This window comes from Podarcis gaigeae, assembly GCF_964106915.1.
Source record: "Podarcis gaigeae genome assembly, chromosome: Z".
NCBI classification, from domain to species: Eukaryota; Metazoa; Chordata; class Lepidosauria; order Squamata; family Lacertidae; genus Podarcis; species Podarcis gaigeae.
The window spans coordinates 34,893,849-35,038,027 of record NC_139691.1 but is presented as its reverse complement, the minus strand read 5'-3'; the positions used below and the strand labels follow the sequence as shown (position 1 = coordinate 35,038,027).

General features: G+C 42.6%; 3 long non-coding RNA genes and 2 pseudogenes across 5 annotated transcripts; 1 reads left to right on the top strand and 4 right to left on the bottom strand.

The window, feature by feature from the left end:
- Positions 1-6,616: 6,616 nt before the first annotated feature.
- Positions 6,617-9,139, bottom strand: LOC310837053. The gene is made up of 2 exons (XR_014560383.1): positions 8,852-9,139; positions 6,617-6,870 (listed from the first exon to the last, which is right to left on the bottom strand). It is a non-coding gene; the product is annotated as an uncharacterized lncRNA (long non-coding RNA).
- A 46,861-nt stretch (positions 9,140-56,000) lies between these two features.
- Positions 56,001-57,260, bottom strand: LOC310837136 (tigger transposable element-derived protein 1 pseudogene; annotated as a pseudogene). The gene has a single exon. The product of its transcript is annotated as a tigger transposable element-derived protein 1 pseudogene (transcript).
- Positions 57,261-57,693: 433 nt separating this feature from the next.
- Positions 57,694-113,783, top strand: LOC310837049. The gene is made up of 3 exons (XR_014560374.1): positions 57,694-57,780; positions 110,471-110,548; positions 112,269-113,783. It is a non-coding gene; the product is annotated as an uncharacterized lncRNA (long non-coding RNA).
- On the bottom strand, positions 86,509-99,385 carry LOC310837069. The gene is made up of 4 exons (XR_014560403.1): positions 99,246-99,385; positions 94,412-94,499; positions 91,170-91,343; positions 86,509-86,675 (listed from the first exon to the last, which is right to left on the bottom strand). It is a non-coding gene; the product is annotated as an uncharacterized lncRNA (long non-coding RNA).
- A 15,176-nt stretch (positions 113,784-128,959) lies between the features above and the next one.
- LOC310836169 (large ribosomal subunit protein eL43 pseudogene) lies at positions 128,960-129,330 on the bottom strand (annotated as a pseudogene). The gene has a single exon. The product of its transcript is annotated as a large ribosomal subunit protein eL43 pseudogene (transcript).
- Positions 129,331-144,179: the final 14,849 nt, after the last annotated feature.

The following is a 144,179-nucleotide window of genomic DNA, read 5'->3' as shown; positions in this document are numbered from 1 at the left end:
CGAAAGCTTTGTAATATTACTTTTGTGATTTTGGGTAAAATTGATGGATGAAGAAAGTGTTGAACTAAAAGCAAACTGTGTGCTTAACTTGTGTTTGTATCTTTTCGTTTCTAAAGGGACCTTTATAAATTGAATTTAAAATAAACAAGCAAACTCCAAAAAAAATTTAAAAATAGAAAAAATAATACTGGTTGGAGCTTTTCTCTGCTTCCTCTAGCTACTCTCCCACAATATATACTGCTGGGGAGGACAAAGCATATGCACAGCTCTGCCACCCATCTCTCAATATGCCCTATACATTTTACTTCTGGTTGGGCTGGAGCTGGCATTTTTCTGATGTCAGCACATTCTGTCATTGTTGCCTCAAAGCCAATAATATTTATGCATTAAAAATGCAGAGGAAAAGAACGATATTAGTTATTTTATATGGGTACATGGACAAAGTCTTGTTTGCTATGGCAAGTAAAAATTGCACGAAAGAAGAAAAAGTAATTCCACCAGACTTAAGAAATCCATCTTAATACCATTCATAGAGCAATAAATAGCATTAAGTGGGCCAATCCAGACATAGATCATACAACCCTAAACCACTTGGAGACACAAGATGGATTTTGTTCCAGTCAAATAAATCACTTATTTTCTAAGGGAGCAATATTTACAGCAGTGGAAGGGGAACAAATTAACACTATTTTCAGTATAGAAAAGGCCCAGGGGTGGAATTAAGAAGTATAGGCACATCGATCCCACCCACCCCTCACACCCTTTATTTATTTTTTTATTAATGAGAACCTACAAATCCACTGTTTTATGGAATTGTAGTTGAACAAGGGAAACAAGAAAATAGTATTGCCGCTCTCTTTTATTGGTTTTGTTAAAATAGGATTTTCCATTCTGACTGGCCAATTTGACTGCAGCTGCCTGCTGCTTATATTATGGATAATGTTTTCTTAATGAAACTTGGATCAGAATGCTATGCCATTCTGCATATCAGATGGAAATAGGAACACCCTTCCTGGCCCAGTCAATTACCACCCCCCCACTAGTTTTTATCAGCCAAGAAGGGTAAGAGTCCGAAGCACAAGTTGTTGCCCTGACTAATACAAACACCTTGTCCACATCCTCAAGCCTTACTATCTGAAAATTATCTAAAACGACAGGACTAGACAGTGCTCTGGACACCCATGAGACTCATCTGCTATAACAGCAAAGTCAAGATCTCAGTGGATGCAAGTGGTTTTATCCTCAAAATGCTTTGCAAACAAGTCACAGTGGTTAGACATAGCTACCATTGGTTCCACCACCTCCTTGAGTCGGACTGTCTTTCTTCTTTGGCGAGCACTTGTAGCTGAGTAGTACTGCTATCTTCAATACCACTATGTATGCTTAATGATGAGTCCACACTACTGTTCAGTTGTATGCAGCCAGATCTTTCCTCCACTTGCACGGAGCCATCTTTCAACTTGTTTCCTTTCCCTAAGTTCTGCAGTATACCAAGGAGTAAGTGGGAAAGGATGCTCAGAAGTGATCATGTTAAAAGCCTGAGCCATTCAGATGTACTAGAGGCTGGGCCAGGGCTTTGATAGGAGTGCCAGTCATATCAAACAGAAAAACCCCTCACCGTTACCTGGAAACCCATTAGATACATCAGCCTCCAGGGGCGGATGATCCTAATAGGTCCCTTGCCTCTAGAAAGGGAAAAAGTGGGTTGAAAGTGTAAATCTCAACAGAAAGTCATCAGACCATCAGAGGGCAAGCAGAACCTCAATACTCCCTCCATCCCTCCTCCTATGACTAGGTGGACAATGACTTTTTAACATACTGAAAGCTCCCAGGCCCAAAAGGTGCAAAGCAAAAAGCTGAAAGCGCCAACTCTCCTCCACTCGCACTGGCAAAGGCACTTTATCTGCGATGGCTACCGCCCAACTCAAGCTACTGTTTGAATGGCTGAAATGTAGGAAACATCACAATATCATACGCTGAGAAGGCACTGTCAGTACAGGACTGGACCAAAGCGGGCAGTCTGAATTGTCAACCATTTTGCATTCTCTATTCCCTATCTTTTAAACAACCCTCGTTTGTTGCGGTTGGTGTGTCAGTTTTGTGGCTATTAAAAGCCAGAAGAGTACTAGCAACAGGACCAACCTACACCCCTCAGCTGTTTAGAACCTTCCTTAGGCACAATTTATACATGATTTTTGTTTTGCAGCCTTTTCAGAGCATGAGGTTAATCCCCTGGTCTCTTTGTTTTCCTAAAGAAAATGTGATATTCAATGTTTTTGGGGCTTAAAAAAAAAAATCTTGATTTTCCAGCTCTGACACAAGGCACCCTGCATTTTCTGCCATTTTGGTGGAATCAAACTGCAGATTCTGAACTACACATGGGCTGATACCTCGGGATGCACCACCAAATTTTTCTTCCAAAATCAGTGCTTTAGTACTTCATCCTCTGTTGGGTTCCTCATCGTCTTTTACAAAGGAAATGGGGCTGTTGCAGTTGGACAGTTGCTTCACTTGGTCATATGGCCCAAATGGTTGGAGGCCCATGGTCTTAAAGCTTAAGACATGCCTGCAAGGAGGTCTTGGCCAGCTGTGACACAGAGCATAAGGTTATTCCCCTGGTCTCTTTGTCTTCCTAAAGAAAATGTAATATTCAATGTTTGGGGTTTTTTTTTAAAAAAAAATATCTTGATTTTCCAGCTCTGACACAGAACACCCTGCATTTTCTGCCCTTTGGGTGCAATCAAACTGCAGAATCTGAACTACACATGGGCTGATACCCCAGGATGCACCACTGAAGTTTTCTTCAAAAATCAGTGCTTTCTTATTTCTTCACCTATTTGGTTCCTCCCCATCTTTTACAAAGGAAATGAGGCTGCTGCAGTTGGACAGTTGCCTTACTTGGTCATATGGCCCAAATGGTTGGAGGCCCATGGTCTTAAAGCTTAAGACATGCCTGCAAGGAGGTCTAGGCCAGCTCTCACACAGAGCACTCTGCATCTTCTGCCCTTTGGGTGTGTGCTGGTCCCGGGGGGGGGGGGTTACCGTGAGGCGTGGTCAGAGTCCAGTCCTGGGCCGAGGGTCTAGAGACTGTCCACCAAGGGCAAAGCAGGGTCCAAAGCAAGAAGCTGGGTGTGGTCAGGAACTCCGGAATAACAGGTCTGGATGCTGGCAGAAACAGATTTCCAATCTGGTACTTGTAAGTATTTCTATTTAAGTTATCTTAGCATATTTAGATTAATAGTCTTTAAATTTCACCCATTCCTCCTGATACTCCTCCTCATTCTGGTCGTGGACTCTTCCGGTCAGGTTGGCTAGCTCCAAAAATTCCTTCATCTTCATCATTTACCACTGTTGTGATCGTGAACTCTGGAAAAACAGGTCTGCGTGGTGGCAGAAACAGGTTTCCAACGTCGTTGCTCCTGGGACTGGGCTGACTGGCCTTTATCTTCTCTGGGGCCTAGGGTGGTCCCAGCCCACAGGTGACTCACCTCTCCTGGCCTTAAGGAGAGCACTCCTCCTGAGAGAACATAGTTCCCTCCGCCTCTCTGCCCTGAGCCTCTGCAGCTCAGGAGAGGCTGGAGGGTTATTGGACCCAGAGGCAGCCTCACCTTCTCCTGACAGAGCTGGGAGAGGAGCAACTGCAGGCAATGGGTCCTCAATCACCTCCGGGGCCAGAGTGGATTCATCTGGTGTCTGCTCCTGAGGAACCGGCACAGGTGCAGGCCCTTCAGATTCAGATACTCTGGGAAGGTACCGTCAGTACAGGACTGGACCAGAGCAGGCAGTCTGAATTTGGGTGTGTGCTGGTCCGGGGGGGGGGTTACCGTGAGGCGTGGTCAGAGTCCGGTCCTGAGGCGAGGGTCTGGAGACTGTCCACCAAGGGTGAAGCGGGGTCCAAAGCAAGAAGCCGGTTGAGAACTCCAGAAAAACAGGTCTGCAAGTATTTCTATTTAAGTTATCTTAGCATATTTAGATTAATAGTCTTTAAATTTCATCCATTCCTCCTGATACTCCTCCTCATTCTGGTCGTGGACTCTTCCGGTCAGGTCGGCTATCCCGAAAAGTCCATCATCTTCATCTTCATCATTTCTCCACTGTTGGCACTTCTTGTGTTTTCCAATTTTTAGTCAGCAAAATTCTAGCAGCAGTTGTGGCATACAAAAACAATCAAACAACTTTCTTGGGCAATTCCAAACCTTTATTCCAAGAAGTTAGGCCTCTGTAAGTACAGGACTGGACCAGAGCAGGCAGTCTGAATTGTCAACCATTTTGCATTCTGTATTCCCTATCTTTTAAACAACCCTCGTTTGTTGCGGTTGTTGCGGCAGTTTTGTGGCTATTAAAAGCCAGAAGAGTACTGGCAGCAGGACCAACCTACACCCCTCAGCTGTTTAGAACCAATTTATGCATGATCTTTGTTTTGCAGCCTTTTCAGAGCATGAGGTTAATCCCCTGTTCTCTTTGTTTTCCTAAAGAAAATGTGATATTCAATGTTTTGGGTTTTTATTTATTTTTTATTGATTTTTCCCAATTTTTAACAAATATCCAAAAGCAAACAAACAAACAAAGATAAAACCTAACTGCAATAATTCCCCTTTTGTTAACATTGTTGGGTGACTTCATTGAATCCCCCTGGTTGAGTTTCTATGTATATCATTGTAACGGTTTTCCAAAACTATTTTCACATAAAATTTACTTAGTCTATTAACATCTTTCTTTCTTTTCATTATAAATTTAAACATACTATTCTATAACATCACATATTTAAATCCTAGGCCAATCTGGTACTTGCAAGTATTTCTATTTAAGTTATCTTAGCATACTTAGATTAATAGTCTTTAAATTTCATCCATCCCTCCTGATACTCCTCCTCATTCTGGTCGCAGACTCTTCCGGTCAGGTCGGCTAGCTCCGAAAAGTCCATCATCTTCATCTTAATCTTCATCATTTACCACTGTTGTGGTCGTGAACTCTGGAAAAACAGGTCTGAGTGCTGGCAGAAACAGGTTTCAAATGCCGTTGCTCCCGCAACCTGGGACTGAGCTGACTGGCCTTTATCTTCTCTGGGGCCTAGGGTGGTCCCGGCCCACAGGTGACTCGCCTCTCCTGGCGTTAGATTTAGGCTTCCTGAGCAGAAGGCACAAAAGACAGATCAGGAAAAATCCTTTTCCCAAAATTTATTTTAAAAACAAGATTATTCAAACTTAAAAGTTGGCACATCTCTTACAGGATTCAAACAAGAAAATAAAAACATTGTTTAACATCACTAGCTAAATATACTCACAAACGAGAACAAATGAAGTCTTAGGATAGTTCGAAGGTTCGAGACATCGATTCCATAAAATATATTTTGTTGCACTGTACAAAATATGAGCAAGCCAGGGCTGAACTGATATTACCCTTGCTGGTACCTTTCCCGGGAAAATCAGAGGCTCACTATGTCAGGTTCCTATTGGAAGACCGGACAAATGCTAGAACATTAGCAGTGGCAAAGTTTTTATCGGTGGTTGCAAGAACCAATGATCCCTATATTCTGAACAAAATGCTTGTTTTACCTGGAGGTAGGCTGTATGAATTGTGTGTTGCTTTGTAATGATTTGTTGGGTCTCTGGACCATAATAAAGATTGATGATGATGGTGATGATGATGAGATTGATGATGATATTTCAACATCTTTTTCAATTCATTGTAAATCTCCCAGAAGTCTTTCACATTGGGATAGGCCCACCATGTATTATAAAAACTACCTTCTCTTTCTTTACATTTCCAACATAAATTATCACTCTTATGATAAATCTTTGCTAGTTTTACAGGGGTTAAGCACCATCTATACATCATTTTCATAACATTTTCCTTTAACATCGTACATGCAGTGAACTTGACCCCTTTCCTCCACAACCTTTCCCAATCTTCAAACAATCTTATGTGCCACATCTCTTGCTCAATCTATCATCACAGATTTAACTTGTTCATCCTTTGTATGCCACTCCAACAGTAAGTTATACATTTTGGACAAGATACTCAATGTTTTTGGCTTTGCCAAATATATCAGAACATAATTATTTCTGTCAACCAGAGATGTCTAGTCTGTCATCTTTCTCCCTGGAAGTCCTGAGCAGACAGCTAGTCTTTCCTAGCTGTGGTTCATTAGGGCCCCACCTTCTGTACCAGAGGAAAGATGCTTGTGGGCAGGCATCATACTGTTGTTGTTGTTACGCAGCTAATAAGTGAGAAGACTGCTAGGAGCAGCAACTCTCATCCTACCACTCTGGAAATTTTGTTTGGTCCAGCAGGGCATTCAAGCATGGTTGCAGAAGTGCATTTATTTTATCAATTTGGATGTACAGATGTGAATATCAGTAATACTGCCCAAAATGCTACAGAAATATGTAAAATGTAATAACTTTGAGCAATTTCATCAATTCCAGTCTAGCCCCGTATCTTTAGTGACTGGTATGCTAAGGTAATATTGTAAGTGCAAATTTCAGAGATTAACTTTGAGTGGACTCTTTCAACATTTTACTTCATTGCATGTTCTTGTATTTGTTTATTTTAAAAAAATTATGTACCTTGTGATTATTTTCTTTTTCTTTTCTTTTTCTACAAACAAACCTCAAAGTATCGTTCTACTATTATGTGAGAGAGTATTATTCATTTTCTCCACACAGTAGTTAATTTATCCGGTCCCTCCTTATCTCAAAATCTACTAATTTAATTCTATGGATGAAAAGATGGAAGCTGAGATGCAGGGAATAGAAGAATGTGAAGGTCTTGAGAACAAGATGTGCTTGGATGGCAAAGCTATGCCACAGAAGATTCAATCCGTGGGGGGAACTGACAAGATTTTCCTTGGTGGTGGAGCTGCAGAATCTAACAAAGAAACAAAAACCATTTGTTAGTGACCAGAAGAATAAGGACAGTACTTCTGAACACAGCTGTACAGGAAGAGAGAAGTGACTATCAAGTATCAGCAAAGGGTAATCACAAATGGCAGAGGAGTGAGAATGGAATGGGAATGTGCCCGCCTCTCTGTCCACTGGGAATCTATTGATGCCCACTTTTATTTAACATCTTGCAATAAGGAAATTATACAGAAGAGGCAAGCAGTACCTTAATTGCATTTGGCACTGCAAATGCAAACAAGTTTTGTGGATTTATTAGTTTAAAAAAGAGCACATTTTAGAAGTGGAATAAACTGTCTCAAAACCAAACATTTCAAGATTATGTCTACACTACAACATTTATGTTGTACAGTGGTACCTCGGGATAAGTACTTAATTTGTTCCAGAGGTCCATACTGAACCTGAAACTGTTCTTAACCTGAAGTACCACTTTAGCTAATGGGGCCTCCCACTGTTGCCGCGCTGCTGGAGCACGGTTTCTGTTCTCATCCTGAAGCAAAGTTCTTAACCTGAAGCACTATTTCTGGGTTAGCGGAGTCTGTAACCTGAAGCGTATGTAACCTGAGGCACCACTGTATATGATTTTTATCTTTCGTATTCCTCAGCAGCTATGGATGCCTCTTGTGTTATTTGTTAGAGTAGAATGTTTGTTTATATTAATCAGTTAAAAATATGTTTATTTGACTACAAAGGCGTCCTTAATTAATAGACCTACACACTTTTTTTTAAAAAAAGCATTTTTTTCAATATAAATACTATAAAAACTGCAAATGGCAGGTACCATTTTTAAAGTAAAAACCCCATTCCCATCTCTCTTTTGAGATGTCATCATCAGGGACAAATAATGCAGAGTTTTAAAGAATAAGAGCTTTACTGAATTAAAATAAGCTTCTTCATAAACAACATGGTTCCAAATAGTTTGAGATTACGTACTGCTCACAACTGAGGCAGACTGACTGACTGAAATCTTACAGAGAACACACAGAGAAAATGGCTGCTAAGTCACATGTCAGAATGACTCAACAGTTAGCAGTTAGGCCTGAATAACTTAAGTACAGTGGTGCCTCGCAGGATGAAATTATTCCATTCCGCGAGTCTCTCTGTCTTGTGGTTTTTTCGTCTTGCGAAGCACGGCTGTTAGCGGCTTAGCGGCTATTAGCGGCTTAGCGGCTATTAACGGCTTAGCGGCTTTAAGAAAAAGGAAACAAACTTGCAAGAACTCGCAAATCGTTTCGTCTTGCGAAGCAAGCCCATAGGGAAATTCGTCTTGCGGAACGACTCAAAAAACGGAAAACTCTTTCGTCTTGCGCGTTTTTCGTCTTGCGAGGCATTCATCTTGTGAGGTACCACTGTAGGCCCAAAAGATTGTGCAGTCCCAGCACTTCTCAGCCTGCTTTGCTGCTTCTGCTGTCATGTGTCTTTGTCACATGACACACATGTACCATAGGAGAACTACTGACATGACAGAAGGCCATATATTATGTAGTAGGACAGAGCTGAGGAACCAGATATTTTTGGACCCCAGCTCCCATAATACCACATAGACAGTAGCCAGGGATGACAGATGCTGTAGTCTGGCAACACATGGAGGACCACAGGCTCCATGTCACTATAGCAAGACTTATGACTGAGTAGGGATGGGGGAGAAATTAAATTCAGTTTGCATTTAAAGGTGAATCTATAAAGGTCACACATTCTGCAACAAGAGACACAGCCTGTGATGATCACACAGGGTCCCCGGACGTTTAATGGTCTATTGATCCCTGTGCCACACCTGTGCTCGCTTCCCCACTGCCGCCAAGCAGTTACTCTCTGGTAAAACACTGAGTCCAGTCAGTTGTTAAAAGTGAACAAAAAAAAATTTTATTTTACAAACATTAACAAGTTTATGGTTTCTCAGATAATATTCTTGTCAGTATCTTAACTTTAGTTTCTTTACCGGCCTATACCTTCCTAATACCTTCTGACTGATTATCTCAACTGCTTGACTGACTTCTCTTAACAAATTCTCTCCCTCTCTCACACCAGACTAGCCCAACCCACAGACTTATCTTCTCTGTCTCTTCTAACTCCAGACTGTCTTCTCAACAACTCTAACTCTCTAAAAAAGACTGTGCTTAAACCTTATACACAGTTAACTCTGCCCCCTGGGTTCCCAATGGTTAGTCATTTTACAATTAGTTAACCCTTTCCCTATGAACCCAGTATGATGTCACACACATAGAAGGGCAAATGCCACACAGCCATTCTCTGAAATCAGCATTTATCCAAATTTTGAAATGCTGTTTTCCAGTTTGCTAATGTTTATCTCTATCTATCTATCTATCTATCTATCTATCATCTATCTATCTATCGATCTATCTATCTATCTATCTATCATCTATCTATCATCTATCTATCATCTATCTATATCTATCTATATCTATCTAATCTATCTATCATCTATCTATCTATCTATCTATCATCTATCTAATCTATCATCTATCTCTATCTATCTCTATCTATCTATCTATCTATCTATCTATCTATCTATCATCTATCTATCTATCTATCATCTATCTATCTATCTATCTATCTATCTATCTATCTATCTATATCTATCTATCTATATCTATCTATCTATCATCTATCATCTATCTATCATCTATCTATCTATCATCTATCTATCATCTATCTATCTATCTATCTATCATCTATCTATCTATCTATCTATCATCTATCTATCTATCTATCTATCTATCTATCTATCTATCTATCATCTATCTATCTATCATCTATCAGGGGAAAGTGAGAATAAAAATGAATATATTATTTGATATATAATATCAAGCAAAAAGGCATGATATTATGAGAAAGTGCTTTGCAAAAATGTGCACATTAGTAAAAACTGCACATAAAAATGTGTTCATTAAGAGAAATTCATACCAAAATACTGATGAATCTTCAGGAGGATATTTTTAAAAGCATTCCCACATTGCTGCAGAAATGTGGAGAACTGAATTTAAGATTGGAAAAGTGAGAAACAGAGAAATGAAATTGTCAGATCCTTCCATCCCTACTTCTCAGTGAATTTCCATAGGTTTGTGCTGTAACCTGGATAGTATAACTTGGCAGATTTGCTCAGAAATACCGGTAACTCTCATTACAATACAAGGAGACTTGCTCCCAATAAAGTCTGCATTGTAGCCTAAGTTTTAATTGGGTGATAAACCTACTTTTCTGACATTTTGTGTCTAACTCAGTTCATCATCAATTTCATAAGAAATTGCAGAAAAATAGAGAGGCACATCATGGTCTGAAACTGAATTAAAGATAACCAACCATTAATTAATGAATCTGTATTGGGGGGGGGTTTGAAAAAATGTTTAAATGTTCACCCCATTTTTTTAAAAAAATGTTGCCATTTTAAAAAATTTCATTGCAATTTTTGACCCACCTGTAAGTGTCAGAACACGTCTGTTTCATTTCCATTGCCTTAATAGTGCTGACATTCTCCACCCCTGAAGCACAAATCTCACTAAACAAGGTACAATTGGATTTAAGAAGCATCTCTATCATAATGTATTCTCTTCTGCACACAACAGTGACTTATGTTAGGGATGCTAAGAAACAGACCCTTTGTTTTCCCCTGCAAAGAATAGTGTGGTTCCTAGACTATAATTGGATAGCTTGAGATGTTGACATTTTTCCTATTTTGACAGCCAGATCAATGTTATTGAAAGTGGTTTGTAGGCGTTCATGACAGGCTCAGGATTAATACTGCCAGCCTGTCTCAAAATGGCTGCTGTTTATAGGCAGGTGTGATGGACAGCAGAGCCAGACCAGAGTCTGATGATGCAGTCCCTCAGAAACTCTATCAGAGTGTTGGAGCCTCTTGCTGACTGGCTACAAAGCCAGCTCACCACAAGTGGGGAGGAGCAGTAGTCTGTGAGGGAGAATAAAAGGAGCGGTTTCTGTGAGAGAGTTAGATAGGGACAGAGATAGTTTATTTTGAGATGGGAGATAGGAATTAGGATAGGATTTGACGGAGGGAGAACTAGTTCTGATTTGAGTTGAACATCCACTCTGAGGAAACTATTTACAGCAAGAGGAAAGGGCATTGCACCTTACGTAGGAAGACTGGGTTGAATACAGACAGGAATTAACTGGAGGGCTGAGTCTGAGCTGGGAGAGGTAGAAGCTGTGGGAATACAGGCTACCTGGGTCTCATTACAGCCAGGTGGGGAGAGTTCTTCTAAGTAAAGAACACTCCCAAACCAAGTGGCGTAGGGAGGGCAGTGACAAAATGGTGAAAATATAACTTCTGCACCCACCGCACGCCCCTTCCTACACCACTGCAGGAGCACTCTCCCTTTGAGTGATTTACAGAAACCAGAAGCATTGCTGCCTCCAACTTTGCAGGCAGAGCACAGCCTTTATGGCTAATAGCCTTCAACAGCCCTCTTCTCCTTGAATCTGTCTAATCCAGAGGCATAGCTAGGTGAGGCGGGGGGCACTGTGGGACCTGCAGCATGCCTGAGACACGCGTCTCTCCTGAGGGGAGGCGACGGACTGCCTGCAAGTTCCACACTGCTTTTTCGAGCAGCGCAGGGCTTGCATCTGCCCACTGCCTCAGCCACCCTACAGCTGAGGGGGAGGCTGCAGAGAGGCTCAATGCAGTGCACCCTTCCTTGGCTCGCCCTGCCCCCATGGGGTTTGTAGCCTTTGCTAGATTAGGTCTTACTTGATAAAAAAAAGTAACACTCATCCCATCAAAGGCAGAGAACCCTAACCATTATACTTCCTTGGGAAACATGCCTAAGAACTGAATTCTTGCTTGTGTGAGTCTAGCGAGCACACAAGACAGATTTTGTAGGGGTGACCCCAACATTGTGGAACTTTAATATTTAATATTCCAGTTAATATTTGCTAGATCCTTTTGGTTCTCGTATTCAAGTAGGCTTTTAGACTTCACCTTTAAAAAAGAAGGAAAAGTTTTGCTTTTCCTTAAGAGTGTTTAAGTTTGAAGTCCTTCATAAGATTTCACTTATGGTGATCTAATTCAGTTTCTCTCTTGCTGTTTCTGTCTACTGTTCTGTTGTTTTTACTTCTCTCTGTACATACCTCTGAGAGGGCTTGTCTGGTGGGAAAAGACTAATAAATAGCTATAATTAAACTATAACCATATAGCCAGCCAGCTAGGCCGTTTGGGAGGAAGGGTGGGATGGAGATTAAACAAACAAACAATATGGAAATTCCAGTTCTGGCCCTCCAGGAAGAGTTACAGCATACCAGGCAACCTTCTGTAGGCCGTATGTCACAGATGGGCAGGGGAATTACCTTTGACTCTCATGCCACCACCCCATCCTCCATCTAGGAAAACAAGAAGCATTATCAGAGTTGAAGGATGCATTCCAGTCAGCCAAAAACACTCAAGGAAGTTGCAAAGAACAGCTGATCAGGTGTGCAGCCTGGGGAGAGGAGGGGAGAGTATGAGGGCCAGACAGAGATACCTGGAGGGCCACATTTGATGCATGGCCTAAGGTTTTCCACCCCTGCAGGATATATTTAACCAAAAGCACCTTGTAATCGGTCTTGTACAATTTTGAGGTGCTTTATACGGGAAAGAAGACATACAAAGAAAGACTCTCCTTCCTATGTGGGCAAGGAATAGAGGGTTTTCTTTCTCTTTTATCCCCCTTGCTCGCTCGCTTCCCTCCCACATCAGAATGCCTCTATGCACCTGTGGAAACCTGATTGTCTCCAGTGTCCTGCGGGTTAATCAGAAATGGCACCAAATTATTTGGGGTTCGCTTCCTTGAAATTAAAAACTCTTGTCAGAAAAATGTTCCACCATCCTACATTAAAGACAGTCATTAGAGCTTGTATAACCTTTCCCTGTAAGCAGTAATGAAAAGTGCTTGGCAGTTCTGGGTTCAGTTGGTTTATTCATGCATCTGAGCCTTTTTCAAATGCTTGTGCTGCTGCTGCTTCTTCTTTTGGCAACTCCCTTTCATACCCTTATAGCTATAACATATTCTGGGCTGTCTTTCTCAGAAAATCCCCCCTATAAGATCTTAAGAGCCTGAGCTCATGACATTAATATAGTCAAAGATGAAAATATAGCTTCATGATCATTTTATTTCCCCTACTGCTTTTATCTGTATGGAGAGGGCGGGGGGATTGGAAGCATTGTAGCACCCACAACAGGAGAAATTATGTCACTTTATCTCTGAAAAGTGCACAGCTGACTGACTGAATAACCTGCACAGATAATATGCTAATAAAATGTATCTGGACTGCATAAAATTGGATTGGCCATAAACGAAACAGCTTCCTGAAAGAAAGACGGTGGGGGTAGTGGAGAAAGAGACTTGGCTTTGCACAAGACTCCCACCTTCACATAAGAAGAAATTCATTGTAATTAAAATAAAAATGAAAGCTTTCCAGTATCTTTTCCACAGAGAGTTTATCAAGGCAATAGTCGACCTAGTTGAAGCCTGGCAATTTGTACCCAATAATATATTTATGCAAATATGTCTATTATTTCCCCAAGCAGGAAGAGGCATGCCTTTTTATTGCATTTCTCCCTCCTCTCTTCTTTTCATAATAAAATGCATAGGTAATGAATAATCTCTGGATTTGGAGACGAGATAATTTAAATTATCTGGTGTTTAGCAGTTAAGGTGGTTTAAAGGTTAAGGGTGGTTTGAGCTGGGAATTAAAGCAGTCACTATTTTGCTCTTTTGAGATCTGTTTGGAAGAATGATAGGTTTCCTCCTGGAGAGGCATAGAAACATATATGTTTCTACAATATATTACCTCTCCTCACATGTATTACTCCTCCCCACCCTCTGCACAACAGGGGTAGGGCAGCTGTACACCCAGCAGGGGGAAAGGTGCAGACAAGTATCAATGGCCTTGAGCAGTCCAATAAGTCATGCAAGCCTCATGCAGTGTAGCCAATGAGGAGGCAAAAATTGTCTTGTTTAGAGGGCCAGGTGTAACTGATCCGCAAGGAGCGCCAGTTGCAGCAGAACAATCAGGAGCTCAATTTGAGCTCCCAGTTATTCCTAAGTAGCCTTGTCCTTACCCGCCTGAAGTCATTTGTGATGTCAGGTGTGGGGAGAAATGGCCTGATGGGCCAGACTGACCCATGAGCTAGAGGTTTCCAGCCCCTGTTTTAGAACTAAGTAGAAATTTGTTGCCTGCATCCTGCATCAGCCTTTGGTTGTATGACTTCCTGCCCCATACCTTGCACTGTTGGGTTGATAGAGTGGAAATCCCTTGCTATTGAGACTCTGGAAACAGTGATGTTAATATAGTGAAGAGGTGGGGAACTTTTCCATCCTGAGAGATACATTCCCTACATTCAGGGGCTACATACTAAGTAGGGAAAAAACAGGAATCCAAGGAAACAGAATAATCACAGGAAATGTCAGACTCCAACCCACATAGAACTAAGTCCAGTGCCACCTATTGCAGCCACTATGGCTACCACACTTAACTATGGTAGGCACTCAAGCACTGCCTGCTGCAAAAAAAGAGGACAAAAGAGGACACACGGTTGCATACTATAGCTGTGTGCGTACACTAAGGTATTAACAGTTGATGAACAAGGTCAAGGTCTCTGTTCTCCCTTCTTAAAACCAGTCTTGAACTGGGCAGATCTTCACAGTGTACTTTAAAACCAGTCTTGAACTGGGCAGATCTTCACACTGAAGGCTCCTTCAGACAGTAGCCCTACAAACAGACAGTTTACCAAAGACTGCCACCTATTTGTAGTGCTAAGACACACAACCATCTTATGTTAAGGTGTAGAATGGCACTATCCAGACCCAATGAGAGGCAGGCCTCTGCTTGCTTTCATAGTCTTGCCCAAGCCACGAGCTAGACCTGCCCCACAAACATCTACATGTTTCAGCCTCACTTAATGAGGGCTTGAACCTCACATTTATTCCAACTCTCTTATTTTCCATCCCCACTCCCTGGTAAATCACCTGGTCCCGTGGAGACTGGTCTATCCAAGCAAATGGGGCACTGTCCCACCAACCTCATTCTGCCCTCAGTCTCTATTTCCAAATGCCTGTTTCTTACTTAAAAGTTGAAGGTTTGGTTTTGGCCATTAGTTGTCTCTGGCTGTCATTAGCTTTGATTCCACCTTCTGTTTGTCTGCCTGCCTTCTGTCCTACTAGTTCCAATGGGCCATCACTGACTAGGGTAAGGATTAACAAGGGGGTGTTTTGAATGTGTTTATGTATACAGCATTATTCTTTTGGAGAGGAAAACTCTTTGCTGGTCAGCAATATCCTTCAAGGCTACTGCCATCCCTTTTTATTGTTCTTCATTTTTCAACCCAACATGGATTATGTAGCCCTCCAAACAGTAGAGGACCGCCCTCTGTAAAATAGGGCACATGTGCCCTAATAAGGCCACAATGAAATGCATGTTCTGCCATAACAATCAGGGAGTTAAGTGACTTTTGTTGTAAGAATAGGAATTTTGTAAGCAAATAAAAGAATATCCACATGTGAAATATTAAAGGTGATGACCTCCAACACTCTGCATTCCAGTAAGTCCCACCAAAGCAGTGCTGATAAACACATAATTCTCTATTTAATCTCACTGAAGTGGGCCTAACTGGGAATAATTTTTTAGTCGGCCTTGGGAGATCTGCAAGCAAACGCTTCATCCAGATGGAGCAGTTTTATCAGTAGGAATGCAGGAGATGGGATAATTTGACATCCTGCCTAACTTTTATCTGTTCTCCCCTCTTCAGGCCCTAATGGATCATTTCCTGCCAGGGAGGCTGCCAAGAGCACAGAAATATTTTAGTTATCTGAATGAACCTCATGGCAGTTGATCAGAGACTTCTCCATTGATTTGTGGCTACCAAGGACCCATCTTGCTCCATTTCATTCCATGTGGCAATAAAACTGAAATAGATTCAGAGTATCAAAACCCAGAGCAGTTGCCTAACAATACAAGGATTTCTGTCGCAGGAGATTAATTGTAATGAGATTCTTGCATGATAAAGCAAGGTCCTCTTAAAACCACTAAAAGTGGGGGATGCTCACAAATCTATGCTGGGAAATAGATGTTCCTAGGATAAAAAGGTGTACAGAAACTTTCCCTGAAACTTTTTATATACCCAGAATCCACTTTATCCATTGTCAAAAGCCCTTATCAGGTGTTGAAACCTCATGTGACAGGGAGGAGTGAGGAACACTCTGTTGGTCCCGCTCAGGGCCAACCCTACCACTAGGCAGAGTTGAGGCAGCAGCAACATCCTGGAAGTCAGATCTGTATGTGCCACATTCCCTACCATACATTCCCTTAACCTAGCCTGTTGCCCTCAGGTGCAGTGGAATACATTGTTCTGTCACCAGTAACTTTCTTCTTCTTCTTGATTGCGTGTGTATTTTAAAGATGCAAATATATCAACCTTGTGCAAATTACACATTTTAAATGTTGGCATCTCTGAATTATCTCAGTATTCAGGACAAAAAACATGACTGACATGGAAAAAAGGCAGAACTTCCAAATGGGAAGAGAAGAACAAGGGAAAGAAGATAAAGATATACCAGGGTTCAAATTCCGCATTTTACACATTGGCGTCTTGGAGTCACCTCAAGTCCAAATGAAGTGAATGGACCATAAAATGGCAAATAGACTGGTTCTCGAAACAGTTTTCTTAATGGTACTATATTACTGAAGGAAGAATAATAATAAAACCATGCTCTAACCAACTGAGCTAACCAGGAAGGCTATCTTCAAGACCACTTGTTTCCTGACCCCTTGTTATAGTTTTGTCTCCAAGAGCTAAGGCACATGTTCAGGGAAGTTTTTAATATGTAACAATGTACTGTTTTTAACAATTTTTAAAAATATGTAACACTGTACTGTTTTTAACACATGATTGGGAGCCGCTGAGAGTTTCTGGGGAAACTCAGTCAGATGGGCGGGGTATAAATAAATAAATTATTATTATTATTATTATTATTATTATTATTATTATTATTATTATTATTATTTTATAGTCAGCCACAACATGTGTTACACATATCTTCCCTGTACATGGCCCACAAAAGCTATCTGTGGACAAACGCCAGCTCCCTAGGCCTAAAAACGGAGATGAGCACCCCATAGTCGAATTTTACAAGACATAACCATCCAGGAGTCCTTTACCTTTACTTTTATTTTTTGCTTCCATTTTAATGAGGGAACAGAAACATGTGAAAAGCAATGTTGTCCAATGATATTTGATAATGTTTCATACCAGGCCCATTGGTATGGATCAAATTCAATGCAACATACAAGCAAGGGAAAACATTAAATTTAGGGAAGCTTTTAATGTTTGACGAGCTATTGTGTTTTAAGATTTTTTTGGAAGCCGCCCAGAGTTTTAATGCCCATGTTTTAATGTACTTTTAATATGTTTTAATATGTGAGGGCCTTCCTGGGGTTTGCCTCTGTGTAGTTCAGATTCAGAAGTTGGATTGCATTTCCTGCCCTTTGGGTGCAGAGTGCTCTGTCTCAGAGCTGGCCACACCTCCTTGCAGGCATGCCTTTAACCAGCGGTTGGCAAGGTTACCTGGCCTGCGCTGGTTCAGTCCTGTGGAGGTCCTTCCATGGGCCAGATCACTCATGCATGTGCACCCACAATTTGCAGGATCAGTGTCTGCGCAGATGCAATTTTCGGTGCTGTGGAATCAAGTCCCCACACCACGCTGTGCTGGTTTTGTGTAGCACGTGGGGAGTCGCCAAGCGGGCAGCTCAGTTCAGGATTGGCTCATGTGCCAGTTAAACGACCCCCATGGGCTGCTTGGAAGCCACCCAGAGTGGCTGGGGAAATCCAGCCAGATGGGCGAGGTACAAAGAATAAATCATACAATGTTTTTAAACAAATGAAAAAAACCCCTAGTTTAATCCATGGTAACATTAACACTGTATACAGCAATGGGTTCCTTGCATATCTTTATGTATTTATTTAAAATATTTGTACTTTTGCTCTCCTTTCCTTTCCTTCTGAAAAGCTCAAGGAAGTTAACAAAAAATAAGAGAATCAAGCCATAATTTAGCAAATTAAAATATTTGTTGGAAAAGCAGCAGCAAGAAAAGCAACTTACCTCAAAAAACTACGAGAAAGATCCTTCTTCTGGGGTCTTCCTGGTGTTAGCCTGTGTGTAGTTCAGATTCAGGAGTTGGATTGCATTTCCTTCCCTTTGGGTGCAGAGAGCTCTGTCTCAGAGCTGGCCACACCTCCTTGCAGGCATGCCTTAAATACCATGGTGCTCCAACCATTTGGGCCATCTGACCAAGGAACGCAACTGTCCAACTACAGCACCCCTAATTCTTTTGTCAGCAATGGTAGGCTCTGGTCCTCTGGTTCTCTACTGAGTGTATCTGGGAAATGTGCCTATTCTGCCTTTTGATAGGCTACACCTGAAAAGAGCCACTTCTGCCATTGTGAAAGCGGAGCCCTCTTGATGTGGTGGGAGGACCCACGCAGCAGGATAAAGCCCACAATAAGCACCTAGAGGATCCTCTCCTGAGAGGGCTACAGTAGGAAGGGATGGAGTTCCTTCAGTGGAAGGCATAAAAACGGAGATGAGCACCCCATAGTTGCATTTTATTAGACTGAACCATCCAGGAGTTTTTTACCTTTACCTATAGTTCTTTGCTTCCATTTTAATGAGGGAACAGAAATATGTGAAAAGGAATGTTGTCCAATGTGATTTGATAATGTTTCACACCAGGACCATTGGTATGGATCAAATTCAGTGGAACATACAAGCAAGGGATAACATTAAATTTAGGGAAGCTTTTAATGTTTTACAAACTATTGTATTTTAAGATTTTGTTGGAAGCCGCCCAGAGTTTTAATGCCCATGTTTTAATGTACTTTTAATATGTTTTAATGTAAAAGGTTCAAGAAAGATCCTTCTTGTGGGGGCCTTCCTGGGGTTTGCCTGTCTGTAGTTCAGATTCAGGAGTTGGATTGCATTCCTGCTATTTGGGTGCAGAGTGCTCTGTGTCAGAGCTGGCCACACCTGCTTGCAGGCATGCCTTAAGCCAGGGGTTGGCAAGGTTACCTGGCCTAGGCCGGTTCAGTCCTGTGGAGGTCCTTCCATGGGCCAGATCATGCACGCGCTCATGCATGTGCAGCCACAATTTCCGGTGTCAGTGTCTGCGCAGATGCAATTTTTGGTGCTGTGGAAGTGAGTCCCCACGACACGCTGCGCTGGTTTTGTGCAGCACGTGGGGACTTGCAAAGCAGGCAGCTCAGTTCAGGGTTGGCTCGTGGACCAGTTAAACGACCCCCATGGGCTGCTTGGAAGCCTCCCAGAGTGGCTGGGGAAATCCAGCCAGATGGGCGAGGTACAAAGAATAAATCATACAATGTTTTTATACAAATAAAAAAACCCCTAGTTTAATCCATGGTAACATTAACACTGTATACAGCAATGGGTTCCTTGCATATCTTTGTGTATTTATTTAAAATATTTTTACTTTTGCTCTCCTTTCCTTTCCTTCTGAAAAGATCAAGGCATTTAACAAAAAATATGAAAATCAAGCCGCCATTTAGCAATTTAAAATATTTGTTGGAAAAGCAGCAGCAGGAAAAGAAACTCACCTCGTACCTCCCCTAGCAGAGAAGCTACTATGACAGTAAGGACCCCTTGTAAACAAAAACGGAGATGAGCACCCCATAGTCGAATTTTACAAGACATAACCATCCAGGAGTCCTTTACCTTTACTTTTATTTTTTGCTTCCATTTTAATGACGGAACAGAAATATGTGAAAAGGAATGTTGTCCAATGATATTTGATAATGTTTCATACCAGGCCCATTGGTATGGATGCAATTCAGTGGAACATACAAGCAAGAGATAACATTAAATTTAGGGAACCTTTTAATGTTTGACAAACTACTGTATTTTAAGATTTTGTTGGAAGCCACCCAGAGTTTTAATGCCCATGTTTTAATGTACTTTTAATATGTTTTAATGTAAAGATCCTTCTTGTGGGGGCCTTCCTTCCTGGGGTTTGCCTGTCTGTAGTTCAGATTCAGGAGTTGGATTGCATTCCTGCTATTTGGGAGCAGAGTGCTCTGTATCAGAGCTGGCCACACCTCCTTGCAGGCATGCCTTAAACCAGGGGTTGGCAAGGTTACCTGGCCTGCGCTGGTTCAGTCCTGTGGAGGTCCTTCCATGGTCCAGATCACTCATGCATGTGCAGCTACAATTTCCAGCGTCAGCGTCTGCGCAGACGCGATTTTCGGCCCCGTGGAAGCGAGTCCCCACGCTACGTTGCGCTGGATTTGTGCAGCACGTGGGGAGTCGCCAAGCAGCCAGCTCAGTTCAGGGGCAGCTCGTGGGCCGGTTAAAGCGGGCCCATGGGCCCTTGGGCTGCTTGGAAGCCGCCCAGAGTGGCTGGGGAAACCCAGTCAGATGGGCGAAGTACAAATAATAAATCATACAATGTTCTCAAACAAATAAACAAAACCCTATTTTAATCCATGGTAACATTAACACTGTATACAGCAATGGGTTCCTTGCATATCTTTATGTATTTATTTAAAATATTTTTACTTTTGCTCTCCTTTCCTTTCCTTCTGAAAAGATCAAGGCAATTTTAAAAATCAAGGCATAATTTAGCAATTTAAAATATTTGTTGGAAAATCAGCAGCAGAAAAGCAACTTACCTCAAAAAACTATGAGAAAGATCCTTCTTCTGGGGTCTTCTTGGTGTTAGTCTGTGTCTAGTTCAGATTTAGGAGATTGATTGCATTTCCTTCCCTTTTGGTGCCAAGTGCTTTGTCTCAGAGCTGGCCACACCTCCTTGCACCTTCTTGCACCTCCTTGCCTTAAATACTATGGTGCTCCAACCATTTGGGCCATCTGACCAAGGAAGGCAACTGTCCAACTGCAGCACCCCCAATTCCTTTGTCAGCAATGGTAGGCTCTGGTCCTCTGGTTCTCTACTGAGTGTATCTGGGAAATGTGCCTATTCTGCCTTTTGATAGGCTACACCTGAAAAGAGCCACTTCTGCCATTGTAAAAGCTGCCCTCTTGAGGTGGTGGGAGGACCCACGGAGCAGGATAAAGCCCACAATAAACACCTAGAGGATCCTCTCCTGAGAGGGCTACAGTAGGAAGGGATGGAGTTCCTTCAGTGGAAGGCCTAAAAACGGAGATGAGCACCCCATTGTTGCATTTTATTAGACTGAACCATCCAGGAGTTTTTTACCTTTACCTATAGTTCTTTTCTTCCATTTTAATGAGGGAACAGAAATATGTGAAAAGGAATGTTGTCCAATGTGATTTGATAATGTTTCACACCAGGCCCATTGGTATGGATCAAATTCAGTGGAAAATACAAGCAAGGGATAACATTAAATTTAGGGAAGCCTTTAATGTTTGACAAACTATTGTATTTTAAGATTTTGTTGGAAGCCGCCCAGAGTTTTAATGCCCATGTTTTAATGTACTTTTAATATGTTTTAATGTAAAAGGTTCAAGAAAGATCCTTCTTGTGGGGGCCTTCCTGGGGTTTGCCTGTCTGTAGTTCAGATTCAGGAGTTGGATTGCATTCCTGCTATTTGGGTGCAGAGTGCTCTGTGTCAGAGCTGGCCACACCTCCTTGCAGGCATGCCTTAAGCCAGGGGTTGGCAAGGTTACCTGGCCTGGGCCGGTTCAGTCCTGTGGAGGTCCTTCCATGGGCCAGATCATGCACGCGCTCATGCATGTGCAGCCATGATTTCTGGTGTCAGTGTCTGCGCAGATGCAATTTTTGGTGCTGTGGAAGCGAGTCCCCACGACACGCTGCGCGGGTTTTGTGCAGCACGTGGGGACTCGCAAAGCAGGCAGCTCAGTTCAGGGTTGGCTCGTGGACCAGTTAAACGACCCCCATGGGCTGCTTGGAAGCCTCCCAGAGTGGCTGGGGAAACCCAGCCAGATGGGCAAGGTACAAATAATAAATCATACAATGTTTTTAAACAAATAAAAACCCCCCTAGTTTAATCCATGGTAACATTAACACTGTATACAGCAATGGGTTCCTTGCATATCTTTGTGTATTTATTTAAAATATTTTTACTTTTGCTCTCCTTTCCTTTCCTTCTGAAAAGATCAAGGCATTTAACAAAAAATATGAAAATCAAGCCGCCATTTAGCAATTTAAAATATTTGTTGGAAAAGCAGCAGCAGGAAAAGAAACTCACCTCGTACCTCCCCTAGCAGAGAAGCTACTATGACAGCAAGGACCCCTTGTAAACAAAAACGGAGATGAGCACCCCATAGTTGAATTTTATTAGACTTATCCATCCTGGAGTCCTTTACCTTTACCTATAGTTCTTTGCTTCCATTTTAATGAGGGAACAGAAATATGTGAAAAGGAATATTGTCCAATGTGATTTGATAATGTTTCACACCAGGCCCATTGGTATGGATCAAATTCAGTGGAACATACAAGCAAGGGATAACATTAAATTTAGGGAAGCTTTTAATGTTTTACAAACTATTGTATTTTAAGATTTTGTTGGAAGCCGCCCAGAGTTTGAATGCCCATGTTTTAATGTACTTTTAATATGTTTTAATGTAAAAGGTTCAAGAAAGATCCTTCTTGTGGGGGCCTTCCTGGGGTTTGCCTGTCTGTAGTTCAGATTCAGGAGTTGGATTGCATTCCTGCTATTTGGGTGCAGAGTGCTCTGTGTCAGAGCTGGCCACACCTGCTTGCAGGCATGCCTTAAACCAGGGGTTGGCAAGGTTACCTGGCCTGGGCCGGTTCAGTCCTGTGGAGGTCCTTCCATGGGCCAGATCATGCACGCGCTCATGCATGTGCAGCCACAATTTTCAGAATCAGTGTCTGCGCAGACGCGATTTTCGGCACCGTGGAAGCGAGTCCCCATGCCGTGCTGCACTGGTTTTGTGCAGCACGTGGGGACTCGCAAGGCTGGCAGCTCAGTTCAGGGGCGGCTCGTGGGCCGGTTAAACGACACCCATGGGTGTCGTTTAACAAATAAAAAAACCCCTAGCTTAACCCATGGTAACATTAACACTGTATGCAGCAATTGGTTCCTTACATATCCTTATGTATTTATTTAAAATATTTTTACTTTTGCTCTCCTTTCCTTTCCTTCTGAAAAGCTCAAGGAAGTTAACAAAAAATAAGAGAATCAAGCCATAATTTAGCAATTTAAAATATTTGTTGGAAAAGCAGCAGCAGGAAAAGAAACTTACCTGCTACTCTTCTAGCAGAGAAGCTACTATGACAGTAAGGAACCCTTGTAAACAAAATGACAGAAGATGGAGTATGAAGAGTCTTTTTTCACTTGTTGCTGCTTTTGAGCAGGGCATATGGAACCATGCCTTCCTTTGCAATATCACATCTACAATGTGGATTTCAATCAGTTTATCCAGTGCAACTTAAGGATGCGCTTCTCTCTTGATATCACATGCCAACCCATCTGGAACTTATTCTCCTTTACTGCACACTGTTTATGGTCGTTTGCCCCTTCAGTGCCTTATCCGCAAAGTTGTGGCTATTGCTATGGTGAAGACAAAACCTCCAAACGGGGTCAATCTGTTTGGAGGAAAATTCCTTCCCAGCTCTGATAATGGCAAGCATTATTGGACCACAACAAAGCCAATGAATGCAGTGCCCTAGAAGGAAAATGTTAGCATACATAAACACACAGCATCATTAAAATGGTCGGGGGGGGGGGAATAAGGAGGGTTTTTCTGCAACCAACTGTGGAGCCTGGGGTCAGATGAAGACAACCTTTATCGGGTCGAAAAGCCTGTCAACTTGGCCTGTTCACATTGGCCACGATTCAAGTAAAAAGATGATGGGAAACTTGGCACTCCCCTGTGACTGTCTAGGACAGGGGTCAGCAAACTTACTGTGCCTCGGGCCAGTGTCTCCAGTGCTGATTGTGCGGCAGGCCAGAGGGCAGGGGGAGTACTTGCCCATATGCGTGCGCACATGCTATTTCCGGTGCACTTCCGGGTCAGAGGAGCATTGGAAATAGCTTGTGTAAATGTGCACAGGCCTCTGACCTGGATGTGCACCGGAAATAACACTTGTGCATGTGGAAATAACACTTGTGCATGGTGCACAAGCTATTTCAGTGCTCCTCCGACCCAGAAGTGGGCAGTCACACAGCGCAGCACCGGTAAGAGTGGTTGGCGGCAGCGGGCAGCGGGGACTGGATAAATGAGTCCCTCAGGCCTTATCCGGCCCGTGGGCCTTAGTTTGGGGACCCCTGGTCTAGGAGTTCCTTAACTGCTGACTGCCTAACCCAGGTGTTGCTCCTAGGGGGTAGGCATTTGAAGTAAAGGGTCACAACAGTCGCCCACCAGGTGACCGAGTAAGCAGCCATTTTGGCCTCTGCAGGGTGGATGGTGCTGGGGGAGGGGAGAGATTAAGAATCTATGACAAACAAACCTCTTTTTAATAGGAGAAAATTTGACAAGCTGAATGCTGAGGTAGAACTGTGTTACCTTTGGAAGGAAATGCTGCAATCGTGCATCACCAATCAAGCTACAGGTTCATTGAGCAAAAAATCAGCCACTAGATAAAAACTGATAGAGAGCATGGACCTTATCCCCCCCCCCCCTGTTTGAAGCACAGCTTTGAAACTACAGCAGAGAAGATTTTCATAAACCATATTAATAATCTATCATTTGCAAGCATCCAAATGAATTCAGATATTTGAATCCACTCCATCGGAATGATAAACATATCAGGGCAGGAGAAGTCATTTGTTTCTTGCTCAGATGAGCTGGTGGTGATTGGAAAGGTGACAATTTGGATCACTGAAGATGACAGTGTTGCTCAAACCATTTTCTCTCCCCACTGCCCCCACCCCTGAGGAAATGGCTCAATTATTTGGATGTGGCATTAAAGAGCAAATATTTGAAGGCAGACAGAATTAAATACATTGGAAGCACACTTCTAATCTAAAACTTGAATGTGCAAAATTTATAGATGGGTGGAGCAGTCTGTTTTTGATCCATGCCAGTTTTGCACGTGCTCATTCATAAGCCAACTCTGTCTTGTTTCTGTTAGGGATGTACACCTGATTCAGACAAATCTTGAACTGAAGTGGGGTGCTTCGGATAGGTTCATGGCTCGTAAAAACCAAAGTTGGATTTTTCAAAAGCACCCCAAACTGAAGCAGGGACCTCCAAAGTGAGAGATATTGGGGGGAAAACCCCAATGTAAACAGTCAGTGCTTTTCTTCTAGCAAAAAAAGGTGCCAGTACACAGCAGGAAGTTGTTACAGTAAGTGCCACATTTTAAACCAGTGCTTTCCTTCCAGGAAAAAAAAAGTGTGGGTACTGCATGCCCTTGAGTACGCACAGAAAAAAAGCTTTAAGGGTCAATACCACCACCTTGAATTGTGCTCAGAAATGTACTGGGAGCCAATGTAGATTCTTTAAAACCAGTATTATATGGTCTCGGCAACCACTCCCAGTCACCAGTCTAGCTGCCACATTCTGGATTAGTTGTCGTTTCTGAGTCACCTTCCAGCCCCACGTGGAGTGCATTGCAGTAGTCCAAGTGGGAGATAACCAGTGCATGTACCACTCTGGCGAGACAGTGCACAAGCAAGTAGGGTTTCAGCTGTATGGCGTACCAGATGGAAGTTGGTAAACTGCTGCCCTGGACACAGAAGTGACCTGCACCTCCATGGACAACTGTAAGTCCAAAATGACCCCAAATTACTGTGCACCAGGTCCTTTATGGGCACAGTCACCCCATTCATGACCAGGGAATCCCCCACACCTGCCTGCCCATCCCCCAGAAACAGTACTTCTGTCTTGTTGGGATTCAGTCTCAATCCCTTAGCCATCATCCACCCATACAAGTAATGTATCACATTGTTCTCGTCTCTTTCTAGTTCTATTGTGGTTGTTTGTAAAATGCTGGATGTTCAAGATGTTCTGCCTCTGGTGTAAGTCCACGTACCCACTCCTGTGAATTCAGCTTTGCATTTAATTTCTGTGACTTTTGGTGCCAATTGAGCAGAGTGCAAGCTGAACAGTGCACCCCCCATCCGATTCACCATATCTCCCTAGCTTTTGCACCTATCATCCTGAAATTTAACAGTTGACCCTCCTAAAGGCACCTCTACAACATATGCCATTTTCATACTAAAATAACAGAATAGGGAAGATTAAGTGAATCATTTGCAATCACTTGAAAACTGTTTGTCCTTGCAGTAAACCACTGTAGCCATCCTTCTGAAATTTGGCAGGATCGATAATCTCAGATGGGGCTACCATGCCTACGAGTTTCAGCCATTTATGCCAAAAAAAATAAACAAAAATATAGACTGTTGCTTTGTATTATGACAACAACAACAACAAATTTAAAACCTGTTTGTACTTTTGCAGGTTTTATCCTCTGAGGAGGGGCTACTATGTCATAAACTTTCATCTACTTATGTCAAAAGGAGAAAAAAAAAACGCTTTAGCCTTCTTAAAAATAGAAAGCCCACAAGAAGTGGGGGAAGCAAAAGTTTCATCTTTATAAATCTGGATTAAGTTCCAAAATTATTTGGTCACCCTCTAAAATGCTTCAGACCCAGTTGGGCTGTTTTCCAAAGGGCCAAATCTGGGTCGAAAAATACCTTGCAGTCAGAACACACAATAGCAATATGAATTTATTTTCCTGCTTCCTTTTTAAAATTATGTTAAAACAGAAATGTACCGTACATATTTTATCTTAAAATACATTTTATGTTTCTTAACGTAAAACACACATTTATATATACTTTGTTATCAATTTTGAGCCAAGATTAGTAGGAGAAATTTTAGAGAAGTGTGAAAACTGAAGGATTTATTTGTTACAATATGTGTATCAGTCCAGTAAGTGCAGTTGAGTTTGCTTCACTTAAAAATGTTGATTGTGCAAAAGTCTAGATCTGTTTGGACCTGTGTGGAGAAGAGACATCCCCCTCAACATGTAACAATGTATTTATTTTTGGAGAAAGGAAATTGTATACAAATGTTGCTTTCTTACAATGGAAGGAGTGTTCCAGGATGTGGAATACACAGGCATACATTATATTCTAAAATATCAATTTAAACATTTTCCATGTGCCATGGCTCTCAGGTCCGAGTTTTACCTGTCCTCAGTGGGTTTATATATCAATGGTTTTATTACCGGGGGAGTGGGGCAGGAATCCATTGTGCGTGATTTCTTCCCAACAAAATTTCACATTCACAAGAAGAGGCTCTCATACTTTAGCCTCTGTAGGGGGACTTGAAATGGAAAAACTGGCGAATATATGACAAGCAAATCTCTTTTTAATCTCAGAAATTTGACAAGCTGAATGCAGAGGTAACTGTGTTACTGATGGAAGGAAATGCAACGTTCATGTGTCACCTATCTAGCCGGCAGGTTCACTGCATAAAATACTGGCCCCTAGGTAGAAACTGAAAGAGAGCATGGCCCTTATTTATTTCCTTTTTGATGTACAGCTCTGAGACTAAGCAAGGCAAGATGCTCATAAGGCATATTAATAATCTATCATTTGCTGACATTTGAATGAACTCGGATATTTAATTCAATATGAGTGCAGCCGGAAAAGGATGCTCACTGAATCTATACAGATTGTACTCTAAAGGCAGAGAAGCTGATGAGAAGAGATTCCAGGTTGAGGCGCTCTGGCGTAGTCACCAACAAGAGTTGATCTGCAAATAACGCTCACCAGAGCGATTGGCATTCCCATGTTGTGTTTCCCACACCTTGGTTGTATCATTTAGGAATCTGAGGTATGGGGGCAAAAATACAGTCCTTCAGGCCTATCTGTCTCTCCCCCAGAATACTCCTGTGTCCCTCGTATATGCTCCATATATCCCTTGAGTATTTTTGCCTGCCTGGAATATATCATTGGACTCTTGACAACATCTCTTGCTGGTCTTGATTGGGGGGGGGCAGGTGGAAGAGTGTGTGAGTGCATATGTAAAAACTAGGCTACTATACAAAAGTAAAATCCACATTCACTGCTCTGCCCAGCACTGGCATCTATTTATTTTATTCATTAAAAAAAACTTATATTCCGCTTGATTATTTAAAAAAACAACAACCCTCAAAGAGGTTTACAAAGAGATTAAAACAATAAAATTATCAGTAAAATAATCCAACCCCCCCCCCAACAACTCTGTAAAATATTCAAAACATGAAATAAATAGTTAATTAAAGACAGATAAAAAATCCACCAGCATTCTATGCATATTAGGGAGGCTTGCCTGAACAAGAATGTTTAGAGCAGTTGCTGAAAAGTGTACAATGAAGGTGCCTGCCTGGTGTCGTCAATAAGCAGGGAGTTCCAAAGTATAGGTGCTGCCACAATAGACCATCTATTTGATCATGATTAAAGGAGGAGGAGTTTGGATTTGATATCCCTCTTTATCCCTACCCGAAGGAGTCTCAAAGTGGCTAACATTCTCCTTTCCCTTCCTCTCCCACAACAAACACTCTGTGACATGAGTGAGGCTGAGAGACTTCAGAGAAGTGTGACTGGTCCAAGGTCACCCAGCAGCTGCATGTGGAGGAGGGGGGAAGCAAACCCTGTTGAGTTTACCACTCTTAACCACTACACCACACTGGCTTGTTCGTTCATTCTTTCTTTCTATCTTTCTGCTCACAAAGAATCAAGAGTTATGGTATGATTGTGTGGCATGAGATCAGAATTTGGTAATGATTCCGATGTTTAATAGGGGAGAGGGAATCCCATTTGTTCTGTGACTTTTCATGGCATCTTTCTGCTTTGACTAAGGTTCGTATATCTTGTCTGTACTGTAATTCAAAATGTCTGCTGGGGAATTATAAGGTGAACTGGGTTACCTAGTAGACTGAGACCTTTCTTATTGACCTGTCGGTTTGTATCCATCAGCCTGAATGGTTATGTACATTGGGCAAATGGCGAAAGGCACAATCCATTAAGTGGTGAAACATGCCCCCCCTCCTTAATTTCACTGGGTTTTGTGCAGGAGTCTCACACAAGACTCATTTCAAATAATAAGAGGTTGTACAGCTGCAGTGCTTAGTGAACTGTGCCCTTGGTGATAAAGCAGATTGCTTGTTTCCCCCAAGGTCTGATTTTATAAGAGGGAAGCCCATTGAATGTAAACCAACCCCTTGGAAATAATGGAAGTTAACGGCTAAGTTTACTTTGCTGCTAAGTAGCTGGTGGTTAGTAACTGGGGAGTTGATCAAAGTAAGGTGAAGTTCAGCCCTGTGCAGGTATACTCAGAAGCACATTATTCTGTGTTTGCTCAGCTAAGTTGCAAGCATGTAAGATTTCAGTACTTTATAAAATGTGGTTCTAACAGTGGTAATAGAGCTGATCAGGATTGTATATTAGACAACCTTAATGAGTGTGGGGCAGCCTTTGGGGGTGAATTTGCCTGGTGGCGTATGACCCACAAAGCAGCAAAATGGAGCAGATTTCCAATCATAACTTGGTTCCCATGGGGCCTCATGGGAGTGGGAAGAAGCATTTATAAGGTTCCCCCCTCAAGAGTTCAGGGCCTTATAAAGAGCAGATTGTGCCACATTTGGAACTGGGGTGAGGGAAGAGCACAGAGATGTGTGGAGGGGGACTCCCTGGCCCTCACTGCACTTGCATTGGCCCGCCTCCCAACCCACCTGTGGTCCTGTCATCCTATTATCTGAATGGGGTGTTTGCTCCTGACCTCCTAGGGAGATGCTGGCCTGGGACCTTGCATTTCCCCGTTTCCTCTCCCTTGAGTTTGCGATCTGGTGATGGCGCTGGGTTGAGGTAACCTGGCCAATGTGTGTGGCCTGTAGGCCTGTTTCCAGGACTCTGGATCATAGCCTGCCTTGACCAATTGAATGCAGGCTTGGGTGCAGGCCATCCCCCAGATGCTCTCCTGTGGGTATCACTTGGGTCCACTTCCAGGGGTTAAACTGAGGCCTGCCTAGACCTGCTCACCCAGTTTGTTGCCAGATCTTGATTTGTACAGCTCATCATCTTGTGTGTACACTTGTTAAAGATACCTGTGAATAACCAGGTGAGTGTCCAAATCAGCTCTTTGTATACACAGGAACACAGATGGATATAATGTGTTAACACTGCTAGTGATTATAAGTACGGATAGGATTCAAAATGGATATATGTATATTGGATTCTAAGAGAGGGCCTCTCTTGCTCTCCAGGTCTCGGTAGCTTTCCTACTGAAATAACCCCACCTCCCAAATGAGTTATTGTTGCCTACAGACAGGGAATCCCTTTCTTGCTTTGCCCAATCTCTCTCTTTACTGGTGATGATATAGCTTCAATTTATCTCAGCAACCAGACTGTGTCATAGCAAATGTAAAGGCAGTATTATATCCAGCAGGTGACATTCTGATATTGTCTGCTTCTGAAGAACCCTGAACGATTTGAATGTTATCATGATATACAGAACCCCAAGGAGGAACATTGTCGGCTGTGGTATAATGCATTTAAAATAGATGTTTTATAGAGCGAGCTGAATTATTCATTTCAAATAAATTATTGGGCAGATTTAGACCTTCCCATTCTGTTTGTGAATTGCTCATGAATTAGTCTCAAACCTCCTGGTGTATCTGCAGTGTTGATTGGTACTTAAGAAAATTAGATTTCACTTCTGGGTCTGTTAGGAGAATGGTTGATACTTTGTTACCTGTGGGCATTTTAAGCACACTGACATGGAATGATTTCATTTCTTGCTCCCCACCCCCTTCCCTCCCTCCACATTGGATGAGTGAAACACTAGAGGAAGAATGATGACAACAAAAAGAAGCATAACATGCTCTGGGTAAGACACCACCTTCCCTCTTCAAATGATCACGGAACTGCCTGGAGTTCATTATGAGCTTATCAGGGGTTCCCCAAAAAAGATTAGTACTGGCAGGCAAGACTCCGTGACGGACAACTTGTTTACCATTGAGGGCCACTCTGATCTGCTTGCACAAAGCACACAGAAAAGTTAGGTTATATCTGGTCTTTCTTGAACATTTCTTCTGACTTGTTCTGTGGAGAAAGCTATGCAACAATGAACTGTCATCTTGAGTTCATCTTGATTTGTTTGCAAGGCATTTATACATCTTCTTGTTAGTCATTTGTTCATCTGACATGGATCTGATTCTTCTTTTCTTTTTGAGGCGGATTGGTTGGAACCCTTTAATCCACTTCAACTGCACAAACCTGAAGCCCCAGTCTGCACTTGAATCCCTCCTGCAAAATCAGAAGGCCCAGTGACACTGTTCCCACACAATGTGCAATTCCAGGGATATTTGCCCCTAGAAATCAGAGACTACTGTACATTGATGCCAACAGCACAAAGAGGTACAATTTTATCCCTCTACCGAGTGAACTCTAGAAATTGTGGCTCTCAGGGGAATACTGATCTCCTTACAACTCACAGCACCCTTAACAAACTACAACCCCAGAATTCTTTAGGGGAAGCTGTATCTTTTTAAAGTGGTATCATAGTGCTTTAATTACAGGGTGTGTGTGTGGCCTTAGTGTAAGCATTTTTGTACATGTTCTTTGGCTGGAGAAGTGCATTCCAAAATCTGGAGAAGTGTGAGTTTTTTGGGGTGGGGAGGAATGGGCTCTGTTTCAGTTTGCATGTTGTTTTGGAAATTGCAAATGACACAAGTTCACACTGAAATGCTAATCGGATCAAATTTGTCCCCCATCCATGGACATGAGAGTTTTCCCAGACACTCAGAAATGTTCTGTGCCTTCAAGTTCCCTTTGTTTTCAGTGTGAATTGAGATCATACAACCTCTTCCAGTCTTTGCCTTCTAAATCTGCAAATTGCCAGCTTTAATATCACTTTTGACCTTTTTAATATTCTGTGTTTAGACAGTTCCCTCCCCCCCGCTGCAGTGTTTTACAAACGAGGAAGCTACAGCAGAATCCAAGATGCCTACTCTCTCTGTGTGTCTGTGTCAGGGGGTGGGAGAAAGTGAAACCTGAAAGGGGATTTTAATATAGTTTAGGTTTTTTTTTGGGGGGGGCGGGTTGTAATTGTTGCAGCAGTACAAGTGTAATCTCTGCTAATTATACCATATTATATTCATATTGTTAGTGAATCTGTTTCTTACCCACATTCTGTTGCTGCTGACTTCAAAGCAAGTGTGCAAAGCACACTTCAAAGCAACTGAGCAAAGCTGCCTTACACTGAATCAGATCATTAATCTATTTAGGTTAGTATTGTCTATTCTGACTGGCAGAAGCTTTCCAACATTTCAGGCAGGAAATCTATGTGGTGATGCTAGGGATTGAACCTGGGACCTTCTGTGCAAGACAGATGCTCTACCACTGAGGCACAGTCCTCCCTGCCCACCTCACTTACCATGTTGATATTTTTTTAAAAAAAAATTTTATTCATGCATTTTACATATCATAGTAAATTAGTTATACAATTGTCACCATTTATCTTGCAGTTTTTGACTTCAACACACATCCCTCTGCGGGGGTCTTGTTAAGCTGCATCTCCTTAATTACCACACCTCATAGCTTATTTTCACCGCTGCTCATATATATAACCCCACTTGGAAATTTATCTGATTGTTATATTTCTTTAAATATTTGCCAAAGTATTCCCACTCTTCTTTTCTATCCGACTCATCCTGATTTCTTATCTTTGCAGTCAACATTGCTAACTCCGCATATTCCATTAGCTTATTTTGCCAGTCTATTTTTGCGGGACTATTTTTGTCCTTCCACCTTTGGGGATAAATTATTCCGGAAGCTGTTATTGCGTAGAGGAAAAGACTAAGTACTTTCTTGGGTAATTCCCCCTCAACTATACTCAATAAGAACATCCCTGGTTTCTTGGTAAATGAGACCCTTAACATCTTTTTTTAGTTCTCAGTATATCATCTCCCAATACTCTTTGGCTTCCTTACAGCCCCACCATGTATATAAATGTCACTTCAATCTCTTCACTTTTTAAACAAAATTGTTTCCTTTTTCGTTTCTTTTTTTACATTTTTTTACAAGTTTACTAGGGGTGAGGTACCATCTATATATCATCTTTTGTAGGTTCACGTTTAGGGTATAGCATGCAGAGAAGTTTATCATTGTTTTCCACAATTTTCCCCAAGAGGCCATATCTATGTTGTGTTCTAGGTCAATTGCCCATTGAATCATAGAGGCATTTGTCATTTCTTCCTTAGTCTCCCACTCTAATAAGATTTTATAATTTTTTTAAACCAGTTTTTCTTCGTTGCTCAATAAGACTTTTTCGAGTTCTGAGCTTTCCTCAGAGAATCCTCTTTCTTTGTCTTTCCTAAATGTCTAATTTAATTGGAAATACTGGAACCAGGTTTTGATCAAGTTTTGTATGTCTTCTCTCTCTTTAAGTTTGGTTTTCCTTCTTTGAATTCTATGATATATTTATAGGTGTCCCAATCTCCTTTCAGGTTGGTCTTCTTTTACTGATAGCACTTCTCAAAGAAGCTCTGCATGGGCCTGGATGGGCTTCTGCTGACAAGGCAGGGGTAGAAAACTATGGTCATCTACTAGCTGTGGACTTCATCTACTTTCATCCCTGACCATTACCCATGCTGGCTTGAGCTGATGGAGGCCACATCTGTAGAGCCACAGCTCATTCCTGTGGAAAGAGGTGTATCAGAGCTGGGCTGTAAGCATCTGTCAAGTTGGAAATAGAAGGCAAAAGTCAAGCTTGGGGTGAAGCCAGAAGATCAAGCCAGCCCAAGCAATGAAGAAGCCTTTCTGTACCTCCTGCTTAGTAAGGGCCAGCCTGTCTGAGTGGGAGAAGCTAGAAATTTTTAATGCTTAGGAAGTTGCTGTAAGCTGCAGTCCTCCTGGTGGTTCAAAGCACAGGGTCAACCCCTGAATACTCATTCTAAGACACAGAGCATTGAGACATACTGTACACCCTCCAGATGCCCTTTCAATTTGCTAACCTTCCTTCCATAGGTATTCCACCCATCATAATGAGTTAAATTTTGTATTAATAGAACATATTCTCTTCAGTTACTTATACAAACTGCATACATCCTATATTCAACAGATGCCTTTCAAATTTGCATTGATAATGCTCACTTCATCTTCTGCAGGGGATAAATATGTCTTTCCTGTTTCCAGTGGGTCAGAACCCTACTGTTGCTGTATTATGGGATGAACATATTCATTTGCCACATCTGACGTCAGCTGGTAGCTGTTCACATATCTCTAACCATGGTATTTATCTGGATTAAGACCTACTTCCATTTAAAAGTCACAGATTTCTGTATAATTCAATAATGACACATTTCCCCCCAGCCCAATGGAAAATCTATGTGACAAAAACTTTTTAAGATTATAATGCTGCCAGATTAATCTATTCATTCAATAATTCCTCTCTGCTATATTGCTAGAAGAGTTACTTGAGGATTTATGGCTTTGGAAGAAGGGTTTAATATTTATCTGAGGGGCTGAATTGGATGGGGTGGTGGAAACAAGGAATAAAGCTGAATTAACTTGTAGACAGGTGCCTTGATCACACTAAGGAGATCTGTAAAAGTTACCAGGATTATGAATGTGTATTACTTTTTGGATAAGGAATCGGAAGCATAAATCTGATATGCATCAAATGTGCAACAGCATGTGTATTCTGGCTACAATCCTGTGCACACTTTCTTAGAAGTAACACCACTGAAATCAATAGGACTTTGGTAAACATGCACTAGATTAGGCTGTCACATGTGGATGCTCACTATCTAGTTAGAATGTTTAGTTGCTGCCTTTCATTTTTAAAAGATATTATTATTTTTGCAAATATAACAGAAAAAAGAAAGAGAGCTGATAATAAAAATATTCAATCAATCCCAACTTTAACCTATAAATGAATTAGGCATTCCATATGTCCAAATAGATATGCAAATGAGATTGATGATTATAAGATATACATTTAAACATAGAAAAGGCAGTGAGAACTTCAGACTACTGAGTAGTAGATGCTGGCTCTATCTTTCACCCTTTCAGTGCAAGTCTCTTTCCAAATAATGGACTCACAAGATCCACTTTTGTTGTCCATCTGTTAGTCCCCACACCACTGAAATATAACTTTAAAATGTGTGAATATCACAGTTATCAAGGATTTTTCCAAAACAGAAAGAAGATACCATGAGCATGCCCATATCATGTGCCTTTCGGTTCTAAAAGTCACACACACACGGCAACTAACAAAAATCATAGCTAAAAAGAAGAAGAAGAAAGAACAGAAATCAGAGAAAGTAGCACAAATTATTGTAGAGAGAATTCATTTGGGCTTCTTTTTCTTCTTCTAGTACTTAAGATAGCTTAGTCAGTAGACCCACAATCTCAGTGTTGTATGTTTGAGCCCCACTTTGGGCAAAAGATTCCTCCATTGCAAAGAGTTGGACTAGATGACCCTCATGGTCACTTCCAACTCTACGATTCTCCTCCTTCTCCACTTCTTTTCCTCCAATGAACTCAAGGAAGCATTAATGTTTCTCCTGCTCCTAACTGTCTCTTCACAACAACCCTTTGGGAGAGATTAAGCTAAAAGATAGTGACTGGCCCAAAGTCACAAAGTGAAGTTCATGGTTGAGTGAAGCTTTGAACCCTGTTTTACCAGGTCCTCACCCAACACTGTAATCACTACAACCACATCAGCTTTCATGGGCATGATGGAATCAGATAGCTTTCACCAAACACTGAAACACCAGAGAATCCTCATAAGGCAGGATGTCCCTTAATTCTTCTACCACTCTCATAAACTTGGGCCATCCACTGAAGCTAAATGATCGAAGATTCAGGACAGACAAAAGAAAGTCTTTCTTCAAACAGCACATGGTCAAGCTGTGGAGTTTACTTTCACAAGGTAGTGATGGTCGCTAACTTGAATGGCTATAAAAGTGTTAGAAAAGTTCATGGAGCATAAGGCAAGCAATAGCTGCTAGCCATGATGTCTATGTCCTGTCTCCACTGTCAGAGGCAATATGCCTCTTAATGCCAGTTGTTGTGAATCACAAGAGGGAAGAGTGCTGTTGCACTCAGAACATTTTTGAGGGCTTCCCACAGGCATCTGGTTAGCCACTGTGAGAAGAGGATGCTGGACTAGAGGGGCTGTTGACTGATAGTGCAAGGCTCCTTTTTTGTTCTTCCTTTTGGTGGCCTTAAGTCTACTAGACCGCTGGAGAAATAAGGAAACTATTATGACATTTGCTCTTTGGCCATGTGCTCTGCAATACTGGGTAGTGTTCATATGACATTCTGCCTCTCTTTCTCTTTTCTCTCTGCCCCCTCTCTCTCCTTGACATATCGTATCCCTTACATCAATCATATATATTGGTGTCAGATCCCTTTGGTTTTTCTTGGATAGCTTCAGGCTGATTTGGTATTCATTTTTCGTAGGATTCCTTTTGATTCTCTCTCCCTCCTCCTCCCCACCACCCTTCTCTCTGACTTTAATTAAGCTCTTGAGCTTTGTGGATTTGGACAATCTTTATTAAAAATAATAAATGGGCACTTTTTTTGGAGGCCCTCCAATTCCACTTGAGGTCTCCCATAGGTTCAGAAAGGAAGCAATTGCATCTGATCAGAATAAAAATGAGTTCTAGAAGGTGCATTTGAGATCAAATATTTCAACCTGCCCTTAACATGCAAAAAGATAATTGAAAAGTATTCGGTTTTTTTAAAAAATTCTCAAAATTATTTGGACAATTAGTTATACAACTTGCATTCACATTTAACAGTGATTTCCAGAACACTACAAGTGTCGTGTAGTACCTAGAGTTTTAACACACACACACACACACAAAAGAAGAGAAGAGAAGATTGACATTTTTGTTTAGCCAATTCTCATGCATATTTCTGCAGAGGCAAGCCCCATTGAATCTGAAGGAACTTAGTCCCAAGAAAGGATTACATTTGGCTTTGTTCCAGTTGCTCAAAGTTCAAATGTCCTACTGGAGGACTGAAACCAGGTCAGGGTTGTGCCAAGAATTATGTCCCCCTCAAGATGCTGATCTACAGAGGTGACCATCCTAAGATTGCGACTGGGCTTGCTTCTTCTGCCAATGGTGCTGAGGGCATCCAGTGCAGCTGGCTTAAATGCATCACTGTCCAGCCAGGCATGAAAGTGAACAGTGGCCAGCCAACCAGCAAGGCACGAACCAGCCATAAGGGCCTCTGAATGGCCCATTTAAACTTCAGGTCTTGGCAGGCAGTCATACCCAGACCCGCCAGCCAAGTAAATTACCAGCTAGCCAGCTAGCAACATAAGCTCTGACCGCCCAGGGAGGATGGCTAGAAGCAAGGGCGGTTGCAACCATCACCCATCTGGGAAAGGGTGAGTGGCCATTGGTGTACTCCAGCTCCAGTCAGCCCCATTCAACATGGCCAATGGTCAGGGCTGAAGGGAATAGGATTCCAACATCATCTGGAGTGCCACAGGGACAGGGCCTCCATCCCTGGTTTCATTTTGAATTGAAACAAAGGCAGATGATGTAATCCTGTGCACATTTACTTCTGATTGCTTTTAGAATTAGGGAGATTTTTTTGAAGACACCAGACTGCATTGAGCCAAAGACTTCACTGAAAATCTGGGTTTTGAGCAAGGATTGGAAGAGAGACTAAGAAAGAGCATGTGGTAGATCCCCACCCCCTCCATAACCCAGAGAACAATTCTGAATGTGTGTGTGTTTGAATGTATAGTGGTACCTCGGTTTAAGAACAGCCCTGCTTACGAATAGTTTTTTTTTTATAATATTTTTTATTAGTTTTATGAAATACAGAAAAAAGAATAAAGAACATATTATGAAAGTAGAAAAGAAAAGTTACAAATTTTTCTTACTCTTTTTTCCCAATCTGTTGGACTTCCCCACGTCCTCCCAACCATGCATTCTCTGTGATACATAACGTCTGCAATTTGTTAACTTATTTCAATACTTATTGTATCTTCCTTTTTATCATGTTACCCAATTTCAAATAAATTATAACCCAAATCATGTACATTTTCATTTTAACACAATAAAGTTGTTTCATTATTCTATCTCTGACTCCTTGTACCTTAATTTCCATTTCTTTAATTTAACATTACTGAAGCTAGAATTTCCTAAAAGGTGTGTTTTTTAACATTCATACAACTTATAATGTTTTTCCAAATAGTCTTTAAATTTTCTCCAATCCTCCTCGAATGTTTCTTCTCCCAAGTCTCGGATTCTGCCAGTCATTTCGGCCAGTTCCATATAGTCCATCAACTGCGTGTGCCATTCCTCCAGTGTGGGTAAATCTTGTGTCTTCCAATATTTTGCAATCAGGATCCTTGCTGCTGTAGTAGCATACATAAAAAAAGTTCTGTCCTTCTTAAACACTCTCCGGTCCACCATGCCCAGAAGGAAGGCCTCTGGTTTCTTAGGTAAGGTAAATCTCAGTACCTTTTTTAGTTCATTATGAATCATTTCCCAGAAGGCCTTCACTTTCGGGCAGGTCCACCAGAGGTGAAAGAATGTCCCTTCCGCCTCTTTACATTTCCAGCATTTATTATCAGACAGGTGATATATCTTAGCAAGCTTGACTGGGGTCATGTACCACCGGTATATCATTTTCATAATGTTTTCCTTCAAGGCACTACATGCCGTAAATTTCATTCCGGTGTTCCATAACCTTTCCCAGTCTTCAAACATAATGTTATGCCCCAAATCCTGCGCCCACTTTATCATGGCGGATTTGACTGTCTCATCCTGAGTATTCCATTTAAGCAGCAGGTTATACATTCTCAAAAGTAGTTTACTTTTTGGTTCTAACAATTCTGTCTCTAGTTTCGATTTTTCCACCTGGAATCCAACCTTCTTGTCTACTTTAAAGACCTCTTGAATTTGTGCATAATGCAACCAATCTCGCACCTTGTTTTTTAGTTTTTCCAAGCTCTGCAACCTCCAATTGTCTCCAATCTTTTCAATAATTTCCCCATATTTAGGCCAATTGGCTTCCATATTAGGTCTCTTACGTGCCTTGGCCTCCACCGGTGAGAGCCACCTCGGAGTCTTACTCTCCAATAAGTCTTTATATTTTGTCCAGACCATTAAAATTGCTCTCCTGACAATGTGGTTTTTAAACAATTTGTGCACTTTAACCTTGTCATACCACAAATATGCATGCCACCCAAAAGCATTGTCAAACCCTTCCAGATCTAGGACATCAGTGTTTTCCAGTAAAATCCAATCTTTCAACCAGCAGAAGGCTGCAGCTTCGTAATATAACCTCAAGTCTGGCAGGGCAAATCCCCCTCTTTCTTTCGCATCAGTTAGTATCTTAAACTTTATTCGGGGCTTTTTGCCCTGCCAAACAAACTTAGAAATATCCCTCTGCCACTTTCCAAAGCATTCCACCTTGTCCACGACCTGTAGGGTCTGAAACAAAAATAGCATTTTTGGCAATACATTCATCTTTATAGCTGCTATTCGGCCCAACAAGGAAAGTTTCAATCTTGACCATGTTTCCAAATCTCTTTTGATTTCTAACCAACATTTCTTGTAGTTGTCCTTAAACAGATTCAAATTTTTGGAGGTCAGATACACCCCTAGGTATTTTACTTTTTTAACCACATTTAATTCTGTTTCTTTCACAAACTCATCTGTTTCTGTACTTGTCAAATTTTTTGCTATAACCTTAGTTTTTTGCTTGTTCAGCTTAAATCCCGCCACCCAACCAAAGTCCGAAATTAATTCTAACACTCTTTTAGTACTAGAGACAGGCTCCTGCAATGTTAATACCAGGTCATCTGCAAATGCTTTCAATTTATATTGTTTCACTCCGACCTGTTTACGAATAGTTTGGTTTACGAACTCTGCAAAACTGGAAGTAGTGTCCCGGTTTGCAAACTTTACTTCGGTCTAAGAATGGAACCCGAAAGGTGGAAGGGCACCGGTGGTGGAAGGACTCATTAGGGAAAGCATGCCTCAGTTTAAGAACGGCTTCGGTTTAAGAGCGGACTTCCAGAACGGATTAAGTTCATAAACTGAGGTACCACTGTATGCATTATTCTTTTAGGATAAAAATAGGCAATGAACAAAAAAAAAATTTACAGCTTGGAAGCTTTGACATTAGTATCTGGATCACATTTTGCTTGTCCATGAAAAGTGGCTGGGGATTTTGAAGTGTTGCACCCATGTCAGTGCTCTCCTGAAAATACTGAAATCTTGACCCTTTGTTCTTATTAAATGGCTTTTAAAATAGCATTTGTGGAGTGCAGAGAGCACTCCAAGAATCTTGAGTCATTAATGCATAGTGCAATGCAGCCATGAGTGTTCCCTGAGAACTGATTCATTGCTGCCGAACAAAGGCCTACATCAGAAGGGTCTTCCCCCTTTGTGACACCAATCTCCCTTCAGAAGAAAAAGGACCTACAGTGGTACCTCGGGTTACAGATGCTTCAGGTTACAGACTCCGCTAACCCAGAAATAGTACTTCAGGTTAAGAACTTTGCTTCACGATGAGAACAGAAATTGTGTGGCGGCGGTACAGCAGCAGCGGCAGCGGGAGGCCCCATTAGCTAAAATGCTACCTCAGGTTAAGAACAGACCTCCAGAATGAATTAAGTTCTTAACCCGAGGTACCACTGTACATGTCTATATGCAGTGATGCACAGGTTTATTTTGGCACATGAACCCTATATGTCACCCCATAAATTGGCTAATTAGCAAAATAATCTATAGTCTTATGCTCAAACATGGAATTCTGATTATGAGTAGGTGGCAAAGCGGGGAATGCTCACCACCCAGCCCCAATACCCTATTTGCATTGCCCCTATTTTCCACTGCTGACCTTTCTACATATAATGAGAAGGTCTGAAGGGGAATTGTAAGCACGTTCTGCAGAATGTACTAAAAATCCTTCCCTGATCCCTGGAATGATTGTAAGTGCATTGAGGTCATATCTACACTATACATTTAAAGCACCATTATACCATTTTAACAGCCATGGGGAATCCTAGGAACTGTCCAGAGTTTTCCCTTGACGTGTTATAATGGTATGGCGTGAACACATTATGTTGGTGTGGCCTTAGTTGAACATGTTCACAAACATGCTCTAGACATTGCCACTCAATATGTGAAGGGTGAGAATATTAGGAGCAGGGCTTTCAAGCACATCTTGCCACTCTTGTCATACAATGTCCACCATCCCTGGCCATCTTTGCTGGGACTTATAGGAGCAGCAACATCTGGAGGGCCAAAGGTTCCCCATACTTGGTCTAAAGTGTCAATGGGTTTCAGACAGGGAACTGCTCCTAACCCTGTGTTGAGATGCCAGTGTTTGAACGTGCTACCTTCTGTATGTAAAGCAAGTGCTCTACCACTAAACTATACTCCTTACACAATTTGGGATCCATATGACCTGACACAAGAATCATTCCATGCACGTTGTGTCATAAAATGAATGTGTTTTTTTATATAAAAAAATGGTTAGGAGAACGTAATTGTTGATACCCCCATCTCCCCCCACCTCCTCGCCTCAGCATCTGGCATATCTCGTTTAGATGCGTAATAAATGCCAGAGAGTCAAGATTTATCTTGGATTTCCTTGGGAGTTTTGTTGCCGCAGACATAATTTATGGAGAAACGGTGCTTTTTCCCTAGGCTTTATTCTGCTGTCACTCACACCACATGCATCTTAGCCCATGGTGCAATTGGAAAGAGAAAGCTCCATTGCTCAGGTTTCTTTCTTCCTGCTGTCCCTTCACTATCCATGTGATACCAGATCAATATCTTCTTTCTGCTCGAAACTGCTTTGTAAACTGGGGCAAGGTCCCAACCACAGAGAGTCCTATCAATAAAGGCCAAGACAAGAGTGACGTACTCAAAATTTGGCTCAATTATGAAATCCAGTCCCTTTAATTTAGTGTCAAAAACTGCAGGTAGCCATGGCAATCTATTACACAAAACCCAAATATTTATCTTTTTCTGCTGTATTTATATGTTACCCAGTAAAATAATGGCAGTTAAAATACCCATAATATCACAAAATCTTTATTTGCAACACAGAAGTCGGAGAAGTATTGATAATTCAAACATATACAGATCATTATTAGTGAATAAAAAGCAGTAAAATCAAATACGTACTTGTAAAAATGGCAAGGTTTTTTGAGAGACTGGGGGATATATATATATTTAAGTCATCAACTGGCACTAAACAGACCACGATGATTACACCAGGCAAGCCTTTCTGAGGAGGTATTCCAAAGCTGGGGTGTCAATGCTTCTACTCAGAAGAACCTCTCCCACATAGCCAGCTATCACCAGGGTGAAAGCATTAGTAGCCTAGGGTCTGGTCTGAGGCACAGGACACAGCTTGCTGAAAATAAGCAGGCCTGGATCTGGTCAGTACGAGGATGTGGGCATAATGCATTCTGGATGCATTCTGGGTGTGGACATAATGCAGAATTCTCCATTTTTATTTACATATTTTGTACTGCATGTATCCTTCAGTTCCTCCATGTCTTTTTTTTCTTCATTCCTTGCATTGTGGATGCACAGAAGAGATGAAATTCCACAATTACTGTTTTCTTCCTCTTTTTATCATCATAATGGAAGAACCAAACTAGACGTGATGGCAATTTCCTAGAATGCCCTAAGATTTGTATTTTTAATGGTATGCAAGTAGCAAATAAGGGGAAACCCTGTTCAGACTAAGAGCCATGAAGAATGGAGAGGAGGACTATTTCTCTCCCTATCACATTCTTGAGGAAGATCTCTCCTGAGCTGCTATTTGCAATAAAAACAGCCAATACGGCCTTTCAAATTAAGCTTTGGAGAAGGGATTTTTGTAAGGATTTTGTTAGGATTCCCTACTTGCAACTCATGGTATCAAGAATGAACAGACTTACCAACAGCTATGATTTTCATTTAAAACATGCATATAAAAACTGCTGGTATCATATTGTTGTTATGCAAATTTATGGTGTGCTGTGTATAGTATATACCCTACACAAATCTATTAGGAATACTGTGTACGGTTCTAGTTGTCTCGCCTCAAAAAGGATATTGTGGAGCTGGGAAAGGTTCAGGAAAGGGCAATCAAAATGATCAACAGGATGAAACAACCCTCCTACAAGGAAAGGTTACAGTGTTTATGACTTTTTAGTTTAGAAAAAAGTAATAGACCATGGGATAGAAATTTAAATTGTGCATGGAATGGAGAAAGTGGCTAGAGAATGCAGTGTTGACCGTTCTCCTTGATCTGTCAAAGACTTTTGACATCATTGATCATGGTGCTCTTCTGGAGCAACTCAAGGAGTTGGGAGTTGGCAGTACTTGACTTCTACCTGCAGTGTCACTACCAGAAAGTAGCACTAGGAGACCGCTGATCAGCTCTGTGGCTTTGGGCTCCCCAAGAGTCCGTTCTGTCTCCTGTGCTACTTAATTTCTATATGAAACCACTGAGAGATGTCATCCAGAGATCTGAGTATCATCATAGTGCCATAATTGCATATAATGCCAATCCTGGCCTGACTGCACTGGCGGCAAATTAGTTTCTGTGCCCAATTGAAAGTGTTGGTTTTGACCTATAAATTGGTAAAAGGCTCAGGACTGAAATACCTCAAGGACTCCTGCTCCCTGTATGAAGTGGCCTGGACCGTGCATAATAATTTATGTTAAATTTGTAACTTGTGTAAATTGCCAAAATAATTGCATTAATTGCATTAAACAGCAGACAGTGAGATGAATAACGGTCTTTGTCAGAAGCCTAACAGGAATAGAAACACTGTTGATTGGCCAGGGCAGAGGAGAGTTGTAGTAAAGCAGCTGTACAGATTTTAAGGGGTGCCAATTTCAATAAAATTTACAAAATTACTTTGTATGTGAGCTGGGGTGCCAATATTGGGGGCAGGCAAGCTCCACCCTGCATAATCTCAATATATGGAACATGCACACCATTTGAATGGCAATGCCCATCAACTTGGGAGTAGAGCAAATATTTTATTGGGGGGCCTGAAGCATAGGCGCCGACTCCATGGGGCCTGAGGGGGCCCGAGCCCCCTCAAAAATTCGTTTGGGGGGGCTCTGCCCCCCCAATAATTTAAGAAAATTATATTACTGCTGCGAAGAGGCGGGAGGGAGAGGAGGCCCCTTGGGAGGAGCGGGCAGGTGCTGGGGCGGCAGCGCCGGGCGGGGGCCGAGGGGTGGGTGCCCCCCTGCGAGGGCATCGCCTCGCCGCCACCGCGGGTTTGGCTGGGCCGCCGGCCGAGGGGAAGCGCCAAACAAGGCCAGGATCCAGGCCCGCCCCGCTCTCCTTATTTGGTGCCCGGTTCCGGCTCCCGGGTGGCCTCCTCCCACCCGCTCTCGCTACCAGTGGAAAGAGAGACGGAGGTGCAGCGGAACCCGCAGCCTTTGCAGGCGCCGCCCGGCCGGGGGAGGGGAGCGCGGAGGAGCCCCGCGGGCCTGGGCCCGGCCAGCCAAGCCCTTCCGAATTGTGCCCCGCAGCCAGGATCTTGTGGCGAGGACCCCGGTATGGGCCCCCCCAATATTTTTTATAAGTCGGCGCCCCTGGCCTGAAGGGACCTTAGCTCCTATTTATGTGAGTCAGATCTGCTTGACACATGTTCTCTCTCCCAACTGTGCCATTTTGGTAAAGAAGGCTAGATAGTGTACTTTCACTCTGCTTCTTCAAAGGGAGATGAAGTCTTTGTTGTCTGAATCAGGGTCTAAATGCCATAATGCAGTCAGAATTGTGATTAATATGAGTTGAGGGGGGAAGCCATTCTGCAAGACCATAATTTCAAAATGACAGATATTGTACAAGTGTCCTAAAGATGCATGCATCCCAAGAATATTTATGATAAATAATTACAGGAAAATTTTTTCATTAAAAAATAAACTGGATTAATTAGCAGACAATCATAATTTTTCTCAAATTACTTCTGCACACACTTCATTCATTTTACTTGTAATGGTTTGACATTCAGTTAAAAATTTAAGGGTTGGTCCTCAGGGCTGAGGAAGGGAGAAATCTGACTAAGTTCTCCAGATTCCTGGCCATGGAAAAAGCAGTATCTGGCTATGATGAAGGCCCAGTTCCTCTTTGAAATATCACAATTTTAATGCTTAGATAAGGAATGGAAGGATCTGCAGGGAGGGGGGGAAAGAGAGAATTTGCCAGGAAATGGTTATCTTTGATATGCAGGCTCTTAGAACAATGAAGCCCTGTTTCTTCTTATACTCTCATTCTGAGACAACCTGTTAATATGCAGGAGCTGTCGTCCAGACTGAGAGTTATAGCTCTCTTATATTCACGGCCCATATAAGTGTATCCTCACCAGCTGGTTCTGCCAACTTTTCCCAAGATGTCACGCCTCCTGAGTGAGTCCAGGGCTGGTTCTAAGGCCAGTTGAGTGGGTATCTGGAAAAGAAATAGGGTGAGAACTGGAAGATCAGTAGAGCCAAGCTGGCCAGGAGATGGTGTCAAACACTGGTAGGAATGGTTCTTAATTCCTTGCAACATTTATATTTTACCTTTTGGCCAAAGCACTTGAGTCAGCAATGGCTTAGAATCTGAGAGACACTTTGGGAAGGGAAAAGCCAAATGGAAAGGCCTCATCTTTGCCTCTGATGCAGCCAAGTGAACTGACCACTGATGAAGTTCTGTGAGGGGGAAAAGCTGGAAGGGCAGTTGATCACAGCCAAGCTAATAAAAAAAGCCTTGACATTTGACCTAGAATCACTGAATTCTAAACCTGAAATATACTTCAGAGGTCCTCTAGCTCTCTATTTGATGCAAGGCCCCATCTAACCACTGCTTAAATTCTGAGGTTCTTTGTTATAAGAGACTGCATATCTAGAACATAGGAAGAGCCATGCTGGATCATGTAATCCAGCATCTTTTTCTCACAGTGGCAAACCAGATGCCTATAAGTAGCCTACACAAAGGACCTGGATGCAACAACATCTTTTCCTCCTGTGGTTTCCAGCAGATGGTATTTGCAGCTAGCACTTGTTGATAGCCTTTCTCCATTAATTTGTCTTATCTTCTGCTAAAGCCATCCACGTTAGTGGCTATCACAACTACTTGGTGGAGCAAACTGCACAGTTTAATTACCGGTATACACTGTGTGAAGAAGTACTTTCTTTTGTAAATCTCCCATTAGTCAACTGCACTGGATGTAAATCTCCCATTAGTCAACTGCACAAGATCTAACGTTCATAGAGGGAGATTCCCCCCACCCCCAGCTATATTTCTGCAGACCATGCATAATTTTATACACCATTATTAGGTCTCTAAAGATAGCTATGGCCTGTCTAATCCTGTTTTCCACTGCAAGCAATTTCATTCTTGTTGTCCTGCTCAGGCCTTGTGCAGATACAGTAAGTTTCAGAAACAAGAAGGAAAGGGCACCTTTTCCAATTCACCTGTGGCCTTCTCCTGCTATGCTATAGACTGCTAAAGGGTTTCTAGCTTCAAACACTAGATTTTTATAGCTGTATAGTGAGGGATGGCAGAGGATTCTAAGATGGAGTGACAGACTTCTGCTTGTGGGATTGACTTTGCTTTCTTACTAGAATCTAGAGATCTACCAAACATAGCTAGGTGCAAAAGGCATAGAGAGAGAGAGAAAATTCTGAGCCCAGGAATTTCTTTTGTGTACCAGAACTGAATGTTGACCTGAGAATGGGAAGATCCAATGAAGCTCATTGACTCAACAAGGTCAGATGTTCTCTCTCAGCCTGAACTACCAGATGGTTTCAAAGAAAGAAAGAAACATTGGGGGGGGGCAGGGGGGCATGCTGTTTTTATTGTAATGATTGGCATGGTTTAAATAGGTTTAACATATGTATATAGTTTAATTCTATGAATGTTTAATTGTTTTAAAATGATTGCTCTTTCTATGCTTTCATCAGTTGTTGGGTTTTTTTTTCTTTGAGTCCCTTCAGGGGAAAAGGCAGGACACACACGCACACACACACACACACGAAAAAATAATTCCAGGTCAACCTAAACATTCTTCATTTTTGCAATAGTATAAGGAAACAGAAGAAGTGGAATAATTTTGTTGCTGCTAGGGTTGGAAGGATCTGCCAATTTCAGTTCTCTTACATTCTCATTTTATCAGTTTTAAGTTCAGTACTCCATATTTTGCAAACATTTGTGATAAAAAAAACTTTATGAAAATTCAGCAGCATTTTACTGTGATTTTTTCCTAATATAATTTTATATGCTGTTTTGACTAATACATAAAACGGTTTTGCAAGCCATTTCCCCTAGTATAGTGCATCTTTGTATGTTATTTTCATTAATATATCCATGGTTATGCATGCCTTCCCTTAATACATGCATTTTTGTAAACATTGTTTGGTTGGAGAAATGCATTGCAGTTTTCAGATAAGTGTGAATTTCAAAGAATAGCTGTCTTTCTGTTAGCATACCATTTAGGAAAGTGTGAAATTGATAGATCTGGCTTTCAATGCATACTGAATTGAATTTCTCCTCCACCCACAGCTGCTGCTATTGTTAAACATCCTTGCCAATCAACTGCAAACTATCCAATAGATCCAGATGTAACTTCTTCTTACCCCTGTTCTAAGGCACAGGAAAGTAGAAAGCTGACCCTTCCTTTACTCTTAAAATATTTCCATATAGTGCTGAGAAGTGGTTAACCTCATGGCATATATCTCCCATCCAGGATACTCACTGGAAGCTGTTAAAATAAGGACGGGGGAATTCTGTTCAGTCTGACAGCTGCATTCCCCTATGGCAACATTCTGGGGCTACATGCTGATAGTGGATGAACCAAGTGGCAAAAGTAAAAAAAAGAAATGGAAGCCTTATAAGGCTTAGAACCCCAGTACCTCAAGGACTGTTTCTTTTCACAAGATGTCACCTGGTTCCTGTAATAATCCTCTGAGGCCTTTCTTCATATGCCTCCTCCATGTGCCTCTTCCAGGAGGGTGGCACTTTTCAGAGGTGGTCCCCTATCGGTGTTTCCAGAGTGGTATTGCAATTGCTGTCTTTATTTTTAGGTGCAATACAAATATTTCATCTTTACCCAGGCTTTTAGCCCTTAATTTGAAAGGTGGCATTGGGGCCTCTTTTCGTGGGGGTGGGATTTGTAAGCCTTGCCTTTTTACCTGTATACTGTTTTTAGGTTTGCAGGCAATGGGTCCTCCATCCCCTCAGGAGCCAGAGCAAACTCAGCTGATGCCTGCACCTGAGGATCCAGCACAGGTGAGGACCCTTCAAGCTCAGGCCCCAGCCCCAGCTCAGCTGGTTCTGGAGGCGGGGAATCCTGTGCAGGCTGGGATCCCTCAGGTTCAGCATCCGAGTCCGAATCCCAGGCCATCACACTGAATCACTTGAGTTTGCTCTTACAAGGAATGATTGCTGATGCAACAACAACAATTTTATTATTTATACCCCACCCATCTGGCAAGGTTTCCCCAACCACTCTGGGTGGCTTACAGAATATATAAAACATAATAAAGCATCAAACATTAAAAACAGAGCACTGTAGCCATGTGAGAGGGGCCTCATAGCTGATTGGGGATTTGAAGCCAGGTCTCTCTCTCTCCGATCCTCTGTCCGCTTCACCACACCATTTCTCCACTAGGTCCAAGAGCTCCAGGCATGGAAAGTCCCTTTGCCTGAGGGTTTGAGCCTGAACCCAGGTAACACCTCCAAGAACCTCAGGCTGTCACTGTAACCTCGCTCCAAGCAGAGTTTCCACAGCTTGATCTTGTGCTCCTTCCACACCAGGGCCTCCAGCTTATCCAGACGCAAACCTAAAGAAAACTGGCCCAGAGTGCTTTGGAGGAGAGGGATCACATCCACACCAATTTTCTTTGCAGAAGAAGATTCCCTTGGCCACTCATAGGCAGGGTCCAGCTCGTCTGAGGTGAAATCAAAGGGATGATAAGCAGCCCTGCGTGAGGGTTTCTTGCACTGGTATGTGGACAAAGGCGGAGCTGTGGAGCAGGCTGGAGGGGGCACTGTGGCCCAGGTCTTTTCTGGTGGTAGAGAGGCCTCTGACTCAACTGGATAAACTGGCGAATCCATTCGTAGTCTTTTATAAACAGGTTGTTCTTCTTCAGATGCTGGGCGTTTCTGACAAAGGTCTTCTTCTGTGGATCTCACCACAACTTCCAGGAGCAGTTTTTCCATGGTCCTAATCTGGGCCTCAGATCATAGCATTCTCTCACCTCCCTCCCCAAGCTTGCAAGACTGGGCCTAATGTGACTTGCCTAAGGCTATCATGTTTTCTTATGGCAGAGGAGAAATCTGGACTCCTGACTTCTCTGCTTCACATACAGCTTTCTTAGCCATGGATGCTATTTAAAAGATGCTTAATAACTTATCACAAATAAAATCCTGTCTAAATTAATCCAGATTCCCATCAATTCCAGAAGAGTTTTGATGCCAGATGTGTTTGATGTGCTTTGTATTCAGCTGCGTAGAAATACTTTTTTTTTACATGTCTTCAAAATTTAATGTTAAGCAAGAAGAAGAAACAACAAACAAACAAAACAACAACAGCAACCCAGCAACAACCCATCACCCTTGGCGTCTGTTGCAGATGGTCACTAACTTGCCAGTGCACTCAGTGAAGCATGCATTTCCAATCCGCTGAAACTCCACTTCCTTTTGTGCTCAGGAGACTTCTAGTGTAACGAGGAGTGACAGTATGCTTGGGTACGCGAGCAAGCACATGATATGCAGAGCATATGTTGGGTCTCACCTTCATCTCATAGCAAAGAGAATCAAAGTGGGTGGAGGAAAGAAATGATGCCTTAAGGGAAGTTCCTTCTGGTATAAGCACTGTTTGTAATAGCTCTCAGACAGTTCTAAATTGTAATCTAGATTGTGATACAATCTCTAAAGTTGCAATCTTACACTGACAGCAATCCTCAGAGAAAGAGTATAGTCACCTTGGGATGTTAAAGGGATGGCTGTACAGAAATTCTCTGGGAAGTTATGCCGGCCTTACCAAAAACTCCAAAGTCTCTACTTGAAACTCCTGAGATATTTCTAAGGCTGGCCCAAGGCCAAATGGCAAATCCCTGTGAGGAACAAGTCTAGTGTAGGGTTACCAGATGTCCTCAGTTCCTTGGCACAGTCACCGGATTTGCAAATCTGTCCCCGGACAAATTCCGTCCCCGGAATGTCCCCAGATTTGCAAATCTGTCCCCAGGAAACGTGACAGCGGCAGTGGCAGCAGCCTGGAGCCAGCCTGGTAGCAGAGGTGGCTCTGGCTGGCTTCAGGAGCTGCACGCTGCCATGGCACCTGCCATTTTTCCTCTCCAGAAGTCCCCATACACAGAAGTCTTGTGCACAACACATCATATGGGGACTTCCGCAGAGGAAAAATGGCAGGTGCCATGGCAGCGAGCAGCTCCTGAAGCCAGACAGAGCCAGCTGTGCTACTAGGCAGACTCCAGGCTGCTGACTGCTGCCACCACAGCCGAAGGGGAACCGGGGGTGTCTGGCAGTACAGATCTCCTGCCCCCTGCCCCCTTTGTTTTGACTGATCGGGGGAGGCTTGGGGAGGCTGGGGTTGTGTGCTTATCTCGCTCCATAGTCCGAGGGAGCCTGCATTTGTCCGCAGACAGCTTCTGGGTCATGTGGTCAGCATGACTAAGCCGCTTCTGGCGAACCAGAGCAGCGCACGGAAATGCCGTTTACCTTCCAGCTGGAGCGGTACCTATTTATCTACTTGCACTTTGACGAGCTTTCGAACTGCTAGGTTGGCAGGAGCAGGGACTGAGCAACGGAAGCTCACCCCGTTGCAGGGATTCGAACTGCCGACCTTCCGATTGGCAAACCCTAGGCTCACTGGTTTAGACCACAGCGCCACCTGCTAATAAATACTTTACTTTTGATGAATTATCATGAGGTTTAAAAAAAGAAATTGCCATAGAACTGAATTTAAGATTGGGAAAATGAGAAATTGAGGGAACAAAAATTGATAGGGATTTCCATCACACCCCTTGTCACATGCACCCTGAGACCAGTATTACAGGCAGTTAACTGATTTCACCTTACCCTAATTCCAGATCCAACCTAGGAAATTTGTGACAGAGAATTCAATAATATTTTGAGAAAGAGTCAGGCAATGACTTGAGTTGCTGCTACAGAGATAATCAAAGGCTTTGTTTTGCCTGCCAGATGTTTGGTGGTCTGGGAGTTTATAGCATGTCAGCAGCTCAACACATGGCCCAGTTTCATCACCTTGCAGCAGAACAGGCAACATTTCCACTTATGTGGCTTCAATCAAAGCGGGATTTCTCTTTTGGCAAAATCCAATGGCAAACTAGCTTTGTGCAGACCCATTCCACTCTCTTGAGAAATATGAAAATGCCTTTGACATGCTTTGAAATTCAGATGTTTAGCCTGAGGAAGGTCCCACCAATTCATTCCAAATGTTGCTTTTAGGTGAGATTTCAGTGGCAGCTCTAACAAAGATCTCAGGTCTTCTAATGAACGACAAGAGTATTAAGTTGGGAGTTTGGCAAGTTTGCTCAAGTCAGGCCCAGATGCAAACAGTGATGTATTTCAACAGCCCTTGGAAGAACTACATCTTTCATGGTCCTCTGTGATGCAGCATGCTGTCATGGTGATGAGGAAAGGGGCAGAGAGAGAGCAAAGGTGGGGGGGGGGAAACCATTTGCCTTTCCTTTCTTTGCTCCTCCTTCACCTCCTTCACTCTCCTACCCCTACTTGGAGACAAAGCTATCATAGGTGTGTGTGCTCTGAAGTCTGAGGACCTCTGTGGGTAGAGAACTGGTAATGGTGACAGGTAGGGACATTTTTCAGAGCCTCTGGATTGGCTCAAAAAGGAGGAAAAATTAGTCTGTAAATTTCTGAGTTAATCAAAGGTAAGCTTGGGAGAGCTCATTTAGCTGTAGTATAAGTAATACATTTCAGTGTGTGATACCCTTTGTCCAAAGCCACCTGGAATGCACCTGGATGCCATGCCTATTGGGCTGCTTCCCTTTGGGATCCCCCCCCCCCCACTTTGGCAAATCTTAGTTGTGCAAATCCCACTGATACCTCCTTCTTGTGCTTTATGCAGCCACCAGGTTTAGCAGCCATTAACAATGATAACAACAGATGTGATGTGAATCTCTTCAGCATTCTGGAGCAGGGCTGAACGTGTGGTCCTCCAGGTGGGACTACAAATAACATCAATCCTGGATATCAGCCATGCTGATTGAGGCAGGTGGAAACTAGAGCCCAATAACGTATGAGGAAGAGCTTCACAGTGTACATTCCTGTTACAGTGGTTAGGCCAAGTAGGTTTCAGAGTTTACCTCCTCACAGCCCTATTACAATCTCCCAATTTGAGGTTGCTACTGGTTTACTAGGCCAAAACAGCTGACATTTATGAATATTGTTGATATTTTATTTTTAAGCAAGGGGATGGGAATGCAGACACACACGGGCCCCTCCTCAAAGTGCAGAAGGCACAGATCCATGAGAAACAAACATCCCACCCAGGCCCTTCTTATTCAGAAATGATCTGGTGGTTGTTCACTCCCAGTCCAAAATGTGTGAGTAGCTCCCCACTGCCCAATGGGTTTTAAACCCCCTTTGCCACTCAAGACATCTATAGAGAGAATGGTTTTAAAGTATACTTCAAACCTGTCTAATCACAGTGACAAAGGCACTCCGGGATGTGTCATTCTGGCCTAGGCAGGGTGGTATGAAAATTGACTCCCAGAAAACCACAGCACCATTTTGCAGGGGCAAGGGCAAAACAAGACAAGACAAGACCATGAGGCTAAGCCAGTAACTCATCATCATCATAATCATAAATTTTATTGCACTAGCCAAAGGCCATGGCATTATTCAAAAAGGAAACAAAAACAACAGTAACCATAAAAACACCAGGCACTGCAAATACAATAAACTACAGTCATGTCTCCTAGAAATTATTTGTTGCATACGATAGAATAGCAGGGGGTTCTCAGATAGAATGTGCCAGCTTAAATGTCCGAATCACCTTTGCAATTGACCATTATTTTATCTTGTTCTTTTCTCCTGATCTTCTTAGCTGCCAACGCATATAGTGCTACTTTCTAAGTTACAAAGTCATCAGTATCACTCAGCAGCCATTTCACCCTTTCTGCCCTGTTCAAGTGTGTTCCATTCGTATGGGGTTTTATAAATCGGTCTCTTGGTTCTATATATAGCGGGCATTGCAATAAATAGTGGTATAGGTCCTCTACACATGTTTGCCCACACAGACAGAGTCTCTCCTTGTACTGTACTTTGCTGTACCAACCATCCACTGCCACCAAGGTCATCGATTGTAATTCTGTAAAAGCGATTCTTAGTACGGCAAGTGGGAGCTTTGTTAGATAACTAGCTTGGCTGTGTCCATTTTGATAAGTGGGAATCATGGTGAACTTTTGGTAGAGACAATCATGGTTAAATCCCTTTATGCATCGGACTGGAAGAGACAATCTCTTAAGTGCCTCTTATCCATCTTCATGACCACCTGAAGATCTTGTAATTGATACTGGGTGAAGAGGCGTTGGGTGCCATCCTTCCAACATTTGGTCTGTTCCCATTCTGTGTGGGACATATAGAAGGGAATCTCTCCTCCGAGAGAGACTGAAGTCTTTTCACATAGTTTAGACATAGTCAGTTCTAGCCCGTCTTGTTCTCACGTCCGCTTCCAAGCAGAGAAGAGCAGCTGGGGTCCCACTAGGGAGCGAGAACACTTTCCTGAGGAATTTGTTCTAAGGCTTTGTTAGCATTTGGATCCATGCCCCATATTGCTACTCCATAGAGGATCTGGGAAATAATTCATACTGTTGGTGTTGCACGTGCACATTTCAACAGCAGTCTGCACATGGCACCAACCTCACACTCAAGAGGGGCCAGTACCCCAGTAACAGAGCCTACACTCTGCTCCAACCAAAGAGTTTTTTTCCAGTGAGTCTGGGTCTTGCTCCAAGGCCAGCTGGAGAAGGCCTTGCAGCAGGGAGCAGTTCCTTCAGCCTTCACTGCAGCAGATCTCCCGTTAAGGGTCTCTTGTTAAGTCCTGCTGATTTCATAGCATCATCTCGGCCGTATTGCTCTGAGGAGTAAGTGGTAGGACTGCATAGCTTGAGAAATGACAGAAAGACTGGGAGACAGACTGACTGACTCTCACACCTGCATGCAGCTATATAAGGAGGGCTCAGATAGCCTGGAACCTTCTGGTCAACAATGATTACTAATAAGAAAGGACTGCTGAGTCACTTCAGGATGCTGAGTCACTACAGTGGTACCTCAGGTTAAGTACTTAATTGGTTCCGGAAGTCCATACTTAACCTGAAGCGTATTTAACCTGAAGCAGACTTTCCCATTGAAAGTAATGGAAAGTGGATTGATCCGTTCCAGACGATGAAAAACGCCCCCTGAAACATCAATTTAACGTGAATTTTACTGTCTAAGGAGACCATTGAACCATAAAATGAAGGCAATAATCAACGTACTGTACTATAAAATAAATAAGACAGTATTTTAGATAAAAAAATAACATTTTTTTTCTTTCGTGCACTGATGATAGTCAGTTTGGATGGTGGGGGGGGGCTTTTATCCATCTCTGCAGCCACACAATCAACCAGTAGCTGAACTGGGTTCCACACAGTCACAAAAACAAGTCACAAGCCACAGTCACAAAAGCAAAGTCACAAGTCAGTCCCAGAAAATGAAGAACAGGTCACAGTCAAAAAACCAAAAAAAGCCACATAAAACCAAAATGCAAAAAAATAGCAAAAACAAAACCTCCAAATATAACTTCTGTGTTGCGTGGGTGCTCAGGACTCAACAGCTGGCAGACTCAACAGGAAGCCTCTGATTAGCAGCGAAACACTCAACAGGAACCAGACGATGAAAAGCGACCCCTAAAACAACAATTTTACATGAATTTTTACTATCTAACAAAGCCATTGATCCATAAAATGAAATCAATAAAACAGTACAAAATGAAAATGTGATTTTTTCCCCCTTACCTGTGCTGATGATAGTCACTGTTTGGATGGGGGCTCAGGGTCCTCTTCCACAATAACAATCAGTGATTTCTCTCCTGCCATTCCTTCCCTTGCCTTTTTTACACCACTGCCACCTGGTTCAGACTCACTGGATCTTTTCCTTACCAAATGTTTTTTGATTGAGATTTGCTTTTGTCATTGTTTTAAGATTTGTCTAAAGTGAGAGATCATTGTGGGTGTTAGCAGCATAACTTAGAGCAGCTTTATCAGGGTGATATTTTTCAGCAATAGCTTGCACTTTAGCCCATTTTGCAAGCAGTTCTTTGATTGTTGCTGTAGGTGCAGTTTCTTCCCCTCCCCCCAAAAAATATTTTTATTAGTTTTTTCACAAACATAAATAAAACTTAATCTTTTACAATCATCATTTTATGTCATCTTATTTACACTCTGTAAGTTCACGCCCGGACTTCCTTCCTTCCCTGCTTCAGTTTTCTTAGTTTATACCTTCTCTTGCCTTCTATACACATCACAGGATTTATGTTAACCCTGCTACAGTTTTTAGACTTCTACAGTTAATTCTTATATATGCAACAAATTTACCCCACTCTTCAAACTTTGTCCCTTTTTGGTCTTGAATTTTATGTCATTTTAGCTAATTCTGTATATTCAAAGAGTTTGGTCTGCCACTCCAACACCGTTGGGGTCTCCTGTAATTTCCACTTTTGAGCCACAAGGATCCTAGCTGCAGCCGTAGCATATTGAAATAGTTTATGATCCTCCTTTTTCATCTCCTCCCCTATTATCCCTAATAGAAAAGCCTCCTTTTTTTAAGGAAATGTATACTTTAAAAGTTTCTTCAGTTCATTGTATATTAGATCCCAAAACCTTTTCATCTTATCACACGCCCACCACATGTGGTAGCGATCTCCATCCTTTAGTTTACATTTCCAACAGGCTTTGTTACTCAATTTATACATTTTTGCCAATTTAACCGGGGTGATATACCACCGGCACATCATTTTTAGTAAATTTTCTCTTAAGGTGGAGCACGCTGTAAACTTCATACTTTCGTTCCATAACCTTACCCATTTATCGTATTCAATATTGTAACCGAAGTTGACCACCCACTTTATCATGACTTCTTTTGTTAACTCATCCTTAGTGTCCCATTCCAGGCGCTGTAGGTGCAGTTTCTCTGCTCTCCTCCTCCTCCAGAGATATTTCCTCAGTTGCCACCATTTGCTGCTCCATCAGAATGTTTTGAAGTTCTTCTGTGGTGAGCTCAGTCCTGTGCTCCTCCACTAACTCCTCCACATCAGCACAACTCACTTCCAAACCCATGGAATTTCCCAGAGACACAATTTCCTCAACAATAGGAGCATCCTCTTCAACAGCCTCTGTTACTTGTTCTGGGACAGTTTCTGGCCACAATTTCTTCCATGCTGCCTTCAGTGTTCTCTGAGTCACATTCCTCCATGCTTTGTCTATCATATGCAAGCAATGGAGGATATTAAAATGATTCTTCCAGAACTCTCTTAGCGTTATCTCTGTGTCTGAGGTCACCTCAAAGCACCTTTGGAACAGTGCTTTGGTGTAAAGCTTCTTAAAATTAGATATGACCTGCTGGTCCATGGGCTGGATGAGAGAAGTTGTGTTGGGGGGCAAAAACTTTACACTGATGAACGCAAACTCTTCCAACAGCTCATCCTTCAAGCCTGGAGGGTGACCTGGAGCATTATGCACAAGAAGCAGGCACTGCATTGGAAATTTTTTGTCCTGGAGGTCTTTTTTCACACTTGGCCCAAACACTTCATGAACCCAGTCAATGAAAAATTGCCTGGTTACCCAAGCTTTGCTGTTTGCCCTCCACATCACATGCAATTTGCTTTTTATGACATTGTTCTTCTTAAATATCCTGGGGTTCTCAGAATGGTAGACTAGCAAAGGCTTCAACTTAAAATCTCCACTTGCATTTGCACAAAATAAAAGGGCTAGCCTGTCTTTCATGGGCTTGTGTCCTGGCAATGCTTTCTCCTCTTTTGTGATATAGGTCCTTTTTGGCATTTTTTTCCAAAAGAGGCCTGTCTCATCACAGTTGAAAACTTGCTGGTGAACAAAGCCCTGCGACTCAACATAATCTTTAAATTCCAAAACAAATTGGTTTGCCTCTAATTTGCTGGCACTGGCAGCTTCACCATGTCTCACAACACTGTGGATGCCAGTTCTCTTCTTAAATTTGTCAAACCACCCATGGCTTGCCTTGAAACTCTCAATCTCAGCACTTGGTCCAGGGGCGTTTGCGATGAGGTTAGCATGCAACTGTAAAGCTTTTTCACAAATTATGCTTTCAGAAATGCTGTCACCAGCCTCCTGTTTTCCAGTTATCCATATTAAAAGCATTTTTTTCATTTCTTCCATTGTCTATGTTCGCTGCTTGAGTGTTTTAACACCCTTTGCAATGCTGGCCCCCTTAATAGCATCCTTAAGATGGTACCAATTGTAGATTTGGGCATCCCAAACTGTGTTACCAGATCACTTATATGGACCCCATTTTCATGTTTAGAAATCATTTCCTTCTTTACCTCAACACTTATCACAGTTCTCTTGCCTTTGCTGCTTTGCTTCATGTCAGCAGTCCCAGGAAGCTGAACTGAGTTCCACAGATCCCCAAAACAATGGCAGAAGGCAGAGTCCCCCAGAAGTCCCCCAAACGAAGGCACAAAACAGAGACAAAGGCACAGGGCACAGGCACAGGATAAACAAATCCCAAAATCCCTTGCAGAATCCCAAAATTTTCCACTCCCCCCCCACCACAGGGTAGGTGGGCTTACCTGGCTAGGTGCCACCCATCTTGCTACAGCTAGGGGTGGGGCAAAGGGCTTTTTGGCAGAGGCTCCTGTTGTTTCTTAACAGCTTCATTGCTCTTTGTCTTCGCTAGGTAAGTGATCCTTACCTAACTTTGGGGCTGGGATCCTGTGGATGTCTTGGGGTTGTTGCAGAGGCCTTCTGCGGCTGGAGCCCAGTCACAGAGCCTTTGCAGGCTTGCAAATGTTGGGGTTTAGCCCTCCGGCCTCTGCAGGCCCTGTGGATGTCGGGTTTGGCTGCCGGGATCCTCGGAAGTTGGGCTTTGTCTGCCAGCATCAGGGGAGGCCTTGGCCTCCTCAGATTTTGGGCCTTGTCTCCTGGCACCGGCAGAGGCCTCGGGGAGCTCTCACAACTTACTTCTGGGTTAAAAATGTTTGTAACCCGAAGAAACGTATGTTGAAGCGTTTGTAACCTGAGGTACCACTGTACAATACAGTGGTACCTCGCAAGACAAAATTAATTCGTTCTGCAAGTTTTTTCATTCTGCGAGTTTTTTCGTCTTGCAAAGCACGGATTCCTTGGGTATTAACGGCTTTAAGAAAAAGGAAACAAACTCGCAAGATGTTTTCGTCTTGCGAAGCAAGCCCATAGGGAAATTCGTCTTGTGAAGCAACTCAAAAAACGAAAAACTCTTTTGTCTTGCGAGTTTTTCGTCTTACGAGGCATTCGTCTTGCGAGGTACCACTGTACATTTTGCATCTAGGAAACACTCTAGGCCATTTTTAGGCCGTGGCAGATCTCACACCCATCTCTCAGTTAAGAAACTCAGTAGATGGTGATTAAATCTGAGAAACACAAGACTTTGGGGGACATTTTCTTCATTTTCATTCTCTCAGTTATGAAATCCATAAACACAAAGATACATTATTCACAATAAAGTTTTTTTTTTTAAAAAAGTTACAGAAACAACCTGAAAACATTTCCACATCTCTATCCAGATGGTCTCAATGACACTGTTTCAAGAACCATGCAATGAATTTGGTGCTGCCTTCCCAAATAATTCAAAATGAAGCCCTAAAACAAGAGTTTCAAGATAATATATACTGCTTGTGATTCTTGTGAGCCGTGGTGCTCATCTACTCTATGTTCCCTGTGTTTGCCCATTCTCTTTGTGCTGCTTTTGATTTATTGAGATTCTCTTCTGGTGGCACATATCACAGGCAGAGAAGTTCAGAAGTCACCTATGAATCTCCACAGCTTAAGGGGAAGCTTCCATTAGATTCAGTGTTCTTTATCTGAGGCAGGCCCCAAACACATCATCTTAGAAAAAAGACTAAGCATGCTAATACCCTGGAAAAATGCTTTTGTCAATAATGGCAAGTCCTTGATCAGTGCTTTTTACCCCTCCAAGAAACTTGTTTTTCAGCCTATATGTACAAATACAGAAGAATATTTTTTTATATGTGACAATAGCAAGGAAGCAAACAAGTCTGAAATTAAAAGCAGAGACAACAAAAACAAGGCTAATTTTTATATATATGGTTACAAGCAGTTACCTTGGAAAGGCTAAATTACTTTATCTATTTATGTATAGTTTGCTAGCTGGTTTAATTACTAATGAGAGCTAGTGGCTACTTGTTACTGAACAGGCTGCCCTTCTTGAGTGTAGGATGAATAGAAACAGATGGATGTTGATTTCAGGTTTTTTCCAGTTTGTCAATTTTCCAGTCTTACGTTTAGTTCTACACATTTCAAAATCAATTTGCAGTTTTTTTAAAATCCTCAAGAACACTCATCAGCATTTCAGTGCACATTTCTTCATACATACAAAAATTTACTATGCGATTTTACCTAAGATACACTTTTTTGCAAACAAATTATCTTCTACATACAGCATGTTATTTTCACTAATATATTCATTTTTATCCACATCTTGGCCTGATTTACTGTATGCATTTTTGCACACACTATATGGCTGGAGAACTGCTTTTCAAATTTGGGGAAGGTATGAATTTTGAAGGATGGCTTTCATTTGGTTTATGTATTGTTCCAGAAAGTGTGAAGCTCAGTTGTAAATGCAAACTGAATTGAATTTCTGCCTCATCCTCAGGAGAGTTTGGCAATCTGAGTGCCAACATAAAAGGAGATATAAGTAATGAAGGTTACCAAAACTTTTATTTTTAAAAAATCTGAGACTTAGTCTTAGGGTTTTATAATACTTATCTGAAATACAGCAAGAGCCTGGGCCTGGATGGGTGGGATGTAAGCCTGGAAATCAATGTAGCTTGACTATGATATAAGCCAAGCTATTTCCTGATTTTTAAAGAAATCACTCAGCTTCAACCAAGACAATTCAATTTGAGCCAAGATGAGATCCTCCCATCATTGGAAACAAAACATTTTTTTTTTTCAAGCTGAAGCAGCTTTAATGGGAGGCAAGGTCTAAAGTTGCTCTTTAGGAGGGCAAGGTTGTTGCTCTCGGGGTGATGGTGTTGCTTTAAAGACAAGTACAGAATGCCTAGCCCAGTTGAATTCAATATAATTTAAGGTAAAGATAAAGGTACCCCTGCCCGTACGGGCCAGTCTTGACAGACTCTGGGGTTGTGCGCCCATCTCACTCAAGAGGCCAGGGGCCAGCGCTGTCCGGAGACACTTCCGGGTCACGTGGCCAGCGTGACATCGCTGCTCTGGCGAGCCAGAGCCGCACACGGAAACGCCATTTACCTTCCCGCTGGTAAGCGGTCCCTATTTATCTACTTGCACCCGGAGGTGCTTTCGAACTGCTAGGTTGGCAGGCGCTGGGACCGAGCAGCGGGAGCGCACCCCGTCGCAGGGATTCGAACCGCCGACCTTTCGATCGGCAAGTCCTAGGCGCTGAGGCTTTAACCCACAGCGCCACCTGCGTCCCTCAATATAATTTACTCTTGGGTAAAGGTAAAGGGTAAAGGGACCCCTGACCATTAGGTGCAGTCGTGACCGACTCTGGGGTTGCACGCTCATCTCGCTCTATAGGCCGAGGGAGCCGGCATTTGTCCGCAGACAGCTTCTGGGTCATGTGACCAGCATGACTAAGCCGCTTCTGGCGAACCAGAGCAGCACACAGAAGTGCCGTTTACCTTTCCGCCGGACGGGTACCTATTTATCTACTTGCACTTTGATGTGCTTTCGAACTGCTAGGTTGGCAGGAACAGGGACTGAGCAACGGGAACTCAACCCACTGCGGGGATTTGAACCGCCGACCTTCTGATCAGCAAGTCCTAGGCTCTGTGGTTTAACCCACAGCGCCACCCGCGTCCCTTACTCTTGGGTAGATGTGTATAAATGTGCTTCCATGTGGCAGTTCATGGACTCAGTGCTGTTGCTGCCTGTAGTTTTGCACAGGGTCCACAAAACAACAGCCTCAACAAAATGCCATTCTATATCTTTTCCCATTTCACCCAGGATTGACCGCTTTCACAAAAACCCCCAACATATAAAAGAACACCACCGCCAAAAGCTAGTGTAAATCACAAACAGCCTAGGCATAGCTGTCAACTGTCCCTTATTTGGCGGGAAAGTTCTTTATCCCAGCGCTGTGTCCCGCTGCTGTCCCTTATTGATGATGTCCCTTAAATTTCCCGGGTTTCAAAGGAAGCAGCTCCTCTCCCTCCCTCCCTGCCGGCCAGGGAGGGGGGAGGCTCCAATTGTGTTGCTTGGCTGCGTTGCTCACCCAATAAGGAGTCTAAGAACGACTGGGGGGTGGAGCTTGCATGCCTTGTGCCAATCAAATCGGCCGCATTGCCTGGGGACTCGCCTTTGCTCAGTGCTTCCCAGCGGAGAGGTGACGGTGTTTTTTCTTGCTGCATCCCCTTTGCTGGGTTGCTGCTCTGTGAGAACCACCGCTTGAGGCTTTGTCTGGCTGCTGGCTGGGTTTTCTGCCTTTGGCTCGGAGGGGCTCAGAGGTTGAACATACCTGTGTTCGGAAAATCCCTTATTTTGGCTGTTGATCCCTTATTTTCGAGGCTGCTGGTCCCTTATTTTTAAATCTGAAGGTTGACAGCTATGAGCCTAGGAAGAATGCCAAATGCCAAAAAGTGAGGGCTGAAGGCATTAAGACCCTAGGCCTGAGATCCCCCACATCTGACCTAAGGCTTCTTAGCTTACGTTATAGGATAATATTGTAAGCCTTTGGGACTTTCCACTGGCCTTTAGCCAATCGGCAGTGTGGCAAGGTTGGGGGTATTTATTTGGCAGTGCGACAATTCTATCCTAATGTTAAGGTGGCTAGATTTTTGTGGGAAGAGTTTTCCTTTGGTTTCTGTTGCATTTTCTCCTTCTTCGCAAAATCTTCCTGTTCAAAAATCCATTAGGGAAAGATCTGAAGTAGCTAGAAAGAAGACTGCGAGGGAAATAGCTTTGGGGTGCATGGCGATGCCATTTGACGTCCCGCCTATTAAAAATTTGCATTTGTCACCAATAGGGGTAGTTCCTAGGAAGGCTCCAGGGGAGTTTTGTTTAATTCATAATCTATCTTATCCCAGGGGTAGTTCGGTCAATGATGCTATTCCTGGAGAGCTTTGCTCTGTCAAATATGCGTCTTTTGACCAAGCGGTCAGGCTCGTTCGTAAATTTGGTCCTGGTGCCCTTTTAGCAAAATGTGATGTGGAGTCAGCCTTTAGATTATTTCCCATTAATCCTATGGATTTTCGGTGGTTGGGCTTTCAATTTGGGGGAAAATTTTATGTTGATAAGGCTATGCCTATGGGGTGTTCAGTTGCTTGTGCCACTTTTGAGGCTTTTAGTTTCTTTATCGATTGGGCCTTGCGTTTTAGGACAGGCCTGACAGGGGCACTCATTATTTGGATGATTTTTTAATGGCTGGACCTGCAAATGACCTTTCCTGTTTTAAACTTTTGGAAGCCTTGGTGGCCCTTACAGAGGAGCTGGGGGTTCCGCTCGCGGCCGAAAAAACTGAGGGCCCAGCTACAAAGTTAACATATTTGGGTATAGAACTAGATACAGTGGCTCTAACATCTAGGTTGCCCCAAGAAAAATTGTATGCTTTTAAATTAGTCAGTTAATTCCTTTCAAAAAAGTAACTTTGAGGCAAATTCAAATTTGAGGCAAAGTATCCCTTGCTGGGATACTTAAACTTTGCTTTCCGGGTGGTCTCTCCAGGACGTCCTTTCTGTGGTTGACTGGCTAGGCTTTCCTCAGGTTTAAAATTTTTTCATGCTCGTGTGCATCTTTCTAAAGGGGTGAGGTCGGATCTGGAAATTTGGTGGTTGTTTTTGGACAAATTTAATGGTGTTTCTCTTTGGCAGAACACACTAAATCTGCATGCAGACTTTCAGGTGCATTCCGATGTGGCTGGATCCCTGGGCTTTGGGCTGTATTTCAGGGGTCATTGGTGTGCACAGCCATGGCCGAAGGAGTGGCTTGGCAGGTACATCACGAGGGACCTCACCTTTCTTGAGTTTTTCCCAATCGTAGTGGCCATGCATATTTTGATGGAGGAGTTTAGAGACCGCAGCGTTTGTTTTTGGACAGATAACCAGGCTGTCGTGAACATCCTGGCCCATCAGTCTTCTCGTTCCTCCCCAGTCTCTGGAATCCTTCGATCCTTTGTCCTCCAATGTTTGAAGTTTAACATTACCTTTTCAGCAAAGTTCATTCCTGGTATTACTAATGACATTGCTGATGCATTGTCTCGTTTTCAGGTAGACCGTTTCAGAGAGTTGGCTCCAGAGGCACAGCTGTTGCCAGAATTTTTTTCGGATCACCTCTGGAATTTTGGAAAAGTTTAGTGGTTAAGGGAGTATTCTCTTCTGTTTCCTCTTCCCCTTTTAGATCCTATAGAAAGGCTTGGACAGATATTACAACCTTTCGCTTTAAGTCATTGGCTATAGGATGTGAACGCTCCTCCTCCATTGACCATGTCTTACAGTATTTAACAAATCTATATCAGCTGGGACGTACGCCAAAGATGATTAAAATCCATGCAGCTGCTATTTCATTTTTTAGTAAAGTCTTATTTGCTTTAGACCCCTGTGCAGACTTTCTTGTGCGTAAAGCTTTGGAAGGTTGGCACAGAATGCAACCTACTAGGAAGTGCGGCAGAAGGCTACTTATGATATCCTGTGCAGGATTCATGCCAAATTGAAGTTGATATGTTGGTCAAAGTATGAGGCTCGCTTGTTTGCAGCTGCATACTCCATAGCATTCTTCGGTGCTTTGAGGGTGGGCAAAGTTGTTTGTGAAGTGGCCGTGGGAGGGCATACTAGGGGTCTGCTACTGAGTGACATATCGGTGTTGGACACTGACCTGCAGCTTAATATTTCTAGGTCAAAAACAAAGTTAGGGCAGGGTGCCTTGTTAAGGCTGCCAGTGACTCTTCAGGCTGCTCCCTGCCCAGTGAGGGATGTTAGGAGGTTTTTGAAATTGAGATCCCCTGGTGTTGGTCCGCTCCTCATTCATCAAGATGGTTCCGCATTAACTAGGCAGCAATTTACACGTGTTTTGTGGAAGGCCATTGCAGCCTGTGGGTTACCTGCAACAGAGTTTGTTGCCCATTCATTTAGAATAGGGGCAGCCACAACAGCTGTTCATTGGGGACTGTCTGTGCACAGAATAAAGAATTTGGAGAGGTGGAAATCAGAAGCTTATAGAGGACACATCAGGGAACGTTGTTAGTTTTTTGTGTTTGACCCCCCTTTTTGTTTACTTTCTTTATTATTAGGTTCCTTGGGTTAAAGGTTTGGAGTATTGGTCATAGCATCGTCCACTGGGGCAGTTTGCGGGACATTGAATCAGGACTGGGTCGCCAGCTGGGTTTGCTGGAGAATGTCAGCCTTACCTAGGTCTCTAGACGCGGGATGCAATGGGACGCATTACCGTATTTTTCACTCTATAAGATGCACTTTTCCCCTCCTAAAAAGTAAGGGGAAGTGTGGAGCAAATGCAGGCAGGAGGCTCTGCTCAGCGCTCCCTTTAAAGAGCTGCACACACGCTCCGTGTGCTCTTTAAAGGGATTGTGGCTCTTGGGGGAGCCTTCATCCCGCTGCCTGGGAGAGGCTGCGCGCGGCTATCCCATAAGCTAGGACAGCAAGAGGGATCACTGCGCAGCAATCCTACTTGCTATCCTGGCTTCTGGCTTAGCCACGCACAGCCTCCTCTGGGCAGGGGGAGCCTTCATTCTGCTGCCCAGGAGAGGCTGCGCGTGGCTATCCCATAAGCCAGGACAGCAAGAGGGATCGCTGTGCAGTGATCCCTCTTGCTGTCCTGGCTTCGCCGTGCGAAGCCTCTTGTGGGCAGGGGAAACCTTCATCCCACTGGGCAGGGGGAGCCTTCATCCAAACTAGGTGCGTCTTATGGTCTGGTGCATCTTATAGAACGAAAAATACGGTACTTCCTTTGGTCAAGGCTAAGGCGGTGGCTTGGGGACTGCCTTCTGCTCTGGTGATCCAGTTGGGGGAGAATGACCTGTCTTATTTAAAAGGCGTGGTCCTGAAGCATTGCACAATCAAAGACATTGACTATCTGTTGGCTAATTTTCCTCAATTGACTGTTATTTGGTCGCAGCTACTCATGCGACATTACTGGCGAGATAGTTACTCCCCGTTGCCCAAATAGGACCAGGAAGTTGGTGGGTCATGCGGTGGCCAAAAAAGTGTTGGCGCTGGGTGGTGGGGTGATATGCCAGCCAGGCATTTCTTATCACAGGGATACTTTGTTTCGGACGGATGGCGTGCATCTCTCTAATGAAGGGAATGATATTTGGCTGGCAGAGATTGCGGACGGCTTGAAAGGATGGCTGCAGGTGTGATGGTATTGGCGGCAAGCGTGGTGCTCATGTTAGGCATTGGTTTAATAGGGTATTCAGTTAAAGGAATTCGGGGGTCTGGATCTCGTTCGAAGCCCAGAGACGGGCTAGGGCCATGCCAGGACCCCCGGGAACCTCAGGGGTGAGCACCAGTCAATCTACACTGATGGAGCACCCCCTGCTGGTTGTTTATCCCTCCAGGCTTCCTGCAGGGTGGGGCAAGAGCCAGTAATAGTTTTGATACCAATGCCTAAGTCAATACCAGTCACATTTGTGCATTTAATAAAGTTGTGGCCAAAATTTGCCCATTAACAATTAAAATAAATTCTGTCTCTGCTGTGTCTTTATTTCCATGGGAGATGGGTTTTGGGGCTCGGAGCACAAGTAGGCCAACCTTTCTTTTTACTAAATTAAGAAATTAGAAGGGTACAGAACAGCACGCGAGTTAATTTCTCCCAAAAAGAATGAAAAGCTGATCTAGAGATAGCTTTTAAAAAACAACTAGATTATTGCCACTTGTAAGAAAGCAGTCCTTTCAAAGGTTTTTCAACTGCTCATGGTGAGGAACATGAAACTAAAACAACAATGATAACAATTAGTAGGTTGCTCAGCAAAGATGTTTCCTGGAGCATGTCCTGTTAGAACAGCCATCCAGGACTTAAATGGCATACAGAATTGGAGATGACATTATTGCAGCAGAAAGGTGAATGTTACAGCGTCAACACTCTTATCTGAAGGGGCCTCCCTGTGGAACTGGGGCTTTCTGGATCATCTGCTAGGAGGAAGCATTAGAAGAACTGTGCAGCTGTGTCACTCCTTCTCTGGAGGGGAAGAGAGACATTCTCCTGGGAGGGTCACAGCTGGCTTAGCCCCTTTAATAAAATGCACACCCAAATGACTCTGTTTCCAGCTGCCATAACAATGAATTTTGAAAACTACTATTAGATTTGATTCTTGCCATGTTATGGGTGAATTACAGGAGGCAGCTAGGTTTGGGGAGCAAGACAAAGGCATGGCAAGCACCAGTAGTTAAGAATAATTCATTTCTTCTTCTTTTTTAAAAAGCAAGGCTGACCTGGAATCTCTTATTGGAGTCAAGGGTGCTCCCGTGGCCAGCTATGTTAAGAACTGCTTTTTAGTTCCTCACTGTGGGCACAACTCAGTGGTTGTGTGCCAGTGGGAAGCCAGTTTATAAAGTCCCCTAGAACCAATTCTAATAAATCTATTCCTAAACTCCATGTAGACATTCACAATCCCTGGATAATGAGCAAATGAGCTTGTACTATGGTGAAGCGGGTGGTACTCAATTTCCTCCTCTCTCTCCCATCCTCCATGTATTTCATCCAAACTATACAAGCTGTGTGTATGTAGGCACTCTCTGTGGGACTAGGAAACTTTAAAAAGAAAAAAGCAGGGTCCATAATATCATATAGGACTACATATGCATAGTTTTAAACCTTCAGAGTAATGAATGAAGACTAAGGAATTATCCACACTTACCTTTCCACAGCTTTTTTTGCAGCATGGTCCACGCTTTTAAGCTCTGTATCCAAGTACCCTTCTTTTTGCTCCAGAGCCTTCCCTGCAACCCCCCCCCCTCGCTCTTTAAAAAGAGTGTGGATAAGCCCCAAGAGAGGGGACAAAAGCGGGTCCAGCTCTTCCATTAGACCTCTCAGACACACTACACATTTGCACCTCCATTACTACTGCAAGGCTTCACTCCTTGGAAAGTTCATTCCTCAAGACATGACACTGTGGGACAGGGCAGACCCAGAGCACACCTACATTGCTGCAAATGTATTTTAACCTTCTAAAAAAATTGCTGCTGATGTGGGGCTCTCTACCGCCATTTAGTCCTAGTCCCTGCAATGTCTCAGTCTAAGGAAGACTCTATGATCAGAGGCGCTATCATCTGAATAATAATAATGATAATAATAATAATAATAATAATTTATTTATACCCCGCACTCCCTGGCCAGAGCCAGGCTCAGGGCAGCTAACACCAGTAAAATTACAATAAAAACATAATGGGGGGGGGGGAAGAAACCAATTTAAAATACAGGTTAAAATACAATTTAAAATGCAGCCTCATTTTAATAGTAGCCCATAGATCAAAACCGTAAGGGGAGGGAAACATAAGGGTCAGACTTAGTCCGAGCCAAAGGCTAGGCGGAACAGCTCTTGTGACAGAGCGTTCCGCCAAGTTGGGGCCAGTACTGAAAAGGCCCTGGCCCTAATTGAGACCTAATTGATCCCACAATGCAGGCTATATATATATATATATATATATATATATATATATATATATATGGAAGGGGCCCTCAGTGCCTTGGCCTGCTGGATTCAGTGCCTATGCTATGAATGTACTGTATGGTCATTCCTCAGAATGAAGCACTATAGAGGCAAGAGTCTGCAAGTTTGCAGCTGCTGCAGCCTTTGCAAAAGCCCAAAGGATGGGAAAAGGTGGCAGTAGTGAGTAGCATTCACTGTTGCCTTAGTGCAGCTGAGTTTCTTTCTTTGGTACTGTACATGGCAGAAGGCTCAGTCCCAATTTCTCAACCCCTACAATTCACTGGATATCAAAAGAGGGACGTAGCATTTCATGTTGATGTTGATGGCCAGACTCGAATTAATTGTGGGGGGAATTGCGGAGGGGGGGACTTTAATGAAATTCATGAGCCCCACCTTCCAAGTCTCCCCAGTTTAGGCCACTACCTGTAGCCACATGAACCAGTAGCTCAGGCAGCTTTCACAAAATGTTAGAGGGGCAAACTACTTCTGGTCCCCCATCATATTTTGTGTAGTGAGTAATTGTGGAGGGAAGGGGTTTTTGTATCTGAATGCTCACCCACTCTAAACAGGCTTATTTTGCCGGCGGGAGGGATGTCCCTAGGGAGCATTCAGACGTGAAAAGTGTCACTAGAAGTCTGAATGCAGTTTGGGATGGAGGGGGAGCGTAGGGGAGGAAGGAAGCTTTATCACTTAATTTTGCTGATTAATTAAAATTGCACAGGGAAATTTCTATGGAACCAAATGGTGTCAGCTGCAAACAGTGGCTGAGTACATATTTTGCATGCCAAAGCTCCCTGACTCATTCCTTGGCATTGCCTGTAAGGACTGGGTATGTCCCTCGTGTGAAAACTGGGAGAGACCCACTGCAAATTCTTATAGACAATGCTGAACTACCTGGGTGAGTGGTCTGACTCGACATGAAGCATGAACAATAAAAAGATCCAAACCACAAAAGTGGCACCATGTTATATTCAAAATGTATATACTGTTGCATGACATCACCCCAATCCCTGAGCAGTGCGAGATTCCAGGGGTTCCAGGAGCTTATCCAGGGTTTGCTTTGGAAAGAGGGAGAGTGGAGACTGTGGTGTCTTTATGATATACTGTATGGTTTACACATAGATACAACCTGAGCCTAAGCTGGAAGGGTTCACAGAATTAACACCCCAAGGGGGCCTTGCTTCCCCATAGTTGGTGCCTTGCATTCAAACAGAAATCAAACATTGCTCTGACTCTCTCTGGCTTCCCAATGTGTATCTTCTAGCTCACACCTTTCAACAATCACATTTTGTTCTTCTAACTACCAGTCAGTTGAGGGATGGCACAAATCCACTTCTTTTGTTCCCTTAATGGCCCATTACCTAGGCTATCACCTTGCCAAGAAGATAGCCTGGCTTATATTTTAACACTTGCTGGATTCAGGGACAGATAGGTAGCCGTGTTGGTCTGCCATAGTCAAAACAAAAAAAATTCCTTCCAGTAGCACCTTAAAGACCAACTAAGTTAGTTCTTGGTATGAGCTTTCATGTGCATGCACACTTCTTCAGATACACTGAAACAGAAGTTACCAGACCCTTCTATATAGTGAGAAGGTGGGGAGGGGTATTACTCAGAAGGGTGGTGGGATAAGAATCCAATGTCTTTGTTCAGACCAGGTCTCTCCATGGTTTTAATTTTGGTAATAAGTTGCAATTCAGCAGCTTCTCTTTCCAGTCTATTTCTGAAATTCCTTTGTAGTAAAACAGCTACTTTGAGATCTTGTATAGAATGTCCTGGGAGATTAAAGTGTTCTCCTACTGGTTTCCCTGTCTTGTGATTCCTGATGTCAGATTTATGTCCGTTTATTCTTTGGCGTAAGGTTTGGCCTGTTTGTCCAATACAGAGAGCTGAAGGACACTGTTGGCATTTGATGACATACACAATGTTAGACAATGAGCAATTAAATAGTCCTGAGATGGTATGTGTGATGTTGTTGGGGCCAGTAATGGTGTTGTCCGGGTGTATGTGGCAGCAAAGGAATTTCAGACATTGGATTCTTATCTCATTATACATGACAAAGCCATTTTTCACCTTCTCACCCCTTGCTTTTTCCTGTAAGACCTACTGCAGTCGTTAAGAGTCGTCAACAGGCTCATCACAGCTATCTGCCAATCACCCATTCCCACCACCCTTCTGAGTAATACCCCTCCCGACCTTCTCACTATATAGAAGGGTCTGGTAACTTCTGTTTCAGTGTATCTGAAGAAGTGTGCATGCACACGAAAGCTCATACCAAGAACTAACTTAGTTGGTCTTTAAGGTGCTACTGGAAGGAATTTTTTTGGGACTCAGGGGTTAGAGGGGTCTGGGCATACTGCCTACTACCCACCCTAGAGAAAAACCTCATAAAATATGTTGTAAAATATATACATCATGTATATGTTTGGTTTCCAGGGACCCTCAATGTTATTTGTTCTTTATCCTGTTCTTATCCCCAGAAGGCATGTTCCAGTGCTCCTAAAGAACCAAATGGATTGGATTCACCAATCTGTTGCTCTTCAGATGTTGTTAGAAACCAACTCTCATCAGTCAGCATGGTCCAGGGTTATGAATGACTGAAACTGTAATTCAGCAACTTCTGAGATTGGGGAAGCCTGTGTTATATGTCACTATCCCTGTGACATCACACCCAGTTACCCTGGTAACCTTCCAAATCCCTGTCTGTCCACACTCAGGGCAAGTGGGAAGGGCAGTTCTCAATGACCCTCAGTGGCCCTGTCATGTTTTTAATGGCCCAAGCTCTGCCAGGTCGATTTGCATAGCTATCCCAGAAATTTCTCTGCACCTTGTATTTTCCCCTCATATCCCAAATAATCAAAATCCATTTATTAAGTTCTAGGGTTTGGGAGGGTGGTCCCCCCAACCCCCCCTCTATAACAATATTATAATAATCTGTGGAACATGAGAGCTCCATCTTGGCTAGTGCAGAGCTGGGCACTGGAAGGCAATGATAAAAATATTCAGATAAACTTCCAGTCCACCCCCCTACCTCATACCAATCTTCACTTTGTTCTTTATGAGTTCCAGTCTGTACATTGCATCTCTGTGAAATGTCTGTGGGGGTTTTAACATCACTTTAACTTAGTTCACTGTGAGTCAAAGTTCTGTTTCTCTGAGGGAACCTAAGGGCCTGGAAGCAGCATTAAATTTTCTAAATAAGAGGCATTAGATTTGTGTAGTAAAAAGGCCCCTGGGATCAAATATGCTCTGTTCCCCCATCAGTAGTCTCTCATTTCAGAATGGACCTCTGGACCTCTGAGTCAGACGAAAGATCTTTACAATCATTAAATCAGATTGACAGGCACTGCCTTGAGACAATGGAAGGGCTTTCTTTCCTATAGCGCACCTTTGCCTTTTGATCCCAGAAGAGCTGTTATTCTCTTACAAGTATATCATTACCCAAAACTTGATGTATTATTTGCATAGCAGGCGAATCCAGCTAATTAAGAAAAAGAGCAGAAGGCAAAATTGGGTGGCAAAGGACCTTTAAAACTCCTCGAGCCGCATTGTGGTGAAAGGGTTGTGTCTTCTTGCCAAGCAGTCTAGTCAGGGCCAGATTGACAAAGGGGGAACAAGCGTTTCAGGATGTATTCTTGAACTCTGCAGCTAACAGTGACCAACTAAAAGTTTCTGTGAAACCCAGATATAACCCCAGCCTGATAAGGAAGCTTCATTTGCAGACCCCCTCTAGTGTGAAGATCACCAGAGGGGACCCTCTTGGTAATTTCATCACTCTCAGAGGTTATCGAGTGGCTGTGGCTCCTAAACAGTGAAATTCCCTCCCCATCTAGGTCATTTAGCACCCTCATTATCTTGTTTTCATCCTATCCTAAAGATGCCCCTCTTTACCCTAGTCTTTGACACCTGAATATATCCATATCTATATCTTTGTGTGGGCTGGGCTATGCTTTGAAACTGTTAACTAAGCAAATACATTAAAATGACTATTTGAAGAATAATTGCCAAGTTCACCTAGAACTGTTTTGGAGATATATGTGAAATGACATCCTTTAGCCCCAGATACCCCTTCTCTAGGCATGACCTCTTCCACAACAGACGTAAGCATATTGGTAGGGAAATGCTGAGCCCTGCTGATTTATCTATTCTGGGGATAAACAGGAAATGCTGCAGTCCAAATCTGTCAATCTGTCAACTTTCTATAAGCAGCAAATCCACATTAAAATGCTTTTTAATATAGGTGAATAAGATTCAAACTGACGGTTATGGATGCTTCTGGGTTTCTTTGGATTACTGCCTGCATCTAGAATGGGTGTGTTTGCAGGCTATTAAAGAGGGAGTTGTTGTTGTTGTTGTTTTGCCTTTCTATGTGCACACCTCTTCTCCTACCATCAAAAACATAGTTGTTACTCACTAAGCACATGTTCGCCTCCCAAACAAAGCTGGTGATCATCATCCATAACATAACTAAAGACCAGAAGATGTGCTAACAGCCATTAACTTATGGCTCCAGGGCAAAAGGGATTAGACAAATCTATTTTAAGATTTTTAGGCTAGCCTTGAGCAAACCAGTCAGGTCAGCACACAACCAGCATAAATGAAATATTGATTTAAAATGGATAAATTCACACACAGACAAACAACAGATGGGAACAAGATTTCCCAACTAGGTACCCTCTAGATGTTTTGTAGCAGCATCAAAGCTGGGCAGGGCAGGGCATCTGCTGAGGTTCCACACCTCTTCACGGGACTCACTGGCAAGAGTACCCAGGACCCGCTCCTCCTCTTCATTGTTGCAACTTGCTTGTTTGCAGCCTCTTCCTCTGACCCAGACAATAGTAGTCGTGAGAAGGAGGAACAGCAGATGCCACTGCCTGCTTGCTCAGTGTTGTTGGCATCCATCTGTCTTGAGAGATAATGGAATGTGCCTCCGGGGGTGAAGTCAAACTGCTTCTTTAGCAACACCGAAGTGACCTTTCCGGGGTGCAAACCTTGGCAGTGTGTGTGGAGATCCTGGCTTGCCCAGACAAGACATTCCTCTCAGCCTCACTGATGTGTTCAAAGGAAAACACTTGGCACCAAATTAGCTGCAGGAGAGGCTGGAAGGAGGTGTACAAGGGACTATCCAACCATTTTAGGGACTCCACTCTGGATTTGTGTAGGGTTCACTCCTCAGCCTTTTCTTCTCCTGATGAGGACAGCAGAAGTTTAGGATCAAAGTTTTCCTTCTCCTAGATGTGCTACATTCCCAGGTTGATAAGCCCCATCTGCCCCTCACTTCCCTCTATGAGAAGTGCAGAAACTGCCTTTTTGACCATTAGACCCACTATTGGTCTCATTCGCTGAATCTGCCGAAGTCTATCTTTGCATGGAGGGGAAGTCCTTAAATCACCTCATTGGATACCCTCACCTGGATTAGCCGGACAATCAAAGCCACTTCCTGTGGGGCTGCTGTTGCATGTAGACTGCTTTTAGGAGCCACAGATGAGAGCTGGGTACAGGATGGGGACCAAAAGTGGACAAACTGTACCAGAAGGAGCATGACATGTCCCCCACCAAAGGTACTACCCCTTCCCTAACATCCCATACACCTCCTTGCTCAATGACTCTCTGCCTAACAAGGAAGCTGGTATTAGCAATATTGAGGAGGAGCAACTTATGGGGAGTGAAGATGTAGTGGAGGCATGGTCCATGGAAGGTGCCCTGCCCAAGGGCCCTCCAAAATTTGGAGTCAACACATTTCCCCCAGAAATGCAATAGGAGGAATAATTTGGGTTGTAAGTTAAGGGTTAATTTTGTAATCTATAAGCCAGCTATTCAAGAGGTGCTACTTTGCACAATAAACCTATGGGTTTGACACATGTGCTTATTTCTGCATATTCTGATTTTCTTATTCCCAGGGTTTAATTATAACATGGAAGTATAAACATTTAGATGACATATTTCTAGAGATGGCTTTCTATTACAATATCCCAATTATATTATTCTATGTGCTATCAGGGCATCCATGGCTGATAGCTTCTTTGTCTTAGAAATAATATCCAAGAGTACAACACACAAGAGAAAACTCAAAATTGTTCCTGTAATGTCTTACTCTGGAGCATGTTCAGGTCCTTAAAAGTAAATAAAGATGGTTCGAGTTATGAAAACTCCATATTCTAGGCATGCATATCCACCCTTGGTTGGATCAAACAATGTAGGAAGGTGATGGAGTGATTGCATGCCAACCTTTAAGCATTCAAATTTACAGTGTGCATGTAGAAATAGGTATGCACACTCTAATCCAGGAGTAGCCAATATGGTACCCTCCAGACATTTTGTATGGCCAGTGGTCAGGAATATGGGAGCATCAACCAGCAACATCTGAAGGACCATAGGACCTGGCCCATGGCTGAAAAATGTTGCTGAACCCTGTTGTATAACTATGGAACCCATGGCCTTCTGCATGCAGAATGTGTGCTCTAGTACTGAGCTACAGCAAGACTTGCACCAGCCCCAATGTTTCTAATGCTAAACGTTTATCCCAGGTATGGGCAACTTCCAGATTTTGCTGGACACCAACTCCCATAATCTATTACTATTGTCAACACTGGCTAAGGCTGATGGGAATCGGGTGGGGAACCCCTAGCTGTCCAACTGTTGCTCCAACTCCCATCATCTCTTGCCAGCATGGCCAGTCATCTGGGAGGATGAGATCTGGAGTCTAGCAACTTCCTTGGGTACCATGTTGGCTATTACTGTGTTTTAGGATGCTCACTCTTTTTGAGTTTGCTATTACTCTGCTGTGCAGAAACTTCCACAATCCAAATCAAATTCTCTCTCAACTTTCTCTTAATAGAATTTAAAACCAATGAAATGTTCAGTAGAAAACAAGAGTCTCTAGAAACCCATGTCACAATTAATTTTTGTAATAAAATGTTTATATAAATGCATTGATCGACTTTTGGTTTTGGTCAACTTAAGATGCATTGTCCCTTCAGGTAAGGATTGGTCTTGGCCTCAATCAATATCAACCTCGCAGTTCAATGCATGGTGATGCTGGCTCTCACAAAAGTCAATATTTGCTTAATGTGTTGTATTCTTGTTCCAGATACAGAGTTTTCTATATATTTTCTTCCCACAGCTGTCATTGAGCATATAGCTCAGTGGTTACCACATTCATCAGACTGTGTTTCTTCATTCCTTCTCTTCAGTATTGGTTTCAAACTCAATAAAACTATGATACTCTTCCACACTGACTGCTCAATCCTTTTCACTTTAATCAAGGTACTAGTCTCATTGATTATAGTGGAACTTCTTGCCTGAGTAAATCAAGCATTATCTTGTCCTTTACAAGTTGCCTCTCCAGTCCTGTTTGGAAGACATTGAATTTAAAAAGTAAATATGTTCTGCTTAGGCTTATGTTGGCAGTGAACAAATGCAAATCTGCTTCTTGGTTTCATGTTGGACACTAAGCCATAGCATTCCTATACTATTATCACCAAAATGTTATGCATGTAACATATTGAATGAGCACAGATGGGCAAGCATGCCATGCACTCTTCATTCTTCTCATTTGAACTTCCCCATCACATGAACATTCATGCCAAAGTTATACTTCTCTACTATTCACCTTCTTGCGACAAGTATCCTTCTACCACATTTTAAACAGACACGTATGCCATGCTCATCAAACTGATCCTAGGACTGGTGGTCCTTTTCACTATGTGGTGTTGTGAAGGAGAATGGCATCTCTGATCTACTCTCAAAGCTTGCATCTCCCTCTGTATCTTTCCCAACAACCTCTTGCTGATAGCTTCCATCATTTCCTTCTAGTCTCATCTCATCTTCCTTTCCATCTTTGCAGGGTTATGTATCACTGGACTTTTTAGTGGCAAGGTGCTGTTAGTCTTATTCCTGACAATGTTTTATTATGCATTTTGTATGTTTGTGTTGTGAACTGTCCTGTGATCTTCGGATTGAGGGTGGTATGCAAATTTAATAAATAATAAACAGTGTAATGTCATTAAATCACTTTTATCATTTATATAAGTGAAGAAGAGTAAATTCCCATTGTGCTAATGGGTGGGAGAAAGATTATCATCGAACCGCTTCCCTAGACTTTCTAGTAAGGTCCGGAAGTACAGCAAAATTCTCCTCTCCGCTTGGTGGAAAATGTTGATTGATTACAAGTATAGCCCACCTTTCTTCCATGATAAAGCTGAAAGTGGTGTACATAAGATCTCCCTTTCCAGGCATTAATCAGATCGAGGCCTGCTTACCTTCAGTGAGACTGTCATACCATCTACCCAGGCCCTGGGATGAATATAGTGAGTTCTCTTACTGTGTATAACTACATACATACAGGGCTTTTCTTTTCAGCCAGAACTCTCCAGAATTCAGTTCCGGCACTTCTCAAGTGGGCACCATTGCCAGCCATTGCCATTATAAGAGAACAAGGGAGGCATTTGCAGTGAGTTCCAGCACCTCTTTCCCCCAGAAAAACAGCACTGCAAACCATCCTACACTCTTCCTGGTGGCTTCTATCTTCCTAAAGAGACTAGACTGGCTCCCACCTTGTCCTTCCACTGGCAGGTGAAGACTCTTTTATTTAGGCTTTTGGAACTTGACTCTTTTTAAGGAAATGGCTTTTAAATAGCCATTTTTACCACCTGCATTTTAATATATTAATATATGTCTGGTGCTGGGTTTTGACATTGGCCCACCATCTTCTTGCTCGTTAGGCTCTGGGTCATGCAGTAACAAAGGATCCTGTGAAAAGTTAACCATATGATGGTTTCATGATGTCACTTAATGGGTGTTAATTCCCACTGGTCACAGTCTGAGGTTGCAGCCAGGATAAGGCCCTACTCTTTGTCTCTGAAGAAGATCTCATTGGGTTAGGAGGCTGAGCCAATCACAGTTATTGGAAATAGAACTTCAGGGAATATTCAATCAGTAACCTAAGGGATTAATTCTGCAATTATTGTGGGTTACAGAAGGTACTGATTGGAGGAGCTTCTAGTCAGTTGGGACTGAGAAAGACTGGTGAGATTTGCCAGCTGTAGAGATAAGTGGTTTTGAAGGAGTTTCCCCACTATGGAGGCCTGTAAATAACTCAAAATCCCTCTGTTTATTTCTCCTCGTATCATACACTGTTTTTGTTTAGTTCACCTCAGTAAAGTTTCATCAGTTTCTTTTCTCTCTGGACTCCATCTGCTAAATTCAACTCCCTCAGCAGTGTCCAAATATACAAGGAGAAATGTCAGGGCAAACCCTATTAGGGTGGCTACTTAGGCATTGCTAAAACCAAGAAAGTGCATCACCTGAAAAGAAGACATACAGCAATTTGGATTTGCATACAATATGCGTATCCTAACTTATATATACAAATGCAAATTTAGAAATATCTACTTTTTTTAAAAAAGAAGAAAAAGAAATGCAACACATCTCACAATGGTGAGGAAGACTGTGACCTGGTGACTTGTGGTCCTGCTACAACTGCCCCTCAGTGCTGACTGTTACAGACAACTACAAGGCCCCTGTTGTTCTCCCATCTTATGGTCTTGATCTTTAAACTGGACTTTAACTGGACAATGCTTCAAACAAAGGACCACTATCTGAAAAATAGGATACCTTGCCAATTTATTCTCTGTGCTGATTTTGGGGGATGTATACACCACACCACTCTAAGGAACTTGGCCATCCCATTTGCCAGAACTGGAAGTTCTTGTGCAGGTTTGGTAGATAAAGTTCTTTGCAAAGTAACATTCATAGCACTTACAACTGCAAAAAGTGGGGGGGCTTATTCAGCCAACGTTTTAGAATTCCAGCTGCATTCTGTATCCACATGAAACATTTATTGAAATGGGATATCATTGGGTAAAGCACTGAAAAGTACATTTGTCATTTCCCTCCTATCAGCAAGAACCGTATATCAAAATAGATGCGGCTGTTTTCCACACTATTTTCATAAATAAATATACAGGTTATTGATAATACGTATATACATCTTTGAGCTTTGTCACATCAAATGCAATGAATACATTGTCCAATATATTTACTCCTGGGGAGGAGAAAATATATATTATAATCAATTAATCAATTGTTGAATGAGTTGTGGTGGATTTTGCAGAAATGCTGTCAGGATGATGACATCTATCAGCAAATCTCTTTTTTATGGATGAGATGAATATGTTACATTAAAAACCATCTAGTTTCAGCTCTTGTTCCCATCTTTTATTTTATTTTTTTGTAGTCATATGCTGTACTTGTTTTCTTAGCAGTATTGGCAAAGAAAATATTACTACTTAGGACCTGAGCTCGCTTGCAATGAAATCAGTATCCACAAGGTCAATCATTAGCTTCAGTGGCTTTCATATTTTCAGCTTTTTAGGGGCCCCGCTTCCATATTAACTTGTCTGCTCAGGATTCTTTGTGCCTCTCTCATGTAACTCCTGTTTCTTTCAAATGATTCAGGGATGTGTTCTAGAATGCCAATTTAATTCATGTGTGGCACTCACTAGATTCCACAACGCTAGCCAAAAACCACCCAAATGCAATATATGTATCCTTGAACTAGGTCAAAAGCCAACATTTTATGATGAGTGCAGCCAGGGGACAGGGAATGAGAATAGCATTTGGGAAATGGTGGTAGTTCAGTGGTAGAGTATTTGCCTTGCAGGCAAAAGATTCCAGGTTCAATCTCCAGCTATGGCTAGGAATGTCCCCTGCCTGAAACCCTGGAAAACCTCTGCTAGTCAGTGGAAGCAAAACTGAAGTAGATAAACCAATCGTCTGTCTCAGTACAAGCTAACTTCCTAATGTTCCTAAAACATAAATACAAGTGTTCTAACACATTAAACATTAATTGCATTACTTCCTTTGGTGAGCAATGGTGTAGAATACCGCCTGCCTGCTTTCCCCCCTTCTATCTCCATGAGAATGACATCCTTAAAAAAAGAAAAAGAAAATGGGAGAGACGTACTTTGTAAATTAAAAGCTGAACATATGTTTTACAGAGGACCTGAAACATCACAGGAGGGCACCCCAATCCTGTGTACATAGGAACCTGCAATGTGCCTGGTCATATTTGTCCATCCAGCCCTGTACTGATTAGCAGCAGTTTTCCAGGGTCTCATAATGAGTCCATCTTGTGCTGCCTGCACTTTAATCTCAGGATAACAGGGACTGAAGCTGGGACCTTCACCATGCAAAATGTTTCTCAACCATTGAGCTACAGTATCCCTCCATGTCCTTGCCCCTGCCCCAAGTTGTAACGTACCAAACACCATTTTATGTAATGTTGGTGAAGAAGGTTGTTTGGGGGAAATTACTTCTGGGAAAGCTCGTCATTCAGTATTGATGCTTCTCATTAAGGAAATAGGAAAAAAACTTCTAAGGAAACTTACCACTTGAAACTCAGGACACAGACAGCCAAAGGTTGGGAGTAGGAGGTGCTGCTTTTCAGCTCCTGCCTGTATGGCCAGTATTCAGTGCATACAGATGAGATATGGCGAACAATTATTTATTGATTAAAACAACTGGCTAGCTAGTATTAACAGCTCTTGCCAAGGCTACAGTGAAACTCACCTACCAGACACTAGCCATGTTACCCATATTCTCTGGCTAGAGATTCTTTGCATTAAAGAAATGGTCACATCTACAACAACTGATCTCAGAGAATAGCATCAGGGGATTATGTGTCTAAAACCTGGCATATTAGCTGCAGCATGCCACTATTTTGTCTCCAATGCTATATAACATCTGGGACGCTGGTGGCACTCAGGTCTAAACCACCAAGCCTCTTGGGCTTGCCGATTGGAAGATTGGTTCAAATTCCTGTGATGGAGTGAGCTTCCATTGCTCTGTCCCAGCTCCTGGGACAACCTAGCAGTTCGAAAGCACAGCAGGGCAAGTAGATAAATAGGTACTGCTGTGACAGGAAGGTAAACAGCATTTCCTTGTGCTCTGGCTTTCGTCACGGTGTTCCATTGTGCCAGAAACGGTTTAGTCATGCTGGCCACGTGACCCGGAAAACTGTCGGCTCTCTCAGCCTGAAGCGAGATGAGCGCTGCACCCCATAGTTGCCTCTGACTGAACGTAACCATTCAGGGGTCCTTTACCTTTACCTTATAACATCTATATGAAGCCACTGGGAGCAATCTTCAGGAGCTTTGGGCCACTGAATTAGCAATACAGTGGTATCTCGGGATGCGAACGGGATCTGTTCCAGAGCCCCGTTCGCATCCTGAATGGAACGTAAGATGCGATGGTGCATCTGCGTGTGCGCGGGTCACGTTTTGCCGCTTCTGTGCATGCATGTGACATCATAACGTGCTCCATTACTTCCGGGTTGCCGCAGAGTGCAACCCAAATGTGCTCAACCTGAAGCACATTCAACCCAAGGTATGACTGTACTCTGATGTTGCCTAACTCTCTTTAACTACTAGTCAGGAAGAGGCCATGCATAAGCTGAACCAGTGCCTGGATGTAGTGGTGGCATGGATGAAGGTCAATAGGAGCTGGATCCTGCTAAGACAGGGACACTGTAGAAGAGTAGTTTCATGGTTTGACCTTTGGAAAATTTGCCCGTTCTAGACAGGGTTGCACTCCCTATGAAGGAACAGGTACTCCATTTATGGGTGCTCTTGGAACCATCTTTGTCCATGGAGGCCTAGGTGGTTTCTGTAGTGAACCGCAGCTAACACCAGGTTCAGCTGGTGCAGCAACTACATCTTATCCTGGACATAAATAACTTGGTCACTGTGATACATGCACTGGTAAACTCACTTTATTTTGCTTTTGGCTTTTATGTGTTTGTTAACTGCCTTGGTATTCTCAAAAATGAAAGGCGATACATATAAATCCTGTTCATAATAACTAAACCTAATCCACAAATGGCTGCTACATGTGTTATAATTGGGTAGAATGATTACCAATCAGATTTTAATGGTTATAAAGAATCTGGAATATATATAAAAAAGAAGTGGCAGACACCCTCCCCCTAAAAGTTATCCCATATCTATTATATGGAAAGTAACTCTGCTTTGCATCATCTTTATGAAATGCTTCTATTTATTAATTTTCATGAGGACCTTTAAAAAAACAAGTAAATCACAAGCTGATGTGAAAATGTGGAGAACTGTATTTAAGACTGCAAAAAAGTGAACCCAATGGGATCCAAAATTGACATTTGCCCATCTCTAGAACAAATATTTCTGCAGACCAGAACACTTGAGAGAGTTTGATACTAGCCAGTGAAAGTGACACCGTTTGCTTGAACATGGAATGAATTATTGGGGGGGGGGGGGAGATAACCAAACATAAGCTTTCAAAAAATACGTATGCATGAATGCTAGATACACAAAGGACTGGTCACAGGAAGAAGAGAAATCATGCGACAGGAAGCTGAGGAAACAAAAAGATCACATTAAAAAGTTGCATGATTTCTTTACTTATTTGTCGTAGGAGCAACAGTGATGGGTGGGGAAGGGGAAACTGAAATCAATTAACCAAAGTTAAGGAAGAGATTATTATATCTGTTGTAAGTCTAGGGCAATTTATATTGACTATCTCTAAAAACAATTTGGAACAGACTCCAGCACAGGCAAAATCAACTCTAAATGAAACTTAAAAGTTGTTTTATTGAAATAGATTCCAAGAGCTAGCACCTGAATTATCTGCTTAGCCTAGCATAACATTCTGGTTGCAAGATGTCTGATGGCATTGCTCTTTGTGTTGGGGTTATTATCATCTTTGGGTTGTTGTCGCTTTTTTAGATGACCTAAGTTTACAAAAATTGTGTCTAGGAGCAAGCAGAGTTATGGCCTATATATCTGAGTGTTGAACCAATCATTTAGTTGACCTCCTTGAACTGCTCTCTACCCAGGTGTAAAATTAAGGGAAGCCATATAATGCCAAACAATAAGAAATCACTATCAAAAACAAAAGCCCAATACATTTCTTCCATCATCCCAAGAATGCGCATTAGGGGGGGGGGAGGGAAACACCTGAGCTATAAAATAAGAGAGAAATATGTGTTTTTTAAAACAAGGAGATGAGAAAGTTTTGAAACAAAGCTTAACCCCTTTCTCCTGCTAGCCGTTCATATATACCATTTAATATTATCAATACTTCATATGTATACACGTGTATATGCAATTTCCCCCAATATACACATTTTTGCAGAATATTTTTGTATGCTGCTTTCACAAATAAATGTATATTTTGCACATCCCCGCCCCCAGTAAATGCATTTTTGTATCCATTGCTTGGCTGGAGGATTTGAAGAAATGCAGATTCTGAAGGATGACTTTCTCAGTTCATGCATATGTTTGGAAAGTGCAAATTAAGTAGATTCGCCTTTAAATGCAAAGGGAACCATATTTATTCCCTATTCCTAGCTTGTACACACATTAAATTGAACATAGGCACTTGCCATCCCTACACATGCACAAGAGCTTGTGTGAAACAATGTTTGTGTGTTTGTGAGTGTATACTTGTTGACTTATACAAGTCAGCTACTGTGTACATAGAACACTCATTGAATGTGAATACTCCTATATTTATAAACAAAAGCCACAGGTGTCCCCCAGAAAGCCAGGTAAATTGGCTGCAGAAATGTAGCTATATGCTGAATGGGTAAACTCACCCTGATACTACATAGAACCAACACCATAGCTGAATCTAATTTCTTACCGTTCCTATCCTTTGTATAAATTTGCTTTCCCTTTTGTTTGGCACTGTTTGTCCTTTAGTATTCAGTTTGATCTATGAAAGCAGCAAGCATATTTTAAAACCTTCATTTTTACATCCTTATTCCCTTTGACCGAAAGTAACTTCCACTCCAAAGCTATGTCTTTCTAATTTGTTGTTTGCTTTCCATTCCCCCCCCCCCCAATACTACACAGTGCACTTCAATATATTTTCCTCCTATTGGTTTGATTACGACAGAGAAATTGCAAAGTGTCTCTGTTATGCGTTGATGGACTGCATTGTTCCTTTATTGCATCTGAGAGAGTAATTTTAAAATAGGATTTTTTATTTTTATTTTTTATTTATTTTATTTTTATTTATTTTTTATTTTCTCCCTATCCTACCCCACCTCTGCCACTCAAAAGTCTGATGATCACACCATATAGGCAGACAGTAGAGGTTTATTGTCAGCAAGAGTTTAAAGGCTCATTGGGGGAGAGGGGAGAATCCAATTAGAGAAAGAAGTCCTGCTATACCTATTGGTTCCAGGAAGTGAGGAACATAAGGTTTCAGAGTCACAAGCAAGGGAAACCTAATTGCTACTTATCTTTCCATCACTTGCTCATTGCTGTTTCCTAATTGTGTTCTGTTGTGCAGAGAGAAAGTGGTTATATTGGTATGATACATCTTTCTCTTTTAAATCTTTCAAAGCCTTCATGTCACTGATCTGGATCACAGTTAACTCACAAAGCTAACTTTGCAAATGTATACAGAAAGGTATTTCTTTTTTTTGAACTTTGCAAATGCTACATATGCTGCTCTCCGACCCCTTTCCTGTTATACAAATGCTAGTGCACTGACTGTCAATATGTAGATGACAAATGTCATAACAAGTCATATTTTTATATATTTTTTATTTCTTTTACTACTTTTATACACTACCTTTTTCCTCCAAGGTGCTCACCGTTACAAACCATTCTCTCCTCCTCCTTTTATGCCCGCAGAAACCCTGTGAGGCAGGTTATGCTGAGAGTGACTTGACTGGCTCAAGGTTACCCAGTGAGATTCATGACTTTTTTAAAAAAATAATTTTTATTAAGTTTCATATTGCCAAATTAAACACATCAAACCAATTATTCCAAATTATATCAATACATATCATGTAATCCAATTGTTTTCCAAATTATAAATTTTTGTGGGGGGTGAGATTCATGACTGAGTGGGGATTCGAATGCTTAACTGAGCAGTTGCTATTTTGTGGTTCTGAGGAATGTTCTTATTTATTTATAAAAGTGTGGGAATGTTCAGGGTGGCGGGAGAGGATATATTGTTTATTAATATCCTTCCTAACTTGCACTAGCAAGTTCCTTTACTTAGGAGAGTGCATTCCCCTTCATGCAGCAGAAAACTTGTTGCAGGCTCGTTAGAACCTCTTACTATTATGCAGTTCAGTCTCCCTCAGATTGAATTGTATGTTCCTGGTAAGATCCCCTTTTAAATCCCTCCTAAAAGAATAAAGACACCACAGTTGTTCATAAGCAAGGGAGGATGCTCCAGGCCAGGAGGAACAGGAAGTTTCAACTGGCTGGACTAAACATTCCCTTACATGCCCACTCTAGCAAAAAAAAATGTTGTATTTGACTGCTCCCAGTGGATTACATCCCACAAAAAGGACTTAACATTACACAGGTGTTGAACATAGATTAAGGCCCCATCTGCATTATCCACTTAAAACAGCATCGTATTAGCCAGGGCTTTCCCCAAAGATTCCAGGGGGTTGTGGTTTGTTAAGGGTTCTGGGAACTGTCAGGAGACCCCTATTCCCCTCACAGCGCAATCAATCTCTCTTCACAGGGAACTCTGAGAATTGTCCTTCTATGTGAGGAATAGGGGCCTCCTAAGAGTCCTTAGGTGGCGCTGTGGTCTAAACCACAGAGCGTAGGGCTTGCCGATCAGAAGGTCAACGATTTGAATCCCTGTGACGGAGTGAGCTCCCATTGTTTGGTCCCAGCTCCTGCCGACCTAGAAGTTTGAAAACACGTCAAAGTGCAAGTAGATAAATAGGTACTGCTCTGGTGGGAAGGTAAACGGCATTTCCATGTGCTGCTCTAGTTCGCCAGAAGCGGTTTAGTCATGCTGGCCACAGGACATGGAAACTGTCTGCGGACAAACGCCAGTTGTCCGTAACTGGACTTAACGGTCAGGAGTCCCTTTGCCTTTAAGAATCCTTAGAGAATACTTAACAAACTATAGCTCTCAGGATTCTTTGTGGGAATCTATGACAGTTTAAAGTGGTATTACAGTGGTACCTCGGGTTAAGTACTTAATTCGTTCCGGAGGTCTGTTCTTAACCTGAAACTGTTCTTAACCTGAAGCACCACTTTAGCTAATGGGGCCTCCCGCTGCCGCCTGCACAATTTCTGTTCTCATCCTGAAGCAAAGTTCTTAACCTGAGATAATATTTCTGGGTTAGCGGAGTCTGTAACCTGAAGCGTATGTAACCTGAAGCGTATGTAACCCGAGGTACCACTGTAATAGCACTTTAAATGTACGGTGCAGGGGGGCGGTCTTTGTTTCTCTTCCCCCCCCAATCATGTTCATTTTTCTGCATTTCCACATAAGTCTCCCTGCTATGTGATAACCTTCACCTCCTTAATGGATGGCCGAGGAGACCTTGACCCAGCAGTTTAGCAACCTGCTGGCCAAAGTGCTTGCCCTTCCCTAGCCATGAAACTCACCTAGTGAGGGGTGGGGAGAACCTTTGTCCAGCGGATCTTTCACCCAGCCTGCAGTGGGGAGAGGAGTGCCTCCCCCAGCTCCATTCAGGCATGGTTAGTTTGCTGATGGGCATCCAAGCTCCCCCAATCCAACCTGCAGTGAAGCTTGAAAGCTCTTTGTAAGCATCTCCTTGGGAGGGTGTTTACAAAGCACTGTTTAAAGGCCCCATGTCTCACTTTGAAGTCCCAGGAATTGGGGCTTCAAAGGGAAGCATCGCTTGATGTTACTGTGATGTCAGGTGAGGGAGAGATGGGCACCATGGGGGTGACTGGTGCTGTGGGAGGTTGCTGGTCGTGAATGCTGCTGCCAGTTTTTTGTTTGAGATGTAAAGGGTGGAGAGTTAGCAGAGGGGGTTGCCGAGCAGAGAGAGCAGGGGCAGAGCCCTGTGTCACCTAATATAATGCATTTTTGTATGTTCGTTTCATTAATACATACATTTATATGCACACTTTACCCTAGTATATCATTTACTTGGCTGGAGAACTGCATTGCAAAATTTGTAGCTATGTAAATTTCATTGGCTGACTATGCTTTGGCTCATTTACTGTTTTGGAAAATGTTAATTAGCCAGGGTCGCCTTTAAATGTGAACTGAATTTTGTCACCACCCCATCAGCATTCTTCCTAGAGCTCCTTTATAAAACAGCTGAATGTGGCAATCTCATGTGTACTTTCAAACAGTGAGCGGATTGTCTGCCCCCCTCCTCAATTAAAAGTTTGATTAACTGTTCAGGGGAGGTTGACAACATAGTATCAAGAAGCTGAGAGTTCTCAATCATTTTTCTATCACTGGGTCATGGGAAAACCTTTTTTTTTTTTTTTTTGGCCAGTTAGTGGCAATATTTCACTTAGGTTCTATAAAACCAGACAGAATAAAGTTGGGCTGAATTTAAGCCTCTCGTGTTGTCTGGTCAGATTGACTTCCCAGGGTAACATGCATCACAAATGTAATCTGTGAAATCTGTAAGCGATAGATGCAATCTGTGAGGGACACCAGCTGAAGGGCAGCTGTTTCATATCCTGTAAAGTATATTTTCTCTGTCTCGCTCTCTGTCTCCAAAACACTTTAACAGCCACCCAGAATTTTAATGCTGATCGCAAGTATCCAGTTTGTCACTTTTCTCCTGCACACAGGACACGATCCAAGTTAATAATACCCTCAGCAAAGACTCATAGCTGCAATACAGAGAGGTGTGCATGTACCCACATTTTAGGGGGTTAATTTCTCACTTTTCAGTAGAACATGTGCAGCAACCATTCCCAGAGGTCCCCCCCTTATTGCACTAAGTACCCCCTCATATATATTTTTTAACTCAGTGCCTTCTGTAAAGTTTATGTCCTCTATGGGTTGCCATCTGTCCTCTTTTTCCAGGACGCATCCTCTTTTTCATGGGTATGTAAAATGAGAGTCGTCATAGCAATCCATAGCTAAAAGCAGAAGTCGGCAAATGTGTCCTCTTTTTTGCTCTTTGAAATATGGCAACCCTTGAAAGGGAAAAAATAACATTTGCTCACTCAGAATACTTGTTGAAGAGTAACAGGTAACAGCAGCATTGTTCAGGCAGGCTTAAAATGGTAATCCAGGAACAAAGACATACTTTGGTCTAGTTTAAAATGGAGTCAGAGCTGTGGCTTAGACTTAGTGTATGTTCTACATGAGGTGAAAGAGCAAAGAGGAAGTGCCCAGACAGGTGAGGAGATTTTATATGGCTACACTCTCCCCCATCAGGGCACAATGGGAGTGTCTCTCAGAGTTCTCTCTAGCAATCTTACAGGGAAGCTATATGAGATTCAGCTCCTATCATGTGCCTACCTAGAAATAATAATAATAATAATAATAATAATAATAATAATAATAATAATATTTATTTATCCACCGCCCATCTGGTTTGGGCAGCTTCCAACACACATAAAAACACAATAAAACACCAAACATTAATAGTAACAATCTGATCCAGTATAAAAAGGTCACAATAACTTTAAAATAAACATATATCAAATAAAGCAATATTCAATAATCTATTAAAATCTATTGGTAAACAGTAAAGTTAAACACCAGCAAATAATAATTAAACAGTTTACACTTATCAATTACAATAAAGAATGACTAATCTAAAATCAAGAAAAATAACAGCAAATCACAATACTTAAAATTCCACAAAACATACAAGACCATGTAAAAGGATCAAATCGAGAAACAAGGACACACAACTTATAAAATATCCTTGCATTGTTGGTTTGACTGCATTGTAAATACCCCTCTTGTGGAGGGAAGGTACGTGAAGAAGGGCCTCAGATGATCACAGGGTCCAGGTTGGTTCATATGGGGCAGAGGCAGTCCTTGAGGTACTACAGTCAAGACTAGAGGGAAGTTGGTGCCTCAGGAAGCAGGTTTGTGGATGCATGAAGTAGCAGAGGTTCACTTCCTTCCCCAGCCATCCTTCCTAAGTCATTCATCTGTGTTGGAAGGCAGAGCTATGTAGGCTGTTCAGCTTGCCAAACACCACCTAAGCTAGGCAGCTGCTTAGGCATTGCCTGATAACCAGAGTTAAAGTAAGATTCAACTGCCAGTTCAATAAGCTTCAGCATTATGGAATGGGGAAGAGAAAACGCCATCTTGCCTTTTGCCTCAAGCTCCAAAATTCCTTGGCTCAGCCCTAGTTCTTGGAGCACTCAGTCAAAGGTTCTATTTTTTAAATGGTCCAGGCACTTCCCAATCTCCCAGCACCAAAATGCCCCAGCTGGAGAAAGGAAGGGTTAACACCCCCCCACCCCCCCGTGATATAGTTCCACTGAAAGTTGCACCCACCTCTTGTGCCTACTAAAAGCATCTCTTGATATAGTTGCTGTGGCGATGTGGTCTAAAACACTGAGCCTTTTGGGCTTGCCGACTGGAAGGTTAGCAGTTCGAATATGTATGACGGGGTCAGCTCCTGTTCCTCTGTCCCTACTTCTGCCAACCCAGCAGTTTGAAAGCACACCAGTGCAAGCAGATAAATAGATACTGCTGTGGCAGGAAGGTAAACAATGTTTTGGTGCACTCTTGCTTCTGTCATGTTGTCCTTTTCTGCCAAAAGTGGTCTAGTCATGCTGGCCACATGACCTGGAAAGCTGTCTGTGGACAAACACCATCTCTCTCAGCCTGAAAAATGAGATGAGTGCCACACCCCAGAGTTGCCTTTAACTGGATTTAACCGTCCAGGGGTCCTTCACCTTTACCTAATCACACTATGAAAGTAACATCTATTTTAGCACTGAGGACACATAGAGGTTTCTAAACTCCTCAGTTGGAAATATTTTGTTGATAAACAGATATGCATTTCTAAAATCCCCTTTAGTGCAGAGATCAGAATGAAATTAATTTGTTCTGGAGGTCTGTTCTTAACCTGAAACTGTTCTTAACCTGAAGCACCACTTTAGCTAATGAGACCTCCTGCTACCGCTGCGCCGCTGCTGCACGATTTCTGTTCTCATCCTTAAGCAAAGTTCTTAACCCGAGGTAATATTTCTGGGTTAGCGGAGTCTGTAACCTGAAGTGTATGTAACCCGAGGTACCACTGTATATCCAGGATGAAGTCTATCCAATTAGCACCATGTGCCTGAATGTGTGATGTGCTGATATAAGGAGCCAGAGAACTCAGATCAGGAGCCCTGTAAGGCAGGGACAATTTTCCCATTCCCTGTGCTAGTGGGAGCCTCCCACCAGAAGTGGGAAGATTCACCACCCCTATACTTTATCTTTTTTTCTCTATATACCTATTGCTTTAGGATAAATAAATAAATAAATAAATATCTGTGTTGAGTCGGAATGAAAAAGAATAACTGGGAAATAATGTCTCCATTCTGAGCTCTCCCAAACAATGTATTTAGGTTTTGAAGCAGTATTTAATGTCTCTTCTAGGCTAAAATTAATTACAGAAAAGGAAATAATAATTCAAGTTCCAGAATTGGCTTTTTAGTATAACCAGTTTTTTGTGGAGTTAGGGTTTTTATTTTTTTGCTTGTTTCTCTCCCTCCCCTGTTCTTCTCAAAAGGAGTGTTTAAATACTCATTACAAGCATTGTGGGTCAAATGCATCCATGATTAATTTTGTCCATTTTGCTCCTTCCCTCTTTCTTTTTGTACTAAGTAGTGCTGTAATTGGCTCAATAATTTTTTTAATGCCTTCTTTCCTTCTTTTGCAAAGAAATGGCTTTCCCCACCCACATCCGACCTCCAATACAAACCAATCCACTCCTGGGCCTTCTAAGGGGTTAAGAGTGCGATCAGGGAGCATAAGGAAGACGAGCTGCCTTCATACAACAGGCAGTGCTCTTATTTCAGATATTATTTTGGCCCTTATTTTGTGTTGGAGAAAAAAAATCTGCTGTAAACATTCCCTTGTATCTGTATTTTCACACCACTTTCTTCCTCTCATTGCTGTTTCTACAGCTAACATCACAGACAGTGAATGCTATAAACATCACAGCTCCTTTTCAGATTTTTTTTTCTTTTGACAGCCAGATAGAAGCATTCAGGTAAACTTGCCATTTCTTCTATTTCTTCTGTGTCATTACTGCTCATACTAGACTCACTACTGCTTTATTGAGCAACAATTGTGTGTTAGCAACCAGGTGTTACTCTATGCAGTCTCCACTCATAAGTAGTTCGGGAGACTGTGTCAAAAGATATTGTAGCCATATATCCTTGGCTGGTGTGATGTCATATATCCTGGATTCTCACTGATGGATCTCATGAGGCTTTAAATATGAGCTCTGTTTATCACCTTTCTATCTGTTTCTGATGTCTAGGCTGTGAGTACCATTCCTTATGTAGCCAGAATGGCATCACCCATAAACAAGAGGGAGGTATCAGCCATCTTAGGGCAACCTCAAGATTTTCAAAAGTACAAAAATCTTTAGCGGGGCGGGGGACTTAATGGGGGAATATCAAGAACAGCCCAATGAAGACAGAGTGTCCTACATGCCGTGGAATGCTGACTTGCTGTTGAGAGATAATCCATTTAGCATCCAGTGAAGTTCACAAACATAAGGGCACCAGCCCTCTCCAATTCCCCCCCTCCAACTAGAGTTCCTTTTTACCTGTTGTTGCTAACAGTCATTCAGAGAGCTATCATCCAAGTTGTCCAGTTCTTTGATTGGTTTTCCTAGTACTTTGGTTGACTGCAGAGGCGTAGCATGGAGAGGCAGTAGGGGACATCACCCCAGGCAGAAATTCTGAAGGGCACAACTGGACCGCAGTGGTCCCAAAGGTGCTGTGAGGTTGGGAGGGAGGTGGCTCCCTTTTCTGGCAGCAACATGCAGCACATGCATCTCTTGGGGGCCCTTCCCTGCTTATACATCCCCCTCTCTCTGCCTGCCCCCTTTGGTGTCTCAGGATGGCGAGCCACATGCTTCTTGCACCATGGCTGGCCCTGCCACCATACACATTGGCCCACTGCTGCACTGGTTGGCCCCTTGGCTGCTGCTGTCCTGGGGCTGCTCCTGATTCACCTGCCAAGGCCCCCGTATGGGAGCAGGCAGCTGCACACGCAGCAGGGTGTCTCCTGCCAGAGTGCCTGGTGTGGACAAAGAGAAGAATGCACAGAGAAGAATGGCACATTCAGAACATTTTCAATGTAAATATTTACATGGTGTTATCTAAATCTGGGATCGGGCACCTGTGGCCCTCTAGATGTTGTGAGACTGCAAGTACTATAAGTCCCAGCAAGCATAGCCAATGGTCAGGGATAATAGGTGGGAGTTGTAGTTCAGCAGCATCTAGAGTGCCAAAGGTTTCTCAAACCGGCTGTAGTTTCATCCCATTTGCAGATCCTGCATTTAGCAGGGGGTTGGACTACATGACCTCCATGATCCCTTCCAGTTCTATGATCAAATATTTCATCCATTTCACCTACTTCCTACACCTGTGTGTATCCTTCAATCCCCTCAAGGTCCATCCCATATCTAGAAAGCAAGGGGCTTATGGTTTTAATGCTACCTGAGTCCATCCTTGGGGAATACATGAGCCTTACTCCACCGACAGAGATCTAAAGGGAAATTTGTTCTCCGTATTCCCACTTTAGAAAAAGGAGTCATCAGTGGGGGATAAAAATCTGACAGTGCAGTCATCTTATCCTCAAAAGACTGGACAATGGCACGAGCCATTTCACATCTATTAGCAGAGAAAAGAGGAGAAAACGAGATCTAACTTGGCTGCCAAAAGCATTTGCCCTCCTCCTTCCTGTGTACATATCACAAAGACAATTCATCATTTTTCTACGCAGTTTTACAATAAAAAAATCTTCCGCTTTTGCCAGCAACTTCCCTCTATCCCCCACCCCCACCCCAATGCCCTCCCAGTTCTGTTGGCTGGCAACATCTGTAGCAGCAGAGCCAGCATTTGTAAGACTGATATATTCAGTTTTTGAAAGCTGGACCAAAACATGTCCAAAAATATTGAATAGAACGGGTGTTGCACTCATTAATAAGCAACAGATCTTTTAACATTCATGGATAATTCTGTGTTAGGCTTACAAATACATTCAATGCAGATGCCAAACAACATTCTCTTGTAATTAGTGTTACCTGCAGTTGGATTTGAAATATGGAATTGTTATGCTAAGTGGGTACAGTGTTGTGCAGCAACTGCAGTACATAGGCAATAAACAGGGTGGTGTTAGGCGAGATAGGCTCTTGGAGTGAGAGATTTACACTTTATGCTCATGGATTTATCAGTCGGCATGCTTAGCTGAAATTTGTTCAAGGAAATTTGGTGCCAAGACTGGACAATGACATATGCTGTATGAGTTTCTTGCATTAATTTTTGTTCTTCGCTGCTGCTGTTAAAGTGGGTCCTTTCTTACCCTGCAGAAACTTGTTTACTGTGCTTATTCTCCTCTGACAAAGGAAGATGGTAGCAAAATTGATGGGAGTACTTCATTTACTAGAGAGCCACACCACTGAGACTGAACTTATCAAGGTGTCTGTCTAATCACCGTCAGTGTTGGGGCTGAAAGACTCAGATTCCCTATCTACAGCTGAGGCCAGTAGATTGCTGAGACGGCACAGGAACTGTCCAGCCAAGCATCCAGAAAGATGCGTCACCAGTGATATCCATTCAGTGTGAAAGGCACTGCTATTCCATCCTAGCTTAGATCTAGAGATTCATGATTTCTCCTCCAGGACAGAATTCAGGCTATGAGTCAAGTGCTGCATCTTTTGGTTTGGGCTTCACTTCAGGCTTTCTGTTACCACTGCTGCTTTAGAAAACCAGGTTTGACTGTGGAGAGTCTGGAGCAAGAGGGCGGCTGTTCAGGACTCTGGGGGGCAGAGCATTAAAACGGGCTATATCCTAGGGCCAGTACCTGAAGAGACTCCCCAACAAGCTACTGGGATCTGTGATGGGATTCTCCTCCATGGCTGCGGGGTACATACTGTGATGCAAGAGGGGCTCTGTATGACTGAGTCTCCTCTTCTGATGATGTTATTTTTAATAATAATAATAATAATAATATTAATAATAATTTATTATTTGTACCCCGCCCATCTGGCTGGGTTTCCCCAGCCACTCTGAGCGGCTTCCAACAAAGATTTAAAATACATTAAAATGTCACACATTAAAAACTTCCCTGAACAGGGCTGCCTTCAGATGTCTTCTAAATGTCAGGTAGTTGTTTATCTCTTTGACATCTGATAGGAGGGCGTTCCACAGGGCGGGCGCCACTACCGAGAAGGCCCTGTGCCTGGTTCCCTGTAGCTTTGCTTCTTGCAGAGAGGGAATCACCAGAAGGCCCTTGGCGCTGGACCTCAGTGTCTGGGCAGAAAGATTGGGGTGGAGACGCTCCTTCAGCTATATTGGGCCAAGGCCGTTTAGGGCTTTAAAGTTCAACACCAACACTTTGAACTGTGCACGGAAATGTACTGGGAGCCAATGTAGGTCTTTCAGGACCGGTGTTATATGGTCTCGGAGGCCGCTCCCAGTCACCAGTATAGCTGCCGCATTCTGGATTAGTTGCAGCTTCCAGGTTACCTTCAAAGGTAGCCCCACATAGAGCACATTGCTGTAGTCCAAGCGGGAGATAACCAGAGCAGGCACCACTCTGGTGAGACAGTCTACGGGCAGGTAGGGTCTCAGCCTGCACACCAGGTGGAGCTGGTAGACAGCCGCCCAGGACACAGAATTGACCTGTGCCTCCATGAACAGCTGTGAGTCCAAAATGACTCCCAGGCTGTGAACCTGGTCCTTCAGGGGCACAGTTACCCCATTCAGGACCAGGGAATGCTCCACACCTGCCCACCCCCTGTCCCCCAGTGTGACACAGTATTGCCTTTTAGTAGCCTTGTGCAGAGATTCGGTGAATTTGTGGGCAGGAATTGGGACTGGTTCCTCCGTCACCACTTTGATTGCCATCTTGCTGAACTGAATAATGTACCATTGGGGACCCTGTCCTTTGCAGATTTTACAGAGAGAACCTATGTGTATATAATGTGCATATTGACCATGTGGAAATCAGGGACACTGGCCACAATTCTGTCCTCACCCTCCACAGAAACATTCACTGGATGTCTGCATGGCACTACCAAGTACTATTGGTCTGTTTACTTCATGATTTTGGCAGGTCGCCAGATTCCATTGGTGTCTGGTATCCATTGGGACTGGTAGGGTGGAAGGCAGGAACCCCAAACAGTAGGTGGAGCTAGGGACAGTGCCAAGCAGAAGCAATTAAGTCTTGTTTTGCCCTCACTACATATCCTCCTGTCTATTGAGTTCTCCGGAAGTTCTCAGGAAGAGGAAACTCCTGCAGTTAGTCTTATCTCGACTAGTTGCAAGGTCACCCACTTTGGGAAACACTGGACTGTATGGAGATGATGAAATTGATGGCAAAAATAAGAGACCAAAAAATTGAAAGGTTTGTGGAAGAGTGGAGACCCTAACTAAACCAAATTGCAGGCAGGACTGGAAATGAGAATGATAAAAAAAAAATGTAATGGAGAATATATGTTACAGAAATAAGTATTCTATTTAAGGCAGTAGATAAAATGATTTGAACAGAAACATCATGGAAGTGAGGATGGGAAGTCAAAATGCTAAGGGACTATAGTATGGAAACTGAATTGAATTTGTTAAATTGTATGAAAATCAATAAAAATCTATGATAGAAAAATCCTACACTGCCAGGACTTTTTTGGCCCTGTCTACAAGGAATCCTTTTAACCAATGATTCCATAGATTAGACAAACCTTATGCATGCAAAGCAGGTTCTCAGTTGCTGAGCTCCGGGCCCTCCCCAGTACTATAGTCTCTCCTTAATGAACCGTGTGAGCACTTCTGCAAAGAAAGCCATGCAAAACTCAGTATGTGGCTCAGAAAATGGCAGGGTTTTCCTTCCCCCTCCCCTTCTGTTTCCCCCAGAATAAAATGAACTGCTTCTGTGGGGAATGACAAACACACTTACAGCATGATTTGGATTGCAATCTACAAGATGAAAGGCCTTGATCTGTAGTAAGTTATGCATAGTGTTTGCTAAGTTATAGCATTTCATAACGGCACCGGTGTGAGTGCAGCCGTGGAAATCCAGTTTTCTCTCTAAATTAAAGAATGCTGCGTGCAATACAAGTAACCACAGCAGAATGTAAATTCTCTTTCCCCACCCCGATACATACCAAAAAAAGGCCAATGGTTGAGTTATAAGAGATATTTGTGTGTGTGTGTGTGAACATATATCCACTAACCTGGGAATAAGCCCCATATAACAACAATGGGACTAGATTCTGAGTAAACATACACTGCTAATCCATTTATTTATTAATTCCTAAGCAAATCTGCCAAGAGGGACCAGAGTCACAAAATAACAATCTAAGGGTGAAACTTGTTGTTTCTGTTGAATGTGCAGGGTAGTGTTTTCTTTTGGTCAGAGCATAATCCATTGATAATTATTGAAAAATAATAATTTAACCACATAAATTAAAATTATGGAACAAAAAAGTTGGAGCACTCTGTTTCAATATTTTAAATTAATTTTGAAATAATATACTTAAGGATTTCTGCGCCTAATCCCTCTTCAATAAAGTTTGGAGCAGCCCTGAAAAGAGAAAAGTGTTTAATTTAGGCTGAATATGGGGTGGGGATTCAATCAATATGCTGGCTTCTGAAAAAAAAGAGGGAGTTATATCTCTCTCCCTCTCTGGCAAGATTGGCTGTGAAGCCTCATCTTGTAGCATTGGCTTTAAATAGCATCCCCATCTCGTCAAGAGAATTCCTAAGAAAAGCACTGCTGGATCTAACAGCCAAAGGCCAACTAATCAAACATCCTTTGTACACAATGGCTGAGCAGATTCATAAGGATGACCATGCCTAGAAACTGCACCTAATTCTGGCAGAAAACGAAAAAATTATAGACTTTCCCTCTGTTTTATAACAATTGTAAAAGTGATCTGCATGGAAACCTTTGGATGTTATCTGCATGCAATTTTGCTGGCTTAATCCACTGTGGAAGAACTCCTCCTCCTGCAAATTTCATCCACTTGAACCCAAAGGGGGAAAGTGGTTAAAGCTATTTTTAGATTCTGCACTGTAGTGAATAGAAAGCGTTGTTCTATACAGAGCGACTTGGAAATGGGAACCCAGATTGAAGTGGAGAGAGCACAGAATGACTCAGTAATAGATACAAATTATAGGCAAATCTTGAGGTCCATGCACAAACCTTTCATATAGCCATCATGACCAGTACTTCTTGCTATAAATGTTACGATTGTTATATACAGTAATATTGTTGTGATTTTGAATATGGTTGTAAGCTGCTTTGTAGAGAAGTTGTCTCAAAAAGTGGGGCATAATTTCTTAAATATCATGAAAGGGAATTTAAGCAAATGAGTTGTGTAGGTTTTTTTGTGTGTGGGGGGGGGTTGTGTGTGCATGTCATGGAAACAAAGGCAAGAGGAACTGCAATAAAAGTGACAGATTGGAATGGTGTCTAATCTGGATCAAGTAAAAAACAAAAACAAAACTTTAGCAACATCTACATGAGAGATGGGGAATCTTTGGCCCTCCAGATGGTGGTGGACCCCCATTTCCATCAACCACAGCTAACGTGGTCAATAGTCAGGAATAATAGAAGCTGTAGTGACACCTGCAGGATTACATTCTCCATCCTTAGCCAACAAGAATGTCTCATGACAATCCCATCATCATACAGCCATGTTGGCTAGGGCATAATAATAGTAATAATAATAATAATAATAATAATAATAATAATAATAATACCCTGCCCATCTGGTTGGGTTTCCCCAGCTACTCTAGGTGGCTTAGAGAATATATAAAACTTCATAAAACATCAAACATTAAAACTTTCTGATACAGGGCTGTCTCCAGATGTCTTCTAAAAGTTGTATAGTTCTTTGTCTCCTTGACATCTGAAAGGAGGGTGTTCCACAGGGAGGGCACTTCTGTTGAGAAGGCCTTCTACCTGGTTCCCTGTAACTTCGCTTCTCACAATGAGGGAAGCAGCAGAAGACCCTCAGAGGAGGACCTCAGTGTCCAGGCAAACGATGGGGGTAGGGATGCTTCTTCAGGGCTGAGGCCATTTAGGGCTTTGAAGGTCAGCACCAACACTTTGAACTGTGCCTGGAAATGTACTGGGACCCAATGTAGGTCTTTCAGGACCGGTGTTATATGGTCTCGGCAGCCGCTCCCAGTCACCAGTCTAGCTGCTGCATTCTGGATTAGTTGCAGCTTCCAGGTTACCTTCAAAGGTAGCCCCACATAGAGCACATTGCTGTAGTCCAAGCGGGAGATAACCAGAGCAGGCACCACTCTGGTGAGACAGTCTACGGGCAGGTAGGGTCTCAGCCTGCACACCAGGTGGAGCTGGTAGACAGCCGCCCAGGACACAGAATTGACCTGTGCCTCCATGAACAGCTGTGAGTCCAAAATGACTCCCAGGCTGTGAACCTGGTCCTTCAGGGGCACAGTTAGCCCATTCAGGACCAGGGAGTCCCCCACACCCGCCCGCCCCCTGTCCCCCCAAAACAGTACTTCTGTCTTGTCAGGATTCTACCTCAATCTGTTAGCCACCATCCATCCTCCAATTGCCTCCAGACACTCACACAGGACCTTCATCACTTTCACTAGTTCTGATTTAAAAGAGTGGTAGAGCTGGGTATCATCTGCATATTGATGGACACCCAGTCCAAACCCCCTGATGATCTCTCCCTGTGGCTTCATATAGATATTAAAAGGCATCGGGGAGAGGATGGAACCCTGAGGCACCCCGCAAGTGAGAGCCCAGGGGTCTGAACACTCATCCCCCAACACCACTTTTTATGGGAAGTGTAGTCCAAAGCATCTGGTTGGCAAAGGCTGTTCTATCCTGCAAGATGGAGTGGGAAACCTTTTTCAATCCAACAGCCCCATAACTTCACAGGCAAACTTCTGGATGTCTCATGCCAGCACTGCGTGGAGCCAGAGGCAAAAGTAAGTCAAGCAACAGATGTGACTCTTACCTTTGTACAGTAGACTACATTCCAGCCACACAAAAGCCAGAGGCACCTATATATCTGCATAATCTCAATTCAGGCAAGCCTTTAAGCATGTGTTTTGCACATTCTACTTCTCTCTCCTTTCATGTTCCTCCCCTACAAAGGGAGAAAGATAGTGTTATGAGTTTGTGGGTGTCAGACCACTGTGAATTCCTGGACCAATAAGTGTTCTGGAGAATTTGGGTGGCGTGCAACAATATTATCTCTTCCCCAAACACCAAAATAAAGCACATTACAAGACACATTACAACATCCTTCTTGTTCCCTGTATCAGCAAGCAGCTCATCACTCCAAACTACCTTTTGTGCAGCAGAAAACCCAAATTGCTGTTTGTTCTGATTTAGCATTAAAGAGAGAGTTTGGTGCGGAAAGCACGGTGTGTGTGTGTGTGTGTGTGTGTGTGTGTACAGACACAGAGCTTTAAAAGCATAAAGTAAAAAGCATAGAGTAAATGTTAAGTGTGGATGGAATCTTAGACCTGCTAAGGCCCTCAGCACAAGCTGTTAGCTCTGCCAGAAGAGGACAACAAAGCACAATGTGGACTTGCACTCCTCCCCCATCAGCCCAGTCTTACTAACACTCTCAGTTCTTTTTCTTCCTTCATTTAAAACATGGCCTGCTAGATGTTTAAATGTTATCATGTTGTTCCTCTAGGCTAAATATATGTAACTCCTTTAATCTCAGTGGTAAATTCCTAGTTAAATGTTTTAAATAGATGCATTTAAATAAACAACTTGACACAAGTAACATTCATTTAGCATGTCAGGTCTCTGCTATTTCTAAAGACTTCTATTTTTCCTCTTTTGAGTTTCATCATTTTGCCTTGTTTAAATGGCCTCTTTCTTAGAAATTGGATCTATTAATCTATGGTGTAATGTGAGGGTTACAATAATTATAGAGAGTGTCAATAGGGGATCTGTACAGGTGGAAATTCTATCGCCCAATATATTTGGTGAGGAGGTTGGGCAGAATTGTCATAGTATAGATAAGCTCAGCTGCTCTGCAGTGTGGGCCTAAAGTCTGTATTGAAGATCTCTCAGGTGAGAGGTTATAAGATTTAGCAGAAGGTCCTTCAGTGCTGGTGGAAATGAAGATATGCCACTGCCATAACAGATACACCACCAGAACACTCTAGATCCACTGGCACAGAGCCCTACCAGGGGAGAAATTCCACCAGTGAGGCTATAGCAACATAATGGCAGAAGTAGGATGGAGTCATGGATGGGATGCTGTCTGTGTGGGTCTGTAGTTGCCCTCCTTGCCTGTTTTTTGGCGGCTTATAAAAAGAGTATTTCCCTTCCTAGCTGGATCTTGAGTCCTTTGCTATGTATGCTCTCTGCAGGTGTTGTTTCTAGGGAGCTTTGTGGGTGCAATGTTTTTTTTTTTGGGCTCCCCTTCCTGCTCCGTGTGTGTACTGGTCTCCTAAAACAGTTTTTGAGAGCAGCACGAGAGAATTCAAACTTGTTTCAAGGGTTGGTCTCTTAGGGAGAAGAGTGCCCTGCCCCACTGCTCTCAGCTTGTGTGCCCCCTGTCTTACTTCCTTTTTAGAGCTCCAGTGGGTGGAACTGTATGCCAGCTCCCTACTCCTTATTCTCAGTGCTGCCTCTGCAGGGTAGAAGGCATGGACAAAATAGTTGTTTCTTCCTATCATTGGATCTGGTTCCACCTACTGTTGAGTTCCCTACTTTCCTCACTAACAGTCCCAGTGAGCACCGCCCGGAAAAGACTCAGTATGGAGGCCAAATGGCCGAAATATTGGGAAATAATAGAAAAAGATGGAGATAATTGGAGGTTGCAGAGTTTGGAGAAACTAAAAGATAAAGTGCGAGATTGGTTACATTATGCTCAGATCAAAGAGGTTTTTAAGATGGATAAAAAGATAGGATTCCAGGTGGAAAAATCAAAGTTGGAAACGGAATTGTTAGAACCTAAGACTAAGGTACTTTCAAGAATGTATAATTTGCTGCTAAAATGGAATACACAAGATGAAACGGTTAAATCGGCTATGATAAAATAGGCACAGGACATTGGGTACAATATCATGTTTGCTGACTGGGAAAGGTTATGGACCACCGGGTTGAAATTCACGGCATGTAATGCCTTGAAAGAAAATATTATGAAAATGATATATAGGTGGTACATGACCCCAGTCAAGCTTGCTAAGATATACCATTTGTCTGATAATAAATGTTGGAAATGTAAAGAAACTGAAGGAACGTTCTTTCACCTCTGGTGGACCTGCCCTAGAGTTAAGGTTTTCTGGAAATGATATATAATGTGTTGAAAAAGGTATTTAAGTATACCTTCCCTAAGAAACCAGAGGCCTTCCTTTTGGGCATTGTCGGCCAGAGGGTGTTAAAGAAGGATCGGACATTTTTTATGTATGCAACAACAGCAGCAAGGATACTTATAGCCAAGCACTGGAAAACCCAAGATTTGCCCACACTGGAAGAATGGCAGATGCAACTGATAGACTATATGGAATTAGCAGAAATGACTGGCAGAATCCGAGACCTGGGAGAAGAGGCTGTGGAGGAGGACTGGAAGAAATTTAAGGACTATTTACAAAAATACTGTAAATTGTATGACTGTTAAGAAAGATGTAAGATTATTAATAATATGGCACCTTTAAGATAGTTAAAAGGAGTATGAAGATAAATGAAAATATAAGAAAAGACAAATTTTGGATAAATATTATGCTAAAATTAAGCTTTTAAGGTTTGGGTAAAACTATCTAAAATTAGGGACACAATATTGGAAATTATAATATAAGAATTGAAACAAGGTGATAAATTGTTGGGTAAAGTTCGAAAAACTTAGAACGCAGGAACGAGAGATGTGAGGAAGTCCAAAGAAGTGAAGAAAATGTGGATATTGAAAAAATTATATGTTATTTTGTTTGCTTTTTTGTTGTATTGAGAAAACCTTTAATAATTTTTTTTTAAAAAAAAACAGTCCCAGTGAGCACCACCCACCCCTGTACTGTGGCATTGTTGTGAACATTGTGATGCAAGGGTGTGTCTCCATCATGACTTCACTGGCTCCCTCTGTGTATCGGTGGCATGTGGGCATCACTGCTGACCCAGCCCCTAATTGAGGGAGGAGGCGTGTCTGTCATTTTAACATATATTTTTTTATCTGCTTCTGTGCTTTCTCCCTCCCTTCTGGAGCCAGCACACATTGGATAGGGCATGATGTGGCTGTGTGTCTACTCCTGCATAACTAGAGTAGTTTATGATTGCTCTGCCCTTCTTTTTGCATGAGCCTTTATTTTGGTGTTTGGGGAAGAGATAATATTGTTGCATGCCACCCAAATTCTCCAAGCTGTGCAAGATTCCAAGGGTTCCAGGTGGTTACCCAGGGTTTGTGCTAATTAGATCTAACATTTGCTAGGCCCAGGGATTATAGGTGTCTGGCACGCCATTTAACATCCCAATAAGAACACTTATTGGTCCAGGAATTCACAGTGGTCTGACACCCACAAACTCATAACACTATCTTTCTCCCTTTGTAGGGGAGGAACATGAAACGAGAGAGAAGTAGAATGTGCAAAACACATGCTTAAAGGCATGTTATTAAAAGTGGCTCTCCCCAGGGAGGTTTGTTGCTTTCATTATACATCCTCTTCAATTAGGCCTTGGGCTGATTAACCATCTATGTCCTTTTAAATGTGGGTATTTTTCTGGGAGGGGGGATTATTGTTTTGTTTGTATTCTTATTATGTTCTTTGTGGTTTTATTCTGTCTTTTTATGCTGTGAACTCCCCTGAGATCTTCTTATGAAGGGCGGCATATCAATCAATCAATCAATCAATCAATCAATCAATCAGAGTGATATATAGTAATTAGGGTTCAAGAGTTGTCACCCCAGAAGCTTACGTGAAGAGCTGTGTGGCAATGAGGCTATCTAACATTCTGACGTCAATGTCCATAGTTAGGGATGGGGGAAGAAATTCTGTTTCCCCTTCCTGAAACAATAGGCGAATGAAAATGCAGATGTCCTTGAAAAGCTGCACTTTTCTGAATTTTGAGATGCTCTTCTCCAGTCAAATAAATGGCATGCAATAATGCATTATTAGGTAAGATTGCTTTAAAAAATATGCACACTAGCCAAAGTTGCATACAAAGATGTGTACTGGTGAATATTCAAAAGGACTGTTTATTTTGGGGGGGCAGGTCAAAGTTGTTGAGCTTTTTTAGAGGGGCACCTCAAACTTTTTGAGCTTTACACAAACTAGTAACCCTTTGATACTATGAATGCAGTCATAGGCCGGTGATCTTCCCCCGCCCTTCAGATGTATATTTAATAGTTTTGGCTAAACAAATAAATAATAATATCTGTAGTAGTGTGCATTTGCTGGAAACCTGTAATTGTAAACTGCAATGACTGCAAGGAAAGAAACAGATTATGGCAGTTAATGTATCCTAATATATATCAAGCACAAGGTTGTGCTGTTGTGCAGATGTTCCTTCCTGTTGCTGAAGAATAGTGTTAATCCAGCCACAGATTCATTTATGTACATTCTAACTGCTCTGGTGAAGCTGTCAGCTATAGAATATTGACTAACAGTGTGGTTTGAGTAAGGGAAATGAAAAGTCATTTTGGCTGGCAAAATCAAATTTGTGGAGATAGGAAAGGCTGTGCAGTGGAAATGAAGAGAGGACAGTAACAGTTGTGCTGAACAGGGAAGATGAAGGCTAGTGGGAAGAGATCTGAGGGACTAGAAAGAGATCTGAAGGCTAGAAAAGTCAGGATCTGAAGGACAGATGGGTGGAGCAGGCACTGACGAACGAAAGAGAGATGAAATTGAAACCTGGAGGAAAGATGCTCACATAGGGCCTATTATAGGGATGGGGAACCTGTGGTCCTTCAGATGTTGTTGGGCTGTAGCTGCTGTCAGCCCCAGTCAGCAGGCCAATGGTCATGATGGGAGTTGCATCAACATGTGGAAGGTCATAGGTTCCTCATCTCTGGTCTAACAGAATAATATTTTAACTGGAGAACCAAAGAATCTGGAACATCCAAGAGGTTGTGCTGAATGAATTTCATCTGAGGTTGTGTACCTCTTTTTTCCTACCTTGGTTTACAAATGACGCTTATTCTTTGAATATTTTTTTTTAAAAAAACACACATCTAGGATATAATCACAGACAAATAGTGTCAGGGAGTGTTAGACGAAGCTGATGGGATTGCATCTGAGTTCTGGGAAAGGTTGAGGACAGGAAGGTTAACATCTTTCATAAATGTTGAATGATATCTCTGATCCAAAGGACATTTGAAGAGTGAAAACAGCAGAGTTTTATATTGGTGGAGGAGAGAATTAGCTTGAGGCACTGGAAGGACAACAGAGAATGGATTTTCAATCTGTCGTAGAAGGAGACTTATTAAAGAGTAATCTGCAGAATACAGAATGAGATTTATTTCTGTTGATATGGAAACCATTTATGGATTATGTTCATGAAGGGGAAAATATTATATATAATATATAGCAGAAATGATATATGGGCATTGAGTACTCGGGCTTGCCATTTTTCCTTGCAAAAGGAACCATAACCTTCAAGATGTTTTCCCATTTGTTTACGGGAACACTTTATTAGCCACTCTATATGAGAATTTGGGTTTTGTTGTACAATAGGATCTTTGAAATGGACTTTGGTGGGCTTGCCCTGATTGTGGAAATAGGCTAAAGTGAGCATGAGATGCAAAAGCTATGATATGTTACTAATGGCTGTTAACTATATTTACAGGAATGGTTATTGGGAATTGGGAATGCATCTTGAGTGCATCCTACCTGTTTGCCCTTGATGTTCCTTATCAGATACGGTTTTCTGACAGTTGAGGAGCTCTGCCTTTTCAAACAAGCTGTGCATCGGAGTTTGGTGGAGGTGAAATTTGTCCAGGGTGGAGGGGTTGGGGTGGGCAGAAGTGGGTGAGAGAGTGGGTGAAAGATGGAGGGAGTGAGTGAGAGAGAACATACATCAGCATACAGGCAGGAATCAAGTCACAAGTGCATCCCTCTAGCAATACAATAAGGCTCAGTGGGTCCATAAGGCAAGACAGGACCAAAACAATGTGGGACATCTTTGCTAGTCTCAGGTGCTTCATCCTCCCCATCTGGATTTGGATCTGAAAGCCCCAGGGAATGTGTCAGTGTGTTTGAGAGTAAGTTGTAAGCAAGCATAACATCATTGCTGGCTGCAAGCATGTCTGTTGAGGCAGCAGCCTTAGATTCTAATTTGCCAGCTTTGTGGAGCTTGAGCCAACATAAGATAGCCTTAACGAATGTTGAGAATGCTTTGATTGATGGAATTGGTGCTACTACAGGTGGTGGTGCATAATACCCATTCCACATTTGATCATTTAGTGTGGCGGCACCTGCACATTGGAACTCCCTGCCTATTGAGATCAAGCAGCTGGCTTCACTCTGCTCTTGTCAGCTAGAGACATTCTTGTATAGACAAGCCTATCCAGATGCTTATGACATTTTGAAATAAATAAATGTGTGCTTTCTTTGACAAGCCTGAAAACAGTTGAGCAATAGTTTTCATAAAAACGTTCTGATGACTTCTTCTTTTTTTATCAGATTGGGTTAAATTTGGCATGTCCATAAACATCATCAGGTAGAATATGTATACAAAATTCCAGGTTATTAGCTCAACAGGTGACATCTTTTATACGCCATCCTTGAGATTTAGAGTGGTGGAATGCCCTCTCCTTTTCTGCTACCCTTCTTAACTAAAGACGAAATTCCATGTCCCTTTAATGTTGAACTGTTGGTAGCAAGGAACATAGGGCCAAGTTAAGCTATTAGTCCACCTGCCTCAGTATGGAATGGTAGTATTTCTCTAGAATTTCAAACAGGGTATCTTTCCAAACCTCACATGGAAATGCCAAGAACTGAAACTGGGACCTTTTGCATGTAAATCAGATGCTCTATGACCCTGACCTATGATGCTTCGTCAACTATAGCTTTTCCTCTATATGATATTGTAGTACAATTATATTTCCTCGGTATATTTGACCATGATATCCTGGCTTGTAAATCAGAGAAGGGAAGGCTATTGTAGAAACACTAAATAATGAATGCAGCCTATAGAAGACCAAGTATTCAAGGGGAGATGATTGTTGTTATCAGGTAATGATCTTCGTTGTGAAAACAGGGATCTGGCAAGCATGGCTCTCCTTCCTTTTGTGCAATGTTGGAGACAAATTTGTTTTTAGGGGCTGGCCTAGGGTTGGTGAGATCCTGGCATCCATCATTTTAGTTTGCTCAGAAGCATAAGCAATGGTTTGATGAGGTGGGGGGAAAGGGACACACACACACACACAGAGAGAGAGAGAGAGAGAGAGAGAGATAACGATAGCAAGATCATGTTAGATGTTAGACAAGGCCTGTTTTAGTACATAAATAAACATCAGTTCTTGTCAATAGATTGCTGCTGCGGCAAAGGGTTCAATTCATATACAGTTCACAACACATTTCTCACGGTAAGCCCAGATAAGGAGAACCAGAGTTTGTTTTTCCCCTCTGAAAGCTGGCTTAACTTTGCATTTAATGCATATTACATGTAAATATTAGTGGTGCCACCCTGACTGCAGCTAGGTTTGCACTGACATGTGGCAAGAGCTTCTCGGGGATGGTTCTGCATTTGGGGAATGCCCTGTCTGATGAGGAGTCCTTGTCTCCTTCATTACTGACCTTCAGGATAAATTTAAAAGTCTTCCTGTTGGTGTTCATGCACTTAAAAAGAAGAAGAGCTTGCATTTGAAAGGGTACCTAATGGCCAGAAAGAATCCTACACATCTGTTTTTTTTAAGAACCCAACCTCTGACTTTCCCATAACTCTCTGTTCCTGCATTCTCACTCTCTCATGCTCTGGTGTGAAAGGCTTCTCTCAGCCTCAAACTTTTCTCCCTAAAAAAAAAAAAGAGAGAGAGAGAGAGGAAAAAAAAGATGTGGTTTCCTTTTAGGGAGTCAGATATAAATTAAAGACATTTAGATGGAAACTTTGGATAAGACACTGCTTCTTCTCTCATGCACTTTAATTAAGATTTTATTCCTCCATCTCTTTTCAAACTAGTAGGTTTTTTTTAAAAAAAGTATCACCATATCCTACCCTGAGAATCGTTTATTCATTATCTGAGCCAGAACCCATGGTGTGGAACCAAAAATTTATGAAAATCTATATAGCCCATGTCATCTCTGCATTTTCATTATATCAGTTTTTCAAAAAAATCAAAATAGGATGTAACACACTCAAATCCCATACGGTTCTGCCCTGTTACTTCATTACAATATATGCAGTTAACTTAGGTACTTCTGACACTGGCTGCTATTTGTGCCATCAAATTTATTGCTTGCTTTAGAATGGGCAGCTCAATGGTCTTCTCCAGTGATTTGTAACGTTGCAGCCAAAAAATAAAATAGAAGAATGGGTTTTTGCGTGGAAGTTGATGCCTAGACTCTTAAGTCATATTTTCAAAATCTGAGATGCAAGCAACTTTATTACTGTATATTCCCATTTCCCACAATGCAAAGATGTTGGACTCAGTCATCTTCCAGCAGATATATATGTACCCATTTTTGTGAGCGGGTTCAACCCATTTTCTGCTGCCCTCCTACTCATCAGGCCTGGTGTAAAAAAAAACAAACCCCTAGGTCTTATTGTAGGGCTTGGGAAACTTTTCCAGTCCAAGGGCCACAATCCCTTCTGGATAATCTTCTGAGGGCCACTGGGTGTGGCCAAAGGTAAAAGTGGGCAGTGCAACTAAGATAGCTTTTACCTTTGTAAAGTAGGCTAGTTTCTGCACACACTCACACAGCCCTCCATCCAGACAAGCTAGAGGCATCATAAATGTTCAAGGACACATTCCAGCCAGGCAAAAGAATTTCTGGGGTGCAGAACAGGGCCCTTGAGGTGTGTGGCCTGTAGGTTGTTCTGAGGGCCATAGAGAGAGGCCTTTGGGGGTTGAGATTTCCCATCCATGTTTAAGAGGCAAGTAGCAAGTTGTGGGGTTCTTTACTCAACCCATTGTTGTCAGAAAATCCCCCCTGCCACTTATACCCAGGTTCATAGCTGTCAACTTTCAGTTCTAAAAATAAGGGATCATCAGCCTCACCTGTCCTGGGCACAGTCTACGGGATATCTAACAATCCAGGATAGCAGCAGGAAGCAGCGGGAAACAGCGCTGGAATAAGGGAATTTCCAGCAAAAAATGGAAGGCTGACAGCTATGTCCAGGTTTAGTACTGTGTGAGATACCCTTCCAGGTTTTTTCTGACCCTCGCTGCTTGTTTTTACATCCAAGCAAGGCATTCACAGCACAGTCTTACGCCTATTCACTCAGTAGTCAGTCTCATTGTATTCAGTGTTTCTTGCACCCAAGTAAAAGTGCACAGCCCTTATATGTCTTCTTGTTTTGGAGGAAGAAAAAACAACTTCTAAACTACTTTCCCCAGATTGATCCTCCTCCTTGCCTTTTACTTCCATCTTCTCCTGAATTTGTCTTTACTTTTATTTATTTATTGTAAACACTTTAAATATATCTCCCTTCAATCATATATCCAGGGAGATTTACAATAGGAATGAAACAATTACAAGGTAAATATGAAAAACATGGCAAGCTTGTGATGTAATCCCCCAACCAGGCATCAACATTTAAAAAAAGAAAGAGAAAATACATGAACAGCATTTGGAAATTTTATTACAGTTTTGTCAGCTGCTTTGTACTCTCTTTGCTTTAGTATCCACAAACTGGCTTTACTAATTTAATATCACCACTTGTTGTCTTGGAATCTTCAGGGTTACCGATTAATTCCAGCTCAAATTGTCACTGGGCTGGACTTGCTTTGTTTTTAATTAGTGCTGTGCTGAAATCTGTCCTCTGGTTTCTTGTACATTTTCTTCCCCTGTGAAAGAGGCGTTGATTTTGCTGCCTCATTCTCAGGACACTACAATTTCTTCAGAATTTTAGTTGGGTGTGAGGTTTTGAGTTTAGATCAAGGGTGGTAAACCTGAGGCCCAGGGGCCAAATGTGGCCCTTGAACTCTCCCCAGGCCACACCCTTCACTGGCCCCTGAATGTTTTTGCCTGGTTGGAATGTGTCCTTGAACTCTGGTAAGGGTACTGTATGTGAATGTGTGTGGAAACTAGCCTATTGCACAAAGGTAAAACTGCATCAGTTGCTCTGTCCACTTTTACCTCTGGCCCCACCTACCACTGACATGTGCCCCCACCCCCAAAGGTCACCCAGATGGGAAAGAAGCCCTCAGTCTAAAAGAGGTGACCCACATCTGGCTTACATTTTCATCATTGCAAAGTGGCCAAGGGAACTGCATTTTTTCTTTCTGCCCAATGAACATTTCTCCAACAAGCTGCCTACACTTCTTGATTACAAATACAAACAAAATGCATCAGGAGTTACCTCATTACATCTTCCCCAGGCTTAGACTGAAGTGCAGGCACCTGGGAAGACTGCAGAGCACAGACCGCTGGTGAGATAAATTGCAGAATGAAAGAAAGGACTAGGGCCAGTCTACCCATGAGGGAAAGTTGAGGCAACTGCCATGGGTGGCAGAATCCACAGGGACAGCAGATCTGGTCTCCAAAGAATGCACTGTCTGCCACTGCTGTTGCCACAGGGGCAACAACAACTGCAGCACACTCCTTGGAGGCCAGATCTGCTGCCTCCTTGGCAGCCTCCTCCAATGCTGCCTCTACAACGGCCTTTCAGCAAATAGAAGTCCCTGCTGGTCTCCCAACACCCACTGGCTGTCCTCTGGGTCTCCTGGGCTTTGAACCCACTTGATATGATTCAGAGTGGGCCCCTTTCCAGTTCAACCATTGGGTAAGGTTGATTCACCCCTCCCCCTGTTCCTGATGTGTATCTTCACTCAACCCTTCTTCCCTGGCAGTAAGGGGGCACCATTTTGTGGTTTGCCTTAGGCGCCAAAATGTCTTGGGCAAGCCCTGGAAAGGGCATTTACAAATATACTGCATTCACATCAAAAGTAATGATAATTTTAATACCGTAATTCCTTTGATAATTTTCTGAGACAGTTTGTTTTCTCATTTACGGGTGGAAAAACTTGACAGATTTGCCCATCCTCAGCATCACCTCCATAGCAGGATTGCTGAGATCAGTCTCATAGTTTATATTTTTAAAGTCCCATAATTTAAGCATTGAGTTCCCCAATAAATGAATAAAAATCATACATCAGAGCAGAATGAAAAGTCATCATTCAGACACCCCTCTCTTCATTACAAACTGTTCTAATCTCAGCTAGAGATGCATAAATCTGTCAGTTTTGGTTTCTCTCAGTTTCTTATTTTTTATGTTCTGAAGTTCAGTTCTCCCCATTTCTGCATCAATTTGTTATTTTCTTTTTCAAATGTCTTCATGAAAATCCATGCCAAATATCTCCCCCATCGCTAATATTACCTACAATATGTGGGATGAGGACAGATATTTCCAAACACTGAGACAAGAGACTAGAGCTGAATGGGTCATTTTGAAGAAAGCCTGCGTGTCAATATAGGTCAATAGGATGCACTTGTCACAGAAGGAATCTGTGCTATTGACATCAGTTGACAAGAAATCCTTCTTCAGCTAAAAACTGCAATGAGTAATAGCAAATTCTGGCCCCTACCAGTATAAGTGGGCTCAACAACCCCCCTCTCCAAATTACTTACAACTGCATAAATTACTCTGCTTCTCTGTCAGGTTTGCTGTGCACTTGCTCCCACAGGAGACAGTGATCAACCTGCGTGGCTTTAGAAGAAGATTAACCAAATGCATAGAAGATAAGGCTATCAAAGGCTGCTAGCCATGATGGTTATGCTCTTCCTCCATAGCCAGAGGCAGTAATGTGTCTGAATACTAGTTGCTAGAAACCACAGAAGGGAGAGAGTGCTGTGCTCAGGTCCTGTTTGTGGGTTTCCCAGAAGAGGCATCTTGTTGACCTCCATGGGAACAGGATTCTGGGCAAGATGAGCCATTGGCCTGATCCAGCAGGCTCGTATATTCTTACGTGTGAGTGCTCATACACAATACATTCTTTCCACTTAGAAGATCACAGGTTCAATCCCCAGTGTCTTCAGGCAGGGTTGCAGATATCCCTTGCCCAAAACTCTGGTTAACTGCCACCAGTCAGTGTTAACAATGCTGAGCTAGACAGACCAAAGGTTTGACTCAGTATACAGTGGCTTCTTTTGCCTCCAGTGAAGGCATGAGTGCATGCTGACAGTGCAGTCTCATGCACTGCAGCCAATGGAGGTATGGTACAACTTGTGGCCTGCCAGATATTGTTGGACTTTGACTCACATAAGCTGCATCCAGAGCAGTAAATGGTCAGGGGTCAGGTAGAGCATCTGCCTTATATGCAGAATATCCCAAGTTAATTTCCTGGCATCTCCAGCTAGGACTGGGAATGTTCCCTATCTAAAACATTGAACAGCCACTGATAGTACTGTGTGGACAATACTGAGGTAGATGGGCCAATGGTCTTCAGCTTCCTGTGCTCCTATGTTGTCCAGCAATTCCTGAAGGGCCACAGGTTCCTTCTTGTAAATAAATCTCAATGTGGCCTTTAGTTAACCCCAATTACTATGCCCTGTGTATGTTCATTCCAGACATATGCTTCATTTCATACAAGCACTGGTGTGGTCCTCTGGTGGAATTATGTAGCAGGAAAGGGACTCGTGACTGCCTTGGCCTAGCAGTGGCATCTTAAAAAAAAAAATCATCTTCCTTCCTTTCGCAGCAACATAAAGGATGACACCAGCTGTGCGGAAATTGAGAGTTGGGTCCCTAGCCTGTCATGTTTTGCAGTTCATCCCAAGTAAGTGCTAATAAAAGCTTTATCTCTTCCCACACCATGACATATTTTGTTTATGTCACTCATTTTACAGAGAAGCTCATCTTCAGAGTTCTAAAAAAATGTTATTTGGTACTGTTTTATATTATACTGTTTCACTATAAATCCAGACCATGTAAAGCTAGCGTGCTTCCCATAGCAACCACAGGAATATACACTCAGACTGCCTTTACTTAAAAGGAACACCCCCCCTTCCCTGGTCCCTGTCCCTAGTAAATCAATGACCCTGTTTTTGCCTTATTAATATTGTTGCACGCCAGCCCAAGATTCAAGGAATATCAAGTGCTTACCCAGGGTTTGTATTTCCTTTTGTAATAAGGCACCACAAAGATTGTGGTGTTTTTACAATATATGGTTTATTTACACACACATATATATAACCTGAGCCTATGATGGAGGGGTTCACAGTTACCGCCCAAAAGGGTCTTGTTTCTCCCATAGCTGCAAAAAGAAATCAAACATTGCTCTCCCTCTCTCTCTCTGTTCCCAGTTTGCTTCTTTGCTTCTAGCTCACATCACTCCAAACTCTCTGACCTCAACTCTGCCTTTGTCCTTCTAAATAACTGCAAGCTGTCTTACATAGAGCCCCTTTCCTTTGTTCCCCTTAATGGCCCATTACCCAGGCAATCAGCACAAAAGGAAGCTAGCTTGGCTTATATTTTAACACTTGCCAGATACAGGGGTTAGGAGGGTCTCTGCAGATAGTCCACACCCCACCCCACCCCAAACTCATAACGATATGTTACTCATTCTGAAGAGTTACTGATAGGTAGCCGTGTTGGTCTGCCACAGTCAAAACAAAAAAAAAATTCCTTCCAGTAGCACCTTAAAGACCAACTAAGTCAGTTCTTGGTATGAGCTTTCGTGTGCATGCAGAATCGTGTGTATCTGAAGAAGTGTGTATATGAAGAAGTGTGCATGCACACGAAAGCTCATACCAAGAACTGACTTAGTTGGTCTTTAAGGTGCTACTGGAAGGAATTTTTTTTGTTCATTCTGAAGAGTAGTGGATGGCATGGTGGGGCCATGATGTTCTGACCTCCTGCCAGCTGAGTCACTGAAACTCACTGGGAAGTAGAGGGGGAGGTGGTGTGTTTTGTAAAAGCACGGGGAGGAGAACTCAACTTGGGTGTTTGCAACCTCCTCACCACCAGTCCCTCTCCTTCCTGGTAAACAGCAGTGACTTAGTTGTGAGGTGAGGGTCACTGACTCACTTGCCTGAGTTGCTAGGGTTGTCATTCCCCAACAGCTCTCTTCCCAGGGTGGATGAGTTAACATTCAAATTTATTTATTTATTTATTTTTAAAAATTACGTACTCCTTCATATTTTGTGCTGTATGTTTTTGCTTAACAGAGAAGCCTTAAGGGATATAAAGATGAGTAATTTCCCCTTGCTATCCAACAAAGAACATGTGAGAGAATTCTAGCATTAGAACTACCATTCCAAATTGCTAGACCCCTCCCATCCTCAGGTCAAGCAACCTAGCCAATTTAAATGGGTGAGATGAAAGAGAGAAAGACAAAGCCTGGTTTGAAACAAGGGGCTCTTTTATTTCTTTTTAATAACAGAGACAGCTTTCTAAAGCTAACATTTTAGGGTATATAAATTCAGGAACAATATACTGTTATGAACAAAGTGCTAAATGGATCCATCATTATTCTGTGCCTCTCTCTTTCATACCAGCAGTGCTTAAAGGTGTTTCCATGCCTGGCAAACCAGCATCATTCAGAATGAGTCTTTTGTAAACTCGTTTCTGGGACAAAGTGGAGGATGAGCTCCAAATAAGATGAGGGGACAGAAGCAAGGAAGGGAGAGGAGGAGGAGGGAAGAGATAGTTCATGAAGGTAAAAAAAAGGGGGCGGATTGATGGATTCCAGGTGCCTACTGTCATCTATCCCAGCGGCCAAATATTACTATGGAGCAGTAGTTGTATCTTACACAACTCTCAAGTGATTTGTACATCCATGAGAACTGATCCAGGAGCAACATACTGTGCATGCAAGCAACAGGAATACAGTAATAAAATCATTAAAAAGGCCTGCTGGATTACAGCAAAAGTCTTAGCCCAGGGGTCATCAGTCCTTGAGTGCCCCCTTCTGCCTCCTTGATAATGAGGTGGTGTGGGAAGTTACCTTTTTCTTCCTTTGAAAGAACTTAAGAGATGAAAGAGGAACAAGGAAAACTGACTTCCTCTTTCAACTCTTTGTTCTTTTGAAGGCTGAGATTAATTCTACTAAATCTGACTTTTATCCAGAACCCTTGGAAAAATGAAATATGTGCGCACATGGTTTCTCTCTCTCTTGTATCTGTGTCCAGAAACAAGTCGGACGCAAAAGACAAGTTATACAGTATAAGTGTTTTGTGGCTATATTGAACCTGTCTAAGGGCCAAACTAGATGTGACATTATTCTGGCCTTTACTAAATAAATAAATAGCTACCAGCTATCCCTCCAAATGGAGGGATAATTGTCACCACCATCATGGGCTTAATCTGAATCAGTGTGGCCCAGGCACTAGCTATTATCATAGTAAATACCGGTACCCACCATGATAAAGAGAAAAGGTTGAAAGATAGTGTCGTGTACCCCTCCATCAAGATCTTGCATGACTTGGCATACCCTGACCCAAGGAACGGAGGAGGAATGAGCAGGAACAGGAACAGAAGTGAGGCTTGAATATGAGTACTGAAAGGTGGAGGAGAAAGGTTGTTTACTGATGTCTCTAGATGCCAGAGAGGAGGAAGTAGACTTACCAGCTCTCTTCCTGCAGAGTCCCAACAGGGAGGTGAGAAGGACTTCAACCAGCCAAAGGGAGTTGCTATACAGGAGGAGAAGGTGGCGGAGCTGGAAGCAGAGGAGCAGGACACAGTTTTGTCACTGAGAACCAAACACTGCCTTTGTAGGTGGGATCAGATGTACCCACTAAGATGGAGCCTGCTTGGGCATGCACAGCTGTAGCCTTATTAGGCTCACCCCATCACATCTTCATTCATTTATTCATCATTTTATTTATATGTTTCCTCTCCATAGCTAAAACCATGCTCAAGGCGGCTTACAGCATCCCTCCCCAATACTTACAAACATAAGAAAAGTATTCATAAACAATAAATAAACCACTTCAGAAAGTACAAAACGAAATTCCACATAAATCATAAGATCTAACAATAAATATACAAAAAAATACTATCAATAACAACTCCCCCCCCCCAAAAAAAACACCACACCCCATGCAAGATTCTGTTCAGCAGCCTCAGCTTTTGTATCTGGAGAGTCAGGGCCCGGCCCTCCCATGCTAGGTGGGAAAGGCAGGGAACAAGTGTGCCAGAACTCACAACCAAGTTTGGTGAGAGGGGCGTGTAAACTGTCAGGCCATCTTTGTAGCTTCTGTTTGGTTAGGAACCTCTTGCCATGGTCATCTCCCTTGGAATCTTGACTTCTGGATCTTGTAGTTGCTTCTGAGCCAATCCTGCTGTAAGCCAGAATAAATATCTCTTCATTACTTTCAAGTAAAAGTCACTGTGATGTTTTGGAACAGGACCCTGACAAAGAGAAAGAGGCTTAAATGCTAAATGGTACATCCAGAAAACAAGTTATGAGTGTGTGTGCGCGCGCACGCGCGCACGCACGCACGCTCTTGTACATGTGCAAAGAGGAGAAATGGGCAGAGCCAAAGAAAACAAAGTGATGCAGGGCTGGGGAGGAAACTTTCTGCAAGTGTTGAGTTCAAACCTATGTTAATGGAGGGGTGGTGGCTGTGCGGAGGAAGCAGCACCAAAAGAGAGAGCAGAGAAAAAGAGATGGAAGGCACATGGCTCATGACACAGAAAGAAAGGAAGGAAGGAAGGAAGGAAGGAAGGAAGGAAGGAAGGAAGGAAGGAAGGAAGGAAGGAAGAAAGAAAGCAAGCATGTGCTATGCAATCCTGAAACCCTATAAACTCACTTCTGTCTCTGACAATGCTTAGTAGCAGTGGCCACCAGCCCCTTACATATTACCCTTAAGGGAATGCGGGCCTATTATTATTATTATTATTATTATTATTATTATTATTATTATTATTATTATTCCCACTTCCACTGTTTTGAACTCAATGGGATTTGTTTCTGAGCAGACATGTATTGTAAACCTCACTGTAGATTTCCCAGGCACTTTATAACAATAAAACAGTCCTAGTTAAGCACTGGAGGGTCTCAGGTTGTTTTGCTGCAACACAATAGATTCAGATGTGTGAAAATCACTATTTTTCCACTGGCTTTTTATGGGGTGGGGTAGACTGCATTAAAAAGAGCTGCCAATATTGATACTGATGGCATTCATTAAATATTGTTTCCATTCTCCCAAGAGACTTAGTGGGTCAATTTGTTTCCTTACCTTGCCTTCACGTTGTCAATCTTGCCTTTGCGTGCTCCTCAGCAGGAAAACTGTATATACTGTACAGTATATGTGTTTGTTTTCTTACCAGAGATCTGATTATCTTTTAATTTCCCTGCATCACTCCCTTTTGGGGACCAATTTAGCTTTAAATTACTTCCCATTTCTATCGTTTTATAAATGGCTCATTTCTATGAGAACACATGATTTGGATCATCACTGTGCTGCATGCTTTGCAAAGCAACTCTTTTTTGGTGGTTTATTTCTTCAGTCCTTATTTTATTTGCAATGTCTCCTCTCACCCAGCTCACATCTTTAGATTCTGTGTGGCTTTGCTTTATAGCTGTGCTGGCGTATGCAACCCAAAGTTGTCGTTGGTCTTTTCTTTTTCTTTTTTTAAAGTGTGGGGTTTGGTGAGCCATAAAGATTTTTGTGATCTTTGGGCATTTGGAGACCTTTTTTTTCATATTTGGTGGACTGGTGGGTGTGAGGTATCACAAGACTGTGGTCAGTCTTTCTTTTGTCTGGCTTCCCCCCTGGGGAGGATGACTATTTAATTCATTGTTTTTTGCTGTCAATCCTAAACCTGAGTGGTGGTAGGAAGTTCCAGGTGTGGTCCAATGGCCTAATCTCATACCCTGCTGTTCCAGGAAGTTCCAGGTGTGGTCCAATGGCCTAATCTCATACCCTGCTGGGTTCAGGCTGAAGGACAGAAGTTACGGTGGAGCAACACCAGGCATTCCTCTGTTCTTCTTTTAAAAACAAGAATTACTGATTTCTCTCTCATTTGAAACAATGGAAGAGAAATAAACTATGCCAGAACCAGGACTGGCACAGTAACCTCCCCAGTTTTGGGGAACTGGGAAGGCTATCTATCCTTTGGATTAGTGCCTTCTCTATTCCACCACAACACACAGCCAGTTTGTTCCCAGAATTCTCCAAAGGTTTCTGCAGTGGCTGGAAAGGACCATTTACCCTCAGATAAGACCACCATTGCCCTCCCAAGGTGGCGAACACAAGTCTTTAAAAATATAACAAGAAGAAGAAGAAGAAGAAGAAGAAGAAGAAGAAGAAGAAGAAGAAGAAGAAGAAGAAGAATGGGGATGGTGACCTCAATAATTACTACTAATAAAATAAAAACTAGAATAATCTTACTGAGTAACAAAAGAAAGTCAGTAAAATAAGAAAATGTAAATTTCTGTTTAAAAATGCTTATAGCAAGTGGCATGTTAATAACTAAATATTGGAAGACAGGCAAAGTTCCATCTATAGAGGAATGGTAACAGAGAGTTTGGTTGTTTTGATAATAAGATTTCAGCAATCATTTATTTCTGTTGCAGTCATTTAAATGCAGTTCAACCATATGTTTAAGAGCAGAATCTACTGAAAAGCCAGACCCCCTTACAATTGTGCAAATTGTACAATTGTACAAATGATTGATGCTTGGCTTGATTTTAATTGCTTTATATCGTTCTTTAGATATATCTGGGAAACGCCTGTAAGTAGGAAGTTACAAGGCTAGCAATAAAATACTATAGATGCCTATCAGAAATATGTCTCACTGAATTTATAAGAACATGAAAATAACCCTGCTGGATCATACCAAAGGCCCATCTTGTCAAGTATCTTGTTCTCTCAGTGGCCAAGTAGATGCCTCTGGAAGTCAACAAGCAGAACCTGAGTAAAACAGAACTGCTCCCACTTGATTCCCAGTAACTAGTATTCCACAGCATACTGGCTCTGATACTGGAGGTTGTACATAGCCACTGTGGCTAGTAGCCTCATCCTCCATGAATTTGCCTAATCCCCTTTTAAATCCATCCAGCTTGGTGACCATCCGCTACATATTGCAGAAGGAATTTCCTTGGATTATGTGCTGCGTAAATAAATTTTTGTCTTCCTTGAGTCTTCCAAAATTCAGCTTCATTGGCTGGTGCTGACCACACATAATTTGACACACATCTATCATGTCCCCCTTAATTCATAGCTTTTCCTAAACTAAAGAAGAAGAAAGCCCCTAGTAGATGATTTTCTCCAGCCTCTTGATTATTCTGGTTACCCTTTCCTAAATTCCTTTTACTCCAACAACAACTCCTTAAGGTGAGGTGACCAGAAATATACATGATATTTCAAGTGTGCTTGCACCATAGATTTATATAATGACATGAGATATTCACAGCTTTATGGTGAACCCTATTCGTAATTATCCTTAATATGGGATTTGCCTTTTTTTCCACAGCTGCCACATGCTGGGTCAACATCATCATCTTGATATTAGCTATGACTCCAAGGTTTTACTATTTGACAGTCATTGCCAGCTCAGATCTCAGACTTTGCTGAAATGCATGCTTAAGCATTGATATTGCCTCTTACTTGCCTAAATAGAAGACAAATATATGGGTCGGTATGTAGAAACCTCTGACTCTTGTGTGACTGAACTGTAGCTTACTGTAAATAGATTAGAGCCAAATCTCTGGCCCTCCCCATTTCCCCCTTTTTAATACCCACTAATAGCATTTTGCCCCTAGTGGGCTGTCCATGAGATTTTTTGGTCCCTGTACTGAAAATGATCCCCACCGGGGGGGGGGGGTGAATTTTATATTAGTCCTTGTGAGTTGCTGCTTTGTGGTTGTGTGTCTTTAAAGAATAAAAGCAGTGCTTTTTTCTAAAAAAAAATGTTTAGGGGTACCCTTATTTTCCTACTTGTATTGAAATACTGCCCCTCAATGAGGCCAAACTTAGATTCACAAAATATTTAGGGGTATGCATACCCCTGCGTCCCCCCAGGAAAAAAACCCTGAATAAAAGTGTACAAATGAATTAATAATTAGTTGAGTTCAAAACTGAGGCTAATCTTCATGGAAGAGGTGGGGTTTGGAGGAGTGGTCTGAAAGGAGCTTGCATTGCAGGAAGATTGCATTGAATATATTGCAAACTTCAGCACTGTAGAGCTACTGAATGAGTCTATTACAACGACATAAAATATTTAAGTCTAATGTTGTAATTTCGGTTGCTATTACTTGGTTCCATATGCTGGAACATACATTGTTATTTTATTTTCCAGTTTTAGTGTTTCCCTTTTCAAATTCTTTCTCTTTCTTAATAGACTGGAAATGAAACTGATTAGTTGCCTCAGTGAATCTATTATTTCCTTTGGCATGCTTCTTTTAAATGTTAGCTCATCATATTTGTGTGTGTGTGTGTGTGTGTGTGTGTGTGTGTTCTCTCTCTCTCTCTCTCTCTCTCTCTCACACACACACACACACACTTTTTACATAATGTGCTTCCAGCAGTAAAGGCCAAATCCTGTAAAAATAAAAAGGTGCAGAGAAATATAGCACACCTGGGCAGCAGAATAGGGGACTATACTACAAAGTTCTTTTGCAGGTTTTATTTAGGAAAAAAGCAAACAGGAAAGAAACCTAGGAAAGAAAGGAAAAACAGAGCAATTGAAATTTTCCAGTCACTTAAATTCTGTAATGGATCCTTATCTAGTATATATTACATATGCCATTGCCTGCTAATTCACTCATCATTTCTACAAGGGGATATATATATATAAATAAAATGATGTTGTTATTTAGTTATATTATTTAATTAGAGGCAGCATTACTCCAACAGGCATTAGCAGTTTATTACTAGCATGACATAACCAAATACAAAATAATAAATTTCTGGAGGGGAAAATATATATGCACCAGGAAAATCTAATGGGATGAAGAAGGGAGGGGCTGACTTATGGGGGATTCTTCAAAAGTGCCTATCTCGCCCTTTTGAGCTGTGAAAACTCTGGAGGCAGATGAATTATAAAATCACAGCAGAAAGTTCCCAGGGAGACCACAGCAGGGGGTATATTCTTCTCTGGGGAGAACTTTGATTCTGAATGTTAATATATTTAAACTAGTTGTGAACTAAATTGTTTCAGATAATGCCACTGGTAATGACACATTTTCCATATTAACATGTGTGCCTTTTGTTTATAAATTTAACAACAGGCAGACATACCAGGCCCTAGGTGCTCTTCCAATACAGTTTAAGGTTGTAACAAAACATCCAGTGTTAACAGCATGCTTATCTGCGTAAGAAATGAACAGATGCTAATAAATAAAATTTACTCCAGCCACGTTAACAGATTCTTGATTTGCCACTTAAGGGAAGCTCTGCATTTTGAACCGCCTATGATTACGCCTCAGGTGTTACAATAGGTTATAGCAAACTATGTTCTACTCAGAGTAGACCCATTGAAATTAATGGACCATAGTTGGGTCTCATCTCTACCATGCATTTAAGGCAGTTTTAATAGCACTTAAAAATAATAATTATGCTTTCCTCTAAAGAATCCTGGGAACTCCAGTTTGTTAAGAGCATTTTGGAGATCCCTATTCTGCTCACAGAGCTACAATTCCCACAGTGGTTTAACTACCAGTCCCTCTTTCCAGGGAACTCTGACAACTGTAGCTCTAGGTGGGGGGGGGGGCAAAGGGTCTCATAACAACCCTCAGCACCCTTAACAAGCTACATTTCCCAGGATTATTGTGAGGAAGCCATGACTTTTTAAAGTGATTTGACCATAAATGTATGGTACAGATGGGCATGTAGTGATGCCCTTTAATTTCAGTGGGTCTGCTATGAGTTGAACAAACACTGGATTCAACCCTGTATCTCTGGCCAATTTTTGCGTCTGTAGCAGGCCTCTTAAAATATGTTGGGCGATATCCTGCTAAGTCATACTTAGTGTAGACCAATTGAAATAAATATGCTTAGGTATGCATCTCCTGCCTTCAGTGGGTCTGCCCTGATTATGATTAACATTGGATGTCACCCAATGTTTTGTTATGGATGTTGAATATATGCAAGGTGAGGCCTTGAAATGTTGCTGCACATATTTTCCTTTTCCAGCCCCCACCCCGAAACCTGAAAAGATGTATCTTGTCTGAATTGCGCACACTCGAAAGCTTGGTGTGTGTGTGTGTGTGTGTGGTGGACCTGCAGCGATGACTGATGTCCATTGGGAATGGATAGGATGTACACAGGATGTCCAAACAGCAGGGAGAGCCAGAGCCAATGACAGGTTCAGCTAAAGCCAATGACAGGTGAGCCAACGACTTCCCATTTTGTCCCCATCCTCTTTCTGCTTGCTGAGTGCCACAGCAGCTGAGACTACAGAAGCAGAAGCTGCCAAACGCAGTGCCACACCCTCAACTTGTTATATGAGAGAAGTCATGAAGGGTTTGGCTGCGACCAGATTGAGGGTTGGTTGGACAGTGCCTCATTTGCTGCAGTGAACCAACCTCCACTGATGTAGTGTGGGGAGAATTTGACTTGGCTCAGAAAGTGGATCTGGTTTGCCTTCCCCTCTGCCAGACCTAAGGGGCTGCTGAATTAAATGGGCAGACTGTGTCAACCTCCCAAGAGCTCTCCATCATCTCTGTCCAACTTTCCATCCCTCATGAGTTCCCTACTTATTATTTAGGCTGCTCTAACTTTATTGCACTATTCAAAGTGCCATAAGTCTGGCAGATCATCTGCTTTCTATGCAGGGGGTACTAGGCTTAACCTCTGGCAGCTCCAGGGATGGCTGGGAGAGACATAAGAAGAGACATATGCACAGGAAGCATGGAGTAAGGTAATTGATGGATCTAGCTCAGTATTGTCTATATTGATTAGTAGCAGCTCTTTAGAGTTTCAAACAGGATATAAAAGGGAATTGAACTTGGGATCTTCTGCCTGCAAAGCAAATGCTCTATCACTGAGCTACAGCTTGTCCCCTGTTGGAAACCCTGGAGAGTCATTGCCGCTCATTGTGGATAATTCTAAGCTAGATGACCCAATGGTCTGGTTTGATGTAAAGCAGCTACCTATGCAACCTCCTAATGTTTCTGGATGCTGCTTATAGTATCACTTTCTACCTGAACTGTAGTTTTGCAAAGTTGTGGGGTTTCTGTGTATGGTTCATTTTAGCAATTACTGTGATTAAAAAAGGAGTTGGCTAGAGTTGGTGTTCAGGTACTCTGGGAAATTTCTCTCTCTCTCTGATCTGTCCAATTCTCTGCTACGTGCTGTGTTGCTATTATGAACTCAAGGCCAAAGCACAGTTATCCACAGCACCATAAAAGCACTATCCCCATCCCCATCATTCCCTCTCTTCCCACACCCTGCACCCTTCATTCCCTGAGCCAGGCTATCTACTTTTCACTTCTCATCAGTGCTATTTTTCTAGGAAAAAATGCTGCTGGAACTCACAATGAACACCTCCCTTGTTCTCTTATAATGGCAATGGCACCCATCTGAGAGGTGCAGGAACTGAGTTCTGGCAAGTTCTGGCTGAAAAAAAGCCCTGCTTCTCATCGCAATGTGCACCTAATGGACCCTAGAAAGGTTCAGGCATAACTAGGAATGGGTGACTGTCAATTTCAGTTTTTCACATACCACTCCCAGTCTTAAATTCAGCTTTCCACATTTCCACATTAGTTGGTTGTTGTTTTTAAAAAGAGCCTCATGAAAATTCATCACTGGCTTTCTCCTAATATATACTTTGTATGCCATCACATTTCTTGCAAAGCACTTTCCACAATACAACACATTTCTGTACGTTATTTTCACTAATATATGCATATTATGCACACTTTGAATTTTTATATGGAACTAAAACTGAACTAAATTTCTTCCACTTTCTTAGCAAATTGTCATCTGACATAAGGACCTCTTATTGCTCACACAAGTAATGTTAAAGTGCCCACCCATTGTTCCAATGGTTCAGGCAGCATGAGCAAAGTTTCCTTTAAACTTTTAAAATGAAGGCTTTTTAAAAACCATTTGCTCAGAGCCATCTTTTTGATGATAGTATAAATAACACATTCCCTTTAGATGTCCTCTCCACTCCATAACTTCCATCAAGCTTGTCCATTGGCTGTGCTGTCTGGGGATGATGGAGTTGAAGTCTAAAACATCTGGAAAGCTAAGGAAGACTGTATAAAGATGCTTGGTTTCTTCTTTGCCACCTCTGACTTGGTTGTTTTCATTTGTCTGTAATTTTAATTTGCAGGAAAAAAATACAGGATGATGGTGGTGGGGGGGGGGCGAAGGAACCAAAACTTTTGCAGAAAAGAAAAGAAAACTAGCAAAAATGAGACATGAAGGCAACACAGGGGGAAAATGGATTTAAAATGGCACAGTACATGCTGATTTGTACTTGTGTACCGCCATGTGGACAGCAGGCCTTGATGTATGCTAATGTAATCAACAGCAAGGAAATGCTCACTTCTGCATCAACGGGCCATGTGGCAGAATTCATAAATCTGAAACAGTGCAAAATGATGCTTGCTTAGGTGCCTATTTACTGGACTTGATGATGCTTAATATTCAAGGAAAGTCCAGATTTCGCTCTGAAAACACACTGTGTGGAACCTCATGTTTCAAGGGAAGTTACTGACTTTTACATTCAGTCTTTAGAAAGTTTCACTTTCTTCAAAGGGGGCACCAAGACCTGTGAATACTCCTGTGGAACTAGAAAGGCTATAGCTCAGTAGTAGAGCATCTGTGTCATATGCAGAAGGCACCATGTCATATTTTAGGCATCTGTAGTTAGGGCTTGGAAAGACCCCATCTGAAATCCTGGAGAGCCTCCAGCCAGAAATGAAATTACCAAACTTGATGCAGCCGTGGTCTGGTTCCATATAAAGCAGATTCCTATGTTGGAGTCCTCATTTTACCTTCAGGCATTCTACTCATGAGTAAAAGTGGCATAAAAGTGAGAAAGAGTGCACTAAGCTCTGCTCCCTTCTATCCCCTTCTGTGGGTCTGAGATGTAACTTCTGAAGTGGGAAGACTCCTTGCTCACGAAAGCTCCCTGCAAATACAAAATTGTGACCTGATGTTGAATATCATGGAGGGAAGGTGTTGATGATGTATTGTCTGCCTGAATGAAGCTAAGGGAATGATGAGTTTCTGAGAAATTTAAGGGCATATGGAGAACTCCAATCAGGTTACCATTCTTTGTTGCCACAGGTCCAAACTACACTTGATGTGAATCACATCACTAACAACTGAGTGAAGAATTTTCCTGTAGAAAGAAGCCAGCACAAGAATCCGAGCTGGATTAGGGATCTGGTGTGGTGTTTGAGGGGCTTTAGCCCTTTGCTGGCCACTGTGATCTAAATTGAATTTGCCCTTGTCCATCCCTGCAATTTGCTTGGAACAGAAAGCTCCCATTAAATCGAGTGGGACCTTTTCTTCATGCCAACTGTCTACTCCAGGCCAGGACTTCAGCTGGGGGAGAAAAGGAGAAAATGCCCTTGGGGAACTGAATTTATTTTCAGGACCCCCATAATCAGATTAATTTGCACTCTTTGATTCTGAATTCACAAGTGCTGGTGCCAGTTTGAAGCTTTGTTGCATCCAGAGTTGAGCATAGAAAGCTGTTTCACTAAGGCAAACTGTTGATCCATCTAGATGACCTCAGAGTTTCAGACTGGGGACATTCCCAGCCCTACCTGGAGATGCTGGGAATTGACCTTCTGCATGCAAAGCAGCTGCTCTACCACTGAGCCATAGCCCTTCCTTCTACTGTAAAGACTGGTCTCTGACTGTAATCCATTTATATTTTAACATATTTTATATCTGTCTTTTTATATTCATTGTTATTGTTAGAGAAACCCATTCTTTTACTTTTCTAAGGTTGCAGTCACACAGCTGTTTATTCAATTCCCCCAATATTTCCATAACCATTCATTTTCTGCATTGTATTTGAGTTTTCACATCATGGGGAAAAGTCGCTTCCGGGAAACAATGGAAGATTCACCACAGAGAAAAGAAAATACTGTACTTACTCGATGCAGTTTGCTCCCAGAAGAGCAATGGCCACCAACATGTGTGGTTTAGAAAGAGGATTAAATAAATTCATGGAAGATAAGGCTATCAATGGCTCTATTCTACATCCATGGTTAGTATGCCTTTAGGTGCTTCCCAAAAGAGGCATCTGATTGGTCTCTGTGATGACAAGATGATGGACTAGATGGGCCTTCAGCCTGGTCCAGCAGAGCTCTTCTTATGTCCTTATGCATGTAAGTAGGACAAACTGGATAAAGGGCATTAACCTGAACTATACTATCTGCCTCTTTGTTCCCAAAATGAAGACAAGAAAGCTGAAGAACTTCCAATGTTTTGAATCTTGCTTAAACTGTTTTCTGTGTCAAATGAAGTCTCATTCTCTAGGGACTGCCCTCAAGGGAAAATCTATTTCTTTTTTCTTTTTTGTAAATACTTAAGGATATAGGGGCATGTTGATAGATTGAATAATTATGTATATATGGATTCCCATAGTGAAGAGTCCCAAAGCATTTAATTTTGTTTACACTAAGTTCTTGCTGAAGGACTCTAGGGGAAAACTCTCAGAAAATGAAATTTCAGTGCGGGTTTCTGCAATTCAGATTTTAGAACAAGCATAAAAAGAACTGGTTTTGTGTTCATAGGTTTTTTTTTGGTTATTCCCTTCTCTTTCCTTCTCAATGATATTTATTTTATTTTAATAGGAGCTTATCAGATGAATGGTCTCAATGGTCTCATCAGATCAATGGTCATGTGCTCTCATTGCCTGTCACTATTTGGGGACTTAGGGACGCAGGTGGCGCTGTGGGTTAAAGCCTCAGCGCCTAGGACTTGCCGATCGAAAGGTCGGTGGTTCGAATCCCTGCGGCGGGGTGCGCTCCCGCTGCTTGGTCCCAGCGCCTGCCAACCTAGCAGTTCGAAAGCACCTCCGGGTGCAAGTAGATAAATAGGGACCGCTTACCAGCGGGAAGGTAAACGGCGTTTCCGTGTGCGGCTCTGGCTCGCCAGAGCAGCGATGTCACGCTGGCCACGTGACCCGGAAGTGTCTCCGGACAGCGCTGGCCCCTGGCCTCTTAAGTGAGATGGGCGCACAACCCCAGAGTCTGTCAAGACTGGCCCATACGGGCAGGGGTACCTTTACCTTTACCTTTACCTATTTGGGGACTTGGTATTGTATATTGTATGTAGGGCTGTATATTGCTGCAGTGCTATTTTTCTAGAAAAAGAGGTGCTGAAACTCACAATGAAACCTTCTTCATTAATGGTGTACACCTGAGAGGTGCTCGACCTGAGTTCCTGTGAGTTCTCCTTTTTAAAAAGCCCTAATTGTATGTGGTGGCTGGTTGGACAATGATAACCAGAGCAACTATTGCAGCAGCAGCAGCAGCAAGTAGGCAGGTAAGCAGGCATTGAGATGACAGTTGGCAGTTCTGCATGTGGAAAGATGCTATAGGCAGTGCCAAGTGAGTCAAAGGGGCTCTTATCCATCCCTCTCAAGGTCCAATAGCAGTGCATCCTATTTCGCCACTTGAGGCAAAATGGGAAGTGCCACCTTGCCCTTCTGTTGCCACCACCACCACACCTGCTCCTGCCACCTGCACCACTAGTTCTGCGACTGCCACCACCTGCACTGCCTGCCCTGCAGCGGCAATATCCGCAAGATCTACCATTATTTGGGATTAAATCATGGCAGAAGACACTGAGATCTTGCCTAAAATTGGTGCTGCTTTTCCACCACTGGTGGAGGTGGTGGGGCAGGCGGGGGGCAGGGAGGCTGGGGAAGGAGGTGTCCACAGAAGCGTTACCCCAAGGGCTTTCACACTTGAGGTGGTGGCCTCCAGTGGCTACGGTGGGCCTGCTAAGATCCCTGACCTTAGGGGTTCATATTAGTTAATGTGTGAACTAGCCTTGCACAAAACCTTCTCTAGGCAAAATGCAAGGTTCTGCTATGGCCACGTTTAGGACACCCATTGCTCAATCAGCTCATAGTTCCGTTTAATTTTTAAAAGTTAAGGGGGCGATGCACTTAAATTTGTGAGTCAGACTTTACATATATCATGGTTTGCTGAACTGGTAATGAATGGATCTATGAGTAATTGATGTTTGAGTTAACAATTATGCCACGCAGAATGCCTTGAATATTTTATAACCATTCATTGGAAGATGATTCTAGGCTTTTGATGTCTCTCTCTTTCTTTTATTTTATTTTTAACTGTGGCCACCCTATGTGCTGAGACTCCTATGGGCATACTCAAGATCACGCAATGTAGTTGATCTAATGCAGATGATAGAAGCTACTTTTCATGCAATAGTAGTTTGAGACCAAGTTCATACAAACAGTGGATTTCTAGGGCTGAAGAATTTTAAACGATGTTGGACAGGATGGGGTGGGGAAGAGAAGGAACACATGTCTGAGTATTCACATACATATATGGGGAGTTATAAATTGAGTGTTCAATGTGCTTAACAGCCAGGCATTGTGCACATCCACCAAGCCTCATGGAGAATGCACATATATTCTGTCAATGAGGAGGGAACTGTGCATATGTCTGTCAATATACATAATCTCCAACAGGCCTTGGTTAACGTAGATATCTCCAGAGCATTGTATACATTCTTCAGCCATTCTGCATAATCTCAATAAGACTTTGGGAAATGTGCAACATGAAATTATTTTTGTGTAGTGTTTTATTGATTTGCAAATCTGCACTGGCTCATCAGTACCAGAAAGAAAGAAAGAAAGAAAGAAAGAAAGAAAGAAAGAAAGAAAGAAAGAAAGAAAGAAAGAAAGAAAATATTGATGTCACATTGTGTATACAGTGGTACCTCGGGTAACATCTACTCCAGGTTACATCCGCTTCAGGTTACAGACTCCGCTAACCCAGAAATAGTGCTTCAGGTTAAGAACTTTGCTTCAGGATGAGAACAGAAATCGGGCTCTGGCAGCACGGCAGCAGCAGGAGGCCCCATTAGTTAAAGTGGTGCTTCAGGTTAAGAACAGTTTCAGGTTAAGAACGGACCTCCAGAACGAATTAAGTACTTAACCCGAGGTACCACTGTAATTAACTTAAGCTTGGTTTCTTGTGACCTGAGTGATTATGGACAAATTGGGTATTATCACAATTTATATATATATAAAACGGAATGGGATTATGGATAAAAACATGTGAAAGTGACACAGTCTAGAAACAAGCAGATCCATCCATGCACCCCAATTCATAAGAACTGTGTATGCACAAAGTTTGGAAATGAAAAAAACAGAACAATAAAGAATTACTAAAATATCAATTCCACTTCAGAATGTGGAATGCCAAAATCCAGGTCAAAATTCTGATGTAGAGAATTGTGGAAGCACCCTTAACCATATGACTGACCATTGCTAAGACTTTCTTGGCTGATTTAAATTTTTTCCTTCACTTGTGTCCTTTGCGAGGAGATAGCCAAGTTTTTAGTACAGTGGCTTGACTGGCTGTTGCCTTGGTAACACAGCACCAGCAAAATATGTCCCCTGTCCACAGAGAGAAAATGTGGAACAGATATAGATACAGATATAGATATAGAAACAAATTAGTCCTTAAAGGTATCCTCAACTTGAAACCCTTCAGGTTGCCTTTTAATAGCTGGGCTTGAGGAACAATAGAATGTGAGACATGTTTTACATATGCTGCTTTATAAGGATATGCTTGAAGGTTTGATACAGAAACTTTAGTTCAATAGTAAACATTATTTGCTATGTGCTCTTGTTTCTCATTTTAGAACAAAACACTTCTCCATTGGCTGTTGCTGTTTCTGGATGCTATTGACCTATTCCATCCTTCCATTTCCTTATACATTTCCATTTTTGCTAGATAGAAGGCCAGATTTTAATGCCTCTTCTAGTCTGTGACTATTTTACCAAAGGGATTCAACTGCGTAATTAAAGTGGATTCATCACTCTTGTGCAACTACAAGGGGAGGCAATTGGGAATGGGACCACAACGACACATGGGCAGTGAGGCTTACCGTAACTCTTCCCTATCAGTGCCACAGTCCCAATGTCCATTTATGAACTTAGCTTAGGGATTTTTAAGAACATAATAAGAGCCCCCTGGATCATGCCACTGGCCCATCTAGTCCAGCACTTTCCCCCCACAGTGATTAACCAGATGCCCATGGGAAACCTGCAGACACAATCTGGGAGCAGCATTACTCTCCCTATTTATGTTCCTAGCAACTGGTATTCAGAGGCATTCTGCCTCTGCCTGGCAGAACATAGCTATCATGGCTAACAGCCACTTATAGCCTCATCCTCCATGAAGGATTCCAAGTTGGCAGCCATCACTACCTCTTAGGGGACCAAATTCCATATTTTATGTGTTGTGTGAAGAAGTACTTTCTTTTGCGTTTCTGGAATCTGTCAAAATTTAGCTTTGTTAGATGGCCTTGAGTTCTTGTATTATGAGAGAGGGACAGTTAGCTCAGTTGGTTTGAGTGTAGATAATGCCAAGGATGAAGAATTGATCCCTATATGGGTCACCTTCATATTCCTACATTGCAGGAGGCTGGACTAGAAGACCCTTGGGGTTCCTTCCAATGCTACAATTCTATGATTGCAGGGAGGAATTCTTTTCTCCTTTCAGTTTCTTCAGACCATTCTGAATTGTGTGTGCCTCTGTCTGTTCTCACTCATCTTTTCTCTAAACTGAAATGCCCCAGATATTATTCTAGATAACTCTTGCTCTAGAAAACTTTTATCAGGATCAAGTGGAGGTGGGAGAAAAGGTTAAGCTTGCTTTTAACATGCTATGGTCCAATCCACATTGCAGCTGCTGTTTTAATTTAAATACACATTGCATACAACCACACATTTAACTCTAGTTTGGCCCTGACACTCCTAGCTAAGATACAGGGGAAGCGCTTGAATGCTTCCCTGATTTTTAATATTTTTTAAAAAAACTGAAAAGCAGCCAGGGAAGGCTGCCAGTTTCTGCACAGGAACAGCTGTGGGAAGGGGTTTCCAAACCATTTCCGTCCTACTGTTGTCTGCTCAAAAGCAGCCACCTACATAGCTTTGACACTTATGGGGGCAGAGGGAGAGCAGATATGGGTCAGCAGCGCTGCAATCAGGCAACTTTAGACTCTTGCAGCACAATCCAAACTCAAGAGCCAGGAGGAAGAGGTAGCTTTGGTGGCTCTCTCTCTTTTTTTTTAATGTTCACAACCACCTTTAATTGACAATAAGGACGTGAACTATGGAGGAAGAGTAACAGTGGAACAAAAATATGTTTCTACTGGTCTTTTAACTCCTTCAGTCTTCTGATGGCAGATTTCACAGTCACCACTGAAGTAGTGTTGTATGTCCAGGCGCCACCAGCTACTGTTTTCATACAAGAGCCACAGTGCCAGAAACCCACAGCTTTCCTCTTCATTTTGGTCTTGCCACAGAAGGAGCAAGTATATTTAGCATGCTGGCTAATTTCAATCTTCTTCACTATTTTTCTCAGGGAAGCTCCCTATCGGGTACCATATTTACCCACAATCCCAGCCTTCTTGGTTTGTTTGGTCATCTTGCTACTGCCGCATGCTGCAGGGAGAGAGCGCTTCGGTGGCTCTTGAGTTTTCCTGGTAGAGCCAGTGCTCAGATGGGGGTAAAGGTAAAGGGACCCCTGACCATTAGGTCCAGTTGTGACCGACTCTGGGGTTGCAGTGCTCATCTCACTTTATTGGCTGAGGTCATCTGGCCAGCATGACTAAGCCACTTCTGGCGAACCAGAGCAGCGCACGGAAACACCGTTTACCTTCCCGCTGGAGTGGTACCTATTTATCTACTTGCACTTTGACGTGCTTTTGAATTGCTAGGTTGGCAGGAGCAGGGACCGAGCAATGGGAGCTCACCCCGTCATGGGGATTCAAACCATCGACCTTCTGATCAGCAAGTCCTAGGCTCTGTGGTTTAACCCACAGTGCCACCCATGTCCACGGATGTCTGTAGCCCAGCTTAATGGGTCAATTGTCTTGATTTGGTATACAGCAGATTCCTAAGTTAACTCCTGTGTATCATTTGACTTAGTCCTTAATTTGCTACCATTATATTTATTAAAAAATATTTATATACCCTTTTTACATGTTTTTCTTTTTTCAATGTACACAAAATAATAATAAACCTAGCATTAACACTGTTAATGTCATTTTACATAATCTTAGGGCACTAATGGTCAATGTAGACTCTCCGCAGACGTGTTTGTGAAATTGGTGTGAGAAATTTGCTATCGACTTCCTTTATGTAGGAAAATAAAGGAGACCAGGTTTCATCAAAGGTGTCTTTCTTTTTAACACCTTTTGCTATGCTTCTAAGCCCAGTTAGTCGCTCGAAAATAGTCATGCCCCAGATATTGTTGAACCATACCTCAAGGAGTAGCTTAGCCTGGGATTTCCAAAAATACTCTATCACTAAATGTGCAGCCATCAGTTAAAAAAAAATAAATCTATTATGCAACATCAAATTATAAAGTAGAAAAAAGACAATAAATCAGTACAATGCCATAAAGCAGTACCACATGTACAATCCAATCTGACAGTTCTGTGTATAGTCAACATTGATCTGAATTGGCATTACTAATGCATGGGTAGTTTAAAGAGAGGATTCAGGGTTAGGCTCCCATTACTACTCATAGAAGCATTGGAAGGGGGAAAGCTCAGTGGGAGAGCACTTGCTTTGCACGCAGGAGGTCCCAGGTTCAACCCCAGACATCTCCAGGTAGGGCTGATAATGTTCCCTGCCTGAAACCCTGGAGAGCTGCTGCCAAGCAATGTAGACATTACTGAGCTGGATGGACCAGCTGACTTATAAGGCAGCTTCCTAGGTTTCCACATGCACAGCAAATGTGCCTTTCACACACCTGTCTTTCCTCTGCTTTGCCAACTGGGGTTGGCTAAGAGCAATGTTATTTCTCAGGGCTGCCATTTGATCTCTGCTTTACCATCTACTCAGTTTGCAGGGCAATCCTCATCATGCCTGCTCAGAAGCCAAGTCCTCTTGCATTCAATAAGGTTTACTTGCAGGTAAATTGGGTTGGATTTCAGCCACAGCCAGATAATTACAGAGTGCAATTCAGCTACATCAGAAACCAGCAGGAGGCAAATGTAGCGTATTTCATATTTTAGCTGGTATTTCTGAGCCCCATTTATTTCATTTCTCTTTTTTAAAAGAATTGTTTACCGAGTGAAGTCTGTCATTCTCATTTAGTTCCAGTCTAAAGTGGGGGTGGATTCATCAAAACTGGGGAAAAAACATTTTGGTGAATGGAGCCAGGTGTTGTAATGAAATGAGCAGTTCAATGAAAATTGCTGGTTTGAGACTATGTTATGAATTCTTTTTAAAAAACATATCTTTACAGTGGCTCTATTCAGGCATTTAGAGCCTTAGTTAAACAAACACACAGCGGGTGGGGAGTGGGCACCAGCATGCTAGCTTTACAACCTCCCACCTCAGCCTTGCCACTCTCCATGAATTCAAGGGGACTTATTTGCCGTGAGTAGACAGTCACTACAGATGGACCAACCTGGCAGTTTTGGTATCTCTCTGTTTCTTGTTTTTCTAATCTTAAAAGTTCAGTTTTCCACATTTCTGCATCAGGGGCTTTTTTTTTAAAAAAAAAAAAATCCTCATGAAAACTTGCCAATGTTCCAGTGTGAATTTCTCCTAGTGCTCTTATTTTTGCCTTTTCTACCCAAATCACATATTTGCCTTAATATAACATGCAGTTTTGTTACTTTTTCAGTTTTATGCACACTTACCTATGATATGCATTTTTGTACACATGGCTTTGCTGGAGAACTGCACTTCAAAATTCACTGGACTGCAAATCTCACAGAAGAGCACGCCATTCCTCATCCACTGATCTGCTCACTCCATACATTTGTCCTCATGCATTTGGAAATTTAATGCATTTCTCCTTAGTGCAAAGTGAGAACTTGGGGAGGGTCTCTGGTCTCCCATGGCTCAGATGCACACCACCTTAAGTTGTGCTTTCAATTCTGTGATCACAACTCTGTCTCAAAATCGGCAGGTCCCCATCTTGTTTAACTTTAGATGTTTAATGAAGACCTTTTTAAATTTAGCAGGCATTTTAAGTAAGTTGTATATTTTTTTGTTACCTGCTTTGTTGTTGTTGTCGTTTAGTCATGTCCGACTCTTTGTGACCCCCTGGACCAAAGCACACCAGGCACTCCTGCCTTCCACTGCCTCCCGCAGTTTGGTCAAACTCATGTTCAAGGCCGTCTTTAGCATATGTGCCACCAGGGTGCAAAGATCTGCCCAGCGCCAAATTTAATTTAGCCCCCAAAGCTGTTGACCTTTTTTTTGGAAAAAGTTGCCAGAGTTGTTTACCTTTAAGAAGAGGACGGTTGCGGGATGAAGGGGCCCCACTGACAACAGCAACAAAACCCAGTGCTCAGAGTGCGAGCTGCCAGAGGCTAAGTCTGCAAAGAAACCTGCTGCTCGCCACGCCAAAACCACAACGGTCATGCAGTGCCAGGGCGCAGTGTGCACAGGCCAAAACAAGCTGGCAGGGGAGGCAGCGCAGAGCCTGTGCCGCCTGCTATTTTGTCACACCCCCTAGCTGGCATCCCATCCACCAAAAGGTTAACCTGGTTTGGCTAAGCTGCTAAAACTACTAAGGTGCTGGGATGGGAAAATATGGGGCAGGGTGGGAGAGAGATAACACTCTCTCCTGCTATTAGTTACGCCTGAGTTTTCTTTGTTGCAGGATCCTTTGTTGAAGGATCTGTCTGGTTGGATTTTGCAACATTACAAAGCAAGGCCCCTCTCCACCTCTCTCCACCCCACCCTGCTCGCTCCTCACCATTCAATTCACCCTCACCCTGATCTTTTTCCTCTTGCTTTTTCTATATTTCCCCTCTCCTTCTCTCAGTCTAACCCGCTGCCACCCCACCCTTCTGTCTCTTGCCCCCATCAGCCCCAACCCCTGGGACGCGAGACACTCCCTTGCAATCCACTGAATAACTTACCCAGAGAGAGAGAGAGAGGAGTCAGTTTATTTATTTATATGTCTTTCCCATTCCCCCACCCCGCCCCGGCGCCTGTTTCGCCTGCCTTGTGCTCTCTCTGGATTTTTAAAGTGTGGGGAGGGAGGGAGAGAGGGGACTCCTTGTCCAAAAAGCACAGTTAGGTGGAAAGAGGTGTATGTATACACAAAATTTGGGGCAGGGAGTATCAGTCTCGTTTCGGATAAGGCTCCCCCCCATTTTTTGGTGATGGAATAGGGAAGCCATGGAGGGGCAGGGCGGGCTTGCTGAAGCTGAGCTTTAGCTAGAGGGAGGAGAGAAAGTCAAAAGTTGTTTGATGGACTATATGGAACTGGCAGAAATGACTGGCAGAATCCGAGACCAGGGAGAAGAGTCGGTGGAAGAAGACTGGAAAAAGTTTAAAGACTATTTACAGAAATACTGTAAAATCAATGAATGTTAGAAAAATGTTGGAATGAAGTTATATGGCTTTAGTAGAAATGTTATAAGGAATTAAGTATAAATAGATTATTAGAGTATTAAAGGAAAAAATAAGGTTAGAATATGTTAAGATAATTATAGGATAGAAAACAGAGGAAGATGGAAAGGAATTGCTGAAACAATTAACAGAGGTGGAATACAAAAATGGAGGTGTGAGGAGGTTATTGAAATAAGTGAATGAAAGATAAGATATTGAAATTGTTTGATGTGTTTTAAACTGTTTTTGTTTTGTTTTGTTAGTTTAATGTGTTAGTGTTGTGTAGTGTTTTTGTATTGTATTGTACTGTTTATTTTTTTTGTAGTGTGTAAATTGTTGGAAAAGTAATAAATATTTTTTTTTTAAAAAAAGGAAAGTCAAAAGTTGTGTGAGCCGCACACGCTGACACCCAGAGAGAATGCAGGAATCCTGTGGCCCGCTCCCTTGCCCACCTCTGCCTTGCCAAGCCCAGCAAAGCAGGGTGGCGAGGCTGGGGGGGGGGTGGAGGAGAGAGGGAGGGGAAGGGCAGCACAGGTGGAAAAAGAGGTGGTGGTTGGGAGGAGAGAACGGCGGCTTCCCTGCCTGGGGAGGTAGGGATGGGGACTTAGGTGGCTTCAGTTGCGGGTGCCTGGCGCCCCCCAGAATTCGGCACCTGGGTGCCCCGCACCCCTTGCACCCCCAGGTAAAGATGGCCCTGCTCATGTTGTTAGCTTTGAGAATGCTGTCCAACCACCTCGTCCTCTGTCGTCCCCTTCTCCTTGCGCCCTCAATCTTTCCCAACATCAGGGTCTTTTCCAGGGAGTCTTCTTGTGAAGTATAAACATAAATATTTGCTATATATACCAAAGTATAAATATTGGAAATAACTAAATAAAATAAACAGTTCTAATAGACATTGACAGCCAGTGAGAGGAGCTGTAGTAAATGTGGGATCGCAGTTTTGGGTGGTAGCCACATATTTAGTGCAATGTCTATTTGGCTCTGGTTTTGGCTTGGCCTACACACAAAGCACGGTGAGATGGTAGACCCATGAAATGGTAGGATGGATTGTACCACTTCACTCTGGTGCTCCAAGTTTGCTGAAACTGGAAAGCTAGCACAATAAAGAGTAGGGTAGGCTAGAAGTTATACCCTTGATGGGCTAGTTCATTCATCCTGGTTTTGGCTCCTGGAAAACTTGCTACCTTCATTGTAGGCCTTTTCCACCTGACCTGGGAGGGCAGGGCCCTGACTGACTCCAGCTACAAAAGCAGAAGCTGCTGAACAAACTCTTAGGCTAGGATGTTGGGGCGGGGTGTTGTTTGTTGTAGGGGGTTGTTGCTGTTGGTTTTCTGTATCTTTATTTTAGATTTTGTGATTTATGTGAAAATTATTCAGTTTGGTTCTGTTTTTTATGTTTAGGGCTGCTTTTGTTATGTTGCAGTTGCATATTGTTTTCATGTTTTAAGCCACCTTGAGCACGATTAGAACTGTGGAAAGGGGTCATACAAGTAAAATTATGTTTGTATGCATGCATCACTCACAGGGAAGTATTTCCTTTTCTAAAAGCATGTTAAAAACTTCAGCCCCATACACCTGGAGTCCAAAATGGTACAGTCATTTTGCTACCTTAGTACTCTACCACTTCATACTGCTGCATGTGTAGAGACCAGACCGTTCTTGTAAGCAATGGGCTGGTTCGGGGCTTCAGAACCTTTGGCCCATCCAGATGTTGCAGGACTGCGGCTCCCATGAACCCTGGCCAGCATGGCTAATGAATTCTGGATTCTGGGAGTTGTAGTCCGGCAACATCTGGAGGGCCAAAGGCTCCCAATCCCTGACTGGTTGAAATAACTAAATTTCCTGAATGGAGGGGAGTGCCCAATGTAGTTGCACTGGGAACATGAAAGAACAAAGTGGCAGTCAGCATGCATTCCTTAAGTTTGCAAAGCTGCAAGGCTCTTGTATTGAATAAGCAAAATGCATTTTTTAAGGTAACATCTAAGAAAAGTGTTGTCTTTTCTAATTGCTGTTATTCCCGTTCTATACCCTTTTGTCTAGCTTCACCATCAGGATTCTTAGGGGGCTTTTTACTTTTTATTTTCTGTATGCTCTTATCCACGAATGCTAAGATTCAGCACAATACCTTTCTCTAGATCCTACACAAAACCCAGGGAAACCTTTACATTTTATCCCTGCTTTATGGAGGTTTTTTGAAAGCCACTGCCGCCAAAAGTGTCTTTATTTAATTGAATCTACCCACAGAAACAGAGATTTTCAGACAGAGAAAGAAAAAAACCAAGCCTTCATTTTCAAAATTAGAAAGTGTCTGAATTGCCGCATTTCACACACACAAAACCCATTTATTGAGCATCACAGCTGCTCACTGTATGATCCTTTGTATTTGGGTGCTGGTAGATATTTATATCTAATTAGCTATCTTACACGCCATCAGGCAATCTGCATTTAGGGGAAAAGAAAGCTAAACCGTATGGAGTCAAAAGCTGCCAAAACCCCGTAGTAGAGTGGTTCCAGTTCAGGCATGCAGTGCAGAGCAGCCATTATCACACCATAGAAATATTTGTGGACATTCCCATGATTAAATTGAGAGGCTCAGGACAGAAAGATCTCATATGTTCACATTAGGTAAAGGCAAAGGATCCCTGACAGTTACGTCCAGTCGCCGACGACTCTGGGGTTGTGGTGCTCATCTCATTTTACAGGCCGAGGGAGCCGGCGTTTGTCCGCAGACAGTTTTTCCGGGTCATGTGGCCAGCATGACTAAGCCGCTTCTGCCGAACCAGAGCAGGGCACGGAAACACCATTTACCTTGTCACTGGAGCGGTACCTATTTATCTACTTGCACTTTTTGGTGTGCTTTCAAACTGCTAGGTTAGCAGGAGCTGGGACTGAGCAATGGGAGCTCACCCCGTTGTGGGGATTTGAACCACCAGTCTTATGATTGGCAAGCCCAAGAGGCTCAGTGGTTTAGACTACAGTGCCACCCACATCCCATGTTCACATTAGCTTATGTGAAAACTCTTTCTGTGCTCTGCTGCCTACAGTGGAAAAGTCTGTTCAGCAGCCTCAGTTTTTGTAGCTGGAGTCAGTCAGGGCCCTGCACTCCAAACTCAAGTGGGAAAAGGCCTGCAAGGCAGGGAGCAGGTCTTCCAGGACTCACAGGCAATATGATTGCTTGCTTCACATACAATTCTAATAGTTCTGAAACTATGTAGAGAGAAAACAACTTTTTGAAATCAGGAAAAATAAGGAGGAAGTGAATAGGAAGGAAGGAACTCTGATGGAGTGACATAATGGGGCATTTGAAGGAGGTTGGGCTGCATTAAAAATGAGCAGCCTCTCGGCTGCATTTTGCCCATATGTGTACTCTGACCTGGTTCAAAGAAACAATGATTGCATGTGGTTGATTCCCCCACCCTACTCCCCAGCAAATATCATTTATGACTCTTTGTTAAGGTCATGCTCTAACCATGTAATTCCATATCTCAGGTTGTGACACCGCATAATTGATTCACCTCTCTGAGCTGGGAGGACTGTTTGTCTGACCCAGATTTTCCATAAGATCAGGCTGAAGCTGTGATCTCCAATGCATCGGCCAACGGAGCTGCTGTTGTATGCAATGGGACTATTGCCACCGGCCTAAGAAAGGTCACTTGTGTTATCATCCTCACTGCCCTGATGTGCTGCTCACCTGCCCTTGTTTGCAGCAAATGCACCAGCTTTATCCCTCTGAATCCGCGAGGATTGTCCCCGCCTGCCCTTGAAGGCAAATATTCATCACATAAAATTCCTCTGCTCTCAGCTCACTGATGTGCTCTCATGAATATCTGGGAAGGGATGATAAATGCAGCCCCAGTAGTGTTTAACATGGCAGCTGACCACTTTTCCCATATCTGTTTGTAAGATCAATCCAACTTGCCTTTCCCAAGAGCAAGGACCTGTTAGAAAAAGGAAAGCAACTGTCACTGCAATTTTTCTTTGGCTGTCGCCTTGCCCCTTTCAATGTTTTCCCTCAGTCATTTGCAATGTCACTAAAATTAGTGTTGTGCCAGAACCTGTCCTCTAATTTCCTGATTTTTTTCCTCCTCTCCTGCAAAGGAGGCTTCTGTTTTCCTTCTTCAACCACACGGTGCTTCAAAATCTCTTCAAAATTTTTGGTGGATACAGATTATATCTGACCCTATAATTGCAATGTGGCTCTCTGATGGGCAAATCTGTCAGTTTCAGTTTCTCTCAGATTGTATCCCCCCCCCCCATCTTAACTTCAGAATGTATGCAAAGGAAACTAAGATGGTGAAGGGTCTGGAAAACAAGCCTTATGAGGAACAGTTGCAGGAGCTGGATAACAGGTGGCTGAGAGGAGATGATAGCCATCTTCAAATATCTTAAGGGAGGAAGATATCACCTGGAGGATGGAGCAAACTTGTTTCCTCCTGCTCCAGAGGGCAGGAGCCAAGCCATTGGCTTCAAGTTACAGCAAAGTAGAGTAAGAGCTGTTCAACAGTGGAACAGACTCCCTTGGAAGGTGGTAGACTCTTCTTCCTTGGAGGTTCTTAAGCAGTGGTTGGATGACCACCTGCCATGACTGCTTTAATTGAGATTCCTGCTTTTCAGGGGGTTGGACTAGATGACTCTCAGTGTCCATATCAACTACAATTCCATGATTCTCTGCATTTCCACATCAGTTTGAGATTTTATTTTTATGAAAATGAGTTCTCGTGAAAACTCACCAGCATTTTATTATGATCCTCTACACATGTTTGTATGTAATTTTGCCTGATACCCCCCCCCCCTTTTTTCAATTTTGATGAATAGATGCATTTTTTATGCCAACAATAGCAACTTTAGATTATGCAATTTTGGACACATTGCTTGGCTGGAGTGCAGCATTGTAAAATTCGGATGCCAATTTTGGAGGATTGTTGTGTTTCAGATGGTGTGCTAGGTAACCTGGCTAGTAAGTGCCCGAAGAATGTGTACTCACTGATTTCATTTTTAAGGATGTCCTTTTACATTTTAAAAAAGAGGGGGATAACCTCACCACATTTTGAAGAAGAAGCAAATCTCACCACCATCAACAATTAACAATTATGAGGCAGATGGTAGACAGCCTCTCTGTCCTTTTAGGAAAACCTAGCTGAGGATGTCATTGGGCTTTCAGGAACTGTGTGAGCACCTGAGAAGACTGAATAATCAAGAGTGCAGGAAAGGACAGGCACAGTCACCTTTTGGTCACATTGAAAGTCAGGTAAACACAACAAAATCCCCGCACTCCGAAGGGATGCATAAGTGAAACAAAAACCCTGCTCCCCCCCAGCTATGATAATTTCCTCAAATACTTCCCTCTAATAATTTTCGAATGCAATTTCTTTTCTTATTAGATGACAGGGAATGGTTTTTTTAAAATGTGGGCGCCATGCTAATTAAAATCCTCAATATTGTTGAATGCTTGCAGTAATCTTGCCCAAACAGAAAAGCAATATTATCTTGTTTGGAGCATTAAGTAGCACCAGGGTCTGTCACACACTGACCCCCATTGTTAGCAAGTGTGAAGAGTGGGATGGGAAAACTGCCGAACAGTGCAAGCTCTGTATCGACACAGAGGTCACAAACAGCATGCAGCTATATGCTGTTACAAAAATGGATAAAGCTCACCAAAAAAATTCTATGCCCATTACTGATGCGAAAAAAGAGCAGCGCCATGAAGAAATATAATTGCTATGTAAAAAATAAATAAATGAAAGTAGTTATCAGCCTTTCTGCAAAAGATTTCAATAGCCATCTACATGGTTCATTGACAATCTGAATGTGGGTTAGGGCAGCAGTCCAAATGTTAAACTTAAAGGAACATGCTCCAGAAAGGCACAGGGAACATGCCACAATATGAAACCATCCATACCCACACTCTGAATACCCTGAATGCAATCTTTATTCTAGCAAAAGGGATTTGAAATAATTGGGAGGGGTGATGTAAAGGGCAACAGCAAAGGTCAGAGAATAAGCTTACTTCCATCAGAGAAGAGGCTTAGAAGATTTGGCTTTGTCACCCTGAAGAAGATGATATTTATTCAAGATTGATTATGACTTTTACAAGACCAGCTCCAGTTTATGGGGTTGTCAGAAAAAAGAAAGAAAACAAGATCTCTGCTGGAACTAAGGCCTATCTAGTTCATCATCTAGTGGCCAACCAGATGCCTCTGGGAAACCCTCAACAGGACCTGAGTGCAGCAACACTCCCACTTTCCCAGCAGCAGAGATTCAGAACCATAGTACCTCTGACAGTGGACGCAGAGCATAGCCTTTGTGGCTGGTAGCCATGGATAGCCTTATCCTCCATAAATTTGGCCAGTCCACTCCATCCAAATACAGCCCCACGAGCCTTCAATGGTTCCTCAAGATTCAATTTTATCCCCTATGCAATCTACTTGAAACTGCTGAGTGGGGTCATCTGGAGTTTTGGAGTACATTGTAGCTTGGAAACTTCAGCTGGTGCAGAATTTGGCGGCCTGGTTGCTCACCAGGGCAAGACAGTTTGAGCAATTACAACAATCCTGGCCCAATTGCACTGCCAATTTGTTTCCAAATCCCACCTCCCCCAGGATCAGTTTTATCTTGATCAGGAAGGGATTTCAGCAGATATGTACAGATAAATGCAAAAGGCATTCTGCACTTTCGTAAATGTTCCTTAAGTACCACAACACAGTTTTATAATACAGTGGTACCTCATGTTAAGTACTTAATTCGCTCCGGAGGTCCGTTCTTAACCTGAAACTGTTCTTAACCTGAAGCACCACTTTAGCTAATGGGGCCTCCTGCTGCTGCCGAGCCGCCGGAGCATGATTTCTGTTCTCATCTGAAGCAAAGTTCTTAACCCGAGGTAATATTTCTGGGTTAGCGGAGTCTGTAACCTGAAGCGTCTGTAACCTGAAGCGTATGTAACCCGAGGTACCACTATACGTATTTTGTTCCATGCAGAATGATTATATATATATGTGCATGTTGCTTAGGAACCTGTCTGGTCTTGCTGGCCTCTTGCGACTCAATAAGATGAATTCATATTTAGAAAACACTATGGGTAAATTTACACAGTGCTTTTTTTAAGGAAGTACTCAAGGGCACGCAGTACCGGCACTGAATCTACATTATCAGTTTTTACAATTTACATCAGTTTTGGATCTACATTTGATTAATGGTGCCATCAGGTCAGGCTTTTCGGGTAGAAGTCCAAGAGCACCGGGGGGCCACTAGGGGCGCATCGGAAGATGGCTGACAATAACATCTCTCCGACCCACAGGGGGTAATTAGGAGACTGTGATGGAAGTAAATAGCCTCCCTACTCCCCCACGATTGTGGGGGGGGGCTGCCCTTGCCTGCTGTGCCCTATACCACCCCCGAATTTGAGGGGATGGGGGCACTAGGCAGAATGCCTTCCTGTGGATTTCGGCGCTCCTGGACGCTGTCTCTGATCTGCGCCGCTAGCTGCAAGAACTTCAAAAGGAACAATTAGGAAGAAAGCATGAATTAGGTATGCTCACCTTTAAATGCGAGCTGAATCAAATTTCTTCACTATCTCTACTTACAACATTTCAATGACACACACAGCTGTCTAAGAGGGGGCTCCTCCATATAACCACTAAGTCCATAGTTCAGAATGGGAATACATTTCCCTGTAATGAGCAGTCCGTCTTCCCTGAAATTCTAGTCATGTTTTTGTTCATTGCTGTCTTCCTTCCATCAGCCCTTTCCCATGTGCAATGTGATGAAATTTAGGGAGGGACTGCAGTTCAGAAGTAAAACAATTATGAATTATTAGTAATAGTGCATGCATATTATTTTTTAATTAATCAATAGGTACGCTACCTGTTGAGATATTTTCTCCCAATGGTGGTTTTCACTGTATTTAAAATTGGTTTGCAAATGTTGCAGCAGATACAACAAATGGGGTGGGGTGGGGAGATTGGGGGGAATAGTTCCATAATTTCATCTAATAAAGAAAGTTAATCAAATTAAAATTCAAGAACCCACAGCACAACATCTCCAATATATACAACTCACTAAAAGCCAGTGAAAAGAAGTACAGTAGGTCTACAAAACCCTATTAAGCATTTAAAGGTCCACAACTGCAGGGGGCACTGCTGCAAAGGCTCTTATTATCGGTGGCTATCAACTGGTGAGCATCTTAGGAAGCCTTCTAATGTTGGTCTCAGGGTATGGGCAGGTTGATATGGGTGCCAGCAGTTCTTCAGGTAACCTGGGCCCAAACCATGTAGGGAAATAGGCCTGGGAACTCACTTTCTGCCAGTGAAATGGGTACAATCTAGGATTAAGTGGAATATCTGCAGTCACCCAACTGCAGACAGTAGCTGGATAGCCACATTTTGAGCCAGATATTCTTAGGTTCAACCCCCAGTATCTCTGGTTATGAAGAAAGACCTTTGATTGACTCTCATGTAGAGCTACTGCTAGACATTGTAGAAGAAAGATGGCTAATATTTTATGCTCCATGTACACTTTTGTATACTGGAAAAAACTGTTGTGTGCACCACAGTACACTGAGCATAGCCTGCATGCTATTTTACTGGCTGAAAGAGAATGCTTATTTCAGTGGCGACAGACTTACAGGCAAGTCCTTTTGGGTTCAGGTGCAGGAGCCCGTGCTGGTGACCCAGGTCTAAAAAATAACAGGGTAGATGAAAAAATTGTCAGACCTGCTGTAAGGCAGGCTTTTGTGAACTTTTTTTTCTGGCAAGTGTGCAGTTTATCTTTTGTAAGAAAGAATAAGGTTCCTCTATCCCTAGATAGGGACGCAGGTGGCGCTGTGGGTTAAAGCCTCAGCGCCTAGGACTTGCTGATCGAAAGGTCGGCGGTTCGAATCCCTGCGGCGGGGTGCGCTCCCCGCTGCTCGGTCCCAGCGCCTGCCAACCTAGCAGTTCGAAAGCACCTCCGGGTGCAAGTAGATAAATAGGGACCGCTTACCAGCGGGAAGGTAAACGGCGTTTCCATGTGCGGCTCTGGCTCTGGCTCTGGCCAGAGCAGCGATGTCACGCTAGCCACGTGACCCGGAAGTGTCTCCGGACAGCGCTGGCCCCTGGCCTCTTGAGTGAGATGGGCGCACAACCCCAGAGTCTGTCAAGACTGGCCCGTACGGGCAGGGGTACCTTTACCTTTACCTTTTATCCCTAGATCAGAGATGGAAAACCTGTGGTCCTCCTGTTGTTGTTGGACATCAACATATAAATGCCCCAGCCAGCATGGGGAACAGCCAGGGATAACGGGTTGTATTTCAGCAGCATCTGAAAAGCCAGATATTCCCTATCCCCCTACCAGTATTTATTATTGGTCTCTTTAGGGTGCTATTAAATATTAAACTCCAGATTGCTTTTTTCTGGCCCAAAACCGCAAAGCAAAACAACAACAAGCTATGCATATATTTCCCTATTTGTAGGGCATGCACTTTTAAATCAAAATCCACAGTTGTCTTTTCCAGAACCCAGGTGACAAAGAACAAGGAGATAACTGCACACATCTTGATTGTGTATAAACTCACCCTAATGCTGCTTCCCAGGAGATGCTCCCTTATCAGCAGGCTCCTCGATTGCCACATTCTCCGCTCTTCAGGATTGTTCTGTTCTCAAGATTTTATCCGAAGCACAAAGAGAAAGCTGGCAACAATCAACATAAAACCAATTTCTTGGAAGAACAGAATCATGTTTGCAGTCATGTTTTTTCTCTCTCCCCCCTCTCAATTCAGCAAGCGAATTTTAAAATATTCCTTAAACACGCTATTGATGTTTGTTATTTATATCCTTCCTCTCTCTCTCTCTCTCTCTCTCTCTCCCTCCCTCCCTCCCTCCCTGCCCCCCTTTTGTATTTTCAAAAGGCTGGGAAGGAAGTAAATGTTTCTTTCCTCGAGGTGTAACAGCAAGAGGTGGGTGTTAATTTAGATAGAGTTCACAAGCGAGTGATATAATGCTGCGAGCGTTCCAGTAAATAGAAAACTGCTGTACATCTTGGGTAATGCAGTGGCGGCATTAAATAGATTGAACAGTTTTGCTGAAAAGAGATCCAAACCACTTTGAAGAGGTTTGTTGCTCAATTGGCAATCATTGTATAGGCAGTTTCCACTGATTTAGCATCTGGTAGTCAGTCAGAATTCATAATTCTGAATAACTGTGAAATGCCGCTCAGACACTAGCTTGTTCCAGTTGATTGTATTTTATTTATTTTTTTGTTACTTGGGAAAAGAAGAAGAGAGGATCAAAAATGTTGAAAGAAATCAGAAAATCTCATTAGGGGAAAAATGCATTGCATTTGTGTTGCTCCTCTAAACTACAGGCTTGAAATGCTCATTGGTGCTTGTTCATTGCAGGAGAGGAGCTATTCATGAGGCTCGTACTTTGGCTGGCTTAGCCCAAATTAGATAAAAAATGAATACAGCCTCAATTCCTTGGATGTGCAGAGCTGCAAGAGATACTAAACAAAGGGACTTGAACTTACATAATTGTAGCTTTATCAAGTGCAAATCCAGGAGATCAGCACTGTATGCAAAGAGCCTCTGCTTCAATCTCCAGCATCTCCAAATAGGGCTGGGGGGAAATTCTGTCTGAAACCTTGGAGAGTGTCTGCCAGTCAGACATGAAGGAACTATACTCAATACAAGGCAGCTTTTTATGTACAGACATATATAGTGTGCCCCCCAGACTCATTATTTTGAGGATAGATGCATGCACGCACCCGGAATTTAGGTTTGTGCAATTAAAAATGAATTAAAGTGTTGGATTGCCCTAATGCAACAAGTCCACTTTTTACAAACAAACAAACAAAGAACAATGACTTTTTGCAGTTAGGAAAACAATGGGGAAATAAATGTAAAAGTATGGAATGAGCAAATGATTAATGGGAATATATAGAAATAT